Raw genomic sequence first — 144,179 nt, forward strand, 5'->3', positions numbered from 1 at the left:
CGAAAACAAAGAAAAAGGATATTATCAAACAAAGACTACAAAGTACTGATTCAGGTTACAATATGGAAGAACCTTGAAACTTTATGCTAAAATAAGCCAGACACAAAAAGCCAAATAGTGACCTTTAAGGTGAGCTGTATCTAAGCGTTTATTGTACTACTCCTGTAAATTTTCCGGAGGTTTGAAATCTATCAATATCAAAATAAAATGTATTATACATTAAAAACTTAAAACGCTTCTTCACAGGAGGGCTTTAATTATTAAATGCTGAAACGCATGTAAAGCGCTTGGAACAACACTTTGCACGTCCACACACAATCACTACTGTCACTACCACTCAGAGGGTGGTGCCAGCGCTGATGAGAGCTGCCTCCACTCGATCCCCTGCAGACAGAAGTGAGGGCCTGAGATCTGACAGGCAGGGTGAGCGTGAACCTGGGTAAGACCCAGCCACGTCCCAGACTCTGCATTACCCGACTTTCTTATACAAACTGCAACATGTGTAATGTAAACATGCTTGAGGGACGTATCTTACAACACAGGGAATACAGACAATGTTTTACAGTAAATATAAATGGAGCATCTATTGTACACCTGAAACTAATATCATATTTTAACTCAGCTATATCTTTATAAAAAATTAAAAAATAATTTTAAAATGTTATCACTTTAATATTCAATTCGGTTTTTAAGTAACTACTAAACAGCTTAGAATATATAAAAGCATTTAATTGTGCTGTTGGTTTACATATTTATTTACATTCAGACTCTTGCTTACAGAGAATTTAAACAATTCTATTAAACACAGCTTAACAACCATAATAAAAAAAAAGGCAAAACTGAGAATGAAGAGAAAATGGAGATTCAATACTTAAATGAAACCAGGGGGAGATAAACTCATAAAAATGGATTCCATGAAGTCAGGGCAAGTGTTAAAGGCTGACTAGGAATTCAGCTGTAAGATTCTTGGCAGCTAAAGCAAAAAGAAAAAGATGATGGGGCGGGTGGTAGAGCGTGTGCTTAGGGTGCACGGGGTCCTGAAAGTAAGCCCCAGGGCCTCCACTAACAGATAAATACATCTAATTACCTCACCCCCCAAAAGAGTTTCAAAGAAAGAAAAAGAGATATTTCTTTCCCAAAAAACCCTGATATTAAATTTAGATTAAATACATAAAAAAAGAAAAATAGAGAAGATAAGTGACACTGTGAAGGAAAAGCCCAGCTGGGCTAACAAGCTAAGTCACAAATCTAAGTGTGATAAGTGTCGGTTTACTGATCTAAGTTTTGCCGGGCTAACTCGTAAATCTGAAGTTTAGCATCAGTTTACTGGGTTAATAAGCTAAATCGTAAATCTAAGGTCAACAATTGTCAGTAACGTGATCTTTCCAAATTGATAAGCTTCAGTGCACTGATTCCTTGCTATTTGTTGTTTGAGCCTTATTGGCTAATAGCCCCATACTTGTAATTAACCCTATAAAACCTCATGTGCAGGTCTTGGAGGTGCTCAGAGCTTCGGAACAGAAGCCCCTCTGAGCCCGCCAGCATAATAAATCTCAGTACTCCAACCCTCTGAGTGATTCTTGTTTCTTGGCTGGCCTGTTGTTTCTGTAACAACAAAACCGATGATGCCCGTGAAATAAATCTGCGGTGACTGCTGTCAGGTCCCCATGTCTCACGTGGGAAAGTCTGAAACATCCTTCTCACCACTCAGAGTCATTATAAGCCCACCCCACCACTCCCGCCATTAAATGCAGGAGCACAGGCAGGGCCCAGCCTTTGCTCTCTCTGTGCCATCACAGTGAGATAGGATGGAAGGGGGCAGAGCACAGCCATTCTAGGAAGGCCACAGCAATTAACATCAAAATGGTGAAGGATTCAAACCCCAATAGGCCTTGAGTCTCAGGATGAAGAGATTTAACTTCTAGCAGGTCTTAAGCTTCAGTAAACACCCATTGTAATAGTAACATGGTGAATAACATGCCCCAGGCACCATGGCAGTCCCAATGTTAGCTACCAAATGTCACATTGTGGGAAATGGCCAACTCCCTGGGAATCCCAGCCCCTTGCCCTAAGGCTGGTCCTTCTACTTATTAGCATATGAAACCACCAAGCTCAAGAAAACAAGCAACACAGCGCCACCTCGCGGTCACCACTCTCTCACCCTCTTCGGAGAAGACCCACACTCTGTCTGTGGAGTGTGCACCTACTTTTAAACTGAGCATCAAACCCCCACACCTCGTGAAGTTTCTCTTGCATTTCAATGTATCTCTCTGAATAAATCTACTTTTACTCAACACTGGCTTGCTCTTGAATACTTTACTGCATGAAGCCAAGGAACAAAATCTGGTGGGGCACATCCCAGGGGCTCAACCAAAGCCTGGGACACAGCCCTTCTCATGCCCAACGTTTTTTATTCTTGTATCAACAGGACTGGGCTGTGAAGGGAAGTCTGAAGCCCCAGCTAAGGAACAGAAGCAGCCTCCAGGGCTCCAATTGGCGGGCAGTCTCTCCCCCAGCAAGGGCCTTGGCGTCTGCCCGGTTCTCTGTGTTTCTCCTTTGTGCTGACTCCCCAGCCAGACAGCGTAATCCTAGGCCTGTCCCCACAAAACCCTTCTCTCCAAAATACAAGCACATCATGTCACAATCCTCTTGTTCAACCAGGAAATGTTCTGCCCACTTTTTTCCTCCCCAATAAAGTACCCAACTGTCCTCCCTCCCATCACACCACTTCTTTCTTTGTGAGAACTCTGCACTCGCCAGACTCCATCCTGAACCCAGGTGCCTTGCTGGTTGGGACCGGGATGTTTCTTTCTCACACAGCCTGCGTCCTTTCACTTTCCCCTTGTTACCTTAAAAAAGCCTTTCCTGAGTCACCCACCCCCCTGATTCTGAACTTCACAAAATGCTGAGGTTGAAGTCACTATGTCCATACCTCCCAGGTTTGGCTAGGTTTCCTTCCCAAGATCTTCATTAAGGAGCTGCATCAAGAAATTAAAAGAGGCTATTTTTACATCTGAGCGGAGGAACCTGCAAGAAATTTAAATGGCATTGAAGAGAGAGTTAACCAGGACAGAGAATTCGCAGGTCCTAGTCAAAAGTGTCATGAGGCAAAATGTTCCTCAAAGGCTCAGAGTGTCTTCTGAACACGGAGTCTGCAGGGAGGATGTGACAGGCAGTGAGTGGGGTGAGTGATAAAGGGTACACTCCCCCAGCTGGGGAAGAATAGGTTTTTTTCTAGTTTTCCAAACAATTTCTTACTACCTTTTACTCTTATTGTCACATACAATTTCCTACGAATTAAGCATATCAATGTCAGTAATTTGGGCCACTTGGGAGAAGCTACACGATGCCATTCACAGGGCTGGGGCATGACAGCCACACCAGTCTAAGTTGAAAGACAAGTGGGGGTATTTCCAAGGTAATCACTGGCATGCAGCAAACTCCCCAGCTTCAATGACCTCATCTCAAAGGTGGGGCCAATAAAACTACCAAGCAAAGTGCGTGATGATTATGGCCGACACCTTTTTGCTAGGTAAGTGCCCGTGAAAGCTGCCGCTTAATGGGGAATGAGTACGATCAATGAGGCCATGTCTACCTAGCCACACGAGCCCTGCCTTCCTGCCTTGGTGCAGCAGCAGAGCTTGTATAGCTGAGATGAACGCCCCCAGAGCAGCCCCGAAGGGAAAGCTCCCAGCTCTGCACGACGAGACGTGTTCCTTTCCTTCTCAGAGCTGATCACACTTTGCTGTCATCTCTTTTTATGTTTATCCCTTTTGTAACTGCCTCTCCTTCGGAGTTTTTGATCAAGCAGCACAGGGCCAGTTGTGTCTTGTGGCCTGCCGGATATTCTGGGCAGGGAAACAGCCTACCCCACATCTGGCTCTGGTGCTGAAAAGAGAGGGCACATGGCCCAGGGGCCCATGCTGAACAGAGGCCCCTGCACCCAAAATTATGGTCTGACTTTGGGCAAATTACACAGTCTTCTTTATCATGAGATTCCTCATCTGTCCATGAAAATAACTGCCCATGGCACACAGAGTTACAAGGATTAAAGGAAATCACCAAATTTACAACCTAGCCAAGGGGCTACCAGTGCGTCCTCAACAGACAAATGCTGCCTTTACGGCTCTGACACACTCTTAGCGGGGCGGCGCCACACAGTGAACACTACTAAGTGCCAGTGTGTTAAGTGCTTCATGTGTGCTATAATACTCTTTAAAACTTACAACAATCCCAGGAAGAAACGAATATTATCATGCCCATTTCACAGATTCTCCAACAGTTTAAGAGAGTTTACATTCTAGTCCAAGGCCCTATGGTGAAAAAATGGCGATTTAAACCGGAATCTGGGCCCAGGCCTTGGCTCCATCTCTATCCCATCCACCTGACCACTTGCTTATGAATTCCACCGGTCCAATACACAAGTTTGCAGCCGGCCAGCTCTTAAACGCAATGTGTGCCACCGTTTGTCAGTGTTGGTTAATTACCATAAACAGTTCTCAGAAACCACTACAGTAAAGAAAAGTGGACTTAAGCAATTCTGCACTGTGTTGTCCTGTAATGTGCAGAAACCCTTCCCTGCACCACCAAATCCAAGTGCATGCTTCCTCCATGTATATGTTTGCGTGCGGCTTATTAAAGTAGAAGGTACCTGCAGTAATTCCATCTCGGTTGCTTTCCAAGGTTGCAGATTATACATAATCAGTCTGTGAACGAACATAGTACAATGTGAATGAGAATACTGCAACCATGACAGTAAACAAAGAATACTGAAACCAAGTCATTAAAGGCTGCCACCACCCCCCAGCTAGGACAAGCCTGCAGCCCAGCCGCTACAGCAACTCACAATGGTGTCCTCTGAGCAGAATCAGAATAAGAAAAGACAGGCTACTTACTGGTCCTAGATAGCTAGGTGCTTGTCTAAAGATTGAATTCAGTGAGTCCAAAATATTTGCTTCCTACCATACATAGAAAAGCACTAAAGTCTTGAACTTGAGATACCTGGCTTTCTTTAGATAACAAGCAATCTTTTATTGTTCCAACAATCTGGTCTTTGTTGTAAAGCTCCTATATATCCTAGCTCCTCCGCAACCTCTTTGGAGTAGTCCCTCAGAGAGATCTGGCAGGCTGTCATCCCGGCTCGAGCCCTCCCGCCAAATAAAACATAACTCTTAACTTTTAGGCTGCACATGTATTTCACTCAACAGTTTTGGACACCTTGAAGGGACCCACGGCAGACTTCTCTCCACCTGGACTCTCCGAGTAACTGGAGCCTTGGTACCAGCAGTGGCCCTTTGTGCCATCCGCCTCCTCGGGGAGTCCAGATGAATTTGGGTGAGTCTCTCCTGGTTCTCGGATCTCACATATTGGTTGATGATCCTGAGTTTTATCTGGCGGTGTATCCAGGTACGTGGCCCTCCAGTTGAAAGAAATTGGGGTGAATTACCCACCCAGTGGAGACATACTGGGTGGGGCCTGGTTGAAAGTTAACAGGAAATACCCACCTTGAGGAGATGTCCAAAGTGGGGCTGGTGGAAATATATGAGGAAAATACTCACCCAGGGGAGACATCCCGAGTGGGTCCAAGTTGAAAGACACTGGGTTCAGGACTGAGTGGTTAGGTAAGAGGCTGGTCTAATATTTTCATCAATTTGGTTACAACCATTGAATTTTTCAGGATAAAAGTAAAACTCTTATGAGGAACCTTTCAACTCGAGAATTCGGACCATCCTCCTGGCTCGTAACAGCTTTCTCGGGTGACAGAGAATCTTCCAGCAGTGGTAGTGACAAAGACTTCATGCCACCAAGTTGTCCCTGTGGGAAATCTTACCAACAAATTTATTCTGGGAACCCGACCTTACAATGGGGAATAGAACATTCAAAAAAAAAATAAAGAAAAGAAAAGGAAAGAAAAGAAAAAGAAATGACAGATTGCCTGTCTCCAACTATTACCCCAGCCAGGTTTATGTACATACAAAACTTACAACATTAATTGGGAGTAAGAAAAAAAAACTCACTCTGAAAGTAATTGACAGGCCTGATAAAAACATTTTTTGGAATTCTGAACTTATAAAAACAAAATCCCCTTTAGGGGGAACTTGGATTTCTCTTCCTGTGTCCTTGAAATGTAAATTTTTTATCTTTCTCTGGGTGTATTAAGTGTGTGTATGTATGTATATATATATTTACTTTATTTTTTAAAGGAAACCTTGGACTCTGTCATACAAAATGTTCAACAATTGTGTACATATGGTGGCCACGCAAATAAATTGGGATTCTAAGCAATTCTTTGATTGTACCAATTTTCAGATATTTTGCCATCTTAAACTTTGCTGCATCAGCCTGGACCACAATGGCCTTTAGCTTTTGGAGAGAAAACCTTTGAATTTTATTTAGGCAACACCCCGACAATCATGTGGAAGAGCCGCTTCATCTTATTGGTTTAAAATCACTATATATATATATATAATTTATATATATATTTATATATATATAAATTGATGGCCATATGATGGATCTTTTAATTTGGAAAAACTTTTAAATTGGTGAAAGTTTTAAGAGATCTCATTATAAACAGCTGTTTTATTGGTACCTATTAAAATCAAGTTTAAATGTAGAAAAATATATCTAATGGTTAACCTAAGAACTTAGTTAAAAAAATAAAACTGTTTTGAAAAGCTACATTTGTGTTTTTCCTTCCCAATAAATGGTTCTAGAGATGCTAATAAAAACTTAGAAAAATTAATGTTAATTAAATTGAATAACTGGAAAAAAGATTGTAAAAATGTCGAAAAAAAAAACGATAAGTAGCTTATCCCAAATGGATAAATATTTTTATATGGTTATTTTGAATGAGATAAATAAAATGGACATTTTTGGATTTACATACAAGGTTTTGATACTACGCTACTTAAAGTTAAAAAAAAGGACCAAAGAAATCACCTACTCCCCCCCAGCATTAAAGTTCAAACAAGTCCGTTTTATTTACCACAGTTTAAAATATATGTATATATAGACTGAAATACTTGAACAATGATTGCGATAACAGACCAATTAATGAAATTAAAAACTGAGAAGGGCCTAAGCTCTTTGGCTGAAACTTGGGCATCCTAGAGACTGTTCTATAAAATTATATACAATGCACAAAAAAAAAATGCTTCTGGCACTCCTTCTAGAAATAAGAATTATTGATTAAACCTAATAAATATAAAAATTAAAGGTATAAGATTTAATAAAATTGAGATAAAAGATTGTGAAATTGGTATATTTAAATGGTCTTTATACAATCCTTTTGCTTATGTTGTGGGATAGATATGTTTCAGTGGAAAAACGCTTCCCCTTCTTGGTATTAAAGGGCTGGGCACATATCTGTCCCTCTGAAAATATTAATTGAACAAAGTAAAGGAAACCAGTAGAGTTACATGAGCAGTCCAATATAACGTAAATCTAAAAACTAATATTGAGTGGCTAATAAAAAAATATAATTAGAGTTTACCCTGGGTTTAACTTATAACTCAAGGAAAAGAGACCTTACTAAATGCCTTATGCAAGCTTTGGAAGACATGATACAGTAAACCTTAAAGTTTTAAAACATGGAATTCTTTGTTTACAGCTTTTCTCACTGACACAAAAATGTCAATTAAGGAGATAAAATTGGGTCTGTTTGACAGAGCAGTTCTCTGGGGACCTGGAAGAGAGTGTCTTTGTCTTGCACATCAGAAATATAAATACAACAAACAGTGACCTTAGACTGAGCCTAATTCCCTCAACGAAATAGAACTTAAGGCCAAGAAATTTTTGGCATTTTAGAACTCAGAACTCTGACGGGCCCTTCAGAGGTTGTGAAGAAATCTTAACTGTCTGTTTCATAAATAGTATGCCTTAGTGATTTGAGCAAGCAAATTCAGCTTACTGCAACTTTTATTATACCTATCTTATAACTAAGTTTTAAAGTGAAGCTATGAGATCTCTAGCTTTTGTCTGATTATAAGCCAGTGTACACATTATAGTGGTGAGATATTTTTACTGCTAAAAAAAAAAGTCAAAGTGAAAGAGCTCTGCTTAATTGACGTAAAAAAATAAGAACTTAAAAATTAAGTATTAAGATAAAAACTGAACAAATTGACTTTCAGCATCGCGTGAAATGGAAAATATTCAATATTAAGATAACATATGATATTGTATAGTTTAAGTATGTTCTAATTAATATAGACATCTTTAAAGTCATCAATATTAAGTATAATACCTTTACTGTACCTAGGTTTAATGAATGTCAAATAAAATCCTGTTATATCTGTTGCAGATTTTTAAAAAAAAAGACAGTATTAATGTGGTGTGGTAAAATTTTAAGTAAATTAAGTGCAAATGAGATGAGAGCTTTGGGTAAATATTTAATATATATTTTTAAAATGTATGCTTAAGATAATCTCTAAACGTTTGGTATATTTAAATTCTAGAGTTGTGCAAAATTAAGTTAAATGATGGGATTTATTAAATAGCTATGCCATTTTGAGATAAAATAAGATTGAAATATGAATTACTTAATATTTAACTTCCTCTTACAGTGAAACTAAAGGTGTTTAGAAATATTAATAAATGGTTTGTGCCACACTGAAAAAATCTCTATTATTAAGGGAATGATCTCAGTATCCAAGGAAAGTAATATAAATGTGTAATGGAAGATGTAAGAATGGAATTATATTTTGTTAATGAAAAATAGTGACTTTCTCCTGAAGCTGGTTACTTCTGAATGGAAGAGAAAATAAGGGACACACTAATATGAGTATAGAAATCTGTGGAAGGCTTGTGGAAAAGGAAACCTGAGGAAAGTGTTTTGTACGTGGTCAGAATTGGCTAAGTTTAGAATCAAATTGGGCAACGTAAGTGAATCTTAGAAGTAAGCTGGTACAAGAATAGATTTGGTTTTCTCTCTGTTAAGAGGAAAAAATTTTCTTAAAATGTTAATCCACATTCAGTAACAGATTGTAAAACTTCTTATACCACTTAGCTGATCTGTTCTGCCTTTACTTTTGATGTATTTTCTTGTTAATGAATTAGTACTACTTTACAGTGTTCTATATGTTTATCTGAGCAAGTGTTCTGAAATCTTTTAACAAGCTCTACAAATATCAAATTCTAATTAAAGTTCTTTTAATCTCCTGTTAAGTTTGGGATGCTACAGAGGGCCCCTGAAACATCCCAAAGAGAGATTTTAAACTAGTAAGATTCATTTGGCATGTTAAATAACATGGTATTTTCAAATGAATCATAAAACTTTTAAGGTTATACTGAATGAGAAAATATTATTAATATAGATATTATAGAAATTATATGGACTCCCCAAAATTCTGGTATATCTGAAATGTTACCAGTGATAATTATGGTTATAGTGAACAGGTTTCTTTATCGATTATAGTGTACCGGTGTTTAACCATGCTTTTAAAACTTTTGTCATTTAGACAGTTAATTGTTTTTTTCTGCTGGTTTTGCAAAATGCTTTCTCTTCAAGGAGATTTACTGTTTTCTAATAAATTTCAAACTATAGCAGTGAACTAAACTTGGTAAGAAATTTTAAAGTTCTAATGAAAACTCTCATTAAAAGAATTAGTTACATGGGACTGAGTAAACTGGTGAATATGATTATAATTTTTGATATTGTTTGAAATACTACTGGCTTTTAACCTGTTTCCCAGACATAAAGAATCTCTTCTCCTTAAGCTAGTTATGGTTCACAGCAATTTGATAAATTATACCTATGTAATCACACTTGGAACAGTTATCTTTTCTCTCTATCTGATCCCTCAAGAGACTAAAAACACTTAGGTCCCCAGTGGCTCTATCAGACAAATTAGGAAGTTCATCTCCTAATAGATATAGGACTATAAAGGTATTTTAAGGATTTTAAAGAGAAAAGAATTTACCTAAATCTGTAAGGCAGAAACCCATGAAAAGCCTTGACGTGGCTTTCTTGGCCTTAGCAAACCTTATTAACATTCTACCCTGAGACTCCATATTAAAACTTCCAACACAGCCAATTTAAAATAGCCTATATTATCAAATAATCAGACTTCACTTGTAAAGAAATTAATCTTCATTTGGTTTTATTTGAGAAAACTAAGGGTAACCTTAGAGAGAAAAAAGGATTATATTTTAGTGGATACTAATTCTAGTTTTGTTAATTGAGGTCCATATTTACTAAGACACTTCCCAGATCATTCCTTGCTGTTATGTCACATTGCTGTACAGTTTAATTGAATTATGAAAAGGATACAGTAGGTTTGTTTGTGAATCTCAGTAATCTATCCTTGGGTAAAGTTCCAATGCCCCATGACCTGCAGCCAGGGAATTATACATACTGGAAGAGGGATGACTTAAATTACTGTCTCCAACTTGAATGGAAGGGCCCTTTATCAGGCACTCTTAACTAGACCATACACACCAAAGCTGAAGGAAACATACTCTCGGATTCATTTCCTATCAGAAACAGCCCCTGCAGTGCACTGGCCAATAGAGCACTGCTCACGTTAAAGCAGTGCCCAATTGGAGAAAAAGCTACCAGGCCAGGATGAGAAGAAGACGACATCTGAACTAGACAGCTGACCGAAGGCACCAGACAAGGCCTGTATAACAATTACTTTGATAATTTCTCCAACCTTTGACTATGAACTACTCCAATTGTTAAGCTTATGATAAATTACCTGTGTCTAGTATTTCTGTGTTACCTTGGTGGGTTTCCCTACTACAAGGCTCTAACTAGATAGCCCTCAGAAACATTATTCTCAAAAGAAATTATAGTTCTGCTTAGGCCACTGTTGATCTTACAAGGTGGGAGACTTCACCTGGCCAATTAATACCTGCTGTGAGCCTGACAATAAATATGAACTTTCTCATAAGATCAAACTCAATGAGAAACACAAAATTTTAACCCAAAAATACAACTTCTCGACTATTAAATTCTTACTCGTGACTTTATTAACGTTACTAGTTGTATTATTTATATCCTATTTTATAAAATTGTTGTCTGTTACATTTCCCAATGTGTAACTAGGCCTACAAGATTGATGATTGCTTAACATCTTGAAGAAACAGATAGAATTTATAACTTTGAATAAAATAAATATAATAGTGTGATTCTAGGTATGGGAATGAGCAATGAAGGGTAAACACTTCCTGGATCATAATAGACTAGTAAGACAGGTGATCCAGAGAACTTTTAGTATCAACAAGGCCTAATAAAAAAATCTAACACCTTGAATGGCAATTCAGAAGATTCTTCACCTGAACTAGGAATGAGCCATCCTAGCACCGTGGGACAAAATTGGTCATGAAATGTCTCTCAAAATATTGGTCGAATTTAGGACCAAGGGGGAGCACTGTGAATGAAAATACTACACTGTGAATGAAAATACTGCAACCATGTCAGTAAACAAAGAATGCTGAATCCAAGTCATCAGCGGCTGCTGCCAAACTCCAGCGAGGAGAGGGCCTGAAGCCCGGCCTCTCAGCCACTCACAGAGGTGCCCTCTGAGCGGACTCAGAGAAAGAAAGGACAGGACACTGGCCCTAGATAGCTAGGTGCCAGCCAAAGGAATTTTTTCAATGACCCAAATGTTTGCTTCCCACCATACATAGAAAAGCACTAAATACTTGGACTTGAGATATCTGGTTTTCTTTAGATAACAAGCAATTTTTTTATTGTTCCAACTACCAATTAGCTTCTATATATCCTAGCTCCTCCCCTACCTCTTGGGTGCAGTCCCTCAGAGTGATCTGAGAGGCTGTCATCCCGGCTCGAGTCCTCCAGCCAAATAAACCAAATCCCTTAACATTTAGGCTGAACCGTTTATTTCAATGAAGTCCCAGAATAGACACAACTCATCAATTCTGTAATGGAACACACTGAATCAGGAACCAAAAGCGTGTTCTAGTTCCGAAAATCTACGGTTTCCTCATTCTTCCTGTCATTATACAATCCCTCCAGAACTCATTAACTTTCTGTCTACTCCTCTGGCAACCAAACTCATAGAAGAGTCAACTCAGCAGAGCAACCAGCTGGGGAGAAACCCCCGCAGCAGCTCTGCAGGCTACCTGCCCTCCCGAATGCTCTGCTGACCCTTGGTGTACTCCGTGGAGACCAGGCCAACAGAGCTCTTCCCAACAGCTGCAAAGTCGCACAAGTTAAATAAATCACTTTATTTTATATGATATTTTACGTGTATATCCATCTCTGAAAACGGCTTTGCCAGAAGCCCAAAGCTTCAACATCAATCTGCAAAGGCAAATCCGGACCCCAAGGGAAAACAAGACTTAAGACGACGCTAAGGCCTCCAAAGTCCTCTCCATGACCTAAGGCCTCCAAAGTCCTCTCAAGGACCGTCAACCAAACTGCCTGCAGGTCTGCAGCTGCAGGCGGTTACATGACTGGTTTTAAAGCACCCCCCCTCCTGCCCTCGGGCGCTAAAATGTCCCTCTACACCCTCCCTTCTCAGGGTAAGAGCAGCCACTGCAGAGCCTTGCAGGGCAGCACTGAGAGGACTGGACAAAGAGGATCAGAGCTAAACTAAGCCTTCTGATGACACGAGCTTGTCACTCTGTCACTTTACAGATGAAGATATATAGAGAGAGATGGGGTGATATTACTCAAAGTCACACCGCTAATAAGTGGCAAAGTCTATATCTCTGTTCTTCCCTTCGGCGTGATGCCCCAGCTGGGAAGCCCACAGGGTTTTCTCGTGTCTGCCTGAACAGTCCTTTCCTGTCACTCATAATCCAATACAGGGTCTGACTCTAGCCTGTCTTTTCAGCATCTTTTCCCTCCAGTCTCGCAGGAAAAAGGCGGTTTGGGCCACTGTATGACTTCTGGCTCCCAGAAAACTCAGTGCTCAGGCTGGTCTTGCCTGTGCATCCGGTCCCCTGCTCAGAGGCTCTTCCTCCCCTGCAGGAGGACGTTTCCACTCTCCACAGGGACACCCCCTCAGGGGAGCCCTCTTCTCGCCCTCAGCACGGCAGGTGTCCCAGGCCACATCCCGAGCTGCCCCATTAGGACTGCGGGTGCCCAGGTCTGCTAACCAGACCAGCAGCATCAGAGCCAGGGAGTATGCCCGGGCCACCCTGTAAACCTACAGCCCTCCTCACAGCCCCCAGCCAACAGGTCACCTGAAAGTCACAGCAAGTGCCCCACCCAATCCAAAGCCTCTTCATTTGCCAGCACCGCTGATGACTGGTCTCCAAACGTTGGTCAGTCTCGCACAAAACAGCACCTTCAACTGTGAAGCAGGGGGTTTTCACTTCTGCTCCCCATCCTTACTGGAAACGTCAAGGGAAACGAAGAGGCCTTTTCTCAAAACTTTTCTGATGACACCCTCCCACCCACAATACTCATATGCTCAAGAGCTTTGGGTCCACGTGATTTTGTTTCTCTGACGCTAAGTGGCTCAAAACACTGCGGGATTCTTTCTCTTTTGAGGGTATTTTTACTCAATATATAGGCTTTAACCTGTTTTTGTCTCTGTCTTCAGTATCCCTAGCAGTTGCCAAACTTCTTATTCCCTTCAGCAGCCTCCCTCCCAACATCTAGTCTAGGAAATCTGCTGTGATGAAGGGCCCGGGGGCAGTCACAGAAGATGCAACTAAGGCACAGAGAGGCTACATAATTTGCCCAAGAAGATCAGTTTCAACCCCAAACAGTGTGTGTCAAGGCCCTCTGTTAAACTCTTATGCTAAGCAAGCTAACTTTTTGTAGATTATGGTTATAAACAGATGAGGTATAAAAATACAAACAAGGACACATATCAATTCTAAGATGTTCCTTAACTCCAATATTTTGTTTCTATTTATTTCTATTAAAAAAATTTAAGAACCTCTGCAATCTGAATAGCAAAATGTTACTGGGCTTTAAATCCAGAATACAGAGGTGTTAAGTGAGTCATTACTCATATTTATTTGTATGTTCACAAGACAAAATTATTTGAAAGTCCCTTTCCACTCCCCCTACTCACTACTGGCTCTCACCTGAGCTCCCAGACCACACATTTAACAGCCTTTCAATTCACCCACAGCTGAACTCATCAGTTTTCCCCCAGAACTCCCTCTGCAGCTTTCCTCCTCAGAGCACCGCAGGAGCATCATTTACCTCATTATTTCACACAGAAACCTGGGCCTTACTCCATCCTACATTCACAGACAGCATTCATCCTTTACTTTTTACCATCTAGACGTGCCTTCAATCTGTTCGCTTTTACCCAGTGACCGTCCCACCGCTCTAGTGGAAGCCACCAACACTGCGCACCTGGACTCACGAGTCTCCCAAATGGCCCCACAGCCACTCTCCCCTACTTGAGACAAATGTGATTGTGCCACTCCCGCGCTTTTGGGACTCTTTTCAAACTCACTCTTCTTAGAAGAAACTCCAATTTTTTCACCTGCTGAAGGTCTTTGCTATAAAATTGTCAGCTCAGGGAGGGCAGGACACGCCCTCTTCCCTCGGCCCCACCCTCTGGCAGAGCATCAGCTTGGGAGGACCTGCTGAGCTACACCAGCCTTTATTCTAAACCTGGTCTTGTGTTCTTAGCAAACTGCTTTACTTATCCATACAAATCCAAGGTAGATTAGAAAGATTTTAGATGTTTAGCTAGACTATTGATTTGGGGATTTTGCACTAGCAACTTGCAATTATATGTTCTAATGATTCTGTCTTCTTAAAACCACACCCAGATTAAAGGAGTATTTGTGGAATGTCTTCGGAGTAAAAGAGACTGTACTTTTATAGAAGTTATATTTTATAACATGAACAACCCGGACAGAATCACAAATGGAACCGCCTCACAAGTGACAGAAGACAGGTGAGAGGCATAAAGCAACAGGTAGCAAAGATGTTAACAGCAAAGTTGATTCTCCAACCCCACCAAAATTTCCTGAAAGAATCATTCTGAATTTTAAAAGTAAAAGACTATCATATAGAGAAATGAAATAAATAATCCTCTTCATCAGGGTTTCAAGATCTCACTCCAGATTATTTAGCAGGCCATACTGAATCCTAGCACAGAAAAATCAGATGGACTAGTGGTGAGAAAGTTCCAGGAAAACTGCAGTAATTCCTCCACTTGTGTAAGGACATGCACTCACCTGCGAAGGTGAAAGTAGACCGCATCCTGGAGAAACTCGGAAGCTTCCAGGCTCCGCTTCTTGATGCCGAGGACACGGACAGCTTGGAAGCATGCTTCTAACTCAGTCACCGGCATTCTTACACTGCAGGGGAAACGGAGGCCCCCAGTCAAGAGCAGAGATGCTCCAGTCGTGTATCACAGGCCGTGCCTCGGGGACTCAGGGCCCTGCAGCAGCCCGGCCCCAGGCGAGGACCAGCGGCGTGGCCCACCCAAGCAGAGGGGGCACTGTGCTTGAGAAAGCCCATCCCCGATGGGGGCAAGAGGGGCTGGTGGGGTTGAGTGAACCTGTAAATGCCCAAAGAAATATGCCTGCATTCATTCAAGTGATGCAAACAACAGTATCAGGCTATTTAACAAAATTTCAATTGTCAGTGGAAATTTTGCAGTTCCTTTCCGCTTGTCCTCTGCACTCTGAGACTGGCTTAGGCTCTCTTACACCTGCAGCTCTGAAGCAATGTTTGTGAAGTCATTTTACTTTGCTGCAAGTGTCCTCACTCCCCGTTTCACATTTTCTGTCCTCTCTTAACACAGTCGGATATCTTCCTGGATCCTTCCCTGAGTTCCTTGCTCCTCCTCCTCAGATCCTGGGATAAAGGACAAGTGAAGACACATGACCAGAAAGGCACTGTGGACTTCAACGAAGTCCTCAGTGACCCCCTAGGTGAGTGCTGCCCATCCCTTCCCTTCGATTCTCAAGGTTCTGCCCAGGGTGACACCCAGCCCAGAGAGGTGGCCCAGGCCAATTAAAACCTATGTGGCTTGGGCGTGGGGACAGGTACAGGAGCTGGTTCCGGAGCCAGGCCCCTCCCCACCTCTGCTCCCCTCTCTCCCGAGGCCCCGCTGCCAAGTACTCAGGATCCGTGATCTTATGTCCTACTCTTCTACTCTACTCCAAACCCTTTTCCTTTTCCTCTTTCCCCTAACTATCCCCAGCTGGAGTGATTTTTCAATCACAGTATCTGAAAATAATTCCTGCAGCCATAAAAGAGGTCTCCAGAAGACAATGCCCATATGCTGGTTCCTGAAGAGAGCCCCTGGCTAGGGGGACCCTCACCAACACTCACGGGGCATCAGACATGTTGCAAGGTCGGCCACCCCAACAAGAGTTTGCTGTCACCCCAGGGCCCGCACAGCATCCCTGCTCACAAAAATATAGTTGGCCCACTTATCGGTTATTAAGAAGCAAAAATACAAAATTGCTCATGTTTCTTACTAAAATTATCTATGAAGCTGAAAAGGGAATTGTAATAAAAAAGAACAATTTTGACCCTATGTTTGATCTATTCCTTTGGCTTTAAACGTGTGCCCTGTTTTCTAGGCTCAGACTTGGTAGCTCTGCACCATTTGAAAAAGAAAGTTGCCTTTAGCCTGAAATCTACAGGAAAGCCTATTCTCCCGGCCCTGATCTTTAAAAATGTTAGCTCATCTGCACTTCTGTAGAGATGGCAAGTTGCAAAATAGAGAATAACCTTTGTTTTTTTGGAGGTTTTACAGGGGCACCATGATTTGATCCACATGGACACCTGCAAGAACAGTGGATTCAGAGGACAAACAATTCATGCAGCAAGAAGTATGCAACAACCAACCACAACCCAGACCCTTTTTATTATAAAAGGAGATTGAATTCTGACTTGGGGAAGATGGTTCTCCAGGACATCAGTCTGCCGTCTTCTGGGTCTGCCAGCGTTGCAAATAAAGTCACTATTCCTTGCTCCAACACCTCATCTCCCAGTTTATTGGCCTGTCATGTGGCAAGCAGAACGAGTTTGGACTCGGTAACAAAATGACTGCATTGGAGGTAGTATTCATCCACTGTTTCCTTGTTTCCAATATGTAATATGCACATCATTTATGATCTAGTGCAAATAATTCATCAAAGACAAATACAAAAAGAAAGTATACTCACCTAGCTATCAACACTGAAGTCACAACCTGTCAATTTTATATGCTGTTTAACAACACAATGGAAAAACCTAATATAGGGAGTTAATTCCACAGAAATAAAATTATTTCTACTCCTTCAATACTTTTTCTTTTCTTTTCTATTTTATTCTGTTTTGCCTATTGAAAGGAAAATAAAAGTCAAATCATTTTATTTCACGTATTTTTGTTATAGCTATATTCTTTAAATACTACAAAGATTTAAATTGCAAAAACAAATTGTTCATATATTAGTATAAAGATATATACACAATCAATGGGGATTAGGAAAGGAATGGACATTTACTAAAAATCCAATGCAATCCAGTCTTTTACAAACATATCCTGGAATACAAGCTCTTTGATCCAGGGGGCCCCACCCCCTTTCTCACTGCCGAGTGCCTTAGTAATCAACTACCAAGGCACCATCATACAACCACGCGATAAGTACTTTAGGTATAAATGAGAGAATTAGCTCATTCAATTCTAAAACAAAAACCCTAAAATATAGACTGAACTTATTTACAGATAAAGAAAATTGGAACCCAAAAAAGTAAAGTTACTTCCCAAAGGTCATAAAGCTAGTAACTGGTAAAGACAAGATTTGAACTCATCTAAAAACTAAAGTGGAAATCCCATTCAACTGGGGAGGGTCCAGCAGCACAGCCTATCACCCTATATTTGTTCAGATCTAGCCTTAGCCTGAGACAGCACCCCATTCCTATGGAACTTGAGGGAAAACAATAACAATAAGGATTTTATATCCAGTAGTTTGTTAGGTCTCATTTATATAAAGTGTCAGCAGGTCAGAAGAAAAACTCTGGAAAATATGAGTGGGTCCAGAGCTTTTTGCTGATTAGAAACTCAGTCTATCAGGACAGAGTGACCTTCCCATGAGAGGCCACATGAACATAAACTAAAGGCAGCTGAGCCATGAAAACTAACAATACCCTGGAACTCAAGCAAGAAGGATCCCTGCCATCCCCCACCCAGTTGCCTCTTCACCCAGGTGGACACGATGGCAGGAGACCCAGGTTGTTGTCCAAGTTACACCATCATGGATTCTCACCCATAAAAAGTTACGACTCTATGCTGTCTTAAGTCCTTTAAAACTCAAATATGATGACACCAATATCTCAGCAGAATATCTATGTCTCCACTTCCTCTCATCTAATAGGAGAATATTTCTATGGACACAAAGCAGAAATCCAATTTAAAAAACCATGCACGAAGCCAGGCGAAATTCTGCTCAAGAGACTTTGCTCTCACGCTCAGTAAATGAAAACTCAGAAAAAGTGTTCCTTCTCCCTCAGCAAATGGGAGGTAGCCTGTGTGTGTGTGCACGTGTGTGTGTGTAAATCAAATACAGTCAAATCTGAGATGTGTACAGTTTTTTTTATGTCACTGTCATTTCATGGGGATGAGCCAACATTTAAAGTAATTTGAATCTGGTGTTCTGAGAGAGTCTCAGGCACTTGGTGGAGGAGGTGAAAGAGAAGAGTAAAGGAGGAAAGAGGTACATGAAGCAAAGAAGTAAGAATACTGCCAGGGAAAGGCAAGACGTTATTTTTGTTCTTCCTTGCACCACATATAAATTAGGGACTCGCTTTCCCCTGATGACTTACCGAGCACTGAGTTGCAGAAGAAGAGGCGACAACCCATTTCTCACTGAGCTTGTGACTTTACGTGGCATCTTATAGACACAAATCATTTACCCTGATCAAACACTCTAGCAGCAGGCCGTAATTCTCCTGTTTTGAGAGACAGGAGTTCAATCAGGATGTATAACTTGACTAAAGTCACAGGACCAGTAAACTTAAGAGGATGAATTCAAACTCAGATCTGAATGCAGAGTCTGACCCTCCCACTCCCAGGACTGGAAAATCCTTAACACACAGTCTCCCCAGCTCCTCTGCAGTGTTCCTGGCACCAAGCATTTCCCATGGCAATGGTCACCAGTTCTCACAGACACAGCGCTCTGTGCAGCCAATGACCTTGATCAGAACTTGATCATCTACCTGCCACGCCCACCAGGCTTCACCATACAGGCAGGAAAGCTGGCTTTCAATTGCATCCAAAGCCATCCCTGGTCTAACCTGGGCTCTTCTGTGGCTTCTCCAGCCTAAAGGTAGCCATGAAACTCCTCACAGTTTGTACATGAGCCTCACTACCTCTCTCCATTTGTCTCCCCACCTATACTACTTAGCTATGACCATTTTGAGAATCTTGGATACAAATTTTTAAAAGCAAAAAAGAAAGGACTGTGGAACAAGTACTTAATACTTACAATTTTAAATGATAAGTTACAAAGTGAGTATTTACAAACCTAATCTTCCTTTCTAAATGTCAGTTTTAAGCATTTAAAAATATAATAGCAAAAAATTCTCATTTACAAAATTGACAAAAACATAAACAATAATCTGGAATAAATTCAAAAATAATGGCCATGTTCTAAATGGAGAAAATTCAGGATTCTACTGAGGGGTAAAGTAAGAGGTGTGAATGTAGACACATCAACAAATTACATGGAGGAAGGCAGTTTTGTAAAGATGTAAGTTCTCATTAGAATAATTCAAATCTTACTAAAAATTCCCATGAAAACGCCAATCTGATTTTTTTTTAACTTGAACAAAATATTTTGGAATCCTTCAGGAATAATAAAGTCATAATACTAGACAAGAAAATTTAGGATGGAAGAAAATAATCAAAAAAAATTCAGACTGCAATTATTAAATAAATTTTTACAATATGTAACATATAGTGCTGGAGTAAGAAAGGCAGATTGACAGAAAGGAACCATGAGCTCAAAAAGAGACTCTAGTGTACATAAGTATTCTGTACAGGTGGGATTTCAAATCAAAGAGAAACGTATGACTTCAATAATTGTCCTGGGACAATCAGAGAGTCACCTGGAAAGAATAAATCCTATTCCTGTCATAAGGAGCAGAAGATAAATTACAGACAGTGATGTAAATATTAAAAAGTACTAATAACAGCAAATACAACACTTTGCTCTTATTAACTCAACTTACCCTTACATTAACAAGTACTATTATCATCTCCATGTTAGAGGTTAAAAAAACCTACAGAAGAAATTTATTCCATTATAAGAAAGTATTTCTAAGAATAATGTCAAAGATAAAACCCACAAGGAAGAGATTTACTATCATAAGAATATTTTGAGACACAACCAAAATATAAAACCTCCTGAACAAAATGAAAGGCAAGAAATGACAAGAAAAAGTTCTGTGATACATGTTGGTGAAGACAAGGGGTTAATGTTCATAACATACAGAGACCTGTCACAAAGCAACAAGAAGCTCCCTCACTTAAACGTGTGCAAAGGAAAAAAAGATATCATTAATTTTAAAAAAGTCAAATGGCTAATGAGTAAAAAATGCTCAATACCTCATGGGTCATCAAATGCAAACTAAAACAATGAAAAAGCACTTTTGCTCATCATATTGGCAAATATTTTTAAAAGATATTCTAGCTAGTGTCCATCTGTGGGAGAAGAAACCATGAGCGACATTTTCAGAGGACGACATGTCAATGGATATGTAAACTCTGAAAAACGTACGTACACACTGACACAACACCACTTCTAGGAATCGTTTCCTTTAGGAAAAAAAAATCAGTCCAAAAAGATGCACCTTTCTGGGCATTTACACATCACTGTTTACAATGGTGGGAAGAAAAACAGAAGTGAAATCATATCCAGCAATAGAGAATTGGTTACATAAGTAATTGTACATCTTTTCATTCCCCAATGGAGAAGGAATTTCTAGAGTCACTTGAAAGGAGTCTGTGATGAATGTAAATGTCACATCCAGGGACTAAATTTCCAGAAGTCTTAACTAAAGGAATACACATACAAGATCACAGGAATGTCTGTACAAGAAGGATGCCAGTCAAACATCCTTTCTGACAGTGGAAAATGGAGAAAACTTAAATGTCCACCATCAAGACAATGATGCGGTAAATCACGGCGACCTGCGAGCACTGAGGGAGCCGGCGTTTCACCGTGGTCCAGGGCCTTGTCCACAGCATTCTCTCACCAAAGGTGTCTGTGGACAAGAGACCACAGCCGCACATCAGGAGACCCCTCCACTCTTTCTGAAAGGACCGGGTGAGTCTGGAGTGGTGGGACGTCTATGATATACCCCTGAGTGAATAAAGCGAGCAGCAGAAAAACATATAGTATGGTCTCATTTTTAAATAAAGCATATAAACACACACGTATACATGGAATTCTCATATGTGTGTATATACGTATGTCATAGCATAAAGGTCATGATATATATATACGAAATTTTCAACAGCTTTTACTCTCAGGAAGTAAGGGGAAGGGAGTTAGGGGCCTTCACGTACCACCACAGTTCTCTTTTCTGTATTTCAGTTAAGTATACTTGGAATTTAAAAGTTTATTTAAGTCTGAAGTAAAATGGACGATGTCTCCACAAGACAGAATGCTATACTGGTCATCAAAAATCATGCCAGAGGAGATAGAATATTGTAGAAAAACATACAAAAAGCCGAATGGAAAATGGAGGTGTCCACACAGTAAACAGGCACAGAGTGCTCTCTGGTTTTTTATGACAGAAGTGATACACACTGAAGAAAAGAACAGAAAATAGATGTTAACGTGTTAATTATTATCTTTGAATAGCGGGACCAGGAGAGCAACTTTGCCCCCTTTTTCAGACTTATTATTTTAAATGCACATTCTTTTTCATCTGAAAAAAGCATTTTCAGTTGTGTAGTACCACGCATTGGAGAATAATACATGAATACTTAGAGAAACAAGTAGTTAGGAGACAAGGCAGCAGCGTCACACAATGTAGGACGGGCGATCCTGATTAACACCATGCAGTTACATAAGGACCCACAAAGTGAGAGCACCTGCTGTAACAGGGCGCGGCCCCCTTCTATTTGTCAGCAGTGTCTTCAGAGCTGAGGCAGTTCTGAGCACGGCCAGTGTCAGTGCTGGTGTCTGGATTGATGCTACTGGGCGTGAGGGCATCTGCAAGCCGAGAGGAAGAACAGAAACCATCCTATGCCTTTCCTGTCTGGTTTCTTTGTTACTTTAAAAGAGAGGCATATATAAGATAAACTGTGTATCTTCCCAAATGAAATTTCAGTAATGAAACCGTTTTTAAAGTCTACACAGCTTATATTCTGCCTATAAATGTCTTTTCAACAAAGATCATATTTATTTAATGTTAATTAACTCAGTTAATTAACTCCCTGTTGAAACATTCTAGTAAAGAACATGAAATGAAGTATGTAAAAGAATCACACCTGCAGTGACTAGCTCAGCTGTCTTGACGGCAGTGCATTCAGCCAGCACTATCCCGTGGCCCTGAGCTCCTGATGCTGGTAAGAGAGCACGCTGCCGCCTCAGATGGAGAGAAACTATGAAAGCATTTTTTCAACGCTACAGCAGTGACAAAACATAACTGACAAATCCCAGGCACCTTTGAGGCTCTCATTTTCTGTTTCTGGCCAACCCCCGTCAATGAGCAGAACCACCCCATTCCCGAGCCATGGGACTCACGTGGGAAGCAGTTTTGGGGAAACTTCCAGGTATAGAATGTAGCCAACTATACGTAGAACTCTCACAAAAGAAAAGATGCAATACTCTGATTTTGGAAGACATTCAAAATATTCTTCTAAGCCTAAGTAGCTCAGCCACTTCTTTATTTCACGGCCAGTGAGCATCTCCCACAAACCCTGTTTCCCTGTGTCTGCTGGGAGCCTTAGGCACACTGCTGCTGTTCATCATGTAAGTCACAGGGAAGAGGCGTGTGTCTCACGCCTACAACCGTCATAAAGACTCGCCTCCTAGCTTCACTGTATGAACTTGGTCTCATTTTCTCACCTGTTTATTTGGTATCTGTTCTTCTGTAAGCTGCCTGAAATGTGTTTTGGAACATGTCAGAAGAATCAGTGGGTCGATAAATGGACAGATTGAGAGGTAAGAGATGGGCAGACAGACAGAGAGACTCCAAGAAAAGGGGAACAAAGAAAATTTCCTATGCAAAACCCTCTTCTAGTCAGGGAAGGAAACCACCACGGAGAAGTGTGAAGAGGCAGGTAGCTTAGGACTGTTTCTTGGATTCCATGAAAAGTCACACCAAGAGATGAGAGGGTAGAATTTTAAATAGTAAAAGAAAAAAAGCACACATGCTTGAAAAATATATCTACATTATGTACTTTCTAAAGAAGAGATTCAAATCAGCAGGGCCCAATAACACTATCCTTGGGTATTTACAGAAGTGAGAACCCCATCTCCAAACCACAAGGCATCCCTTCGGAGCACTGAGAGTCTACACGGGGCGGTCATAAAGCCGTCACCGCAAAAGCTATGCGATCCTGCACTTACGAGGAATGAGCAGCTGTGCTCGGGCTGCCCACGCGCATCATTTACACCCCACAGCACCTCTACGGGTTGGGGACGCCTAGGGAGCCCAGTCTCTGCAGGACAGAAAGCCAGTTCTGGAGAGGCTAAGCCGACCTACCATTTCTCCATCTCACATGACTGGTCACTCCAGAGCAGGACTCGAACTCAGACCCACGTTTGTAACCACGGTACTACCGTGATTTGTGTGCTGTTTGTGTGTATAATACATTTGTTTCTAGCATGAAAGGATATTTAATAAATGATCGGTTGTCTTGTCTATCTCATTAGTTCACAATCAATCTTTATATTGTTGAATTGTACTCTTTTCCCCTGGAGAAAAGAACGGAAAGAGTGGGGTTCAGAATGAGGTGGGGCTCCATTCTTTATCTGGTAACTCATTTCATCCAAGTCCCCAATGAGAGAGAAGGAGCAAATATTGTCTTCAACTTTTAAAGAGAGGGCTTCACTGATGGTGACTTACTCAACTCCAAAACCAAGGCTGGGGGCAGGGAACATGCAGCAACAAGAGCAGTATCACTTGTAGGAAGGCGGAAAGAGCTCATGGCAGGGCTCAGGGGGTTAACTTGATTTAATTTCAATCGAAAAAAGAATAACACAATCTAAAAATACTAGCATGCAATGGACTTGCTCTTTCTTGTCATCTAGCATGTTTCTACAGCCCATATGTAACATTATCCTGAACCAGTGAAAGGAAGAATCTACAGGCAGGGAAAATCAATGCCACAGGCAGGCTGAAAACCAGGCTGGAGGAAAGGAAGAGAAAGGTCATAGTTAAGAAGAGGGGAAAGGCTGGGAAAAAGACATCATCACAAGGACCCTCAAACATCAATCAGCAATCATATTATCATTCATTCGAGAGAGTTACTGAAGTCCTATTTTGTGCAAGATTTTACAGAGGGCCAGGCAAGAGTGCAGCGTTCATCGTGGCAGCAAGTCGCGGGGCTGAAATACACTTCTGATCCTGGTACCTTGCACACTTGTCCTCAGTATAAAGGCAAAGAAAAATAAAGTAAAATAATGCTCTGTAAACTCAAAACATTGTTGAAAAAAATTAAAGAAGACCTAAATACCTGGACAGAGACACCACGCACATTCATGGATCAGAAGACAGCGCTCTTGGGATGGCAATGCTCCCCAGAGCGATTCATACATAAAACGTGGTTTCTATCACAATCCCAGCAGGCTCCACTGCAGAAACTGTCTAGCTTCTGCTACAATTCATATGGTAATTCGAGGGTTTCAGTAACCAAAATATACTTGAAAAAGAAGAACAAGTTGAGAGGACTTGTAATTCTCAATTTCAAACCTTACAACAGTATCTCCAGGTGAGGTTAGAGGCCATTTTTAAGTTATTATTGTGTTTATCCTTATTTTCTAAATTCTCTACAGTGAATATAACTGTTACAATAAGAACAATAAAAAGTAAGGTATCTTTTAAAACATGCACACCGATTCATTCATTGGGAAAAAATATTTTAACTATAAAGAGATAAACAAATATCTAGTGAAAAAGTACTACTTAAAAACAAGAGTGCATTTACATGTTTCATAAATTAAAAACTGAAAAGCACAAACACATCAAGTTTCTAGGGAGATCGATGCAACATATTAATAGTTATTTTCAAAAATTCTAATGGAACAATGAAAACTCAAGAAAGGGAAAATCGTGATTGACAGCCAAAGGCAAACACATGGAGAGCGAAGGCCTAGAAATCACAGTTCCTTTAACTCTACTACTAACTCAATAGGAGAGGAAAGTCCTCACTGAGGGGACAGTGGAATCCCATGCAAAAGACAGGATGCACTGTACAAACTGCACTAGAATCGCGGGTGATTTTCTCAGAAGAATTCTAAAGTTACAACATTGCTGAAAAACTATGAAAACACTGACAGATTAAAACACACAGTCATATATATTATATAGAAACATATGAAGTCTGCTCATATGTTGCAAAATAATACAAACATATTTGTTCATTTATGGGCACTGATTACTTTATGAAAGTTAGAATATTTCAACTAAAGCAAATAATCAATAATACACTCCTCTTGTCAAATCTAGTTGATAAGTTACTCTGCTATGTAAACATAATGTATCTAAAAGAGAACTGAAAACAAATGTCCACATAAAAACTCCTACAGGATTATTCACGGCGCCATTACTCATCACAGCCAAAAATCAGAAACAACACAAATAACTATCACCTGATGAATGGGTAAACAGTGCGGCCCAGCTATACAGTAGAATATAATTCAGCAATAGCAAAGCATAGAGTACTGACCCAGGCCACAACGTGGACAAACTTTGAACACGTTACTCAGTGTGAAAGAAGTCATTCACAATAGACGGTTCCACTTACATGAAGTGACTCGATTTACATTAAATGTTCAGCACAGGTAAATCCAGAGAGAGAGAAGAGTGGCTCCCTGGGCCTGGGGGAGGATGGGGAAAATGGGAATGACTGCTTGTGCATATGGGGCTTCCTGTTGGGGGATGAAAATGTTCTGAGATTGACTTAGATGCATAATTCTGGGCATAGAGTAAAAAGTGCTGCACATGTTTATGGGTGAATTGTATTAAAACTGTTAAGGAAAAAGAACCTAGGGCCAGTACCTTCAAATAGTAAATGCAAATTGCTAACTTTTAATACAGGAGGAAGAAACTGCCCTCAGCATGAAAGCAGGAGATCAGCAAATGTGAGTTAACTGAAATTAGACAAGAGAAATTCACTTGAAACTGTTGCTGAGTGTTCACGAAATATTCAGAAATAGGAAAATCAGTTTGACATCACCAAGAAGCCTTTGGCTTCAAATGCAGATCAAGGATTTAGCAAGCCCAGCTGCTAGAAATGACCAGAGAAGAAACCTTGTTCTTAAAACAAGCACCAGAGGCAACAAGGAAAAGGTGGTGAGGAAAGCAGGCGGCCGAATATCTGGAACAGTTTGCTACAAATTATTTCTCCACTGAAAATTTAAAAATTAAATGAAAGTGATGAAATACTCTGTTGACCTCACGTGAATGGGCTTCCTTCGGGGCTCAACTGTTCTGTAACCTCGAATGAGAGACTGAGGAAACAGCATGGCTCCTAGGAGTCCCCAAGTGACTGCCCACAAGCACGCTGACCACCATCACATCTGCCAGGGTTGAATTGCAGAGAAGAGACCAACTTCCGAAAGTCACAGGAAATGCTGACAAGGGAAGAAAAGGCTGCTGTCACTCCTGGGACAGAGGCCCTCTGAGCAGAGGCCAGAAGGCTGCAGGTGAACTGGAGTGGCCCTGGGGCAGGAAGGGACCACCAGGGGAGAATATCTCAATTCTCTTCTCTCTCTCCCTTGGGTAGGAAAGATAAAGCCTGCATCGTTCTCACCTTGAACTGTGGGTTCTGGCTGGCAGAAGTTTTACCGACATGTAATGATTACTCAAGACTCTGTGGAAAAAGTCAAGAAATAGAGAGGGAGTAGGGAGCCAACTCCACGAGCCTCTCAAATGCTCCCATATTTATTGTGTATAATCAAAGGAAAAAATCATTAACAACTACAGTGTTGATAGTAAACAGGAACCTGGGGAAAGAAGGGATCAGACAGAGATTGTAGAATCCAACATGAGTACAAAGGCTTAGTGTATCTTTAGGGAAGTCATGGAGTGAGGAGAGTAAGATATATTCTTTAGATATGTGAATTACACAGCAGACCACCAGACCAGCTAGGTCCTTGTTTTGGGGATAATAGACTATCTAACTGCACACAAGCCCAGCGTTTATAGCTGAGGGCCTAGGTCATTGCTTTGCAATGAGCTGAGTGCTATCTAAAACCTCAACTTTGCAAGCAAAGCATTGTCTCTGCTTTTTAAGGCAAGGAGACAGCAGTGAGGATGCACAGGCGCTTGTTTGCAAAGCAGTTATTAAGCATAATTTTTTCATCTTAAAGTTGACAGGAGGCTGGTGTCTGTTAAAATTTTTTAACCAAATCATGGGCTCCCACATGGAACCATTTTGGAGGACACCCTAGGGTGACAAATCCTGGCTCTAGGCCTTTTCCTGCCAGCTTCAGCCACTCTAGCAGGGTCTAGGCACATCCCTGAATAACGATCATACAGAACCACCCACATTCTTAATTCCTGGTGCTTGAAACTTAATTTTAGCTCTACACAACTTAACGTAGAAACGTTTCAGAAATAAAAGATATTATATTCATTTTATATCTCATCATTTTACTGATTTTTCTGATTGCTCTAAGCTGCTGCTTCTTGGTAAACACTTAATTCTGCAGGTGAATTCAGTACTTTCTTTGGGCATAACTAGCCAGTTTGGTCTCGCTAACTTCTATTGGTCAAATACCGATACACTTAATTGATTTCATTTTTCATCAATTTCATCTGGGAGGAGAGTGAGTGTCACTTTGTTTCTCAGCCCACCCTCAGCTTTTTATCATGAGCAACTCAGGCCTCCGGAAACCAAAAAACCGCATTTGTTTCCCTTCTAAACTTTCAACAAACCCAACAGGATACATCAGCCTTGAGAAAGAATTCAACACAAATGTTAAAACAAAAATCTATAAACCTGAAGCAACTCCATCTCCGAATCATGATACACAATGACATAAGAGTAAGTGTGTCCCGCACAAAGCATGGGTAAGCCTGACCACCTGATTTCTATTCTTCAAAGGAAGGAAGGTTTTCCTAATTTTTATTATCACTCTGTCATTGTTTCTGATTAAGCCAAAAACTAGTTTATGAAATAATTAAGCACTGCAATAACAGATTATTGTTGTATCAATTACAGAATGCATTCAGAGGGGCTAGGAAAACCCACCTCTCTAAAAAATGCAAAATTTCTTCCCCTGTGAAGAACACGTATACAAAATGCAACAGAGAATTAAAACTCTTGTGGAGAGGAGCAAAAGCCACAGAAACAAAGTCATTACTGTGAGTCAATTCAAAATTCACTGGACAATCATCTTCAACGCATTCAATGAAATTTAAGGGCACACTGCCAACCATTCACTTAATGATCTGCAGGCTAGAGGAAGAATTTCCCTCTTTAACAGACAACAGTAACCAATAGGGTGCCCCACCAAACAAGGATGAAAGAACAATCAGGTTTTTAACAGTTCTGATAAATCAGCATGTTCTAAAGATCAAAATCCAGAAATTTTAAACATTCATTCACACCACAATGAAACAAGCACTGAAAAAAAAAACAAAAAACCCAAAGAAACTAAGCACATAAATCATGTACCTGGATCAATGAGAACTTCGTGTACCGCTGGAAGAAAGAACAGGCTATAGCCTTTTACTTGAAAAATAAAACTACTTTTAAAGATAACTGCTAAAACACATTTCATCATTCATGTTGCCTTGAAAAATCTGAGGCACTTGTATCTGATCAGAAAAGCAATTCTGAGTAATAGCAGGTTACAACTCAGTGCCAGTTTGCTTTAGAAGAAAAGAGAAAAGTTACTGTTTCTCATATTATGCATGAAGTTTGAAGAGCCTCCCTGCCTCTTTCTCCTCCCGTTTTCTTAGCTCATGGTTCCCAACCCTTCTGAAACAAGTATGAGAACGACTTATTTCCACCAATATGCCAAATGACTAAAGAATATCAAGTATTTTGTGTAAATATAAGCCTACAGCTTAAACTAGAGGAGAAATATATCAGAAGTCTATATGGAACTTATTTCTACCTTCCTGAAATCACACACACAGTTATTCACACAGACACAGACATATTCCCCCTGGATTACTGGGCACTTCACAAGCTTAGGACTTACAACTTCTAGAAGATAATTTTGTAGTTTGTTTAAAATACAAAACTGTCAGCTTTTGAAAGCCTTGATCATCTGCTAAACCATCCAAATATCAAAGAGACCCAATTAGCCTTCTCTGTAGAATGTAATTCCCCTTGATGGCAAAAGAGACCCTAAGAAGTACTGGATCCAAGTCTCGTGTTTATCACTAGCTATGATCATCTTTAAGCACATTAACAGATTCAGAAATGTATGTCCAAACAACATATATTCTTATTGATATAGTATACGTGTTCAATTGCCTATACAGAGACTAGGTCCCATGATGGTGTTTAAGAGCTATTTTGTGTATTGCAATATTTATTTTTAAGTGCAGACAAGGAGGGTGGGTGTTACTCACTTGTAGACCACCTGCTTAGCATGCACAATGTCCAGGCTTCAGTCCCCAGTACCTCCAAAAAAATAAATAGAAATAAGGTCATATTTAAAAATAAGAATATAATTATTAAAAAATAGACTAAAAACCACTGCAATCGAGGAGCCGTAATTACAATAAAAAAACAAGTGTTTCTATCAAATATTGACTATATGCCAATCACAGAGACAATCACAAATCACACCTGATAACCATCACGTGTGATTCTCAGCAACCCTACTAAGTAGACACGGATGAGAAACCCGGCTCTGCGGATGAGGAGACGGAGCTCGGAGGAGCCGGGGACGCTGACCGCCCTGCTCCCCGTGACACCACGTCACCCCAGGGCAAGCGCTGACAGAGCTGCACTTAGGGGACACCCAGCTGCATGGAACCTTGGGGAACTGGGGAGTCCCAGAAAACACTCAAAAGTGTTCAGTGAAAAACCAGCTCAAATATATTACACTGTGCCACATCCTTTAAAGAGGGAACATGACTGAGACCTTTTTGATGCCTCCATGTCCTTTCTGCCATCATCAGTTACTTGCCCTCACAGCACGACCAGTGATGAACTGGATCCCATATGAAGTGCACTCAGATGGCAGAGCTATTAAAGCAGTTTTATAAAGTTTGTAAGATTTTGTATATGCCTCACACAGGCGGTCATCCATCACATCTGCCCGGTGTGGATGTACCACCTGAAATCACTCCTTTCTGCTTTTTAAAATCCCTTCATCTAATACAGACTTTTCAACAGCAAAGAAGCAGCTAAACCACAGACAGTCGACAGCTTTTCACCAAATTATTCGAGCAACCCATCGGACTACCTGGAAGCCCCTTACTTCTATTAAACCCACTTCCAGGTACTTCATCATTTTCTGATTGCTGGACTTGGACTCTGACTGGCCTACTCAGAGAGCTCCCAGCCTCATATCCGGGGGTGGGAGATGACCGTGTTCTTGCGGGAAATCAGTGAGGAAGGCGGACATCCTCCAGTCAGGTCTGCACGGCTAGAAGTACCACAACGTGCTAAGAAATTACACCGTCATTACTCCTGGGCTCCCATGGACTGGTTTCACATTAACCAAACTCATGAGACATTGATGCAAGAAAACCAGAAACTTAATGTAACAGAAGACGTGAAACTTATGAACCAGACTGCGATATCAGAGTTCAACCATGAGTACAGTTTCTCCTCAACGGCCAAATCCCGGGCATTCACATGGCAAGCGTGGACAGAAGCAGAGCAGGAAGGGTTTCTAGATTAACTCAATGGACTAAATTTCTGTTATACAAACATATCTACTGCCTGGAAAACAATTAACGCCAATCACGGTGCACTCTTCATGGACAGTGGCCGAGACACGACTTTGAGCACCTGTGTAACTCTCCCTTCTCTGTCCTTTCTGGGCTAACTGATGCACAGACGTACAGAAATCCCGGGATGCAGATACATCTAAAAACCCAAAGCCCATCTCTGGGAGCCTCAAAACCAGACAGCCAGGGTTTAAATACCAGCTCTGCCACTTACTAACTCTGTGACCTTGGCCAACTTACTTACCCTCTGTGTGCCTCAATTTCCACACTGTAAACCTGGGATAACAATCAAACCGTCCTTACTCGCTTGTTGAGAAGATTGAACGATTCATTTCTGTAAAACCCTCAGAAAAGAATGTAGCACATTTTTGGTTCTCAACAAATGTCAACTTAAAAATACAGTGGTTTACAAGTCTCCTTTCTAATCGTCTTCTGTGTTTCCTGGCTAGACTAAGTCCCAAAGGAAATCCTTATTTCTCCTTTTATAAACACTTAGGGTGCACCCTTCTGTTCCATCCCACCACCTGTTTAAACTGAAGGAGGAGATGCCTCTTCCCACTCCTCTGGGCCATAGAGTATTTCTCCCTTCATACCCCTGACCTCTGGCCCACAGCTAGACCTCGTCACACTAACAGAGTGATGTGTGAGTCTGGGGAGACAAGCAGGGCATGTGAAAACCTTCCTTTCCCTCCAGTGTTGACCACCTTTTGGAAGCACCCTGGATGCTCAGCTCCATGGCAGGACAGCCCTGTGTATGAAGGGGCAGGTCCTCTCAAGGGAAGGCTCGCTGTGGCCTAGAGATAGCTGGGACAGGGTGAGTCTCTAATTCTGCTACACAGTATCATGACACGCATTATCCCACAGCCCTGAAGTTCATGGAGAATGTGGCTTCATCAGTAACAAAGAAGACATTTATCTCCTGCCTTGTCTTTTGTGTCATCTCTCAGTTGGCTGCTGGAGACAACATGTGTATAACTTTTGGATCCCCTGAGGCCCCAACATATATAAAGCAACAAAAAATTCTGTGGCTTAACGTTGGTTCATGGCGACTGTGTAACAGTTCTGACTCTGGTGATGCTAAATTATAGGTATAGGAATTATGGAACCTCCTCAAATATCTTTCATCATAAAACCAGCTTTTCTTATTTTCCTGTTTCTTAGTTGTTGCCAACGACTCTCAAATGATGGCTTCACACAAAACAGCAGCTAAAGTTTAAGAGCCCTCTTGACAAACCCACTGTGGTAAACACTTTACATAATTACTAATTCTCACAATTGTACAAAGCAGATACAACCATCCCCAAATCACAGGCGAGGGAAAAACTCAGAAGAAACTGGCTCAGGCTCACGTGGCTCAGTGGCAGCGCGTGCACGCAAACCCAAGTCAAAGCACTTCACCCCTTCGTATATGTACCAAATCCCCTACCACCAAATAACACACAGCGGCAGGGTCAATACTCAGTGAACTCAACACACTTTTTACCTTTAAGTTGCTCCAGAGGCCGCTTCTAGCTGTTTTATAAAATCCCGGCTCACTAGTTTCTAACACTGGAAGAAAAGTCCGATTTTGCCATTCTTTGCACAGCAAGTCTAAAATGTTCACAGCGAGATGACAGAATAAAACTAAGATATAAGCAGAATAATTTTTCCAGGTAGACAGACATAATGGACATTGGGCTATTCTGAAGCATTAAGGAAATAAATCAAAATAAAATAACGTTTAAGCCTTCTTTTACAAACAGGAAAATTAAGACTGTAAGAAGGTGCAATAGCGCCACCTATCGCTAAAAAGACCTTCCAGGTTGCCTGTAAAGGTGCAACACAAAAATTGCCTGTAGGGTGAGAATCAGGTAACTAAAAGCTTATTTAGCACACAATAGACTTTGCTTCGGGGGGAAGGGAGGGGTATTCAGTATTTAATATGATATTGCTAATACTCCTGAATATAAACAAAAGACATAGGCTCATGGAAACTCATCTTAGAAGAGAAAAGAATTCAGTCCAGATACTTAATTTAGCAGGAGAGGAGACTGAGATCTTGGATCTTTCCTCCTGATAATCAGCAGCAAAGCTCTCCTAGGCCTCATGTTTTGCACTGTAGAAAAAACCAACAGATCTGTACTACGCCTATATTCATAAAAGTCAAGTCTGTATTTTTCCAACAGTAGGTAATCTAAGTATCTTGCAAAATATTTCTCAAAGAGCCAGGAATAACACGTTTGTTGAAATACAAAAACATTTATTTACATATTAAAACAGCATGAGCTTTATCCTCTCTATTAAAAAAGTGACATGTCAAATAAAAATTTTATATTTTAAAACCTGTTAAGAGTGCAGAAAAAAATCAAAATTTTCTTTAATCACTAAATAGAGAAGCTTATTCCCTGAAAATGATCAATGTGGATTTTTCTAAACTTAACGGTTCTGGTCAGAATCCCACGAATTTAAAAGTCTGAGTGGATGGTTACACGGCAACATGAATTCTGAGTTGTAACAATACACATTCTGTGTAAATAATCTTCAAGGTCGTCTGCTTAAGGCAATTTAACTAGTCCCTGTCTCACTAGAATGATACAGATTTCATTAAAACTTCATACTGCACTAAAAAAAAACTGTATCCTTGATACTTTAAGCCATATTCACATATATCATATATATACATATTGAATAGCATCAGAAACAAGCCAATCTTTTTAGTATTCAGAGTTGATCCTTCTAAAGTATCGGTCATTGTGACAGCACATTTTTATTAAGCACCTTTACGGTGCTTTGTATTCAAGGCGTCTAACTCTCACAGTCAAAGTAAACGATATTACTCAAATTTCATAAAAGACGAAATGTACTTAAGCCATGAAAACAACTAACATATTCATCATCAGGAAAGAAAAGAGTAAGGATTTTATTTACAATACTCACTGGCAATCTTTCCTTCCATATTAAGACTACATAAAACCATTTCAGTCTTTGTAAATTTTTCAGTCAATAAGCACCACTAGAGAAAGACAAGTAACATCATTAGCAAAGGTTCGACTTTCAAAGCCAACTTCTCCTTTGCACAATAATTATTTTAAAGGTTTTGTTTCTAGTGCTTACAAAGCACTAAAATAAAAAAAAATTACCTTTTTAAGTCATTACCTGAGAATAAAACATTTGTGAAATGCACAATTTTAATTTATGCCACTCTATCTCACATTCTCACTGGTGTCTCTCCTTTGAAGGCCTCATCAGGCTGAGATCGCTAAAATCGGTCATTTATGGACTCACAGGAGTTCGGGTAACCACTCAACGGGAGGCTAATTAGAGGAGAAATTGAGAATGCATCCTGTGCAGCCTGGATTCCAGCACCGAGCTAGCCACCGCCAGCTGCGTGTGATTTGGGACAAGCTGGCCCATCTCTCAATCCCTCAGCTGCAAAAAAGGAGACACTTATACCTACACTCAAACACCTGCTATGAAGGAAAACATGAGGAAATCATTTTAGCCTTAGGTAGGTGTCTACTCAGAGTGAGTTTGGTCATTATGATGATGAGGATGGCTGTTAATAAATTAAGCTAGACCAAAAAGTAGAAATCCCCATAAAGGAGAAACATTTTAAGTCAGTTAGCATTTCCTTTTGGGTGGATTGCAGAATATTCTATGGATTTTTTCAATAAACTAAGTTTTGTCCATTAATTATAGATTTACTGGTTCATGGACAAGTCTCCAGATAAAGAATTAGAGGCCTCTGGCCTCTGAATACGAAGAAAGTAAATTTTTAAAAAAAAATCAGGTTGGAGATTATACCTCATTTGGGAGAGTATGTGCTTAGCAAGAATGAGGCCCTCAATTCAGTCCCCATTAACTCCATTTAAAAACTTTGTTTTTAAGAAATGGAGAATTAAAGCAAAAAGATGGAGGAATACAGAATTTTTTTACAGACTCATCTCAGATTTAAGATGAGGAAGAAACCATCCATTTCTCAGAGGAAATCTTAAGAACTATGTAAACTGAATCTGAGATGTCTAGTCTTCTAACATTATTCATGAATTCATATTACCAAGTCTTAAAACTACCTGATAATCCACAGTGGTGATACTGATCATAACAGGTGCCAACGTGGATCGAGCTCCGGGTAGGACTGCTCTGTTCTGACATCTCTGCCCCTGAGGCCTCACCAGGCTGAGAGCACGAAATTCGGTCATTCATGGGCATCTCGTGTTAGGCCTCCATTGTGCTTCTCACTCCCCCCTCACCATCTGAGAGAAGCACTTTTATCATCTTCTCCACCCGCAGATAAGGCCACTGAGGCATAGAGACTAAACCCGTTCCATGTCACATTGTTATTAAAGGATGTCTGTATTTCTGCTGTTTTGCTTTTGACAAAGGTATCTGAGATATCAATTCGAGACTGTTAAATAATCAAGTCTGTCTGGTCTTCACCTCAAAGAGCAGATACTTTAAATTCCTGATGTAGGATGAGGCTGCCGCCACAAACTGACTCAGCTTGAAATTAATATCCAAAATGAAGCAGCGGATACACATAAATATTCACGACTGTTAACTCCGCTCACCAGTCTGGGACCTTCACTGCATGAACAGGGGTGAAATCCCCACCCGTGTCAGGGAGGGAAGCACAGATTTTCAAGGTCTCACCCAGGCTTCACGGGCTGTTTCCCCCAACAGACTGTCCTCAAAGATTAAAAAGCTCTCAAGATTTTTACACCATACAAGCCCGAAAGACATATCTGCACATGGAGCACTTTCTCAGGCTTAAACTTTTTTTGCCTACACTCAGCAAGGGGGAAAAAAGAAACATGACTCTGCAAAGTCTCTGAGCCTCACCACTCACAGGAGTAGAACGGCCACAGCAGAAGATGACCCTTCACATTGCAGGATGAGAACAAAATAAAGCCGCCCCAACAACAGGCACTCCCAGAGACAGCGCTCAGCTGCCTTCTGTGCACTCACGGTTGTGCAGCCCTCACCACCATCTATTTCCAGAACACTTCATCACCCCAAAAGAATCCCCCTGTCACTAGCAGTCACTCCCTAATCCCCCTCCACCCAGCCCATTCCATCCATCACCTGCTCTCTGTTTCTGCACGTGCCTTTTCTGGGCATTTCAGATCACTGAAATCAACAATATGTGGCCGTTTGTGTCTGGTTCCTTTCACTTAACATGCTGCTATCAAGACTCGTCCATGTTGAAGTGGTATCAGCATCTCTGTCTTTTTTTTTTTTGAAAACGTTAAAGTTTATTTGAAGGTGGTAAGTACTATCAAAAAGAGTAGAGTGGAGTATAAGGGATTGGGTTTCAAAGGGAAAAGGGCGGGTTGAACAGTCAGGGTGGACTTCCCAGAGCAGGAGGCCTTTTTCATCTTCGCTTTTATTATTTTTTTTAATTCACTCTTACGTCTGAATAATGTTCCACTACATAGAGATACTACATTCTCTTCATCCATTCAGCAGCTATGTATGTTCCAGGTCCAGAAGAATGAGTGTAAGAGGTGACTGGCACGGATGGCACTTAAACAAAGGGAAAGATGTGCTTTAAAAAAAAAAAGCCAACCAATAGAGGCACAAGGAAATTCACTGCGTTTCTGAGCAAAGTGCTTGCTTGCTTCAGCAGGTCTACCGTGCAGGGCTGGGGCGGATATTGGAAGGGATCACTGTGAGGGAGTCACCTGAGAAGACTCCCCACTTCAAGCAGTTCAGACAATTCTCCCTTATTCTGTATTGTTAGAGCCATTTTTCTAGGTTTCTCTTATTTCAAGCAATAGTACTTTAAGTACACATCTGATCATCTGCATCAGACCACCTTACCTCCAAGACACAGAAAACAATTCACTGACCGCAGCAGCTCCAGGACATAACGGTGATGGATCAGGGAGTCCTGCAGCATCCCAGCCTGCAGGTACAAACCCCAGATGTGCCCTGTTGATGTCCAGAAAGTAAAATGCATGGAAATATCTCACTGCTGGTGCATGACTTCTGCCCCCAAATTGCCCCAAAATCATACTGACAAAGCACTACTCAACCCACTCACTACAAAAAATAAAAAAAGCGAAGAAGGCAAATTTAGGTTCTTCCATTGAAAACCAGCAACCGTCACTGCCAGTATCTGTGGTGTAATGGTCCTGACTTCAAAAACCACTGCGCAGTTACTTTACAAACGTGAAAGGCATATATGTATTCCACGTAGATGTTATTAGAGAAGGATTTTTCTTTTCAAAATTTCCAGTTGCAACATTAGCACAAGAAACTTTATGTTTCAGCTTTAAAAGAAAATCAATTATCTTCCACTTTCTTAATGTTGATCCTATTATTATTTTATAAAGGGAGCTATGCTGCAGATTATAAACCAGCTGTTTCGCTTCTGCAAATAATAGCTTTATGACTTCACTATTTCAGAGAAAACTTTAGCGATTCTTTGAGAGGTGGGGCCTGGTGCGCCCACTAACAGCTCTTTAAATACTGACAAGTATGTGCTATTAAGTAATGCAAAGGCTCTAACTCCACATTAACTCAGAAACCAAAGAAACTACACCAAAACCTTACTTTATCATTTTTAAATATTCCGATTCTTTTGAATATTATATTTCTTAAAAGATATGATTTCTTTTTGAGAAAAACCACAGCTGTATTAAATTTCCTCTCACCAAGAAAGCAATTTTTATCAAGAATAAAAACCCCTATGGAAATCCAAAACACGGGACGTTTCTAGCTAAGTGAACATGCAGATCTGAACACAAACTTATGTCCTATCTGATCTCACTCGAACGAGTGCAACAAAATCCTGGGCTACCCTGGAACTTAGCTCTTCTGTTCCATATGTTGGTTGAGCTAAGATCATCACACAAGGCAGGGAAGGAGAGAAGAAAGTCCACCTGGCGGCCTCCATCTGTTTTCTTCCAGCCACAAGGTATAGCTAGAGCGGCCCCGCTAACAAGCCCGCCCCATAAGGAAATCCGGCATCCACACTGCCCCTGCCGTCCCCAAGCAGCCCAGACACACCTCTCCCACTGGTCACCTCCCAGCCTGAGAATGGTCTTCTAATGACCCCGCCAGTTGGTGGCACCCTCCTCCTCTTCCCCGCTACACAAACACACACACACACACACACACACACACACACACACACACACACACACAGAGCCAGGGCAGCCTTCCCAAAGCACAAAATTGATTACATCACCCCCACTTCAAACCCTTCAGAGTCTCCCTGGTGGAATTCTATCCCCACCCCAGACCCTGCTTGCCCAGCCTCACCTCAGTACCCAGGTCCCCAGTGACCTCAGGGGCCCCCTAACCTGCTCCTAATTCCCACTTGCCTCCAGGCTCATTTTGACTGTTTCTCAAGGAAGCCTTCCCTCCCTCCAACCTCCCCACTTTGTTCTTCTGTTCCTAGAACATTCTAGGCTAAGTCAACTTCTGACACTGCTAAGCTCCCAAGAAGCTAATGCATTTTGCTTACTAATGTGGGTCCACCCTCTCTACACTAGACACTCAGAAGTGCACGTGTTATAAATAAATGAATGACGGGGTGGGTCTCAAAGGGAGAGACATACCTGCTTTCGCCCGTCCCGGCCCTTCTTTCTGTAGAATATCAGAAGCAAAACCAGAAGTACCATTCCTGAGGGTCACTTCCTGCTGACAGCCTTCACTGCCTCCTGTGTCAATTTTAGTAAAACCCAAGCTCCTCCAAAGCCCTCCTCCCAGACCCTTTCCAGTGTCCTCCCCAGCAGGGCACCCTCCACCCTGGACCACAGAGGGCAGTCTCCACGAGTCCCCAACCACAAGCCTCCAGGCCTCTGCCTGGGCTGCACTTGCCACATGAGCCACTTTCTTGACTCCTTCTCCTGGCTGACTCTTAGTCTGTCCTCAGAACTGAATGTAGAGCCCATTTCTTCCAGGAAGTCCTCTCTGATAATACCCTTTAGCTCTTGGCTGGGCTTCTTCTACAGCAGCACTGCATGGCAACCAACTGGTGTTTGTCCACCCACTCCTTTGAGACCATGACATCTTGGAGGCCACGTGGGAAAAAGGAGTGAGATGACAAGAGGGGTGGGAAGAGCAAAAAGCAAAATCAGAGCCCAAGTCCCAAATTTAAGGATCCTTTCTCAGAAAAAAAGAATAAAATGTTTCATACATGTGTCATCTGGCTACGATTTTTGTGGCTCATGGAAAGCAAGAGCTTGGTGTTTTAGTCCAAGAACCAAGTTACATGCAAAGAAATGTATATATTCTTATATAAAGCAAGCCAGAGCTGCTCAACAACAGTATGCTGTTAAATTCCAAAGGAACTTTGATAAAGGCAATCTCTCTCTCTCCGTTTGTTTTTTTTTTTTTTTTTTTGGAATCATATAGTTTCAGAAGTATTTGTGTAACTAAGTGATTGCTACAGCCCATGACTCTGCACTGCAGTGTTTGGGGCTGAGGAAGCCCAGATTACATGCACTGTGTAAATGCAATCACACCAACACACTGACAGGGGCCCTAGTGTCTGAGCTGAATTTTCAAAGCAGACAACCTTACAATAGAACACATTTCTAAGTAGAAAGTAAGAAATGCAATGTTCTGTACTCAATTTCATACGTTATATGGGCTATTAACCAACAATGCATCTTTTCTAATGAAACCCAAAAATAAATTGCCAACGTCGATTTTCTCCATCTGATCGTTTTATGTTAACATTTGCTATCAAACCCTCACTCCATACGAAAACCTCAGGCCTAAGCTGCAGCAGAGTTACATCCGGCGGAAGACAGCCTATCAAGGGAGAACTGGAGAGTTTCCCTTCAGAAGCTGCTAAGTCTGGTTTTGCACCTGTACGTCATTTGCAACCACGTCATCGTCAAAGGAGTAAAACCTTACATCTGTAGGGTGTAAAGCACTGCGGTGCTTCCAAACCGTCAAAGAACGCTGAGCTTTGTGAAACACTCCTGAGGCACTTAAATCGTACTTTTTCTGAAAGGCTCCGAAACTGACTCACTTCACCATTCCAGTTACAACAGGACTTAGTAGAGAGAACATGCCCTTGAAGTCTGACAAGGCCCTGCTTGAATCCTGCTACAGCATTTACTAGCCGCTAAATGGACCAATTCCTTAAACCCTCTGAGAAGGCTTCCCAATCTGCAAAACGGGGCTGCCACCGCACACCTGGGAGGCATGGATGTGAATGCAACACGAAAGTAGGGCGGCCGCCTGGTACCTGACACGGGGCCTGGCTAGTTTCCCTCCGCTGCCCTTATCTCCCTTTAAACTTGCACTGTTGCCTCTGGTAAGGATCAAGCCCGCAAGAGACTGCCCGATTCTTCTGTGTATCCCCGGATACATGACTTACCCTTAGGAGGACAGAAAAACTGCCTCCTCCCCAGTTACTATCAATATTCTTTAGAGTCTGGGTTGTTTTAACTCTATTATACAGGGAGACTATTCTAGAACAGTCCAAGCACCATTCTCCACGTTGGCTCCCCTCCCAGCACCCATCCCTTTTCATCTCAGATCCTGTATGATTGCCTTCTGCTCATGGGAAATCGAGTCCGGTAGGGTGGGGACTCCCTAGGCCTCCCTCCCTCCCTCAAAAGTAAGTGTGACTACCTTCTCCCCACTCCCCACTCCAAGTCCAGCTTCTGAGTAGTCTACCCTCCCGTATCCTGCAGACTCTGCAACGTCCCAAGACACACACGTGGCCACGAACCTCCCTTCAGATTTCTTCCTGGCTGGCCCTGCCCACCACCCGGCCCCTTAAGGATAAATGGCATTGCTCTGAAAATGGCAAACGCCACTGACTGACACACCAAAGCTGCATGGTCTGGACTTTCCTCCAACCGAAACACAGCCCTGCCCTCCCTCACCCTCAATCTGCACCTCTGGAGAAGTGCTAACCCACATGTAAGGCTGTGAACACCAGCTAAGAAGGACGAATCCCAACGTGTATCTCTATTCCGGCACCTTCACCTTATCCCCAGGCTCATAGACCCGAGTGCCTCTTTGAAGTCCTAACTTGGATGACAAATGGCATCTAAAAAATGCCTCATGTCCACCATTTACTCTGGAATTCGATTCCTGGCAGGTATCTCCCAGGCTTCCCATTTTAGTAACAGCCCCAGCACACATCTAGGTGTTTGAGGTCACATTAAATTTCCCCTGTTCCCTCCCCCCGGCCCTGCCCTGGAATCAGTCTTGTTATTTCCGTCGCTAAGCCCATCTCAAGTCTGGTTCTGCAGGGACCACAGCCAGAACCCCACAAGCTCACAGCAGTATGCAGTGAGTCACAGTCCTCTGAAGGGTGCTCCCTGGAGGGGGAGGCATCTCCTGGCACGGGTCACCTCAGAAGGCACTGGATTCTCACAAAGGAGGCCCAGGAGAAGGGACCCAAGGTTTGTCCGTGGTCTGAGCTTTGAAGGGCCCGAGGTCTTGGGGAGCTCCTAGTGAGCAGACACACCTGCCAGTGAGCAAAAGAGGATGGAGGAACCCAAGCAAGGATGTTCTCACTCCGACCCCTGGGCTCTCAGGAGCCACAGGAAAGGCCTGTGTCCAGGGCACAGCCCAGTCATCACAGACCCCACCCTGCATTTGCCAACCCAGACAGCCTAAACTCATTCAACTTGCAACACTTAATTCTGTTCTGTTCCCCACCCAGAATGTGATGGACTCATTCAGAAATTCTGGTCTGTCTCAAACGAGACCAAGTCAGTGAAAAACACAGAGTCGACATTTGGACCAGAGCATGAAAGAAGAAACAAGGCCTCATGGTCAGCATGATGGTGGTGGCCAAACCCTTCCCCCAGGTGAGATGAATCATGGTGGGGGTGAGAATGCAACGTCCTAGGTCTGCCAAAGCATCTTCCTTCATGGCTGACTGGGGTGTTGGTGTCTCACTACCACAAACTAACGACACGGCCGTCAGTGGTGGACGTCAGCTGCAACAGATACGGAGTCAGCTATTTACTGCCAACATGGGTTAAAATAAACGCCGGTGCAGGGAGGCCAGCACGGCTGCTGAGGCAAACCACAGACCCGGCTATGAATGCCCACTGGCTGAAACAGAGTGGAACCTACGGTCCCCTTTAGCTGTCCATTTGTCCACCAGATACAGGTGAGCCAGCCTCTTCAGAGAAGGCCATGTATTCCTGATACTCAGAGAAACCAGCCTCATAAAGGGAACAAAAGAGTGGCATGGATTTTAGACACGATACTGCTCCTTTATGAAGGCAAAGTAAACTAAATGGCACGGGGAAGTTGAATGCAAAAAAAAAAAAGTGACTGCTTCCTCAAACAGCGTCCCCTGCAGCTGCTCACCCTCGAGCCGGCCACTTCCTCACCAGTGACCGCCGGCCTGGAAACGCCGTCACGCACGTCACACAGCGACAGCCAGGAACCACATGCCGAGCACGTTTGTGTAAAAGCCCGAATCAAGCAAGATGCTGCAGACTTTGACTTTCCAATTTAAATACTCCATGAAAAGAATCCCTCAGCAGCAGCCTAAATCAATTCGCATCTCACTTCTTGAAAACAAACAAATTTAATAAGGGCGCATTTGTCACCAAATATAAGGAGGACCAAACAGGTTCCTCAAAGCAAGGATTTTAACAGGTATCAAACACCATTGGTAATGTGCTAAGAAAGCAAATATTCCAAAAAATTACAAAATAAATAGATGACTAGGATAATACATGAATCAAGTGAGCTGTTAAGTTTTTGCTTTTTAAAGCAATGGAGACAGGACGGAGGGCGATCTGGCTATTTCCAATGCAGGGTGTGCACATCTCACCTTTTCAGACTCAACAACATCCTCACTGGGCAGTACAAGAGAAAAAGGAAAAAAAGAAAAAGGAAAAGAAGAACAAGCGAAAATTAGAAACACAGAAGAACAAAAATGACTTTGACAGCCTGTACAAGAGCTTAGTTGAGTGTGTGAGGCCAGGGACGCGGGACGGTGAGACCCACACTAACCTCCTGCTCCAGGGAAGGCAGGAGACTGTGGGGAGCGGCGCTGCCGGGGACACCAACGTGATCAGCTCCCCTAACCAAAACTCCACCTACATGCATCTAGACAGCTTTTGAGCTACAAAATTTTGTCGCAATTCAGGCTGGACAGTTTTACTCACTGCCACCAAGAGTAGCAGGAGAGAATTAGGCTCTGATCCTGCACCAAAGCATTGCTTTATAAATTAATGACTGTGGAATAGTAAAAGCAACAATGGAGTAAAAGTGACTGGAGAAGAACGTGCTTGACCCGAGCTCACTGGCCGCGTTAACTCACTGACGTTCAGATGCTGGCTGGGTGCTTATTGTACCAAAACAGACAGACCCACCAGGAGGGAGGTTTAATGCGCTGCTGTATTTTGATGCCGAGAGCCATGCCTGGTACCCGAGGTTCTGGGTAAACAATGGGGACAGTGTCAACCACTATGTGCTAAGCACACATCCAGCTACTCCGCCAAATCCCAAGGGCAGACTTCAAAATGCAAAAACAAGCTGGCATTCTCTGGTGGGTCTGCAGACTCAGAGCCAAGCAGTTGCTGAGCAAAAATGTCACCAGTGCCTCTTATGACAAAAGAGGAAGCACTGTCCAGGGGGCTGGGGCAGGGCTCCAGGCTTCCACTGCTCACCCACCAGTATGTGCAGGGGGATAAGGTGGTCCCTGCTTATGTTGCACCGATGTACCTACCTTGACTAACGCCTGGGGGCTCAGCAGGAGGTGACAGGTGAGGTGAACGGAGTCAGTCTGGGAGAAGCCCGGTGCTGGCAGCTGTGCCTTCAGCAGTGCCCAGGCTCCTAAACCTGCCACCTAATCTCCAAGGAGCAGAAGGGGAGTGCGAACATGTAGATCACAGGGCCCTGTGAGGACAAGTACAGATCATGGACACGACATGCCTTGCCCCTTCCTTAAGCCACAGAGGCATGTCCGGGGAGGAACTGAAAATTCATCCAGAGTTCGCCAGGCACTACACGCTGGTGGGACTCGGGTCCCCTGTGCCTCTCACTCACAGGGCTGGACTGGACATTCTTTTTATCAATTCTCTGGCATCTTCTCCTCCAACTGACCAACAACCAGAAAGTAGGATCTGATCTTAGGTATGTTCAAGAATCACAGAGCACCGCCTCCACAGCGGGCCCGGCAGCACGTGCCAGGTCCTCCAACCATCACCTTTGGGACCGCCATGAGCGCTCTCCAGACTCAAAGCCCGAGGCCGTAGGCCGGGGGTACACAACTTGCCTCACTCTCCCCAGCAAAGTGGAACCACCTCTCGGTAAAGGCATCTCAACCTTTACTGCCCGAGGGACAGCAAGATAGACACATGGGGAAACAGAGCAGAGGGTGAGGGGGTAGGCTGCCCAGAAGAGCTCGTCTGCACTTCCGAGGCAAAGTGAGGCCTTTGACCTAATCACAGGGGCAAAGTGAGGAGGAACCTTTCCCTGCTCTGTCCCATACTCCGTGACACAACATTCCCTGCATAAGGAGTTCATTCGGAAGTCCCTGGCGGTGTTTCTGATGTCCTAACCTGGCATGGTGGCTGTCGGGCAGGGACAGAGGGCCTGAGCCGTGCAGGTGCTGGGCCTGGGAGGCAGCAGACACCGGCTCCAGCTGCAGCTCAACCAGCGCCTCGTTCTGCGTCTCGGGATTCAGCATCTCATCTATAAGCAAAGGGATGAGACTGTCCCAGGACAGGCTGCCCAACAGAAATGAGATGAGATCCATGTAAAGAAAGTTTCCCAGTTGCCACATTTAAAAATTAAACAAACAAACAAAAAAACAAATATTAGAAAATGATTTTAAGAACCGATCTTACTTATTCTACTGTATGTAAAATACTATCATTTTCACATGTAATCAATATAGAAAGTAACAAGATAGAATACATTCCTTTTTCTAGACAAGCCTCAGCGTCTGATGTGCATTTGACCTACAGTACATGTCAGCTCAGACCAGCCTCCTCCTCAGCGCTCCTAGCATCATTGGCTGTGGCTACTCTATTGGACAGAAAATCCAGGGGTCCCACCAGTGGTCCTGGCTGAAAAGCAGGAGGTAGTGTCCACACTAACCCTAAAAGGACCTCTCTGAAACAAAGGGGGATTCACTTTGAAATGTCTGTAAACTGGCGGGCTGCACCTTCCTCCACCCTTGGCTACAAGACAGCGTTCTTCCTTGCTGATCCCTTCCTGGATGTAGGGAAGCAATCCGGCACACAGCCAGGGTGGCCGGTCCTACAGGTAGACTTACCTGCTCTCTGTGTCCAGTCCCATGAAGTCCTCCTTCTCAAACAAGGTGCAGAGGAGGGGGATCTTGTCTCCAGACTTGTTGGGGGCCCTATTCAGCCACTTGGACTTCAGAATGATGAAGAGTGACCCAGTGAAGTCCTCGATCCTCTTCTCCACCAGCCTGCAGGCCTCGTAGATTGAAAGCCACGTAGGTGCGCGTCTGCTCGGCCACCTCCCCATACAGCACAAAGACAAAGAGCTGAGAGTCATTAACGAGGTGCCATACAGCTCCTCTGCACGTGGAGCTTCTCGAAGGCCTTGGCCAAGAGGCAGTCGGTAATGGTGACAAGGCCCACGACCTTGCAATGGGTCTGGAAGTTTCTCCACTCATTCTCGGGCGCATAGTGGTGCCTATAGTGGATACAGAGTGCCCACTGGGAGCCGCACGGGCTGATCTGGCTCACCAAGGAGATTCGCTTATAGATGCAAAAAAAATTCTCCTCTGAGATAATTCCAACGGCTTTTACCATCACGGGGAGATTCTGGTCGTTCTCAGCGCACTGCACGTAGTGAGGGATGCTCATGTTGCAGCCCCTGCAGAGAGGGGATAGGAGATCGAGATACATACTCTGCTGTGGGCTGTGTGCCCCTCTGGGTTGCGGTGACCTCGTGTGTACCAGCCAGAAGGCAAGGGAAGCCCAAGCAAAGCCGGGGGTACAGTTTGTCCTCAGCGTCTGCACATGGCTAGTGTAGCTCGGATCACATTACCCAGCTTTTGGTCTAGGCTTGCTGCACCTGCACAGCAGGGTCATTTCTTGTTTTCTGTTTCCAAGTACCTAGCCAGACCCTGATGCAAAGTCAGTGCTCAAAACTGCTGAATAAAGAAATGAACAAAGGAACGGCTTTCCCCAACCCCCTTCAGCAGAATATAGAGAAAAGAACCACAGTGGGATCGAAACATCAGGATTTCAATTCCAATTTGTTTGAACTCCTAAGCTGCAGAATAATGGATAAGAAAACTTGCCTTGGGGAGGAGGGTACAGTTCAGTGGTAGAGCACGTGCTTACCATGTACGAGGTCCTGGGTTCAAACACCAGTACCTCATTTTAAAAAATGAAACAAATAAACAAACATACTTACCCTCCTCAAAAAATATTTTTTAATTCAAATTTCAAAACACATCTTGCAATTGACACAACATTGTAAACTTGACTATACTTCAATTAAAAAAAAATCCTTGCCTTACAAGAATATATCTGGATTACGCAAGTTTGCAAATGTAAAATGCCTAGGGTACCACCTGCATAAAAAGGGGGGACTGTAGAAATTTACTATCGCTCCTTTATGAGCTATATTACCTTAGGTGGGTGTTATAACTTCTCACATCTAATTTTCTCAGATTAAAAAACACTACCTGATTCTCAGTAATGCTGAAGAATCTGATAACCCTATGAAAGCATCTGACCCACAGAGGTTACTCAATAAATGTTTGTTGAATGAATGAATAAACAAGCAAAGTGAATGCTGCTCCCTGCCATAGACCATCATAGTGGTACTGCCTAGAAATCCCAAGCCCAAGTTCACCCGACTCTGCACTAACCATGTGGGTGACCTGGGCAGGCCTGTGTGCTTCTCTAAGCCCCAGTTTAATCGTGAATAGAAATAAGGGCAATAACACAAACCTCAAATTGTTAGTGAGTCAGTAATGAATTGTACCCCAACACTGCAAGATGGAACCATTAAGGAAAACTGGGGAAAGAGTACATAGGCCCTCTCCATATTATCTCTTACAACTACATGGGAAACTACATTACATCACAAAATTAAAAGTCTAATTTTTTAAAGAGGATATTGAGGTTAAATGAGCTCACTGTCTCAAATAAGGAACACACAGCACAAATAGAACAATCCCTAGAGCATGAGATACACTCAGTTAAATTTCCCACTGAACCCAAAGGTCCCTCCAAATTCAGAGCACGAGAATGGGTCCTCGTGGCCAGAGGCCACTGTACCTGAAGCTAACAAATCTAGTGGTCCCCACTTCCAAGAGCCCTTGTCACCAACCTAGGTCTAAGTTTGTATTTGTAATTTATTTTTCTTTTTATTAAATAGAAACCCCCAATTGCATAGCCTTCAGTTCACCAAAACCTGACCACAGAGATCATGATGGCAGCCCTCCTTTGTGAAACAATAAAATGAAAAGCCATTTCCACAAGACCTCTGTGTAAATCTACTAGGGAACTTCATCCTGGACTGAGAGGAAGAGGACTGGGGAGGAGGGGGCAATCTGGGGCGCAGAGAACCATGGGCCACCTGCCCGACGATGGACTTTAGTTTCAACACTCACCCTCCAGGTACTTCAAAATACACACAGACAGAGTGCTATGGACAAGATTTTTTTTTTTTAAAGAAATCACTGACGCCCTAGCAGCTCTTGTTTCTAACGAGACTCAAATGGATTATGTGTATAATGTTTCACAGAAACCCTAAAAAACTATCACCCCAACTTGACACATGAAGAAACTGAGGGAGAGAAGTTTATCACATTGTGCAAGATTAGAGAGAAGCCACATCAGACACCGTATTTAAACCCAATCCCCTTCTCCACTGCTTACACTAGAAAGTGTGACATACAGCCCCTTTCCTGCCCTTTTCCTGCAATAAATCTCTGAAGAGTCTTTTCTGTGCCACCTGGAATCACAATCACATCAGTTTTCCACAAAGAACTCTGTCACTCCTTGGAGAAAGTATCAAAATCTAAAGGGTTGGGATGGGAGGAGAGATTTGCATTTTCTGTTTCTCAAAGGAAACATGGCTTTAAAACAAACTGAAAAGCACTTATCTAGTCTACGGTCTCATTGTGCAGAGAAGGAAACGGACGCTGAGAAGAGATGAGGAAAGGGCCTTATTAACAAATATTGCCTGAGTGCAGCACCAAGCCAGCCCTGGGCACCACTGTGGGAAGATCTGGGAGGCCCAGGAGAATGAGTGTTAGAAAAAGGAAAGATAAGAAGCATACAAGGCCCTGTCTCTACATCACCATAACATGGAGTTCCACCAATTTACCCAGTATGGGTGCAGCCAAAATTAAGGTGGGCTAGAGAGGTTATAGATACTTTGAAGTCTCAATCATAGTGGAAATTCTAACATTTACTGTGTTTTTTTCCCAGTTCAAGCATCAGCTCAGTGGGCGCTCTGTACCAGGGACTACACGAGGCCTGGAGTTCTCCCAAATACAGATCTCTGTTACCACGTGTGAAAACCACATACAGGCCCACCAGAAGAAATACGCCCACAGATAAAATGGAATTACTGAAACTGAAAGCCGCCAAGCAGCATATATTAACTAGGAAAAATGGTACTGCTAGAAATGGACTCATGGACATAGAAACAAACTGTGTTTAGCAGGCAGGAAAGGGAGAATTAACAGATACACATTAATAAATATAAAATAAATGACAAGGACCTGCTATATAGCACAGGAAACTATATTCAAGTTCTTGTAATGAGTTGTACTAAAAACAATCTAAAACTTATGTATATACATATGCATCTGTTTATAACTGAATCTCTCCTGTGCACCTGAAACTAACATTGTAAGTTAACTACACTTCAATAAAAAATAATTAGAAAAATAAAAGCAAGTCATTAAAAAAATAAAAGAACACTGTAATCCCCTTAGCTGTAGGTGGTGGAGAATTCTGGTTGCAAGCACCAACTCCACTGGATCACTCCAGCACTGTCTGTCACTCTTTCTGACCATCAGAGTGTCACTTGGCTTCACTGAGGTTAATTTCTCTTCTGTGAAAAGCTACAGTTGCAACTAAGAATGTATAGAATCTCATCATTCACAAGCCCAAAAATTTGTGAGGACTTCCCATGGGCCAGGCTCTGGACAGATGAAAATTTAGGGTCTCAGATATATTCATCGGTAGAAGAAGTTTATGCCATAAAGACATTAATTATTCCTGTTTTGATAGACAGATTCAATGTAATTCTTATTAGAATTCCTACCAGATTTTTCATGGAATGTAACAAGTTAATTTATGGTCAGGAATAGCCAAGAAACTTCTTTAGAAGCACCACTGGGGAAGGGTGGATAGGTCATTGATTTCCACTGTTCTTTCTGAAGTGATGAAAAACGTTCTGGAATAATAATGGTTGCAGCACTGTGAATATGCTAAAAGCTGCTGAATTGTACCATTTAAATGGATGGACTTCATAGTGTGTGAACAAAATCACAATAAAGCTGTTATATGAAAAAAATATTTCTTGACAATTATTTTCCCCTCTATACAACTAGTGTGCCACACAATTTAAGAAAAACAAAAAGCCAAAACAAACCAAACTGTGCCAGGAGCTCTTTAGGACTGCAATGCCCCTGGGTCTCCAAGGCCTCTGGTGGTGCTGTTCCTGTTAACACACACTAGCTGGGCTGGGCTAGTTAGGGACTATAACTATCTTTCTAAAATCTACGGTCACACATTTCACCCTGGGAGAGGGAAGCCTGGAGGATGTCACAGCCTCATACCTTCAGCTCATTTTTAGGTGAACCAAGCCCTGCTTTCACCACTAAAACCCCTCTCACTATAAAAACACGTGACATCATCAAGCACCGCCATCATAACACCTGAAAGTGTTCAAAGTACTTACCTGGGGCAGAAACACTGAGGGAGGAGACGGAAGCTCCCTTAGCACTGACGCTCCCTTTTGCCGACTCCACCAGGAGAAGCTGGTATTTACAACCTGAGGCTTTCAGCCCGGGGAGCAGCGCCCATGCCACTGAGCTGGTCCGCAGGGAGCGGGAAAGGGAGAGGAGGGCAGCCCCGGAGTCGTGGGGCAGAGAGAGCTGGGTGGGGGACGCGTGCGGCAGCCCCGCTCGGAGGCCAGCCCCAGCCCCAGCCCAAGCCGCCCGCCCCCGTCCGGGTCCGCAGACCCGCCCGCGCGGGACACAGCCCGCCCAGTGGTGGGGACGGGTCGGCGGCCGAGGAGAGGAAGCCTGGGAGGAGAATTCTCGCAGGCGGGAGAGGGGAAGGGGACGCCAGCCGCGGACTGAGGGGAGCCCGGCTGGGGCGAGAGGTGGCAGGTGCACACCTGGCCCTGGACAGGTGTGACCGAGGCGCTGGGGCAGAGGGGCCTGGCCCGAGCAATTCAGCTGAACACACGCTGACTCGCACCCTCGAGCGCTGTGACACGCGGACCACCCTCCCCCAGCAGCCTGAACATTTCCCGGGAGCCCCTACCTTGCACTTCCACAGCCGGAGGCCCCGGCCCTTGGCAGAGCTGAGAAGCCTTTGGGGCCGATCCCCGGCTCTGAGCTGGAGCTTCCAACCCGCGGTCCAGCTGGCACTGACTACGCATGCACAGTCGTGCCAGCGACCCTCTGGTTTCTGCGAGAGAAGCTGGGGAAGTGAGGGAGGGAGAAAATGGGAGGAGGAAGGGAGGAGGGGAAAAGTGTAGGGAGACAGATGGACAGGAGGTGCAGAGAGAACAGAGGGATCTGGAGAGGGGAGGGGAGTAGCAGAGATGGAGAGAAAATGCTTTACCTCTGGAGCACCCCGAAGGAGGCGGCAGACCTGCCTATGTACCCTTCAGTAACCCTTCAAGGCCCGCAGCTCAAATTTTATCTCCCTGGTCCAGCCCTTCAGTCGAGGCCTCTGCAGAACCCCTATGGGATCACGTCCGTTGCCCCCACGCGGAGATGTGTTTCCTGTTGCTCTGGGAACCAAGCACCCGAGGGTGTTGTCGCTCAGAACTACCTTGGGAAGAGTACATATTCCCCTTTTACACGCTGGGAAACAGGCAGGCAAGATCTCTGCCTTAGCTCCACTATCCCAGGTGTTGAGCTGGCGGGGAGTGGGAGGTATAAAATCAGAGCCCCAGAGGGAGCATACTGCCTGAGTGTTGGTGCATAGTCCCCATCCCGCCTGATTAAACCACACCCCACCCTAGGGGAACCATCAAGGGTTCACAGTAGGTCCCTGGGTGTGGGAGAGCTGTCCTAATTTCCATTGCCCAGCTTGCTGGGTAGATAGGAGTGTTACTGAGTCCAAATTCATTCTCCTCAGTGCAGGACAGGCCAGTAAGTTGGGAGACCAGATGTTGGGGCATGGAATAGCAAGTTTCTGTAGACTTTGATGGCAAAGTAATGTCCTAGAAAACCATCTCCCCAAGTCACAGTCCAGGCTCCTTTCCTACGTGCTTGGTTGTAGCAAATTCTTGGTGTAGGAATTCTTTTTTGTTAAAATCCTTTGTTCTTGAAGCTATCCGCCTAAGTCAAATCTCTGTAAACCTCCAGAAAAACAAACGTTATTTTCTATTCTGCAACTTGTTATCTTTTTATGAATGAAAAAGTGTTAAAAATCCTTAAAGGTCAGAGCCTTCAGAATAGGCTCTCCTGTATATTTCAGGCTCTAGGCAACATTGTTTCACAAGCAGGATGAAGCCTTGGAGACAGAGCACAGGGTTAAAGTCAAAGGAAATGTTCTAGTATGGAGTCAGATTTGTTCTTTTCTATTACCCGGGCAGAAGGCACTTGAGGATTTAAACCCCTATAAATTAAAAATAAGTAAACGTTTAAAGGAATTTACATACATAGGTGTGAATATGCAAAGCATATCTGGAAAATCACACAAAGGATAGTAAACAGTGGCATCTCCAGGGAGGGCTGAAAGAACAGACAATGAGGGAAAACTTCTTTCACTTGTGTATTTTTGTGCTCTGTTTGAATTTTTTTAACCATATGCATGTATTTCTTTTTCAGTTAAAAAAAATTGTAATGGAGCAAAGGAGTAACTAGCACAGCAAATACAGCAGCCATGGAACCATGAGCCATCACTGTTAATTTAAGCCAGGAAACATTTATTGACTCTCTCCTATGTGCCCAGTGCTTTTTTAAAGACTTCTTCTATTATTATTATTATTTTTTTTATTTTTAATTTATTTTATAAAATAATAACATTCTATCCCTCAACCTTGCCAAGGGCTGGTGGAAAACCAACTGAGTTTTTCTTGAGTTGTTTTCCAAGGAGTAGAGATGAGTTATAAACCGAACACATCTTCCGGGCAAAACAGTCGGAGTGGTTTTCCAGCAGGCCAGACAGCTGTGAAGGGTTTACCATAGAGGAGCCCAGAGGCTGAGAGAGAAAGCCTCCAGGACCCTACAAAAAGCTGCCCAAAGTGCCTTCTCCATGGCACTACTGAAATAGGAAAGAACAAATCTGACTCCATATTAGATCTGTTCGTTTGACTTTAACCCTGTGCCCTTTTTCCTAGGTTCAGTCTTGTTGGTTCTGCACCTTTTGTAAAACAATGTTGCCTAACGCCTGAAAAATACAGGAGACCCTATTCTCAAGGCTCTGACTTTAAAGGAAATTAACACTTTTCCATTCGTATAAAGATAACAAGTTACAAAATAGGAAATAACATTTGTTTGTTGGAGGTTTACACGGATCTGACCCAGGTGAAGAGCTGCAAGAACAAAAGATTCTAACAACAAAGAATTCATAAACGAAGTTTGCAACAACCAAGCATTCCTGCTTCCCCTTTTTAATATAAAAAGATCCTGAATTCTGACTTTGGGAGATGGTTTTCCAGGACATTTGACTTCCATCTTCTCAGCTGGCTTTCCAAATTAAAGTTGCTATTTCTTGCCCCAAAACCTGCTCTCCCGATTTACTGGCCTGTAATGCACAAGCAGAACAAGTATGGACTTGGAAAGACAAACATACATTGAAAGTACCCATTTGGTATTTTAAATGACCTGCTTCCACTCGTCTTCCTGACGTTTTCTTCTCTTGAAAACTCCTGCTATGTGTATGAAAACCCTGTCATGTGGACACATTTACATCTCTAGCCACTATCCTTCCAGGTAAGAACTGATGCCAAGAAGTCAATGGAAGTTGTTAGAATGTATTACCTGGCCAGAAAAGAGCAGAAGTGGGTTCTGGCTGATGTTCAGGAGCAGGCTGGGACACCTGACAAGATGTCATATGTACGGATAGATAGCTGAGCACCAAAGGAGAAGCTTCTAAGCCTCCATGAGGGACTTGTTGGATAGGAAGGAAAAGTCCCAGCCTATAGCTCTGATACCACCACAAGCTTCCTGAGCGAGGCTGCACAAGTCACTTAAATTCTCTAGGGCCGTGCTGCCCACCATGGGAGCCACCAGCCACATTCAGGATTATGAAGTTATTCTGTAGCCAGACAGAATTATAAATACACATTTTATTGCAAAAGTTCAGCAAGTATAATATTTAAAAACATTATTGGTTATCTTGCTCTAACGAGTTATTTTTGTATGTCTAGCTTTCTGTGGTTTGCAAAGCCTGCGACTAATGATTCACTTACAGTGAGGTATTTTGAAATTATAAGTTACTGGACACAGTACCCTCATATCACACTTGAAAAAAATTGATCCACATAAGCAAGGTGATCTGACTTAGTAGTTATGAGCAGGGGCTCTGGGGTCAGCCTGCCTGAGTATAAATTCTCACTCTGCCTCCAGGGGGTTCTGTGTGAATCTTGGAAAAATTATTGTTGTTGTTGTTGTTGTTGTTATTTGTGCCTCTTTTTCCTTACCTTTCAAATAGCGAGGAATATGTAGACTTTATCCCCTACTCTTTTGGCAGGATTAAATGAGTAAATGTCTGTGCTGCCCACTTCCCTGGGTTTCAGCATTCTCCAGGCAATCAGTGCCAAACTCAGTGTTATCCTCCACTGTCTTCGTCAGTCTGGGATGCTGTAACAAATTACCGTGGGTCGGGTGGCTTAAACAACCAGCATATTCCTTAAGTTTTGGAGGCTGAGGTCAATGTATCTGGGAGAGAATAGCCTTCATGGCTCGAAGATGGCTGTCTTCCCTCTATCTTCATGGGCCAGAGAGCAGAGAGAAGCAAGCAATCTGGGACCCTTTATAACGGCACTAATCCCATTCATGAGGGCTCTACTCTCATGACTTCACTTTATCCTAGTAATCACCTCCCAAAGGCCCCGCCTCCCATACCATCATCCTGGGAGATGGGGTTTCGACATATGGATTTTGAGGGGATGCAAACATTCAGCCCACACATCGGCTAACTCTCCCCAACATGCAGTCATCAAACCTGTAGCTAATATCAAAGTAATGTTTATATCCCTCTGCACATTTCCATTCCTGCATCCACTAACACTGAAGCCCTGTTATTTTATTCCTTATTTTTCTGGTAGAGATTTAATTGATTCCTCTAATCCAATGCTCTCCTCACTCCAAACAGTCGTCTTAACAGCCCTGCCAGGTAGGTCTTCCTTAAGACACCTTCCCACTGCACCTGGTTGTTTTTCAGTATAAATGTCAGAATCCTCTCCACACCCCAGCCTAGACCTTTAATCCCTTACACTACCGCCCACTATGTTATTTTTCTATTACCACTGTAACAAATTTCCATAAGCTTAACAACTTAAACCAGCACAGATTTATCACCTTATGGCTGTGGAGGTCAGAGATCCAACACTGTTCTCATTGAGCTAAATTCAACTTAACAGCAGGGTTCCTTCCTTCTAGAGGACCTAGAAGAGAATGTTTCCTTGTTTTTGGTTTTTTTTCTAGCTTCCAGAGGTCACCCAACTTCCTTAGCTTGTGCCCCATGACTTCCTCCATTTTCATGGCCAGCAGCCTTTCTGAACACTGCTCCATGGCTACACCTCCCTCTGAGTTTAAACTCAGCTGGGCTATGTCCTCCATTTTAAGGACCCTGTGATTACATTGGGCCCACCTGGACAATCCAGGCTACTCACCCTATTGTCTCTTCTCAGGATCCCCTTCTCCCCTCCCATTCAGGCATTATGTATGTGGCTGTGACATTCACCTTGTATGACATTTCCTCTCATGAGCAATATAAGGTTCAAGGCACTTATGAATGACTTTTTGTTTTTCTTCCTTAGTCTTTCTACATTCAGTATGTGTGGTGAGATTATATGAATCCTTTTTATTTGTGGCCCTCCACTAATCTTTAATAATGTATCATGGGTTTAAAAGGCTAATAGACAATTTAGAAGACAGAAATCCTCTAAGATTTTTCTCCTAATATAATCTGTCATCCCTTTTACCATGTACAGAAACATGTCACAGTTGGCTAACCTGTGGCGGGGGAGGGACATGATTCTGCCAACACACTCCCCTCATTCTCACCAATTTGATGATCGGCTAACCAAGGATCTATGCTCCCCACTTCACTCACTTCCTCCTCCTTTCCACTGACTATTCTGTTCCCACTGCTACCTTCATTCACTACATCAGGATTTCATGACCACATTCTTCTCTAAATAAAGTAGATATCTTGCATCTAATGTCTGATAACTGTTCTTATTGTATATGCACACACTTACCTACACATTAATCCACCGATCTCTTTATTTTCCTAGAATTGTCCAGAGGAATCCGTTCCATCATGATGATGATGATGATACTGACAGTGATGACAAGGGCCTCTCAAGGATTCTGATAAAGAGGGAATCGATAAAGAGAGGGAATCATTACAAAATTGCAACAGAAACAGGCTTAAAAGTAAATAACTGCTAAAGTGTTTAATGAAATTGACTAATATTTAACTATTTTTAAAACTTTGTAACACTGAATTTAAAATTTTAATGGGAATTTTCATTCACCCCTAACCAAGATTCAACTCCAGGACCAAAATCTAAGGAATTCTATCTTCTAACAAATTGTCCACTAGCCTTTTAAACATGTGATCCTTTAAAAAGGGTAATTGCTGGGCTGAAAATAAGCAGGATTCATATAATCTCACCAGACATAGTGAATGTGGAAAGACCAGGGAAGAAAAACAAGAAGCCATTCATAATGTCTTGAAAATTACGTTGCACACAGAAGAAAATGTTAGCCAAGGTGAGTGTCACATCAACATGACGCCTGAGTGGGATGGGGAAGCTGATCTTCCTCATCAGACATTTATGCTGATTTGTTAGATGCCAACACAATTTCCTCATTGGATTTGCTTCTAATACGTATGGAAGAGTTTAGGCTCTACCAAGAGCAGACTAAACATTTTCCCCTGCTGTCAGGTCACTGGACTGAATGTCCCCACAAGAAGGACATGATTATGTTTCATAGGGAAGTCTTCTTGAGAAGCAACAGGCTTTTCAAGGGCAGAACTGCATGTCCCCCCATGGAGGGCTGGAGGAGGGCTAGATGGGACACTAGAAAAACAGCAGGAGTGAGTTCAGATACTGCTGCACAGGTCGCCAAAGTCAGCAGTGCTATCTCTAAGGATATGTCATTCTCCCAAAATTTCCATGAGTGAAGGAGCCTGTGAACGCTAAGCAGGTTTTTAAGACACAGCAGCACATAATTTACATCACAACTCAATTACAGTATGTTTTGATATTTGGAAAGTAATTAGCCGTTGTTCTTTGAAACTGCAGCAGTAGCAATAGAAATAAAAAAGACTGAGACGTCTTGGAGACAACAATCAATAAACAATTCTAAATCTGCAGGATTTGTTGACAATATGCAAGCAATGAGCTAGATGTGTGCTGCAGATACCTCTTACTGCAGGGCTCACTGCTGCAAAGCATAGAACTAGTTTTCTCAGCACACAGAGGGAACCAAGTCAAGATTCCTAATTTTGAGAGGTTTACCATACGGCTGGAAAGATCAGACAAGTACATACAGCCAAATATGAATAAATGTAATCAAATAATATGAAATGTGAATGGAGCACAGAAGACAGAGAAATTCCTTTCACCTGGGATCTAGAGAGAGTTCTTCTGAAAATGCGGCTTTGGAGATGGCCAAAGACATGGGTGGAATTTTGGTAGAACAGGATGTAAGGAATTTAGAAACTGATTGTAAAATTCATATAAAAATGCAAAGGATCCCAAATATCCAAAACAACTTTGAACAAGAAAAACAAAGTTGGAAGACTTACACTATCTAATTTTCAGAATTTTTTTATAAAGCTACAGTAATCAGAAAGTAAGCTGTTGGTGTAAAACAGGAAAATAGAATAATGGAACAGAATAGAAAGTTCAGAACTAAACCAATACTTATATAGACAATTGATTCTCAAAAAGGATGCAGTGGAGAAAAGGATCTTTTCAACAAGTAGTGCTGGAATTGTTAGACAGTGATACGCAAAAAAAAAAAAATGAACTTTGATCCACACCTCACAAAATATACAAAAATTAACTCAAAGTGGATCATAGATCTTAACAGGAAATCTAAAACTATAAAACAGCGAGGAGAAAAAGCATAGGCTTAAGCTTTATGGCCTTGGGTTTGGCAAATATTTCTTTGCTATGACACCAAAAGTATCATCTATTTTAAAAAGTAGCTGATAGGGTGAACTTTACAAAAATGAAGACTCTTCAAAGCTCTTCTAAACACTGCTAAGCAAATGAAAAGACAAGCCATAGACAGAAGCTATTTGCAGATCATATATCTGGTAAAGATCTCTCTTTGTGTCTGATCCAGAATAAAAACATTTCAAAACACAATAATAATGCAAACACCTGAATGAATGAATGAGGCCAGAAAACACACTTCAGTAAAGATATCCAGATGGATAATAAGCATATGAAAAGATGCTGATTAAAGATGCCATTAGTCATTATAGAAATGCTTTTAAAAACCACAGTGAGATACTAGTTCACATATATACTAGAATGTATACGATTAGAAAGACCGACCTTACAAAGTGCTGGCAAGGAAGTAGAGCAACCAGAACTGATACACACCACGAGGAATTTACAATAGCACAACCATTTTGGAAAACTGTTTAACAGTTTCTTTTAAAAAGGTAAACACCTATCTACCATATAACCCAGATATTTCTCATCTGATGCTTTAGAAAATAAAAGTGTATGTCCATAAAAAGACTTGTAACCAAATATCCACTGCAATATTATTTATAATAGCTCAAGTTGGAAATAACCCACGCATCCATCAAGAAGTAAATGGAGAAACAAAGGATGGTCTAACCAAACACTGTTCACAATAAACTATTCAGGAAAAACTCAGCATTAAGCAATACTCTGCTATGAGAAAAATAAGCTATTAATACAGCAACACAGATGACTCTCAAAATAATTACACTGAATGAAAGAAGTTAGACAACATAGAGTAGATACTGCATGAATCCTTTCATACAACGATCTTGAAAATGCAAACCAGTATGTTGTGATAGAAAGCAGATCAATGGTTTCCAGGGGAATAGACGGGGAGGGAGGCAGGGACAACAAAATGCAGGAGAAGAGTTTTGTGGGTGATGGGTATGTTCACTTTCTTGAATGTGGTCATGGTTTCTTGGGGATATACTTATGTCAAAACGCATTAAGTTGTACACTTTAAATGTGTGAAAATTATTTTGCCAAGTATACCTGAAAGCTGTCTTAAGAAAAAAGGCACTTTTGTCGACGCAACTCAGGGCCTTACTGGAGTGAGATGATCAGTCCCTCACCCTGTCTGCCTAACGGGAAGGTAGAAAACCTCTTACAGAAGATAAGATATGGATTTTTCATTTGCAATGTCTGCCATGTAATAAAGAATTTCTAGACATGCAACATGTCAAGACTATATGATGGATAAAATGAGAATAAGTAATATTAGACAAAGGATGCAAACCCCCAGGTGATGTAGGCATCAGAGTTACCAATAAAGGCTATAAAACACTTTTAATATAATCAAGAAAATAAGGAAATGATGGTAGAACAGATAACAGGGTCAAGACTTTCACCAGAGAAATATACTGGAATGTATTTTTAAGAAAAATCAAACAGATACTCTAGAACTGAAGCTTTCAGCTCTGGAAACAGGTAAACAGAGCTAATTAGGATCCCTTTTAAGTAAAACTTTCAGTAATGCCGGATAAAATACAACAACAGAAGTAACACAGAGATAACTATGGAGAGAGAAGTTCCCAGGTGACAATAAAGAGAGGACACTTAATGCCAAAATGGTAATCTTGTGAGCTGATGCCACAGCACCCTGGAGGGAAGGGGTTTTCATCTGCACATATATAGGGATACAATGTCCATTTAGGAAAAAGGGTCCATACCAGATGTAGAAGAGTATTCCTTTATAGAAACCTCTGCATAAAACGTATTGGACGACTTACCTCTTCACTGAAAGGAAGACTCAAAGTTCTCCACCTGTGCATGCAGGAAAGGGGTGAAACAGCCGGTTCTCTAGGGAAAAACAAAATCTCCCTTAAAAAAATCTAATCTCCATGCCCCTGCTTTATATGAATGTGGAATCCATATTGATACTCCACGTAAGATTCCGGAATTCCCAAACTGAAAAATATACTTCAAGGTTGATCATATCACCTGGAGCCTTAGGATAAGCAACACAAAATTGTTCTCTAGAGAAACTTTATAAACCAGGATGTAAGGGACAATCATAGGAAAAAAATTGTACTCACTATAGAGAAACTCCCACAACTCTACACACACACAGACACACAACTATAAACAGAAGGAAATAAGTGCCACAGGGAAGAAAGAGCTCACCGGAAAACACAGGATGATTAATATTCCAGAGCCTAAAATTATGAAACAATCTAAGAGAGAGCATAAAATAAGTATGACTGAATCATTAAAAGATAAAATGAATCTTATGTAACATAATGAACAATCAGGACATCATGTAAAAGAAAGCAGATCAATTTTTTTATAGAGCTAAACAGAACTTATGGAAACAAAATACAGATATCATTTGGTATATAAAATTCAATGTATGGGTTAAGTAACATTTTAATCTTCAATATCTAGGGTGTTCATTAAAATTCAACAGTAATCTCTAAAGTAATTGTTTAAAAAGAGAATAAAAATAAAGAAGTCAAAATGAAGAATGCATAATAGGCCGGTCACTATTCTAAGTTCTCCATCCATTTTATCACTTACTGCTCACAGTCTTTGAGGTGGATAGTACCACTTTTTGTATATGAAGAAAGTGAGTCTCAAAGGGTTTACATATCCTGGTTACATGGTTAGCAAGGGAGGGAACCAAGCCCGGATAGGCTGTCTCTAGACGCCATGCCCTTAACCATGACTGCAAGGTGTATAACAGGCAGGAGAAAAGCAGAGCAAAGCAAATAGAAATCACAAAACAAGAGGCCAGAAATACAACATCATCACTAATCACACTGTATTTAGATGAAATAATTAGTTAAAAGATTTACAAATTTCATTTGTTTACCTGAGACAAAGCAGAATTAAAACTTAAAACTGGTTGAAAGCTTAGAAGAATAACAGAAAGAAGTCAAAAGTTACAGCCAGAAAAAGAGACACCTGAGAAATACTAATCAATGGAAAGGGAATCACTCAAGCCTCCCTCAGGTTCATAGGTACCTGAAACCCACCTTGGCCTGACGCTTACCAGCTCTGAGCGAAACACTCAATCCCCCGGAATCTTCGTTCACTCACCTGTGAATGTAAGGAATGATCTCTCCTTCCATCCGGCCAATTTGTATTGACTGCTGTGCCACGGGTACTGGTCAAGCCACCTGAGGTCCGTCAGTGAACAAATAAGGATCCTTGTCCCTATAGGACTGAGGAGGAGCAGAACATAAATTACAGTCGTGACAGTCATGTGAAATATATGGTATTCTAGAAGGTGATAGAAATAATATGATCAGGGAGAGGGGGTTTCTGGGGCAGAGACAAGGGGAAGGCAGTTTCCAGTTTAAAATGAGATGGCCAGAGCTGGCCTCACTGAGGACCTTGAGAAGGGGGTGCTAGTTGCTGAGCTTCCTCTAACACAGCACCGCACACTGGGTGACGGGAACCACAGGGGCTCACTGTCTCACAGCCCTGGGGGCGGGGAGTCTGCAGGCAGGGTGTCAGCAGGGCTGGCTCCTCCTGAGGGCTAGGAGGGAGAGGTTGGTCCAGGCCTCTCTCCTTGGCTTGGAGACGACCGTCTTCTCTCCACATTTCATCATGTCATCTCCCATGTACACGTGTCTCTGTGTCCACATTGCCCCTTTTTATCAGGACACAAGTCATACTGGATTAAGGCCCACCCTATTGACCTCTTCTTAACCAATGACCTCTGCAACAAACCTATTACCAAATGGGGTCATGTTCTGTAGTCCTGGCGGTTAGGACTTCAGCATATGAGTTTGACAGAGACCGGCCAGGGCAACAGGCCTGTGGGTGCCAAGTCTGATGTCCCCAAGGACCAGCAGGGAGGCCAGTGTTGCTGGAGCAGAGTGAGCCAGGGAGAAAACTGGAGATGAGCTCAGCTTGGGGAGGGGAAGGAAACCTGTAAGGTCACCATAAGGACTCTCGCTTCTTCACTGTGTGAAATGAGAAGCCATTGCAGGATTTTGAGCAGAGAAGATCACACCCAGGGTCTCACTCATGCCTGACTTAGGTGATGAGGATGAAAATATTTAGGCTTTCGAGCTGATAATACTTAGACTACATGTTGGACTTTGACTTGATGGTGTAGTAAATGAGACTCTGGAGGGTGTTGGGATGAGGTGGATGCATTTTGCATGTGGGATGGACAAGAACCAGTGGAGCCAAAGGGAAGAACTTTGTAGAATAATGGCCCCCAATATGTCCACGGTCTGATCCCTAGAACCTGGGAATATGTCACTGTGCATGGCAAAAGGGACTCTGCAGGTGTGACTGTCAAGGACCTTGGGATGGCAGATCACTGTGGGAAAGCAAACGTCATCACGGAGGTCCTTAGAGGAGAGAGGCAGATTGGTCAGAGACAGAGATGTGTAGTGGCAGCAGAAGTCACAGTGACACAGGGCCCTGGGCCAAGGAGTATGAGCACCTATGCAAGCTGGGAAAGGTAGGAAGATGGATCCCTCCCAAGAGCCTCGGTGTGGAACGCAGCCTTGGCCACACGTTGGTTTTAGCCCACTGACATTGACTTTGCACTTCTGCACCCTAGAACAGTGAGAAGATGAATGTGTATTGCTTTAAACCACTGAGTCTGTGGTCCTTTGTTACAACAGCAATAGGAAAGGAATTCAGGAACCAACATGAACATGAACCACAGGCTGCCTGCTGTGCTGGCAGGAAGTCCTTTCTCTCTGATCCTGGGGGAGTGTCCTGTCTTCTGGCAGCATCCACAAACTACCTCATGCTAACTTGGCAGCTTGCAGGTGGTCAAATCTTAACCCTGCACAGTTCTTGATATTTAGTTAATAAAAAAGATGGTGTCATCATGGGTATTTTTCCATCTTTTAAATACACTTCAGTCTTCTAATTGAGAGACCATGTAAATAGTTTTTAATCTTAATAATAAATAACTGTGGTTTTATTTGGTTACTTAAATTATGAATAATAATATTCACATTAGTAAAAGTTATTAAAATCAACATTCTTCAATGAAAATATCAAGTTTCTTTTTGCATGAACATGTATTAACTACAAGAAATGTTCCATGCTTTGTTCTATGATTTAGTGTTAGGGTCTTAAAGAATAATATTTTCCTCAAAAGATATTATAGCGAGGGGATTCCTTTTGGTGGAACAGTTCCTACATAAAATCTGGTGCATGGCTCAGGCCACAGGGAAACTAGAAATGATAGAAATCAGTAGGCATTATAAACACAGAACAATTTTTAAAGGAATTAAAAAACTGGATGTGTGAAAACAAAGAATCAGAGAATATTCTGGTGAAATAAAAGTATTTTTCAACTTAAGCAAGACACTGGGTGAATAAATCTAAAATGAAAAAACCACCCAGAGATTAGCAGCGAGTCATGCATGCAGTGTGACTGATCATAACCAAGTTGTTTCCAAACCAGTGTTCAGGCTTGCTGCCTTCATGAATCAAGTCTGTGTGGCACCAGGCCACCTTGAATACATGTTGATGAGGTATTTATAAGCCCTTCAACATCCCAGCTCCAAGCCCACACACACGAGCCAGACGACCATCACCTACACATCTGCAAAACACACAGCATGGTGAATAGCACTTTTCTTGCTCAGTAGCCGGTGGCAGGGTAGTGTGAGCAGACAGATATACAGGGACACAGGGACACAGAGGCACCTCCCCTCACTCAGCTGAAAAACTTCCGTGCATTCCTGGGGACAGGATTGTCATAAAATGCACCATGCATTGATCCTCCTCCTAGGAAAGAAACGACAGTGTTGTCCTCAGGTTTGAGCAAGGGTAGCCGGGGGATCTCAGAAGAGCTGTTTCAGCACAACCAATGGAAATGTCGTCCACCGTGACCACGAGAGACAAGTCTCCTTCCATCCCGGTAAGCACTTGGGCTCCTGATAAAACTGGGCTCAGTAAATGGTTGAGTAGAAGGCACAGACCTGAGGGGTGCCCCAGCAAGAGACAGGAGGTAGGGCCTGGTTTATGCTGCCATCAGGAATTTTCAAAACAGCAGAGCTGAGATGGATCATCTACCCCACACTCCTAGCCTTAAGGTTAAAAGGGTGGCAGCCCTGACAGGCAAAGCAACGTGCTAAGCAGAGCGTGGTAGTGACAGCGCCAGATGAAACGCACCGTGCCAACCCCATTCAAGGCCACTGACACTGAGGATGGGGCCAGGTTTCCAAGTAGGAGAATGAGACAGTGTAAATACTTTGTTCCCCCAAAAACCACAAATTTTTTTTTAAAGGCACAAAAACTCACCTTAACTAGCTCTCTTCTGAGGGGGCTCTCTTCTGTCTCCGTCTTTCTGTCTGTCTCCATTTCCCTCTCTCAGACACAAACACATACAATTTTGTGAAAGGGCAATTCCTGCCATACAAAGACAGACTTCACATCTTCAGAAAGACACTTGACAAAGCACGATTCTCAATTCAAGTCTTTGTGTGAGGTCTGAGCAAATGGCTTATTTTCTAGAACAATCGGTGGTTCCAAAATCAGGAGATCATCTTCCCTAAAGGAAGAGTTCTGGTCCGTATTGATGAAGTTGGGGATGTCACATTTCATGAGCCTGTTCAGCTCCTCCTCTGGCCACCTGCTGCATCTGAAGGCTTCCTGGAGCCGAATATCACTGTCAAGGGCAATGGTTGAGATACCAGCTTTGGCCTTGTCCAAGTGGTCCACTTCATTGATGTAGCAGTGAAAGAGGGACCTAGATTCGTCATTGCCCTGCCAGAGAACACCTTGGGCACCAGCGGTCTTCCAAAGTCTGACACAAAGCTTTTCAGTCTGAATCTCTTCTCTGGAGACTCTGCATTGCTATAAAGAACACCAAAATAAAAGATCGCTCACACTCTAGCTCGGTGACCTGAAGAATTATAGTTTTTGCCATCTACTGAGTGCAAACCCCTGCACAGAGCACGCTTACAAGCACTGGAAGGGAGAGGCATCACTTCTGAACACATACAATTAAACCAAGGCAAAAGCCTCAAGTGAGGGCCCTAGGACCATCCTGAAAAGGCATCGCTCCCTGAGAATCCTCAATATTGGTGCCTCGAACACCAGTGTTTCTCAGTGGGACACTCAGATCATCTTCACCAGAATTAGCTAAAGTCCTTCTTAAAATGCAGAATTCTGGGGTACACACCCTCAGAGTCTCCAGAGGTAGGGACCGGTAGTCTGTATTTTCATAGCCACCAAGATCACTAACCATGCTCAGGTTTAGCACCGTGGTCTACATCGGGTCACCTGAGCATCGACAATGCTGTCTCACGGGGTGGGGTGGCCATGTGTGTCAGGGTGCTTTCCTACCCACGTGTCTCCCCTGATTCTCAGAACTGACAGTGCAGCCCAATTGGGCAAGAAATGCCACCATTTCACAATGCATACACAGGGCGCCCGACTGACAGATACAATCAGTGATAGGAGAGGGGACAAAGCTCAGGTTCCTGATCCCATGTTTCACTTACTGTGGGACAAATGATTCAGTTCAAGGGTAATAAATCAGTGAATGAGTGAATAACATGACTCTGGTTAGTCCAATGAGTGCCTGGAAGAGCGAGCCTAGGCACACTGAGAACCATAACAGCCCATCTACTTAATTTCCATCCTCCTCAGATTTATGTAAAGGTTACTTCCACCCAGGCAGTGACTCCAGAAGGGCAAGAATCATGTCTGAACACACTCTCAAATCCAGAACAGAACCTGACAACAATTAGGCTCTGGAGTCTGTTTTTAGCGAGTGTTGAATCTCAGTGATTCCAGCACTTACACCTTGCCTTCCCATCCCACCCCTCACGATATGGCCCTTATGACCAGTTCTCCCGGGGCTGGGGCCACGGAACCCATTTACAGGACTGGAAGAATCTCATCATATAAACCATCCCCCAGATTATCATCAAGAGTCACCTGCATTTCAGGAATCGGTAACCCCAGAAGCTTTGCAGTTCAGGCAGGTGAGGGATTTTTATATCAGCTGTGTCTTCTACTGTGACTGCCTGGGTAACATCAGACAAGGAATTATCAAAAGCCTGAGCTTTTCCTTTCAGGAATAATCTACTAAACAAATCTCGTTGACCACTCAACAAATGTGATGTAAAGATCAATGATTTAAACAAGAGTACAACATTCACTAGGTTGTTGATTTTGAATCCGACAAAAATCATTTGAGAAAGATTGACAGAATGTAGCTTTAATGCAAATTTACGTATTCTTACCTTTCAGTAAATCATCTTCTTCCCCTACTTATCACTTCACCCAAGTTTAAAAGATGTTTGAGAACAGGGATGGGTGTGCCAGCAATCTGTGACCCAATAACCAAAAATGTCACCTAGGAAAAAGAGGGAAGTAACATATTTTTAAAAAGTATGGTGAGGACAGCAGGGCCATCCCCCAACTCCACACTAAGAAGCTCTGAGTAATAGCTTTCCTGCCTGCCTGGGGCATCAGCTGATGTGAAAATCCACCCAGAAAACTCACTGTCCAGCAGCTCTTCCATAACACAGGCTACACTTTCTCAGAATTAAGAATTGCGTCCAGTAACCACTTCGCTGAAGAATAAAGACAAAGGAGAAAAAGAGAGTTCTGCCCCTCCCCAGGGGAAAGCCCAGACCTTGGGCTGCATGCACTGCGCCCACCTCCCAGGAGAAGAATAAACTGGAGAAGGGAGTTCTCTGAAACTGGGGCAGCAAAGGTTGAGATGGGAACAAATTGACCAGCTGGCCAGGGACAGCCCCCTCCGTCGCTGCCTTGGCGGCTGCCTCAACCCCATCAGCCCATCCTGCCCACCTCCAGTGGCTAAGATGTCAGAGAAACTGCTTTGCGACCTGGGGCAACAGAGGCTGCCCTCAGGCCAAGCTGCGGAAGAGATGGGAGCTAAACCACCAGCTCCCAAGCGGCAGGCTCCATACCCCCGCCAACACACCGATGCCCCCGCACCCTACAGCAACCCCGGGGAAATATGACCGGGAGAAATGTGACCTGGGAATGAGGGGCAGCAGAGGCCGCCCCCACGTCAGGCCTCCAGAGAGATGGGAGCTTATCCTCCAGCTCGCCAGGGGCAGCCCCCGGTCCTCTCCACCCCCTGATCTCACCGTGCCCACCTCCCAGGAGCAACCAGACCGGGTGTGGGGTGTCAGGCGAATCTTGCGCGGGAGAGGCCGTCCCCAGGCCAGGTCAGGGGAGAGGAGAAGAAGTGGCCTCATTAGGCGGGGCAGCCGGACGTCACAGCTGCCTCTGCCCCTCGACCGCATCGAGCCCGTCTCCCAGGAGCAAGCTGACCTGGAGACGGGCATCCGGCTTCTTGGGCAGCAGAGGACGCCCCCAGGATTGGCCGCGGGGACGAGGAGAGCAAATTGACAGGCTCCGCGCTGCATGTCTTCTACCCCCGCCGTCGCCACCCACGCACCTTCAAGGCACCGCCCAGGGCGCCCCTCCCCCAGCAGGCTGAGAGGAACAGGTGTGTCTGGTGATCTGGGGCAGGAGAGGCCACTCCCACACCAGGCCATCAGGGAGACGGGAGCCAATCCACCAGCTCCCCAAGGCAGCCCCTACCCCCGCAGCAGCCACCACTCTTGCCGCTGACTTCAAAGTGGCCTCCTCTTGGGAGCAGGCTGACCTGGAGATGGACGTCCGGCGAACTTGGGACAACAGGGACCGACCCCAGGGCAAACCATGGGGGGAAGTGGGAGCAAATGGACAAGCTCCATGGGAAAACCTGCCGCTGCTGCCACCCCCCCCAACCTACCAAGTCCAACTCCCGGGGTCAGGCCGACTAGGATACACGTGTCTCGTAACCCAGGGCAACAGCGACCGCCCCCAGGACAAGACGCGGGGAAGATGGGAGCAAATGGGCCGCTCCCCCGCTGCAGGCCCCCAACCACCGCCACCCCTGCACCCTGATTACCCTGCCTCCCGCCCCCAGCAGGCAAAGTGGGACAGGGGTGTCCCGGGACCTGGCGCAGCAGAGGCCGCCTTCAGGCCACGCAGTGCAGACAGGGAGCTAATCCACAAGCTCCTCCGGGGCAGCCTCCCTATGCCCTCAGCCACCACCTTACCGGCCCCCTGACCGCACCGCACCAATCTCCCAGGAGCAAGCTCACCAGGAGTCGGATCTCAGGCAAATCTCCGGCGGCAGAGGTCGCCCCCAGGCCAGGCCGCGGGGGAGAGAAGAAATGGAGCAACTCCCTGGAACACATCCCCTCCCCCTGCCGCCGCCGCCCCGCCTCCCAGGAGCAAGCTCACCTGGACACCCGCGTCCCGCCTCTAGGGCAGAAGAAGCCGCCCCTGGCTCCGCCGCCGGGGAGAGCGGAGCGAATTGACCGGCTTCCCCGCGGCAGCCCCCCTCCCCCCGTGGGCCCCGCAGCTTAACGACACCGCCTCCGCTCCCCACCCAGCAAGCTGAGGGGGCAGGCGTGTCCGGCGACCTGGGGAAGCAGAGGCCGCTCCCAGGCCCGGCAGCCGGGACAAGGCAGCTATTCCACCAGTTCGCCAGGGGCAGCCCCACTCCGCCCCTCTGTCGCTGCCGCCGCCCCCTGACCTAACCGCCCCACCTCCCAGGAGCAAGCTTACCTGGAGTCCAACATCTGGCGAATCTCTGGCGGCCAAGCCCCACCCCAGGCCAGGCTGCAGGGAAGAGAAGAAATCTACCGGCTTGCCCGGGCAGCCTCCCAAACGCCACCGTCGCCGCCGCCGCCGCCGCCGCCGCCCCAAAGCATTGTACTAGCCTCCCGGGGTCAGGCTGACTGCAAGGATGTGCACTTGCCTTCTAATCCTGGCCACGTTCCTGAGCACCTCCCTGCATCCCTACACTCCCTGCACATTTGCACCCCTGCTACTCTCTGCAATTCTGCATCCCTCCACTCCCGCATCCCCTGAACTGCCTGCGCCCTCCACAGCCCCTGCACGCCTGTCATCAGTTACTTTTGCACTGCCTACACTCCTGCACCCCTGCATGTCCCACACACCACCTCTTGGGCCTTTGGCAGCTGTTAGACCAATGCACAGGGACTCACTCTTTGCCAGTATATGATGCATCAGTGGACGTCAGGGGTTGCCTGCAGGAAGGTACATGTTCCCGGTCACTAGCCTGGGCCACTTGGGTGATCTCTGTGAGGTCACCAAGGACGGGCTTAGAGATGCTGTTTTCCAGGAAGAGAGGAGTTGAAACAGGTCTTGAGGGCAGAGCTGTGCTCACTAGGCCGTCCACGCTTCATGTTTTACACAGGACTTCGGAGAAGTGAAATGGATCCGGCCAAGTAAGACCGGCCTGCTGTGCGCCCACCTCAGTCCTGGGCTCTGAGTCAGACCGACTGGTTTCCACCCTCAGGGCCCAGTTTGGGCACCTGAATGGTCCCTTTGAGGCATCCCATCAGTTCTCAGGAAGAAGTCTGTCTGCTTCCAACCCATGGCCCTCCCTCCTACTGTGCTGGCCTCAGGAAGGTTCCTTATTTGGGGAAGAAGGCAGCCCACCCCCTACCCCACCCCTCACCGTGCTCTCACCCAGGCTGGTGCTCTCTCTGCCCATCAGAGTCTGGGAAGCCATCCCTCTTCAGTTATGTCCCTTCTGAGATGGACTTGCTTCCACTCAATTCTAGGAGAGGATGCACCATGGAATGCACTGGGTAAGAGAACCAAAATAAATAATTTCTTTTGTGAGGTTGTCTGTTTATCTACTGCGGCTGGGCTGTGTGTAGTTTGCTACAGCTATTGGTGTGAGAGGCTAAAACAGCCTGCGTGTCCTTGTTTTCATCTCCCTGCTGTCTTTGGATTTTCCCTAGACACTCCTGAGACATTTACTTCTTTTAGTTTTATTCCTGTTATTACACAGGGGCCCTACTGTCATGGAGGTAAGGTGTTGGGGGAGTGGGACAGAGCAGGGCATCTGCAGTCCTGTGATTAGTTCTCATTGAGCCTGTGCCCTGAGCTGTGACCTCCACAAGTGTGTCTCTTTCCCCCCACCCCAATTTGGGTGAGACAGAAGGGATTTCCCTTCTCCCAGGTTGGTTAGTCTCTGGTAAAATAATTTTTCATTAAAAAAACAAACAAAAAACAACTACCCCCAAAGAAACAGAATGTTCTGGGTGTATTTCAATAGAGTTATTTTCTCCTTTCCAGGCAGGAAGCATGAGGAATTTTCCTCTGACCTTCATTCTGAGAACAGGACACGTTCTTGGAGGTAAAATGCATGGAAAAGAGCAGGGGGCCCACCTGACTGGCCCCCTGGAGTTGTCACACTCAGATTTCCCCACGCTGAGCCTCCCGCTGGCCTCAGGGACCTGTTAAATCTGCCTGCCCCTGGGGTTCTTACAAAAGACGATTCTGCCCTGGGAGCTGTGACTTTCTAAGCCTGCCCGGCTGCCTCTCTGGGTTGGGAGCAGCTTTCCCCCTCAGTTTTCTTGTGGATCTAAGAAGAGCAGTGGGTTTTCAGCTCCCTCAGCTCTGGTATTTTAAGGACAGAAGGAGCAACTTCTGAGCTCCTCACAAGCTGGACTAGAGTCTGCAAGCCTCCCCTCCTCTGCCTCCATGCAGACAATCAGTGGCTGTGGTTCTAGCCGAATTTCTGAAGATGTGGATTTAAACACACACATCCCAGCCCCCACAGGAGCACACAGTCCCATAAAACCCTACAACATCCACTGGTAACTACGGAGCTGATGAGGACATGGGTTTCGGGGCTGCAGGGGCCTGACTGCACGACTTGCTTTGTGGCCTATTAACGTGGTTGCTCTGGGCCATGTCCCAAGTGGCTTGTTTACTATACCTGGTACATGGGAAATATAAAATAAGTACTAGAACCTCCAATTTTTCTCCCTCTTGGGCCTTCCAACCTAAAAAGTAATAAGTGAACTCAGACGTCATAGTCATCACAATGAGGTCAGACCTCCCTGGCTCCCCTGAGTGACCGGCACTGACTTGCACCTTAACTCGGAACAGTAGGGGAACCGCCTTCCTCTAACTGGGCCTCTCCCCACACCAGGCACACCCTTAGCTGAGACGGGGACAACTCCCCTACTGAGGTGTGTGCTGGTGGCTTCAGTGTGACCTGGCCCTGCCGGGACACGAACCTGCATTGAGGTGGAGGGTCAGGAGGAGGGGGGTCCCTGTTGGGGCAGCAGGGGGCCCGGTGACACCCTGCCCAGCCTGGTTCCTAGGGCTCCCCAACATCTCCTATGGCCCCCGGGTCGGCTCTGGTCTGGGCAACTCCATGCAACCTCCCAGTATCTTTTCATTAAGGCCCTTTTTGCTTTTATCAGACAGAGGTTGCTTCTGTTGCTTGTTAAGTGAAACAGTGCATCAAGAAACCAGACTATTTCTAAGATCAGTAAAATACCAACTTCGGTCAGCTCGCCGGGCAGACCGTGCAGCACAAATTCCCGCACAGGGCTGTGCAAATGCCTTACGTGAAGGGTCCTCATCATCTGTCTTCAGAGATACAGAAGTTGGTGCTTCAGGTAAAACCTCATGGAGGAATTGAGGAATCCAAAGCTGGTTGGTTTCAGAGACTAACCAGTCGGACCAGACCCCTGAGCTGTGGTCAGAAGCCTGACTCAATGTCACGCAGACTCAGCGCCCTAAGTGTCCGGTGGGGCTGGTGCTGTTCCCTTCACAAGCTCTCGTTGGGGAGTCACTGCAGCCCCTTACCCTCAGCAGGGAATCCAGCCCTCTTAGCCCCCACCCTGAGTATTCCATGACACAAACCTCGGGAATGTTTAATTTTCATCTTTGTTTAGGAGGATGAAGGTGGGGCAAGTGGAGACATAAATTCACACTTAGTGACACCAAGTCACAGCCAGTACCTCCTCCACGGAGAGCTATGTGCTCCCACAGTGGTGGCTGGGTGGCTGGGCAGAGCCCCTGCACTGGTCACAGAGGGACTCTCTCCTCTGGCTGCAACTGATTGGTTGGACAACAAATCCAGATGGGACAGAGCATCTTTCCCGGGAATTTGGAACTGACACACAGAAATTAATTTCACTCATCTGGGGATTGGGAGGAGGGTGGGAATCAAATGATACCAGAGCAGGAGAGAAAGTTACAAGTGACAGAGAGAGAGACAGAGAGATTGAGCTTGTGAGAGCAAATAGTGGGAAGGAAGGAAAACAATCCGGACAGAGGAATTCTAGCTCCTGGTTGTCTAGTGTGTCCCAGCCCATCAACGAACCTGCGGTATGGTTAACATCATTCCAGTTTTGCAGATTAGGAGACACATTAGGTGCCACTGACCCCTCAATTCCCACTGCCTGAAGGCACCATGATCCTCACAGGGACCCTGCTGTGCTGACAGCCCAGCACCATGATCAAAGGGCCCCGGCAGGAGTGGGAACCCCTCTGAGTGTGGAGAGTTCCCTACACAGAGATGCCATGCATCAGCAGGTTCCCGCTCACGCCAGGTTAACATCACCCCAGCTGTGCAGTCTCCCGACCCGCTTCCCTCACTGCCAGGCACCCCCATCCTTACCACCGAGTGTACTGCAGGAATTCAGGCACAGGGATGCCCAAAGCAACACGAGCCCACCGGCTGTACAAACAGCACACTCCCAGCCCCACCAGGGCTCGATGGGGATAGTAGGTGTCCTCAACTTTCATGTATGTAAGGCAATCTGTTTCTTCAGCTGAAGGCTATAGAGAAAAATAAAAGGTCCAAAACATCATTCAGTGAGGAATTCCTCCAAGGACCTGACTCCAGGGTCTATAACCAGTTGTGCTGGCCGCTCCTACCCCCGGACTTTGGGTGAGGTGGATTAATGATCAGCACAATCGCCGGTAACCCAGCTCCTGGCCTTCGCTGCCCAGAGGGGGTTGGGGGAATGGGTAAGGCCAGGGCACTCAGGAAGATCACAGAGGACCTGACCTCTACCCTCCACACTTGTAAACCCCCAAATCTCAAGGCATCGGACAGAGTGCAGCCAACACATTAATGAGATGCTCCCATCTCTTCACTCACTCCTATCGGTTCACTTATGTGCTGAGCATCCACTGGGTCACAGGACATGACACATAGGATGTCCGATGGAACAGGCTTGGTAATTCCCCCTGGATCCTGTTCAATCTGATGGAAGAATGATCACTCATAAATGGTTTCTCAAAAGAATACATAGACAGAAGACAAACTACAGAGTGAATCAAATTTTAAAATATAAATGAAGATCCCCCAGTCTCCCAGCCTAAGGTTAACAGTATAAAGAAAATAGACCTTGCCTTTGATCACCAAGGAAGTGGTCACCCCCTCTCAGGGGGAAAGGAGAGTTATTCTTTGAGCAGGATACAGAAGTGCTCCATCGGATTGGACCAGGACCTCTGCATTCATTCAGCAAATCTGTGTAAGCTCCTACTACATATGGGAATCTAGTAACTAGACCCGTTCCCAAGGCTCTTGGGCTTTATTATTCAACAAAATAGACACGACTCCCCATCCCTGGGGGCTCAGAGTTTTAGCAGAGGAAACAAGCAGCATGTTAGGGGTAGCAAGAGCTTGGGGAAAAATACGAGTGATATGAGCAAACTCAGGTGATGGCGGTGGGGTGTGAGGCAGATAGGAGGGAACAAGGCAATCCTGGCAGAGCTCACGGAGTAATGAACTTGAAGCAGCATAGATCCGGAGGAAGAAGGAAGAGCCGGAGCCAGAGGCCCCCAGACTGAGGGGGAAAGTGTGGGCGGAGAGGCAGAGCATGCCGGGTCCTGGAAGACTTTGGGACGACTTTGGATCCTAATGAAATGGTGACCCTTTTAGTGAGTTTTGATGAGATGGGTGATGTCCAATTTATGCTTTTGTTTTGGTTTTTTTTGGGGGGAGGGTAATTTATTTATTTTCGTGAAGGTGCTGTGGTTTGAACCCAGGATCTCATGCATGCTAAGCATGGGCTCTATCACTGAGCTACACCCACCCCCTCAATGTATGCTTTTATAGGCTCCCTCTGACTCTGTGTGGATGAGACTGTAGAAAAGCAAAGATGGAAGAAGGAGGCTATTTGGTGTCCAAGAAGTGGCTGAAGGTGGCTCCTAGGAGGGTGGGGAACAGGGAGTAGGTGGTTAATGAAGACAGAGTAGCCAGAATTTTCTAACAAGATGGATTTGCTGTGTGTGTGTGTTTAAGAGAAAGAGAGAGAAAGAACATGGTTCCAACATCTGGACCTGGAAAATGGGATGGATGTCCTCTCCATCCACAGGGGATAGGACAAGATGGGGTTGAGCAGGTGGAAAGGGGCTAGAATCAGCTCAGTTCTTCAATGTCATGGTTAAGGAGTCTATAAGATATTGCTACCAAAATTCCTAATAGGTAGAGGAGTCTGGGTTTTTTTTTCTTTCTTTTCAACTTTAAAAATATAATTTAAATGTATTAATTTTATTATGTGAATGAATTTGGAATTTTATTCATGCCAAGTTATATGTTATAATAGCCAAATGGAAAATATATCAGAAAAGGGGAGAAATGAGGGCTTTCACATAAACTGACTGTCCATAACATAGGTAAAATTTCCATAAAAACAGTCTTCAATGCAAAAACCTCATCTTGGTGCTACATAAAATTAAATGAAAAAGGATTATGTTGATGTATCATTATTTCATGTTACATAATAGCCCCAAACAAACACACTGTTTAACTATGGGGCTTGTAGAAATACTATTCACTTTATTAATATAAATACAGAAATGCAGAAAGGTTCTAAGGTAGAATGAGCATCTTAGTGGAAATAATAGAGATCTGAGCATTTTACATGATATGTATGGACTGATTCAAAATTTGGAAAAGTAATTTACACAGTAGAACACATGTATGAATGTGAAAGCAAGATGAATGAAAGAAAAAGAATATGAGTATCTGGGAGAGAGTTCCAAATGGAAAAGGCCAATCAGGGAGTTTTGGACATATCGAGAAATTGAGGGCATGTCAATTTCCATTTCTGGTTGCTTCCACCAAAGGTATCGCAGGACCCAACTCCGGGACACATTCGCATTAAATGTTTGGAAAAAAGAGGAGACTTTGGCAAAAGACCAGCCAGTGGATCGAAAGCAGAGCGATGGGCTGGAGGCCAAGTAAAGCAGGAACACGGGGGAGGAGTGATGGAAGAGCTGGGTCAAATGCTGCCAAAGGGCCACGCATGATGAAGACTAAAAACTGACCACTATATTTAGCAACGTGGGGTCACTGATGGCCTTGACAGAGCAGTTTCCATAGAGCAAGGGATCAAGGGAACAGCCAGAGTGGGTGCAAAATGGGATGGCTCAAGAGAATATGCAGACATTGAGTTTAAACTACTCATTAAAGATTTGCTGCAAAGACACAGGGTGGCAATTGATGGGGGCGAATTAGGGTCAAGGAGTGCTGTTCCTTTCTTTTAAGAGGATGGACTTTTATATACTGATAGGAGACAACTAGCAGGAGAACAAAATAGATGAGGTAGTGACAGAGAGGATGGATGTGGGAGTGACAGCCTGGAGAAGATTGGATGGATGGCCCCCATGGCGACTTTTGGTTGATCTGGCTTTCGATGTCACCTGTAATAAGAGGTGGGGCAGCGAGAGTGAGGTCACAGACATCAGAAGGCGAGAGGATGTGCTGGGGGTTGCTGGTGAAAGTTCTCTTCTGTTGGCTTCAGTTTGCTTGGTCAAAGTAGAAAAGTAAACTTACCAGCTGAGGAACGAGGAGGAAGAGCTACTAGAGTCCAGAGCATGAGTTACGAAAGAGCCTTCAGGGACAATGGGATAGTGAAAAGAGCAGGGGAAGACGGGGGGGAGTGTGCTCTCAGAAAGTTACATTTTATCTTTGAGGTCCCCAATTGTTGGATGTGTGATTGCCCATCCAGCTGTCTACAAAATAAAAATTGAATATGGTTCAGGGAAAATGCTATTTCATTCTAAGAGGCTGCCTGTTTCTCAGGAATGGTCATCTTAAACTGTAAACATTACAAAAATGTTGAAAAGAAGAACTTGTGTACCCAATGACCCACTATTTTCTATAAATTTGCTTGCTATTTAGTTCCCCTATCAATACCGCAGAACCGATACTGCCTAGGATGGAGATACATTAATGCTTATGTGGAAATTAAATCTGTAACTTTTTCCTAAACTCCATGGCTTCCTTAACATCCCATTCCCCTTGGAATTTAGAGGTGTCTGGTATAAGAAATGAGAAACAGTTTAAGAAAATCCCGGCTAAGAATTACACAGCACAACCTCAGCTCAGAAGTATACAGCAGTAAAAAATGTTTAGCAGCAAAACTCCGTAACTACTCTTAAAGAATTTTGCAAACCTGGGCCTGCCCAGATGTTTCCAAACTGGAGAGGTACTCCAATCACTTGACCGGTACGGGAACCAGAGGCTGGTCAGCCTTTTCTGTAAAAGCCAGAGAGTAAATATTTTCAGTTTTGCAGATCATTTTGTTATAACCATGCAGGTCTGCAATAAGAAAGCTAAGAGCACTGGGTGACAGGAAACAAATGGGCATGCCCACACCCTCCCTTCCACTCAGGGCAGATTCTCTGTGGTGGGGAGCTTTGCCACAATGACTTGTTTCTTTGTTTCCATTGGTTTCTTTGTTTCCACCTTACTGCTCAAGCTCAGAACTTCAAGTGAGCCTGGTCCTTCAGCATCCATGCAGACAGAAGGCTGAGTTGGGGTGGGGACCCCACCTGACAGAGAAGAGAGTTGGCTTGTCACCATGACATTAGACAATCACACCTTCCGGGGTGAAAGGGAACAAAGATAAGGGAGGGGCACAGCTGTGGGACCCCTGGGTCACCTGCCAGGCTTTCTCTCCCTCCAAGGCCACCCTGGAAGCCTGGGTAGTGTTGGAGCTCAGCTACAGTGATTAGGCTGAGGGGACTCAGGATAAAGGACCCTCCGTTTCCACACTGGGTTCCAAACGCAGCCTCTCTAAGTCTACCCTCTGAGTTTCTGGAACTCAGCTGGAAGAATACATGATCAGGCCAGACCCAAAGCCCAAGCCAAACACGACAGGGGTCACGTGGGGTTGTAACTCCATGCTCAGTGGTCGGGGTCTCCTTGCAAATCTGCAGAAATCCCTGTCCCGCCTCATTCCTGGGAGAAACCCCAGATCTCCTCCTGCTCTGTCTGTTCTTCTCTTGAGGCTATTGTCCTAGAGGGATGCAGAGTCCTTGAACCTGGCCATCCAAACGTACATAAGCAGCCTGTTCAATAAAATAAATTATGCACTTTTTCACATTTGCCAGTTTTTTGATTCCAGAAAGGCTGCGGGACTCTTTCTCACTGTCTCCTGTGCCCGCATCACTTGGTGGCCCTCTGCTCATGGAAACACGATTTCCCAAAACTGCACCCTGCCTCCCAGCTTGTCAGAGGGGAGTGACCCTCAAAGACACAGGTGTTTGTGAGGATCCTTTCCCCCAGCAGAAAGCCTACTCCTGGAGCCACGGACAGGGATCTGGCCTCCTGAGCTGCTCAGCTTTAATTGAAAGCCTAAACTGGGGACCCCGAACATTGCTGAATGACTTTCTGAGTCACCTGCGCTGGAGGGGCCTGATATTTCTTTCCAAGAAAGGATGTAGCGCAGCCTCCATTTTCAGGGCTGACATTCATGATGGATCTAGTTCCCCCAACTGCACCCCTGGAAGGAGAGGCCCTTCCATCCCACTGGTTAGAAACCCAGCCCAGGGGAGTTCCGAAATACCGCATCGCTATCAGGTCCAGCATCGCTGCAGAGTGGCCCCTGTCCCTGAATGTGCCCCTTCCCTGGGCCTTCCCTGCCCCGACATGACCACACACCAGGTGGTGCTGGGGAAGGCAGGGAGTGCAGTGAGGGGTGGGGGGAGCAGAGCCCCTTGCTCTGGAGTGAGAATTCTTGGGGAGACCACAGAGCAAGGCACAAACCACCCCCACCCTGTACCACAAACTCTTAGCCCCGCCAACACAGGGGCCGCTCTGCGCCCTCTCACCATGGCTCTCCTGTGAGACTGCACCCAACCCGGCATCTGGTACCACAGCACTACCTCCCCTCTTATGACAGATCCCGACTTCTTGGAAACTGCCCAGCAGCGCGTATTCAAGGCCGGCAGCGGGCCTGGCGGTTCTGCACTTCAGGTGCCCTACCTGGCCAGCCGTGCGTGCCTGGGCTCAGTCCTCTATCTTGCCCACCGGTAGCCTGGGTCCACATCCGGTGCAGGCGGAGGCCGCGGAGCCCAGGCTGATCCCCACACACAGACAGGTGAGGGTGCCCCCGCCCCGCTGCCCCGCTGCCCCGCTGCCCCGCCCACTGGTGGCAGCACCGCCCCAGCCTCCGGCCGGAGCCACCTGCAGGTCAGGACGTCCGCGAGGCCCCGCCCTCCCCGGCCCCGCCCAGCTGCCCCATAAGCCTCCCCCCACCCCCGCCCTGGCCGCGCCCTGGCTCCCATTGGCTCCGCAAGTTCTGCCCTCGCACGTCTAGCCTCGGAAGGAGGCACGACGCAAGCGCTAGGGGAGGGCCCCGCGGCGTTGCCTTGGCTACAGGCCAAGCGTGCACTTCTGGGGCGGGGAGCGGGCTCCGGAAATGTGTAGCTGCTGGGGACAATGGCTGTGCTTGCTGCTGGGGATGGCGGCTTTCTCGGTCTGGCGACTAGTTCTTGCTTGGTCAGTCGGCAGCCGACATCCTGTCTGGGGCGTCGTCCCACAGACGGTAAAAGTACGGCCGCTCTGTTGGCGGGGCCAGTGGACATGGTCCAGGGTGGGATCCGGGTTGGTGTGGCGGCCGGGGAGTTGCTGTGGTGCCGGGGAGCGGGTTGGGGCGGGGGGGAAAGTGCTGGGTCATAGCCTCGGGCTTTCCTCCCCCTCGGGCGCTGGGGCTGGGGCCGCGAGTCCGGGTAGCCCTGGGTGGCCGCGGCCTCCCAGAATCCCCGGGAAGGGCAGGCGGAGGACCCATCATTTATGAAGCGGGGCCTTATCCGGGTTTTGAAGAGTCCCAGAATCAGATGTTGGAATGGGGTGGCTTATCAGCCTTGTTTATCTGCAGGGAAATTTCAGTTCCATCCAGATGTTGGCTCCTTCGGTAAACCTCAGGAATAAGACAAGGGTCAGTGCTGATTAGTAGTTATCTAGGGCTTGACTCAAAATAGACTGTGCGGGCTGTAGGGATGGTAGATGGGCCCTCCCTCTCAAGGTTGGCAGACTTCTGGGATTAAAGGCCCCACTTGAGGATTACATCCTCATCTGCAGTAATGGAGGTTGTGGAAAACATTAACACAGAGAAGGGAGGGGTGTTGCTGCGGTAACTCATTAAAGAAGTCAGGACCCTTGCCTGGCTCTTCTGTAGGAAAGTCTCGCCTAGGGTAGGGCAGCAGCTATCAAAGTGTGTCCGAGGCCCCTGGGATGCAAGACTATTTTCGCAGAAACGCCGGGAAGTCACCTGCCTTTTGCACACTCTTGCACTCCCGAGTTTCCTGTGGGGTTTTCCAGGGAAAACCTGGTCTGTGATATCACAAAAGAGGGAATACAGAGGCAGATAGGAGAATTCAGCTCTCACCAGTCCAAAAGAGATTTGCAGAAATTAAAATCACTGCTATTCTTCTCACTAATTATTTTTGTTTTGAAAAATAAAATTATATTTTGTTTAAGTGTATTAATGGTAACATACAGTAGATTGTTAATATTTTTAAGTGAATTCATACACTTTTTCTAACTTCTTATTTAACTTCTAACACAGGAAATATTGATAGATTTAACTCACATAAATAGCAGCCTTTTGGGGTTCTCAGTAATTGTTAAGAGTGTATAGGGTTCTGTAGAACAAGAAGTTTAAGAGCCCCTGTAGAACGGGTGCTCAGGTGCTAGTCAGCTGCTTAGTGGTGTTAGACGGATGCCAAGATGTCTTCCGCAACTGCTCCCCGACTTAAAGTAATTGGCCACATGGAGATGGGTGGGCAGTGCCTCCACTTTACAAACCAGAAGCTGCTGAATGTGTCTGGAGTCTAGGCCATGGGCTGTGCAGGGATTCCCGTTGTATCTGTTCTATCTAAGCCGTGATTCCTGTGCAGAGTCCTGGCCCTGAAGACCCGCTCTCCTTTGCTCCCTGCCAGATACTTTCTGTGTTACGTCAACACTCCAGAGGGCTTCAGCCTCCGTAGGAACGTCTGCATCCACATTGCCTTCCTCCTGAAGACCCTGCTGAAGATGGAGGAGCCGGTACTGGTGCTATCCCCTTGGGGCCACCTCTACCACTGGCAGAGCCCCGACATCAACCAGGTCTGGATTCCCTGGTCCGACTCCTTTGACCTCCCAAGTCTCAACAGAAACATCCCTGACATTGAGTACGAGCAGTTCATTGCATGTGAGGTGGTAGTCATTTAACTGGGGCCAGGTGGTCGTTGTTTTGGTTCCGATCTGAACATTGGGCTGTCTTACTTTGGGCTTGTCGGTCTGCTTCGGGACCATGCTCATGTTTCCCACACTGCAGGTGAATTTGACTTCTCCTTAGTTTTTTCGGGAAATCAATTTGAAGTGTATGAGCTCTATGTCCCCTCACCTCTAAAAACCCTGGCCTCCTGGTGAGATGGAGCGGTGACAAGGAGGCCACTGCCACAGAGGCCTTGTCCCAGAAGGACTCGCTCCCTTTGCACTCAGGGCTGTTCTTACCTGTAGGAAAACACAGTGTGTGTGTAGCATGGGCCACGTGCTGGAGAAGGTATGTAACTGCCCATCCAGTATAATTTGGTCCTGCTCAAGCTTTCCATTTTAAGTTTTGTAACAGGGAATAGTACAAGATTTTCTTTGAATAATGGTATTTAGAGCTTATCATTTTTTTAATTGAAATGTGGTTGATTTACAATGATCTGTTAGTTTCAGTTATACAGCTGTTTTGTTAGTTTCAGGTATACAGCACAGTGATTCAGTTGTACATAGACATAGTCTATTCTTTTTCAGGTTCTTTTCCATTATAGGTTGCAAGATACTGAATATTGTTCCCTGTGTTCTACAGTGAATCCTTGTCGTTTGTCTGTTTTACAAATAGTAACTTGTATCTGTTAATCCCAAACTCCTAAGTTTGTTTTACAAGTCTGTGAGTCTGTTTTTGTTTTATAAATAAGTACATTTGTATCTTTTTTTAATTCCACATATAAATGATATCATATGATACTTGTCTTTGTCTGATTTATTTCACTTAGTGAGATCATCTCCAGTTCCATCCATGTTGCTGTAAATGGCCTTATTTCCTTCTTGTTATGACTGAGTAATATTCTGTTATATCTAAATACCACATCTTTATCCAGTCATCTGTCAGTGGACGTTTAGGTGGTTTCTATGTCTTGGCCATTGTAAACAGTGCTCCTGTGAAAATTGGAGTGCAGGTATCTTTTGGAATGAAGGTTCCCTCTGGATATATGACCAGGAGTGGGATTGTTGGATTAGGTGATAAGTATTTTTTCTTTTTTTCCTTGTCTTTTGAGGAATCTCCATACTGTTTTCCACAGTGGCTGCACCAAACTACATTCCCGCCAACCGTGTAGGAGGGTTTCATTTTCTCCTCAGCCTCTCCAGCATTTATGGTTTGTGGACTTTTGAATGATGGCCATTCTGACTGGTGTGAGATGATAACATTGTAGTGTAGTTTTGAGCTGCATTTCTCTGATAATTGAGCGATATTGAGCATTTTTTATATGCCTATTGGCCATTTGTGTGTCTTCAATGGAGAATTCCATGTTTAGTTGTTCTGTCCATTTTAGTATTTGGTTGTTTATTTTTTTCTTATTAAGTTGGATGAACTATTTATATAGTCTAGAAATTAAGCCATGGTCAGTCTCATCTTTTGCAAATATTTTCTCCCATTCCATAGGTTGTCTTTTTGTTTTACTTATGGTTTCTATTGCTGTGCAAAAGTTTATAAGTTTAATTAGGTCTCATTTATTTATTTTGGCTTTTATTTCTGTTGCTTAGGTTGCTTAGATGGCCCTAGGAAAACATTGCTGAGATGTGTGTCAAATAATGTTTCCTTGTGAGAAGTTTATAGTGTCTTGTCTAATATTTAAGTCTTTAAGCCATTTTTATTTTGTTTCTTTTTGGGTTTTTTGTGACTATGTATGCTTTTGATGTGTGGTTACTTTATTCTTCAAATATATCAACATATTACTATATCTATTTCCTTTAGACTGATAATCACGTAGGCTCCAACACATCCTAAGAATAACGAAGAAATAAAAGAAAGAAAAACATCTGTATTTTCTTGCTCACCGCTCCCATTCCCTCCTTGTTTTACTTTGATGTCCTTTTTCATTTTTACATCTTTATGTTTATTCTCTTGTAACACGTTATTGCATTTCCAACTATGGTTTTCCTGTTTCTATAGGATCCTGCTTCCTTTCTGTTTAGAATAGAACCTTTTAATGTCTCTGTTAGGTTCAATATTGCTGAATTATCTCACCTCCCCCTTCCCCCTCCCCCCAGGCCTCTTAATACTCAGTCCAGGAAAGCTAAACCATTCTAGCCTTCATCGGTTCTGGGAAATCGATCCTCAGAGTGGGAAAAGACACTGAAAAATAATATTCTGTGAGTTGCTTTCTAACTTTGCCCAGAGATGAGAAACATCTGAAGGTGGAGGAAAAAAGTTGGTGGTGGAGAACACAAAGCCTTTTCTCCTTTTGCTACTGAAGAAATGATTGCTTTTGTAATTAGTGATGATGCCCTTTAAATTGGTGAGATCGAGATTCCACAGCTTCAGCGCCTGTGAATAACCAGCCGGGAGAAAGCTCTCTAGGGCCTCTGCAGTGGGAAAGGCAGCGCCTCTGAGCACCTGTTGTTGTGTATTCTTCTTGCCTCCACATGGGTTCACTAGGCACCGTGCAGGACGATGCAGTTAATTGAGGTGGAGGACGGAGGACGGGGAGACCCCTGCTGTGTGGCGAGCCACAGGAGCCCACACTTGAAGGACAAAATGTAGAGTAGTGGGGAGGTCATAGGAACAGAGGATGGTTGAGACCCAGGATAGTGTCCTGGAGTCCAGCAGCCAAGGCTGGTGGGGCAGATGGGGTCCTGGGGCATGGGCAGCACTTGAGGGATCTGAAGCAAAGATAGGAACCAAGAGACTGGATTCGTGTGGGGGTATGGCGCCCCTTGGAGGCTGCAGGGCAGCACAGCGAGCCCAGGGGGAGCGGGCACTTCCCCAAAGCTGGGTTGACAGGTCACAACCAACTCACTGGGGACCGAGAGGCACTGAGTCATTTTTAAATTTTTGTCCCTCTTCCTGGAAAAGAAACTACTGCCTGTTAAATAGCCTGTGTCGTTAGTGAGAACTAAAGACATGAAGCAAGATTGCCTCAAATGTCATCTATTGTGTAGTTGTTAATAAGTGTCAAATGCAAACTGGAATAGATGAAATGAAACATTCAACAGAGGATTTTAAAATCATTTAAAATAAAAATTCTTGCTGCCTTTGTTCTTCATTTCAGGGTTCACTTGGTGATAATAATAGTAACCAAAGCAACAGCAAACCCTTACAGAGCTCTGTCCTGCTGTTCCAGGAACGCTGTGTTCACGACAACCCAATGAGTTGGCACCACTATGAGTTCCACTTTAAAGGTAAGGACATTCATTAATCACACGGCTAATAAATGGCAGAGCTGGGACTTGAACCCAAGCTGTCTAGCCCCAGAGCCCCCTCTCAGCCCCTTCACTGCAACTCATCACTTGGCATGCCCGACACAGGCCAGCATTTAAGAGCAGCGTGACCTTGGCCAAGGCTGCTTCAACGCTTGGTCTCTATTTCCTCATCTGTAGAATGGGGGTGTGGGCAGTGAACTCTGTGAGCTCAGTGGTCAGTCACTCCAGCTCTGCTATTCTACTGCTTTGAGTTAGTTTGGTAAGTATCTGAGCCTCTGAATGGCCCACCCATAGGCTGGCGCTTTGCTAGGCCCTTGGTTACGGAGAAAAGTAAGATCAGCCTGCTGCTCCGAGGAACCTGTGTCCCTCCATGGGAAGCAGCTGCGAGGCCCAGGCTCCCTCGCTGGCTGTCGGGGGCTGGGCAGGAAAGTCTGATAAGAGAAGACGGAGGCAGAGCCCCTCCAGGAACAGTGGTGGCCACACAGCTCTCAGGAGCGAGAGCCTCTGTCCAGGCTGCTGAGAGGGGGGTCCTCATGAGGCCAGTAGTCCCCCCAACCTAAGACCTCAGGACAAAGATCCAGCCATCCCTGCAGTGTCACCATAGAGCCAATCCATCCTCATCACTGTGCCTCTGTGCTCCTTTGTCCTGGGGCCTCTCTTCCCCCTACACCCAGAAGACTTTCCTCCCTCTCTTCTCTGAGTGTCCCCTCACTTCACCCATGGCCCCTGCTTCCTGGGTAACCATCTCTGGAGTTGACACTTTGCCCCCTCACACACCCCCGTTTGATCAGGAGCCTGGGTTGACCTCCTTGTGCTCAATTTCCACCTTCAGATCATTGCTCCTCCTCTCTTGGGAGCACCTGGAAAACCAAGATCCTTTCCTAGCAGTGCCTGCCACCCTGGCCTCCCTGCTCATCTGCCTCAGTCAGGAGCACCTGGACCACCAGCTCTGTATTGCCTCACCTCCTATCATCAAGACGTCAAAGTTGACTCTCCATCCACCACCCAGTATGGTCATTTTAGGGTCTTCTCCTTCAGCCTGAGCCAGCCACCGCCCATTCACCCTACCCCCGGTCACATACCCAGGCATGACTCCACCCCAGTTCCAGCCTCTCGCCTTTAAGTGCCCACCTCTAGCCGTCCAGGTGCATGTCCACCAGCCTCCCTGGCCCTCCTTCACCCTCACTGGGGCATCAAGCGCTGAATCCTCTGCTTTCCAGCCTGTTCACATTCCTCTTACTTCCACTTCCCCACCTTCCAGCTCTGCATCCACAGTCAGCACTCTCTTTATGACAAACAAAACCCCCTTGACCCTTGATCTTTTCAGTTCCTCACCAGGACGACTTCCATCTCGGTTCACCCAGCTCTATTTATTCTGTGGCTGCAGGCAGCAGGCTCTCCCAGCACAGATTTCTAAGACTACAAATCAATGCCTACCATGCTGCCACTGCCAGGCAATACTCCAGGATTTCTCTAGTGAGCACATTTCCCCACTTATCACTTAGTGGTGTCAACATTCTCTGCTCTCTGCACAACTGTAAGCTTCCCTCTGTCTCTTCCCTGACTCCCAGCAGATGGCCTCGCCTCCTGCTTCAGAGAGAATGACATGTCACTGGAAAGGAACTCGCTCACCTGCAGCAAATCTGCTCACCTCACCTTTTATCTGTCCCTCTCCCACCTGGACTCTAGCTGTAGTTGTTCTAATTTAGTGAGTGTAGTTTACATATATATACACAGTTAAAAGCATAGCACACTATAGGCTACCTTCTAGGGCTTACTTTTTCAATTTAACATAGAGTGTATGATTCATCCACTTCGTTGCATGTACCTGCAGTTCATTTGTTTTAACTGATCTTAAATGTTGTGTGTGTGAAAGTAACACAAAGCAAGGGTAAGCTAGGATTCAGGATGCTGGTTACTTCCTGTGAGAAGAGTCCAAGAGCAGGATAGGGAAAGAGGACACAGTATGTCACTGTCAATAGTCCTGTTCTGATGCTGGGTGATAGGTTCACAACTGTTTCTTATAATATTAATTTTAATACATAAATACCTCTGACAGGCACCTAAGGTGAGAATGTGTCATGAACCAAGACATACAATGGATAATATTACATCATTATTTTTATGTAATCTTGTTATAAAATATATTAATCATAATCCTACATTGTTATGTTAGATATTATATAGATGCATGAATTATATATTCTGTATATAAATACATACATATGTATTATATACTATCTGATAATAAATAAACAGAAAATAATATGCTTGTATATCTACTATTATGTATTATTTAATAAATAATAACATAATATATCCTGTTATATGACATGGCACCTAATCTTTAATCAGATAAAAACATGCCACTATATGTAATGGTAATTAATGAAATTAAATGAAAAAGCCCGCAGCTTTAACGCCAAAACCGCTCCAGCTGTCACTGTCTTTTTTCTTCCCTTTCATGGTCGAGGTCCTCACGGTGCTATCTGTTCCCCCTTTCATCTCCTTATCCTGAACCTTCCTCCTCCTCCCATCCCATGCTGGCTTCTGTCCCGGGGTCCCGCTAGTCACCAGCCGCCTCTGGGGCACTGATTTGCGGGCACGGTCTCAGGCCCCAGCTCACCTGCCTGTTCGCCGCCTCTGCCACCGCTGGTGGGGGCGGGGCGGGGGGCAGAGTGCACCTCTTGTCCTGGAAGAGGACACAGCCCAGACTCAGTGAGCAGCAGCAGGTGTGGCCGGGACCTGCAGGACTGAGGGATGAGCCAGGCTGTCTGCGTCCAGACCTGGGGCACTTGGAGTGTGAAGAAGCCCAGTCCTCACTGCCCCTGAAGTGAGGAAAACACCCTCAGGTGAGTTAAAGTGCTTATGACCTAGGTCTGTTGGCTGGAAAGGACAAACGGGCCCCTAAGGGGAGGGTAGTTGATGTTCCAGGCCCCACGAAAGCCCTAAGGGCTGGCGGGGAAGCAGGCTGGACGCTCCACTGGACCCAGTGTCCCTTCGGGGGTGGGGCCTTCGGGAACAAGCAGAAAGCCCTCGGTCTCTGGGGGGAACGGGGCAGTGAGGGAGCATCCCTGCGGCGAGTCAAGTGACGTCAGGGCCTGTGGGATTTGTTTGTATGGCCACATCGAGCCTCAGCATAAGCCACAGCAGGAGTGGATTCCTGTCTCTCCAGGTGCCACCGTGTCAGAGTGCCAGGCTTCAGACCCGATCCCCTGGGGTGCTAGGACAGTTATAGACAGAGGCGGCTTGGGGAGGCCTCAAGACGGTGGTACTGGCCTTCCTGCCGACACGATGACACAAAAATCAAACAATCTATCGATGGGAAGAAAATAAGAAACATGGTCACATCTGGACCCCAAGCTTACACGTGGTATATGGGTGACATTTATCGACAATCCAGTGAGGTTCTGGCCAGAGCTAGAGGCCAGGGCAGCAAGCCGGGAGTGGCATTAAGGAGCATCGTGGTGCAGAGGATGTACTGGGGGCCTGCAGGTTCCTCCCAGGAGGAACCTCAGTGTTTGGGAGGTGGCTAACATGCCTGCTTCTTGTCACCAGCAAGTGATGCCACCTGCGGAAAATCAGCTATGATCCTGAGCCGGGTCAGCCCTGGGTGATGTGATGAAGGCTCCTACAAGAGGGGGCCCAGACGGATAGTGAACCAACCAACAAGCTGATGAGTTTCTGGCCTGTGTTTATCGTGCTTTCGTATCAAGAATGAGGAGAGATTTGAACGGCTCACCATGAAGATTTTAATAACTTAAGAGGTTTCCGTGTCTCACTGCATTTCAGTGTCACCCGGAGGAATTCAGGAGGTGTTTAGACCCAGTGGAGACTAATGTCCTGTTGGTTCCTCATCAACCTGGCAAACCCACCAGCCCTCTATGGCCAGACCTTGGCAAGTGCCTTCCCTTGTTCTAACAAAACCCTTTCTACCCACGCCTGTGGTAAGCTTTTACTTTTTTTTTAATTAATGGGGATGAAGACACCTTACAGCCTTCTTAGGCCTTTTCTTAGGCCTTCTGCCCTTAGACCTCGGCAAGGGGGCTAGCTGCCCTGAGTCCTGCACTACAGAGGGTCCCTCTGGCCCTGACACTTCCTCTGGCCACACCCTCCACAAGGTGGAGTCAGCAGGGCCAAGGGGACATGGTCATTGGCTCCATCCCATGCTCTAGAAACCCTGGACCACAATTGCCCTGCCTCAACAGCCCGACCCATTTCTAGTGCCTGCACCGGCTATCCCCGGAGTTCAGATTCCCAGGACTCACAGAGAGGCCAAAGGGCAGCTGTTTGCATGGAGGGTATGAGCAGAGCCCGGTCGTGAGGACTGAGTTTCCCCCTGTGCACATCCAAGGCCCCTTGTGGCAGGGGATGGACCCAGCATTGGGAAGAAAAGGGTCAGGCTAGTGATCAGAGCCTGGGAATCAGCTTTCCCCACACACTCACTTTCTTTGCCGAACTCCCCTGTGTCTGGGAATTCTAAATTTGAACCTGGTCTTCCCCCTTATAATGAATGTATATTTGTAAAGGCAGGACTTTAGAACCTACTGCACTTAACATGTTTACATGTATAGGATGTGAGCTCCCAGGTATGCTCTGGCCCTGCACTTCCAAAAGTCCAGAGCAGTTATGTTGTCTCTACTGAGACTGTAAGTGGCAAAGACCATCTCCAGAGAGGAGAGGTTCCTGCTTCACGCTCCAAAGTCAGGATCTTCTGAGTGGGTAAAACAATGGACACTGTGACCCTCAATTGTAAATTGATTTAGAATAACGCCAAAGCGTGTTAGACGTGTGTGTGCGCATGCACGCACCTGAGGACATGTGTGGTACATGATTCTGTGTGTGTGTGTGTGCGTGCGCACGCCTTGGGATGTATGTGGTTCTGTATGTTATGTGTGTGTGTGTGCCTGAGGACGTGTGTGGTTGTGTGTATGTTATGGGTGTGTGTGTGTTACATGACTCCGAGTGTGTGTGTGTGCCCGTGGGGATGTATGTGGAGCAGAGTCAGTGTGTCTGCATGTGTGTTTGTGTGTACGTGCATGCATTAGTTTTAATAGTAGAAGCTGTCCATTAGAATTATGAAGTATTAAATATTGTATGATGTCCTTTGCTGTATAATTCAAAATTAAAATAATCTTCAATCACAAGAAATTTAGTCCCTCTCAGATTCTGATTTTTTTTCCAAATTGATTATGTCTTCATTTTACTGATGAGGAAACTGTAGCTTAGAGATGTTAACTGACTCAACCAAGGGCATGGAGCTTGCGAGCCCAGGACCAGGACGCAGTCCAAGCCGCGCTGCTCCAGAGGCCTAGAGCCCTGCTCAAGATCACGCGTGGCCTCTTAGCGGGGGAACCGATTCTGATGGGCTGTGGCCAGCGTGCAGGCTGCCCAAGACGGAGACTCGGGAAGCCGGGCGAAGAGTACCAGACAGCAGACAAGAGTGAAGGGCTGCTCAGAAGTCAGATAGGTTCCTAGGTCTTGGATGAGGAAGGAGGCTCACTGCTCAGCCTTGAGCCCTTTGCTAGTGGCCAAAAGGGACCAAGGCATACGAGAGCACTTCTGAGAGCTGCCTGCCAAAACCTGGAAAAGGACTGCTCAGGACTGGCTCTGCAGTAGGAGCAGAGGAAGGAAATGTAGCCTCTTGGTGGACATTCTTGGTGATGGCAGTAGGAGGGCTAGCAGCCTTGGTATAGAGGTGGCAGGACAAGGTCCTAGTGGATGATCGTTTTCACGTGTCTTAAAAATCATTGATTAGTATATTGTATCCATTTTGTGGTTTATTGTAGGGTGGTAAATATGGTCAGTGTTACTCCATATTACCTGGATTAATTAATTTTTTATTGTTAATTTTCTCTTCAGTGATTTGGAAGCTATATTGCCTCTTAATGAAAAGTCTCTAAATTTTTATAAATCATCTCTAAGTTCATAACTTTATATGCAGTTGGACCAGTATGCCTATAAGAATCTCAGAAATGAAATAATCTATTAGATCCTGTTCCTCAATAATGAAAAATTTAGCATATTTTAGCTCTCTGCTGTTCCAAATAGTGTGTGTGTGTGCGTGTGTGTTTGTGTGCTCCAGTTACTACTTTTTAGACAGTTGCTTAAAGTTTGTTACATTAACAAAGAAAATATAGGTATAAACATCTTGGATTTCATTGCTCGCTACCACTATTTAATCCCATGTCTTTCCCACTTTTGAGTTATTTACTTATCGTGATTTCCCAATCAACTGGACACGTGATTGACTAATTTTTTTCGAGCGGTGGACTTGGAACACTTACATATCTATATGCAGATTTATGTTCTCCTCATCAACAGCTCTCAGTGTGTTGTTGATAGCCCAAAACTTTTTTAAAATTAAGACATTGTTTTTCATCACCAAAAAAAAAAATTCTTAATTTAAGGTGCTGTCTTTTTATGGCTGGCTAGTCTTGTATGCTGAGTGGATATTAATAGAGATTTCCTTAACCTTCCTCCTCCTTTTTGCCATGTCTCGAATTCATTGAGAAGCATGTTTTTACCATTTCTCAGATGGGCTTCCACTTTGACTTCCGCTTTAAACCATCACCCCACTCTTTTTCTCCATGCTTATTCCTGAAAAATGAGCTCTCTTTCAGTTTTAAGGTGGTTCCCGTCAAAGATGTGTGACTCCCTGTCCAAAGTTCCAAAGGAAGAGAAAAGGAAAGATTCCTGTTTCTGGTGGTTACATTTTGTCAGGTTAGAGATCTAGTTATCCGTGTGGCTGCGGTGGAATCTGCAATATCTTGGCTCCGAGTTTCCTTTTTCTGGCTTAATAGGGGAACCGCATTAGCTGGGGTCACGGCGCTGTGGCCGTTGTCAGGATCCTGGGACTGAGGCAGCCCCTTTGCCTCCTTGTTATTTTGATCTTGCAAACTGGGTCCCAGCTATGTGAACCCTGCACCTGGTGGCCAGGATCGCCCCACACGTGACGTGTCCCCAGTTCCTTGGCGTCCCTCACTGCTGTCAGCTAGTTCCAGTAAGAGTACGTGATGGCTTCCAATGCGGTCCTTCCTCCTTCCTCTCCAGGCAGGCCCTCCTTTCCCACTAGTTGGCCCTAAGCCTTCTCTCCTGCGCTACATACGCTGACGGAATTCCTCAGGGTTTCCAGCAGGTAGATAGGTCTCTTCTATGTTTGGACCCCTTCAGTGCTTGCAGTGAAAATATAGGATGTGGGAAGGAGGAGCTTGGGGATTCTCCGTATCTAGGGGCTCCCTATCCAACAGATTCAACTAACAGTGGATTGAAAATATTGTTGAAAAAACAGAAAGTTTCAAAAAGCAACACTTGAATTTGCCATACACTGGCAACTACTTACATAGCATTCATGTTGTATTAGATACCATGAGTAATCTAGAGATAATTTAAAGTACACAGGAGGACACAGTGAAAGAGAAAGTGACAACAAATATATGTGTATATTCATGTATAACTGAAAACTTGTGCTGTATGCTGGAATTTGATACAACTTTGCAAAATGACTATAACTCAATAAAAAAAGTTTGTATATATATAAAAAAGTAGATGGGAGGATGTACATGAGTCCCATGCAAGTCCTATGTCATTTTATACAAGAGGCGTCAGCATCCATGGATGTTGACTTCAGGGTGAGTCCTGGAACCAGTGCCCCATGGTTACCAAGGGATGACTGGAAGTCCAGGCTCATTATCCCAGCCTGTCAGGTCCCCACGTGGTCTGAATCCTACCTGTACCACACTTCCCTTGTCACTCTCCTCCAGCCCTGGCAGACTGCCCTCTGATTCCTGAACAGGCCACACTCACTGCGCTTCATGTCTGGCCCCTAGAAATACCCGTTACTTTCTGAGCATGACTCTGCTTTCACAAAATGGGCTGCATTGTCACTACAGAAGACAGTGTGGAGATTCCTTTAAAAACTGAAAATGGGCTTAACTCATGATCCAGCCTTCCCACTCCTGGACATATGTCAGAAGAAAACTCTAATTCAAAAAGTCACATGCACCTCAATGCTCACAGCAGCACTATTTATAATAGCCAGGACATGGCAACAACCCAAATGTCCATCGATGGCTGACTAGATAAGAAGTAGTAGTATATTTATACAATGGAATACTACTCAGCCATGAAAAACAAAATAATGTCATTTGCAGCAACATAGATGGACGTAGAGATATTCATTCTAAGTGAAGTAAGCCAGAAAAAAAGAAAAATGCCATATGATATCACTTATATGTGAAATCAAAAAAGGACACAAATGAACTTAACTACAAAAGAGAAATAGACCCACAGACATAGAGAAACAAACCTACGGTTCACAGGGAGGGAAGGGGATGGGAAGAGATAAATATAGGGATTTGAAAAGTGCCCCTCTTGGGGAGTGATGGAAATGCTGGCTATCTTGATCGAGGTGATGGTTTTCTGGGTGTAGACATTAATCAAATTAATCAAATATTACATGTGAAATATGTGTATTTTACTGTACAGGAATCATACCACAATAAAAGTGCCCGTAAAAAAAAACAAGAAAAAATTAGCGGCATTGTGTCCTACGTTTTTATGTGTCTTCAGTGAGGGGGTCTTCAAGTTTCTGGTCTGCCATATTTTTTGAACCAGAAGTGCCCTCCTTCCCTTTTCTTTGTTAAAATGTCAGTGGGTGGCATTTATTCCCGTGGCTTCAACTGCTCTCTGTGCACTGATTAACTGTCAAATCTTTTTCAGCATGGACATCTCAGTTCAGTCCCAGATATATACTTCTAATTGACAAGTAGACATTCCCACTTGATTAGCCCATAAAAATCTCAAGCTCTGCATGTTTGGATTTACTCTCACTCAGAACTAGGTTTTCTTTTTCAAACATGGCATCACTATCCCATCTGTATTCCGTGACTTACATCTGGGAGATTTCCTTTACTTTTCCACTCCCTCACCCCCATCAGTACTACAATTCTATTCCTTAATGTCCCCCAACTAAGTCCCTGCTCCTCGCTCCCCACTGCACTAATTCCCACCCCTTGCTAGTCTCCCCAGTGCTGTTCTTTAGAGTGAACAATCCACTTTGCTCACTTTTAATGACTAATCTGTGTCACTCTCCTCCTTAAAACCCCAAAGACATCCCTGCTGCGTATGTGAGGAAGTCCACGCTCCCTGACTTAACGTCACAACTTCTCATCACCTAGTTGCTGCTTTTTTTCAGCCTCAGCTTCCGTTAGTTCCTCACAAACTCTAGCTTCACTGACCTTCCTTCCCTAGTTGCAAAGTGCTGTTAGACACGACCAGGCGTCTGCACGAGACACACAAGCTGCTGAGAATCCCGTCCCCACCACGCACTCTGCTGGTCTACAGATTTGATGGAATCCTTCAGATGTCAGGGCAGAAAGCATTTCCTCTCTGACACCTTCCCTACCTTCTAGAACCCAGCCCCAGGCAGTGGAAGAGCCCCTCTGAACATATAGTATATATGATGCCATGTGACTCTTAACTCATTGTTTAGAAAACCTATTTAAATTTGTCTCTTTCACGACACACTGTGATCTCCTTGAGGAATGGGGGCTGTGCGGTATTTGTCTAGACAGCTAATGTCTGGCACAGACCCCAGGCCATCGGAAACAGTCTGCTGATTCATCAAGAATTGTCATCTTAGCGATGTAAGAAAGAATACATGATCTCTCCTCTTACACCATCCAGCAAGGGTCAAAATAATTTCACATAGAGCTACACAGGCAAAGTATGTGTATTCTTTTCCCCTTTGTGAGTCCGAGATCATAGGTATCCTGGAACGGAGGTGTCACTCTAAGCTGTCTGTCCCCTAGGCTTTCACGTCCAGCTTCAAAAAATTTTTTAGAAGTTGTAGGGATACGTGTTCATCACCCCGTCTTAGAGCAAACGGCGCTTCAGCCTGACCAAGTTTAATGTCCATATAAAAATCAGAAATCTTCCAAACTGAAGCCTGAAGAAACATTTCCCGTCTCTCCTTCCAGTATGTCCGCCATCTGTATCCCACATCCCCGCTGCTCGTCTGCGTCAGGACACCTTCCATCTAGAAACATTTTCGGTGGGACACTTGGATGAGAACTAATTACAGCAGTCATGAAAATGGCCCCATGAACGTAGGCTCTGCACAACAACGATGCTTTGACCGGAGGCCTCAGCCGTGGCCTGCAGTGTCTGTTCACGTGTTCTGCCTGGCTTCCCTGCAGACGTTCTGCAGAAAATCAAGCCGCAGTTAAAGTCATAGAAGGCCCAAGAAATCCAGAAAAATGGAATGAGATTCATCTCCTTGGAAATATTTTTGAAAACCATCCACTAATACGAAGAAGAGCTTTAAGAGGTTCGTTTCAGAGCAGATGATGTCCAACTGCAGGGGGGTCAGTTTTGTCATTGTTGCTCGCTAGTTGGCTTTCTGCTGCTTCTAATACGCCGCTTTTAAGAGAAGTGGCCTGAGTCGGCCCTCAGAGCAGAAAGGTGAGCTGGGCCTGGAGACAGCCAAGCTCCTCTGCTGTGTAGTAACCCGCTAAGAAGGAAGGGATGGCCCAGGGCTTCCTCTCTCTCTTCCCCTCAGTTATAAACTCTATGAAGGGAAAATGGAACAAAAAATCTTAATTCAATATGGTATTGCCAAGTATAAAAATAATTGTCTTTGGAGGGGATGGTATAGTTCAAGGGGTAGAGTACATGCTGGGTTCAATTCGCAGTAACTCAATGTAAAAGAAAAATAATAAAATTTCTTTAAAATAAACAAGGAAAAGAACAAAGAAGAAAAGAGGTCTCAAACAACCCAAGTTTAAAAAGAAAATAAAGTCTTTTAAAAATAGTAGTCAGCTTGGTCTTTTGCTAGATTAGGAGTTTGGGATTAACATGTACACACTACTATATATAAAATAAATAACCAACTCCCAGGTCCTCAATAACTTGTTCAACCTGAATCCTTTCTCTTTTTTCCCCTAAGCAACCCGTGGAAGCCTCTGAAATTCTCATCTGGTAAAAGAATTCATTTAAAGGCGGTTTGAATGTTACTGGTTAAAACAGTTATTTGTGGTTCCATTAATATAGGGTTAGTAAGAAAGACAGATAATAAACCAATAAGCAAATAAATATATGACGTACTGCCAGGTAATAATAGTTGCCACAAAGAAACATAAAGCATATTAGGAGAGAAAATTATTGAGTAGGAAATATGTGCGTGTCATTTTAAATAATGTGGTCAGATAAGTCCTCTCTGAGGGTAAAATAATTTGAATAAAGTCCTGAATGAAGCAAAAGAATAAGCCACGTAGGTAACAGACAAAAAAAGCCTCCCAGACCGGGAGAAGTGTAAGTATGAGACTTGGAGTTACAAACACAGCTGTCCTGGTGGGGACCATCTGGGCGGTGAAGATGGGCTGGAGCAGAACGGTGAGAACTGAGGCTGCAGAGACGGGTGAGGGTCCGGATCACACAGGACCTTTGTAGGGACTCTGGATATCCTTCTGAATACAATGGAAAATCACGAGAGTATTTTGCAAAGCAGAACAACTTGATCCAATTCATACTTTAATAAGACAGTTGTGGGTAACGTATGGGGAATAAGCAATGGAAGCAGGGCAAGGTAAGCTGATGGGAAGCCAGTGGGAAGAGTGCTGCTGACCTGGAGAGAGACACCGAGGTTGGGCTGGGATGATGGCGGGAGACGGGCTGAAAGGGGGACACGATTTGACAGTAACGGTCACAGGCCTTAATGCTCGAGTTGGACACAGACACAGAGTGGTTCAGGGTGATAGGTGTGTGATATTTTGTGCTGAGACACAGTTTTTGTGCAGAGACCTGACAGGAGAATAAAGTGGGGACATTGACGTCGGTAAGAACGGTTGGTGGGTGTTGAATTCCCCATACAGCCGCGTCTCTATTTCTCTGTAGATGAAGTCAGCAGAGCAGGGATGGGTGTTCCTACTTCTGCAGAGAATTGCGTGTCCTCCTCATCAATAAATTCGAGAGGCCGACCTGCCCATCCAATTGCAACATCTTGTATCTGCTTCTTTCTATCCAGGAGGAGATTTCCAACTCAGATGCCAATCAAAAATTCCCGTGTCCAGAGTTAGAGCTGTGTGCCTTTGGGATCATCTCAGAGATGCCTCCACAGAGGCTCAGTGTGCTCTCTCTCCCTCAGAGCACACAGTTCCCTTTAGTCCGGTGGGTCTCAGCAGAGAAGATTTCACAAATATACCCTCTCAGGCCCTGGGGACCAACCTCCCTCGTGGCCGAGCTCTGAAAATGAGCACGAGTAAAGACCTTCTCCAGGGCGCCATCTGGCAGATTACATGAGGACAGTGTACAAAAGATTGGGCGGGTTGATGGTATAAATGGATTTTAATTTTTGCTCTGAATCTGATTCTGTCCTTCCGTTTTGTTAAGAAAGAGTTCTTAGGCCAGACATGATTCTTCTTTTTTCTTTGTATTTAATCATCCAAGAGGTTTAGATAAGGTATTTGTTTTAGTGTAAGAATCTTTAAAAAAAACAAAAAAACCTTGCAAATAGCGTCTTGTTAGGCATTTGGACAAGTAAATTCTCCCAGCAGTATTGAACCCCCTTGTTCCTCCAGGGGGTCTCCAAAGGTATACATGTTCCAAATCTGACCCAAAACCAATGAGCCTTTTATTTTTTTAAGCACTTCACCATGGACAAAAGATGCCACTAAAGAAGGTGAGAAAAGAGCAGGTCCCCATAATCCAGAGTCCCTCCCAAAGAGCCCACAGAAGCAAAGAGGAGATGAACGAGAGAAATGGTTTATTTATACACACGCAGGAGCCAACCAGAAAAGTAACTACCATGTTAAATCATGAAAGTTAAAGGCTTTTTTACCAACTGAACTTAATAGGACAAAGGGAGAGGAGAGAATTGGTTTCCATGATAGGTTTTCTTCTCCATGTATTGAATCTCAGGTTTCTTCAGCTTAAAGTGCTTTTGTATTAACCGTGGGTTCCATCTGACTTACCATTCCTCGAACTTTGTTCTCCTTTGTCAAGATTCACTCATGTATTCTGAGCCCCTGGAATTTCCACGTGAATTTTAGATTGATTGTCAATACCTGCAAAACACCACCTGGGATTTGGGTAGGCATTCTTTGAATCCTTAGATCTATTCGTGGACTATTGTCATCTTAGTAGAATGAAGCCTTCTGCTCCATGAATATGGGATTATTCCCCGTGAAAATAGGTCTTAATTTCTCTCAACAGAATCTCTCATCTTTTGTAGTTTTCAGTGTCCAAATCTGGTGCTTCTTCCTCACCTCTATTAGATGCTGATTCAGAAGAGACACGACCTCCTGGAGAACCTCTGCTGCCACGGAGCTGACATGGAACTGAGTCCTGAGAAGGCTTTAAATTCTTTTAAAAATAGGATTAATGTATTTTAATTACTCCATAGATGAGTAATGAATGGGTCACAGTAACATAGGATTTTAATCCTTTTAGAATTAGTAGAGTAATACAGACACATTACAAAAAATTGAAATATTGCCTAAAAGAGAAGAGATTTGTAATTCTCAAACACAGAGGTGAATGTCATGAATGATTTTGTGCTTATGTCTCAGTCTCTGTGTCTCTCAGTCTGTCTCTCTTCATCTCTGTCTCTCACACACTCACAATCAGATCAGTTTACATCTATGCTGATTTCACACATATGTGGTCGTGCAGATGGGACCCTGGGTGCAGACGGTGGGTCTGCATACTTCCACCCTGAGGCCTCCCTTGACGTTGGGTTGAGACCAGGCATCCACTTTTCCAACTGCACAGCGTTCATTCATCAACATGAACCAGAATGAATGGACCCCATCCCCTCTCCAACATTAGTGTTGCTTTAATTCCGACTGTTTCAACCAGTGCTGTGATGAACACCCTTGAAAAGGCATCTTAGAATAGGTGTGTAAGGTTTTTAGTGTGATGAACTGTAAGGATCAGAACTTCTGGGGAAGAGATGCATCTGTGGCCCTTTGATGCGTCCTGCACCCTCTTCTCCTGGAGAGGAGCGTCCCTTCACTCTTTCCTCCAGGGGATCTGCTGGAGCCTCTGCCTGCTTACATTGTCACCAGGGCTTGTTGTCACCTGACTAAAGACCCGCCAGTGTGATGGTGACCGGTGCTGTCCCTGCAGTGTTTCCGTCTGCCTGTGTTCTCATCTGAGAGATCAAGCATCTCTAACACACACTGACCACCTGCATTGCCTCTCATTGGAACTGCCCGTGTCTGTTGTGTTTCTGTTTAGAACACTGGGTTTCAAACGGATTTTGGACTACAGGGATGGGAAACCTTTCTCCAACCTTGGGTTATGAGGAATGCATTTTCCAGTTTGTGATATGTATTTCAAGCAGTTTTTCTGGGCTTTTGCTAATGTTTTTGATTTGTTTGGTTTTGTTTTCACCACAGGAAGAGCTAAGCATCTCCCTTGTGTCTTCTGGCTGTGGTGTCACAGGGGGAACAGCAGTGTCTACCATAAGATTTTGCACAGAGTTACTAAAAGGGCTTCACTTTGTACATCACAACTTTAATCAACCTGGATATCCCCTTAAAATAATAAAAATGCTGTTTCAAGTGAAGACAAAAATAATACACACCCCAGCTTGAAACATGTGGGCAGGGACAAAAAAAATTTTTTTTAAATTTCATTGACAGGGAACACCCGGGAGAGTTAAAGACACGCAGAGAGAAAGAGGACTTGGAGTTCTCAGGGGCTGGGTGAGGAGGGAAGGGAGTGAGTGCTCAGGATCCAAGGTTTCACTATGAGGAAAGAAATAATGTGAAACTAGATGGTAGTGATTGTCTCACAACATTGTGAATGCCCCTAATGCTCCTGAGTTGCACAACTTAAAAGGGGAAAAGTCTATATTTTATTAATGAAATTCTAAAAAGAATAATAAAGGATGCCATAAATGATGTGAAACAAACAAAGGAAACTAAAGAAAACCAAACAAAAACATCTCCAGAGGAAGGGACTTCAAGTTTGGGAAGGGGATAGGGAGGGGACTGATGGTGGGATTTTGGAGAAGAAGGTGTGGGTGGGTGCAGAGGGGGCTTTGCCCCAGCTGTCCAGGTGCAGATGCAGCTTCAGGAGGAGCTGCAGGAGCGGCAGGAGGAAGGTCGGGGTCTCCTGCTGGATCCAGATCGTCCTTATTTTGGTCTCTGACATCTTCCCCTGCCACTGCCTCCTCTGTAACTATTGGATGTGGAAAGAGTTTTAAGTCTTGTGGAAGAGCTCATGCTGTGGGAGAGGAAAAATTTACCCACCTGCCTCCCTTTCCATGTGCCTCTTCAAGGACAGATATCTTCCCAGAGCTTTCCAGACAGCTCCCACCCAGAAAGTGCCCACAGGATGTGTTCTGTGACTAAAGTTTTCCAGACAGGTGGTCTGAGGCCATTCTTTGCTCTGGTCCCAACAGTAGTCTCTGGGGACACCTCCCTTTGTGGCCCAGCCCTCGCCCCTCCCTCACCTATACACAGGCACCAGCTCTGCCTTTCTGAACTTCGGGCTGTGCTTCAGGGGCTCCTGGTCCTCCACCTGACTTGCAGTGAGGTGGGCACGGTGCTCCATTTCAGAGCCGGTTGTGCTGAGCTACCCGTAAGCCCCGGGCAGTTCCCTGGGGAGAGCCCTGGGTGAAGTCTGGGTCCGAGGCCTGCCCCACTGGTTTGTGGGCCATGGCTGTGGGGACCCCTCCATATCCAGACCCACCTGGAGCCTGCGCTGGCCCTCAGAAGAGTGGCACAACAGCCCTTCACTTGGGGAGGGTGCTTTGGTGTTCTTTTTCATCAGCTTCGGTTCAGTATGTGGTATCTGGCTCTGCAATGACAGTGAACAGCAGCTGACCCAGCCTGGAAGTCTCAGAGCCCTGCCCGGTCAGGAACACTCCTGATTCTGTCCACTCGACCCTCTGCTGCCAGATTAGACCGGGACCGTGTTCAGCTCAGACACCCGGGAGGGAAAAGACACACCTAGAATGCATGGGCTGCACCTCGGGCAGCAGGACCCTTCCCTGGCTCTCCACATCCCAGCCAGCCAGCTTTGACCTGGGCTGTGGATGTGACCGGCCCCCCAGGCCTCTGACATGCTCTTGCTTGAGGCAGAAACCGATCCCCAACATGACTGCTCCACCTCCACCAGCCAGGACGGGGCCGTGGGGCTACTTGGGTGGGATCTGAGTGGTGGCCCGGCCTGGGCGTGCCTGCCCTGGGCCTCCCTGTGTTACCTTTGGGTCTCTCTGGCCAAAAGGCCAGAGGCCCCTTGAGTGAGACCTGACCCAGCGCCGGCAGCGTTGGTAGAGCACCTCGCTGCGGGCTTTCCGGGGGCTGCGGCCTCGGGATATTGGGATGCAACAGAACATGCCTCTGTCTCCAACCAGGTGAGCTGAATAGGGGCTTCTGTACAGAGTGGGTGCCTGGTGACTTTGGTTCCAAGTTCTGTCGGGCTCTATTGCCAGGGAAGTGAGGTCACTTCCTGGGGTCCACTTACCCAACCTTCCTCCTGACACAAAGCTCCCCAAGGGCCTTTCTGGGCTGCCGTTCTCTCATTTCTCTCTCAATGCCATGTCCACACGCAGTGACACCAACTCAGCCCCCCCATAGCTCTGGGGAGGCCTGGATGCAGCCAGCGCCGCAGCTCTGAGGATACAGCTGGGTTCAGACCTGGCTCCCCCCACTCAGCAGTGCTATCATCCTGGACAAGCCACGTGCCTCTCAGGGTCTCCCCAATCCCCCATCGGCACAGTGGGGATCATTCTGGTCCCTGCTTCCTAGAGAAGCCATCCTGTCTCTAGACCTAGAAACACCTACTGCAGCTGTCACCCCCATGGGCTGGCATCACAGGGAGCTCGTGCACAGACTCAGCATGGAAGGACCCCACAGAGGGCTGGCGGAGCGCAGAGCACACCCCACTCAGGCCGGGGTCTGCCCTGGGGTCTGGAGAAAGTCACTTTCCTTGCTGCTTGCTTCCCAGCTCCCAGTCGTGTGACTGAAATTAAATACAACTCTGACATCGTCCGCTCTGGCATACAACCTCCTAGGTCACTCTGTCATGTTGACATGCAGGCCCAGTGTCCCATCTCGGCCTCTGTGGTGAGCTGCCCCACAATGGCTTCCTATTTTTTGCCTTCTGTTCCCACGCCCTTGTGTGATCCCCACACCCTCCCCTGGAGGGTGGATGGACTTTGAGACCGGGTTCTGACATGCAGACTGACTTGTGAAAACGTGCGTGAGTTCCACTCCTTCCCAGCTCCAGTGTTCCTTCTCTCTGTCTCTGTCTCTCAGTGCCTCTCTCGCTGTCTTGTCTCTTTCTCTCTGTTTCTCTGTCTCCCCTGCTTCTCTGTATTTCAGTCTGTCTGTCTCTTTTCCTGTATGTATGTGTGCATACATTTATGTGTATATGTGTGTATTTATGTGTGTGTATTTTTCGAGTACAGGGCAGGTCACTTCTGAAAATCCATTGATGACATATTGATTATTTTGAATTCATGTTACTGAAGAAAATTATCTTTGAAAATTGTGCAAGCACTTTGGTGGGATCTTCTCTAAGGATCAGCACTGCTAGGGAAGGGATGCACCTGTGGCATTTTGATGTATCCTGCACCTTGTTCTACTGGGAGGAGCGTCCATTTGCTCTTCCCTCCAGGGGACCTCCTGGGGCCTCTGCTTGCTCACGTTGTCACCAGGACTGGTTGTCACCAGGCTAAAGACCTGCCAGTGTGATGGTGGCCAATGATGTCTCTGCAGTCTGTCCATCTGCATATGTCCTCAACTTACAGGTCGAGCATCTCTAGCACACACCGGCCACCTGCACTGCCTCTCATTGGAACTGTCTGTTTGTGTTTTGTTTCTTTTCAGAACACTGGGCATCAAGAGGTTTTTGAACCACAGGGATGTGAAGATTATCTCTGACCTTGGGTCATGAGGAAAGCTTTCTCCAGGCTGTGGTTTGTCTTTCCAGCTGTCTTTCTTGGCCTTTGTTTTCTGCTTTAGTTTGGTTTTATTTTGCCACAAGAAGAGCTAAGCATCTCCCTTCTGGCCCTGGTTTCACACTTAGAAGAGCAGTGCCTACCCCGAGATTATGCACAGAGTTAACAAAAGGGCTTCATTTGGTACGTCTCATCTTTAATCCATCTGGATTTTCCTCTCAAAATACAAAAATGCTAATTCACGTGAAAACAAACAAACAAAAAATTCACCCATCCCTACTTAAGATATGTGGGCAGAGAGAAAAAAAAAGCCACCTTTTATATGATTTCATTGATAGGGAACCTCCAGGATAGGTAAAGACATAGAGAGAGAAAGGGAATTAGGGCTTCTCATGGGCTGGAGGAGGTAGGATGTGGGGTGTGCTTTGTATATAAGCTTTTGGTTTGAGGAAGGCAATTGTCTAAACCAGTGGTGTTAGTCCCACAGCATTCTGAATGCACTTAATGCTCCTTAAAATTGCACAATTTAAAATGGGAAAAGGCTAAACTTTATTCTTATAAAATTAAAACAAAAATAGAATATAGTATAATAGAAAAGAAAAAAATAAGACTCCATAGAAATTCTGTCCTTTTGGCTTTAACCCTGTGCCCTCTTTTCTAGGCTCAGTCTTACTAGCTCAGCACATATTATAAAACAATGTTGCCTTTAGCCTGAAATATACAGGAGAGCCTATTTTGAAGGCTTTGATCTTTAAGGTAATTAACACTTTTGCACTTATATAAAGACAAGTTGCAGAATAGAAAATAACTTTTGTTTTGTTAGAGGTTTCACAGAGGCACTATGATCTGGTCTACATAGACAGTTTCAGACCAAGATAATGGCAGACTAGTATCTTGGAGAACCATCTTCCCCAAGTCAGACTTCAGGCTCCTTTTCTAGTAAATAGGGGAGGGGCTGTGGTTGGTTGTTTCAAACTTCTTGGTGTAGGATTTTTTCTTCTTGGAATCCTTTGCAGCTGTCCACGTGGGTCAGATCATGATGTTCCTGTAAAACCTGCAACAAAACAAACTTTTTCTATTCTTCAACTTGTTATCTTTACAGGACTGCAAAAGTGTTAATATCCTTAAAGGTCAGGGTTTTGAGAATAGGCTCTCCTGTTTATTTCAGGCTAAAGGCAACATTGTATTACAAAAGGTGCAGAGATAGCAAGACTAAGCCTAGAAAACACGGCAGAGGGTAAAAGGAAAAGGAACAGATCCAATATGGAGTCAGATTTGTTCTTCTCTATTACAGTGCCTTTTGGTGAGAGCTAAGATGATGATTCCTGGGTGGGTCCTCCACTGTCCCAGGCTGGAGTTCAGGCAGGATCCCTGCCAGATTCACCATGACTTTGGACCTGATCTCCCGCAGAGAAACTGACAATTATTGGATTAAAATTACCTGTCAAAATCCCTTCAATTGCCTGTAAACTATACCACAGCAGGGGATGTCTCATTGGCCAGTCAACTGCTAGTCTCCCCTGGTGCAAGGAACCAGTGTCGCGGTGGCCAGGCCAGTGCACCTCCCTACTTTGCTCTCCAGCCTTGGCTTCCTAACTTTGATGCTTTAAAAGCTCCAGTCCCTCTTCCGTCGGGCCTGGTGTGAATGAACAAGATCCCTGCACCCACCTGGGCTGAGGCCAGGACACACACACAGCCCCATGCACACAGCCCACCATCTGCTGTTAACCCCTGGGCTCAAGTGCACCCTCTGAACTCCCCCACCCAAAGGTCCGCGTTCCCAGTGCCTCCGCCCTAGGGGTCCAGATCACCATCAGGACCATCAACCACCCAAGACCCAAGGCCAGTGGCTGGCAGCCTGGGATCAACCTGTCCCATCGGGTCAGTTGAGGCACAGGGTGCGGAGATGAGTGTGCCAAGGCGGGAACTGGAACTGCCTTCAGCCCAGCCTGCCTCGCCCTGTAGCCTCAGACATTAACTATGAAGATGCACACTAGGCTGGGTCCCCCACTGGTGGCAGTAGTCATCATTACTGGAGCACGGATTCCCTCATCCTAACCACAGGGTGAGGGGTGAGGGAGTGAGTTCAGGGTAGGGATGCACTCAGAGTGAAGGGGATCCCATGGTGAGGGGGTACAGATTGTGGGGTATGGGGCCCACTTACAATGGAACTGACCTGGCGAGAGGTGAGGGAGACAATTTCAGGATGTTGGGGGTCCTGTGCTGAGTCATGAGGGGTAAGCTTGTGGGTGTAGGGGCCATAGGTTAGGACCTAGCAGGTTGGAGTGTCAGGGCAGGGACCTCGGTGTGAGGAGAATCCCTGTCTTCAAGGTCTGGTGGGAAACTGGGCCTGGCCAGGGGTGGGAGCATAGTAACAGGGTGGGGAAGGTGAGCAGGGGAAGTGGGGCTGGCGGGGTGCGGCCTGGCCCAGGGCAGTCATGGTTCTAGTTCAGTGCCAGGACCCAGTCAGTGGTGGGGTGAAGGCTCTGGGGAAGGAGACCCGGCGGGACAAGCAGGAGGGGCCCCATCTGGCTCCTCCCAGCCCCAGTGGCCAGGTCCGGTAAAGCAGGAGACCCACCAGAGCAGTTTGCACTGCGGGCGGGAGGAGGAGGGGCGCGCACGCGCAGACGGACAGACGCGCGGACGCCGGAACCCACCCAGAACGCGTGGAAGCTGGCGGCAGCCGGTTACTCCCGGACCAGCTCCTGGAAGAGGAACACGGCCTGGGGTCTGGGCCGTCGCTTGCCCTAGGCTCGGCTGCCGCGGCCGGGCAGTTCAGGGGACGATGGTGGGGGCGCGCTGCTTGGGGAGCCGGCGGATGACGCCTGGGCTGTGCGGCCGGGGAGGCGCCCAGGGAGGGGTGCGGAGGTGAGGTCCCGGCCGAGCGTCCGGTTAGGAAAATGAGACGGGTGGCAGCCGGCCTGTAGTTCATGGTAATCCCGCTATTAGTAGTTCCTGAACCCCCCGTTTTTGCCGCCGCTTATACCCGGGTTTAGGAGAGCAGGTACAGCCCCGGGAGGTGGGAGGGCGCCAGACGGCTCCGGAGCATCTCCGACTTGCCCTAAGACCATGGTCTGCTCCTGGGAGGCGGGTGCGGTGCTGTGAGTGGGCCTCGGATGAAATGGGTGCTGCCCCATGAGAGCCCCTGGATTTGCTCCCATCTTCCCCGTGGCCTGACCTTGGGGGCGGCCTCTAAATCCCCAGGTTCGTGGGACTCAGTTTACAGGACAGTCGGCTCCTGGGAGGTGGGCGCAGTGCGATCAGTGTGCTGAGATGGCTGCAGCAGCAGTGGGAAATGGTCGCAAACCCTGCGCTCTCACAGGGCAGCCACAATCCCGCCATCGCAGCCGCCGCGGTTCCCTGACAGCACAGCACCCGCCTTCCAGGAGCAGGCAGAACTGTAACATGAGTTCCACGAACCTTGGGCAGAGACGCCAAGCTCAGGCCATGCGCTGGGGAGTTTGAAGCAAATCCACAGGCACCCATGGGCAGACTCCATAACCAGCCACTGCCTTCAACCACACAGCGCCCTCCTCCCGGGAACAGGCTGACCTGGGGACCGTGCCTGGAGCAGCAGAGGCCGAGCTCTGGACAGGCCGTGGGGGAGATGAGGGCAAATCGACCAGCTTGCGAGGTCGCTGCCCATCTTCCTGCCGCTGCCCCAGGTTCGTGGATCACTTGTTTTCAAGTCAGTGGGTTCCTGAGAGGCAGGCGCAGTGCAGTCAGGAGGCGGGGGCTGCGGGGAGGGGTGCTGCCCCAGGGTGAGCAGGTGGACTTGCTCCCATCTCCCCCAGGGCCAGACCTGAGTTCGGCCTCTGCTGCCCCAGGTTTGCAAGACGCATGTCATGTCAGCCTGTCCCTTGGAGGAGGGCTCAGTGTACTCGGGGCAGCCTCAGTGGGTGACAAGGATTTTAGAAGTGGGCTCTAGCCCAGCATAACTAACTCTCCTTTCTTCTCTTGCTTCCTCAGTTGGTGGCTGTATCGGCTTTTTCATTATAGGTTATTGCTGGATAATGAACAAAGGTTTCTGTGCTATAGAGAAGAAACTTTATTTAAAATTTATTTTTATATATAGTGGCTAACATTTGTAAATCTCGAACTCCCAAATTTATCCCTTCCCATCCCCTTTCCCTGGTAACCTTAAGGTTATTTACTAAGTCTACAAGTCTGTTTCTGTTTTGTAGATGAGTTCACAGTGTCTTTTTCTCTCTTTTTTTAGATTGCACATATGAGTGGTATCATTTGGTATTTTTCTGTTTCTGGCTGCTTTTACTTAGAATGACGAACTCTAGCTCCAACCATGTTGCTGCAAATGGTTTTATTTTGTCCTATTCATGGTAGAGTAGTATTCCAGTGTATAAATATGCCACAACTTCTTTATCCAGTCATCTGTTGCTACATTTAGCTTACCTCCATGTCTCGGCTATTGTACACCGTGATGCTATGAATACTGGGGTATAGGTATCTTTTCACATTGGAGTTCCTTCCAGTTATATACCCAGAAGTGGGATTGCTGGGTAATAAGGTAAGTCTACTTTTTGTTTTTTGAGGGATTTCCATGCTTTCCATAATGACTACACCAAACAGGATTCCCACCAGCAGTGTAAGAGGGTACCCTACACTCTTCAGCCTCTCTAGCATTTATCATTCATGAAATTCTGAGTGATGGCCGTTCTGACTGGTGTGAGCTGAAACCTCATTGTAGTTTTGATTGGCATTTCTCGGTTTATTAGTGATACTGAGCATTTTTTCATGTGTCTATTGGCCATTTGTTTCTTCATTGGAGAAATGCTTGTTTAAGCCTTCTGCCTATTTTTGGGTTGAGTTGTTTGCTTTTTTGTTATTAAGTTGTATGAGCTGTTTATATATTCTGAAAATTAAGCCTTTGTTATTTGTATCATTTGCAAATATTTTCTCCCATTCGTAGGTTGATGCTTCGTTTTACTTATGGTTGCCTTTGCTGTGAAGAAAATTATGAGTTTAATTACATCCCATTTGTTTATTTTTTTCTCTTATTTCCATTGCCTGGGTAGATTGCCCTAGGAGAACGTTGCTAAGATTTATGTCAGATAATGTTTTGCCTATGTTTTCTTTTAGGAGATTTATCATGTCTTGTCCATCTGCATCTTAAACCTGTATTCTAGATCTGTGCTTCAGTTTTGAATTTTCAGCTTCTTGGAGAACACCTACTCTTAGCTCATATGTCAGATTCAACATGTCTAAAGCTGATTTCATAATCTTTTTTCTTGCAGCGTCTCCACTTATTCAGTGGGATAATCATTCTTCCGGTCTTGAATACCCAAAGGCTTCGAATGGTCTTTGATTCATCTTCCTCTCACCACCCTCCACATTTTGTCAGCTTCTTGAACTGTATGCTTTTGGTTTCAAGTGTCTATTCTGATTGCTGATACTCTGATGAAGAGCTTTCATACCTGATATATGAATTTTTCCTTCTGTTGCATTCTTGGGTATTCTCTACCCCCTTTCAGTCAACCTAGAGTTTTGACCCTCCAACAGCTAGAGTCAAGTCAAACCTTACCACAAGCAGATCTCAGCCACGTAGTCTCGACCCTCTATCACTTTGGCCTTACCTTATGGGTTCCAATCATTATGTGACTTAGCATCCTAGGGTAACCTGTGCCTTATTAAAAACCAGGAGTCACCAGCCTTTTCCTAACCAGTCCTCAGTTAAAACAGCTTAGAATTGCCCTGAGAACTACTTGGAGCCCCATCACCTTCATAGAGTCTTCCCTATTTACTCTAAATACTTCTAGCTCCTCTTTGTATTCCTGCAATGTTTATGATCGGTAGCCTGTTATCTTGGCTTTAAGTACTGACTTGTACCATTCCCGGGTGGTTTCCAATGTGTCTCCTTACGTAGCTCGTAACTGGAGAAGACTCCCTTTTTCAGCCTTCTTTATAACCCTCACCCTGCTTAGCATGGGGCAATAGCAGGCATCCAGGCAGTGCTTACCTACTTTATTTTTTCGCAGGGGTGGTGGTGTGGAGTAAAGCTAATAACTATTACTTCAGTGTTGCAATTAAAAAAGAAAGCCAAGAAAATCCATACAATTTATCTCCATGTTCACTTTAGCGCTTTACCTCAACAGTTTTCTTAACTCTGTGTTTACATTCACATAGTGTTCAGTGACTGTACAGTTCCCTGAGGCAAGCAGGTGAGATGTCATTATGTTTGACTTTCATGTTACATTTCATATTGGATATATTTGTGGAATGACAAAACCTTCTTTTATAAGTAAACAGCCAGAAGCCTAGAGAGACTAAGAGCCTAACCCAGGGTCACCTGGTTAGTGTTTGGCACAGTCCAAGACCACGGTTCACATCTTCCACCTGATCCTCTTCCAGTGCCTTTTCATTCCAGTGCTGCGAAATGTAGCCCCATCGGCCAAACGGCCAAGTCACATTGCTGCCCCTTTACTTGCCAGTGATGGCAGTGCTACAGAAAGTGGCAAAGCAAAGGTCAGAAATAGAAGTGATAAAAGACATAGAAGTGCGGAAAATGGATCCTCAGCCTCCTCCTCCCTACTTGAGCGCCTCACAATTGTCCCACTCTGACCGTGCTGTTCATTGTTTATAACATAGTCTTTAAAATCAGACTGATCTTTTATAGGACATGCTTTTATCCTGGTCCCTTTCCTGCTAGTAGTCACCGTGATGGGCAGAAAGTGCCTGACTGTGCTCTGTTTGTCACGTAGGTGGGAGGGAAAGTGGGAGAGGGAGCGGGTTGAACAGAAGCCGAGCTTTTTACAGGTCTCTTGTTCTAGGACCAGAGCAGTTCCACTCTTGCTTTCATCACCTCTCCACCTCCGAGTCCCAGCCACACACTCCTGCCTGCTTCCCCACATGCCACGTCGTGAGGGTGGACATGGTGGTGGGAAAAGCCCCCTCCTCCCTCCGCTCTGGCAGATGCAGGAGTCTGCTTTAACTTTTGAGCTGTTTTGGTAATTGTGCTTTTCCAGCTTTTCTAGACATCTCCTTTCCAGCTCTGAAAAATTGGAGATGTAACATAACCATACATGGACTCTACTAATGTATTCAGTGGTATTAATGTGATGTTGTCTGTAACGTGTTCTGTGACTGGATAGGAGGTTTTTTATCTCACAGGTTGTTTCACATCCAATTCTAAAGGCCTACAGGATGAAAGTGTAATTAAAGTTCTTACATGTCTGTAAGGCAGACATGAACATTATTTGGTAATATAACCATATGTTCATAGATTACGGTTAGTCCAACGTCTCTGTATCTAATAAAAGTTTAAATTGCAAACGCTTGAAGAAAATTTGCAGAACATGTCTTTTTGCCTGTAACTACTTGCAAAAACTGAAATAACAAGTCTAATCACAAGCCACAGTGTTTCCCAGTAGAGAAAGCCCTCTACTTTTACAACCCCTAAGTAATGCAGTGGTTCCTTGGGTGAGATGAGGGATGCCAGAGTATTTTGTTGGGACACTAGAGTGGCATGACAAGTATTCTGGGACTGGTTACACTTGAATCTCTACTTCCTATATCCTGGATTGATTACAGAGGCAATGTTAGTGTGGTAACCAGCTTCTGAATGCAAGTGCAGCTAGGAAGACATCAGAGAAAATAGAAGGGATATAAAGTAATGGAGGGACTTCAGAGCAGTACAAATGGTGACTTTGAGACCACAAGCTACTGACATGAACTTGACAGGAATTTGTGAGAAGTGGTGGGTGTCATTGCAAGCAGGAGAGTCCTGCAGCTTTTGGGATGAACAGGCAAAAGGGAGAGCAGATACGGTGACCACCCGGGGGCTATTTGTGTCCTGAATGTGAAAATGGTCCCCTGTTCAATTTTGCAGCCACAACTTCACATGACTCAGGGCATTATTTCCACCAGAAAACCATAAAAACATAAACAACCTCTGTTTTCCAAAGTGTTTGTTCTTGATCTGAGATGACTGTCCTGTGGTGGGAGGTAAGTGGGTGATGGGGCGTATTACATCACCCCCTTTCACTAAAAGTCTACGTCGCTGATTTGCACCCTACTCCTAGAGGTGCTGTCATTCTGTTACACCTAGGCCTCTAAGACGGGCATGCCTGAATCCTCACGTGAAGAGGGACGGTTTTGTGCAGTTTTAAAAAATTGCTTGGGTCATGGAGTCCTATGTTCCCTCCATTGCAAATCACTGTTCCAGAGCAAATAGTAGGCATCTATAGAAACTATATTGTTTGTAAGATGTCTTTAGAGGTTTTGCAGTAGGTTTAAATATTTGCTTGGTGATGGCATCTTGATTGATTGAAGGAGGCAACCCTCACTAGGGGCATTGTGTGCTTTCTGTCTGAGAGTTCCTTTACTGGCAGCAGAGTGTTCATAGGCAGAGTTAGAAAGTTACCTGGTCTGAGAAGCCGAATTTGCCCGCAGCTGGGAATTGGCAGAAGAGTCAGTTATGGAAGGAAGGCTTTAGGATTACCTGGTAGCAGAGTTCTGGAATCCAAACCCGGAGAAACCTCAGGTTTTGTAGAGTATGTTCTGTAGAAATAGGCTTTTTGATAATTTTAACAGTTGTTATGGGATGTAGAGTTGTGGAAAGACTTAAAAGTGAAAGAACCTTAAAAGAGTATCTCCAAATATTTGAAGAAGACAGTTCTCAGATTGAGAGCTTTTCTGGAAAAGACTAGCTCTTCACTTCACAGGGGAAGCAGGGAGCAGGTGTAACTGAACTTACGGTAACTTCAAAGGTAAACCTTACCCTTCCACTTAGCTGTTTCCTGGTGGACGTTCACCTTCCACATCTGTAGCTTTAGACCTGATGTGTCATTTTCTGGTTCTCCATTCTGCTTCTTAGTGAGAGACTGACCCAAAGTCACAGAGCAATTGAAAAATTGCGCAAAGGACTTTATTGTTAAAAATGTAGACCTGTGGTAGGGTGCTGCATTTGCAAGTGACTTTCAGTACAGAGAACACTGAAAAGAATGCAGTGTTATTTCTTTTTTTATTCCTTTAAGCCTTTGAATAGAAGGTTTTCTTTGCAGAGTTTCTGGAGTACATCAGAAAAAGCAGGAACTAAAAATAGCTTTAAGAAAGCACCAGTATAGACGTTGCTTATACTGTGGTATCTGTCTTAAAGTTAATTCTTTAAAGCAGGAAGCTGTAACTCTCAATTTCTTAAGCAAATATAAACATTCTTGACCCTTAATGACATTCTTTGTGGGGTGAAGCTGCTTTTCCTTCCATTCTGAGCACTGAAAGGCCTTCTATGGTACTTCTCCCAGTCCTCAATATTTTATTTTCCCTCTGTTGTGAACTTGTTATTAAACTTGATGGAGATATAAATATCATTAACTTGCTACATATGTAGATATTCAGTGTTACATAGTCAGAAAGTTTGTGTACATCACACGTATGTACATAATTCCCCCCTTTCCAACTGTGTTCCTGATGAAAGGATGGTGGGAAGTGGCATTATGGGGAAATGTCTTACAGTACACCATGTTTCCCTTGTTCTCTCTACCAGATCTGGATGTTCTTTCATCTTTTGGCTTCTAAATTTACTAGCTCTTTTTATTAAGCCAGGTGTAACTCATCCCCTTGCTCACACACACATGCGTACACACACACACACACACACACACACATACACACATTCTGCCGTAGGGAGTAGTGTGCACCATCCCATTTTCCCACTCCAGCTCTGATCCCGCCCACTGGAGGCAGTGTCTTGCACGAATTCATTTCTAAGTTCCTTTTTAAAACTCGAGTGGTCGGGAAATAGGACTGATATCCACACCTAGTAGGCAGGCCCTCAAGGACAACTTCTATGGTTAATGCCAGGTTATCTTAATGTTTGAATACCTGGGTTTCATGTCTTCATGTACCACCTGTGTGACCCATAATTCCCACATTTCTGTCTCCCGCTAGACTTTTTCTCTCCCACTCTGGGCTCTTAAAATCTTCTGCTGATTTGACATCTTCACTTGGAACTCTGATATCTTAAAACCTACATGTGTAAAAACAGAGCTCTTGGTCCTCCTACACCCCAAACTGGTTCTTTCTGCCACCTCCTCCATTCAGTTAGTGCAAACTTAATCCTTCCAGCTGCTTGGGTCAAAAAACTTGGAGTTATTCTGACTTTCACTGACATACCACAAGAATTCTGTGAATAGATCTGGTTTAACACTGCCTTTAGAACATATCCAGAGCCCAGCCACTTCTCACCATGGCTCCTGCCTCCTCTGCTGCTTCCCTGCACTGAGTCACTGTCCTCTCCTCCTGCACAGCCCTTCTCAGAGGCTTCCCTCCTTTCATCTCTGACCCGTTTCGACTATTCTCACCTGACAGTCAAATGAGCCTTGAAATCCTGTTAGATGTGTCGTCTTTCTGCAGTGCCTCCCCTTTTCACTCCGGGTAAAAGCCACAGTCCTTACAACGTCCTCCAAGGCCGTGCAGGATCTGCACTGACGCTTCTCCGCAGCTCCAGCCGTGCCCCCATTCTGGAACATGCGAGGTGCACGCTGGCCTTGGTGATGGTTATTCCGTCCACCTGGGACTTCTCACCTCCTAGTCCTATTCTTACCTCAGTCCTCAGTGTGGCCTGCTCTGGAATTTAATACAACAACACCCTCATCCAATACCCTCAACCTTATTTAGCTTGCCTTTTTTTCTTTTTTCCATGGTTCCTCTTTCCTAGCATTCCACCTTCTCTGCTGCTCTGTTGTGTGAATTGTCATCAACACCACGCACCCCAGCTAGACTCCAACCAAGCTCCGTGAGCACGGGACTTTTGTTTTGTTTATTGATCTATTCCAAGTGCCTAGACTAGTCCTGGGTACATTGTAGGAAGTCAAAATTTATTTGCTGAATAGATTAAAAGACTATTTTAAAAATGATTCATCCTTTAAGGAACGGGTGAGGAAAGGAAGCTGCATGAAGGAAAATGGTTCAGCAAATAATGATATTTGCTTGTTGTTCTTTGTGTGATATATATATGTGTTTTAGTCTTAATTTGGTATCCCAGATTCTTAATTTTATAGCTGTATTAAGCTGTAAATTACAGTGCATAAAATTCACACATTGTAATTGTACAAGTCAGCCATTTTAGCTCTTTCTACAGTTGTGCAACTGTGTCCTCAAAAAGTCCCCTTGTTTCCGTCCATATGTATTTCGGCTTCCCCCCGGTGGCAACCTGATTTTATTTGATTTTGTTTTTTGGCAATCACATCTCAAAAGAATAATTTACGCAGCAGTACTAATATATCTTTGCACTTTTAGAAATGACACACTTAAATATGAAATCAGCGGTCATTGCTGAATGTAGGTAGCAGTATCAGACATCGGTGAGAAGAATGGACTTGAGTGTCAGACTGGCTGCAGTCTTACTCAGCTCCACCATTTACCAAGTTTCCAAAATTATTTTCTGCCTCAAGCTCTTTATCTGTTATATGGGGGTAATAATAGCATCTTACAGAGTTGTTGTGAGGATTAAGCAAACAGGGAATCAAAATTTAGTACAGTGGCCAGCTTATGTTATTACCCAAAAAATAGCCTTGCAGGTAGACAGCAAAATTCAAATCAGTTTCTAAAGTATGTGTAAAATATGATCCCGTTCCTGCCTGGTTTGTAAACACGTATGCCTACTGCAGAATGTAAAAGCAGACTGATTTCCAACAGAAAAGATCATTTCTCAGCATTTTTTCAAAGGTAGTTGCAAAATCGTTTTTACTAAATTTTCTTTACCCATCTCTGACAGAGCTTTGACACCAGGGAGGTAATTATCTACTGTTTTGTTAAAATCATGCTGACCCTCTGAAAGTGTTCTGAATTATATTTTATCCTTTATGTTGGGAAATACTGTGAGACTTCTTCTAAATTAATTGGGGGAGGGGAATTCATTGTAGCTCTTGTAGCCTGATAAGCCTGCACTAAATTAGCTTTTTTTTAACTTTTTATTAAAGTAATAAATTAATTTTTTACAGGGGGTGGTAATTAGGTTTTTATTTATTAATTTTATTTTTAGAAGTACTGGGGATGGAACCCAGGCCCTTGTGCAAGCTAAGAATATGATCTTTCACTTGAGCTATACCTTCCCCCCTAAATTATCTTTAATAAGGTCTTTTTCTCTGTTTTGTTGTTTTCTTTTATGTACAGATGCACAAAGCAGGGTGATCAGAAGCCTCTCAATTCCAAAAATGATAATAGTGAAAAACATTGTGCAGTGACAGTGAATCATTGGCATATGAAGAAAGACTGTAAAGTCCTGAATGAATTAAGAAGGTATTGTTACATTAACATACAAGTAACCATGGCTCTGTTACCTTTATTTTTCACTTTATAATGAAGATACTCATCACCCGTCAAGGTTGCTTTGTTTGATATAGGGAATATCTAAAGCCTTTTCTGCAAGTTTTTTAAAAAACTAAGAGCAGGTAATTTATCAGTAGTGTGAATGGTGTAATCTACTCTTTCCAGTATGGTAGCCACCAGCCACATGTGGCTATTGTGAATTGAGATGTTCTATAAGTGGGAAATACATAATAGATTTTCAAGACTTCGTATAACAAAAATAATGTAAAATATTTATTAATCAGTTTTAAAAGTGTTAATCATACTTTTGAAATGATAGTATATTGGATATTTTGGGATAAATATAATTATTACTAGAATTAATTTCACTTGTTCCTTTTATTGTCTAAATGGGATTATTGGAAAATTGTGACTTGCACTATGTTTCTATTGACAGTGCTGGCTTCTAACTTATTGCAAATAATATGCAAAGAAAATTTGATTAAGAATTTTGTAATTGAGTAGTTGAGTTACATCATATTAGTTTCAGGTGTGCAACACAGAGGCTCAACATTTTTATAGATTATATTCCATTTAAAGTCACCATAAAATAACGGCTATATTTCCCTGTGCTGTATGATGCAGCCCTGTTACCTATCTATTTTATATGTAGTACTTTTTACCTCTCAATCCCCTAACCCCTTCCTGCCTCCCCTCTTCTCCTTCTTCCCATTGGTAACCACCAGTCTGTTCTGTGTACCTGTGAGTCTATTTCTGTTTTATTATACTCAAATTAATTTGTTTTACTTTATAGATATACATATAAGTTAATACATAGAATATTTGTTTTTCTTTCTCTGACTTATTTCACTCAGCATAATACCCTGCAGGTCCATCCATGTTATTGCAAATGGCATTATTTTATGTTTTATGGCTGAGCAGTATTCCATTGTGTGTGTGTGTTCATGTGTATATATGTGTGTGTGTGTATATGTGTGTGTGTGTGTGTGTATATATATATATATATATAATATACCACACCTTCTTTATCCAGTCATCTGTCAGTGAACATTTGGGTTGTTTCAGTGTCTTGGCTATTGTAAATAGTGCTGCTGTGAACATTGGGGTGCATGTGTCTTTTTGAATTATAATTTTCTCCAGACATATACCCATGAATGGGATTGCTGGATCACACGGAAGTCTATTTTTAGTTTTCTAAGGAACTTCTATAATGTCCTCCATAGTGGCTGCACCAATGTACATTCCCACCAACCGAGTAGGACCGTTCCTTTTTCTCTTAAAAGGTCAAAAATTCTCTACATTTATATACTTTCCTTACAGTTTAGGACACAATTTGGCAAAAGCCAGATAGAATTTAATAGCAGCAAATACAGTACCTTTTTTAAAAGTCCATGCATTATGGATAGATATGTTACTGATGAGTTGGTTCCCTATATTTGTAGATGCAGAAGTTTTTAGAGCTTCACAGACATTTCAATCTTGCAGAGAGAAAAATGTCTTTGCATTTGGTGAACTTGTCCGGGTGGCTTTATCGAATTTTGTCCAGGCCTGCAGAGGTGAATACACATCCAAACCTGAACCATTTGAATGTCTGCAAGATTTTAAGGATCTAGAATATCAGATCTGGACTATAACTCTGGTGAATGACATCAGTGAGTGGACTCAAGAAAACTCCATTTGAGTGCAAAGCCTTTCATAAGCTAAAAAAGGCTTTGAAATTGTGGCAAAGCCAGAGACTTTTGTGTGTCATATATGGCCACAAACCCATGGGGACAACCACAGGCCTTCTGGAGTGCCAAGGGAATTCCATGTGAGGAGTCCAGTACTCACAGGAATCCAACAAGTCCCTGCCAGCCAGAGCACCTTCATTGCTACTGTGCTGTTTTGAGCAAATGCCTTTTCATCAGGTTCAAATTGGTTTGTTGTTATTTTTTTACATAAAAAAAGTCAAATAACTACTTGTTCCCTTGGTGAAAGTAAAAGCCTAACATTTTCTCATTTCTTTTGACAGAGAAAGCATGAGCCTATGAATCTAACCTCATCTGTGATGGTCTGCAGCTGGGAGCAACCTGATCAGTGTCAGTCCCTTTGCAGCCATTGGCTGGGAGCCTGCATGTTACCTGGAATGGTAATTGAAACATGTCACCCTAGCGGTACCTTCCCTGTGGGCTGGGAGGTGAGTCAGTCAGAATCTGCATTATGGAATGTATGTTTCAGATCCAAAGCTAGGAGATCTTTTTTAATAGCCAGAGAATGTAGTCATAAATATATCTATTAATGTATTAATGCAAGAACCTTTTTAAAGATATTTTTATTATAAAAATTTACCCCCAAATTTGAAAATGAAAGAAAAGTGGAATTAAAAATCATCTGTACCTTAATTATACATAAAGAAACTTAAAATCCTTCTAAACTGTTTTTTGTTCAAATGTAGATATTTTTCCCTTCCAAAAGGAAAATTATTATTTCACATGTTTTTGCTTTTTCCTTTTATTATATATTCCATATCAGTAATAAAATTCTTTTAAATCCCTTTTAATTGCTGTTTAACACTATATTGAACAGATATATAAATAGTCCTAGGTTTCAGAAATTTAAAAAATTGTCATTACAATACCACTGCAAAGAATATTATGGTGTTTCAATTTTTAGTTACTAATTTGGACTAAAAATTAACAAGTTTGCTTTTCTTCATGTAAAACTGGTTTTTTTATGAATAAACTCTAAGGATTTTAAATAACTTTTCAGTAATTTCAACAAAGAAATTACCTTTAAGGCAAAAATGTATGATGGTTTGCAATTCTATTTTTATTATATCTTCACTTTTACAGTGTCATATGTGTGTGTGCTTGCACAAGGGCTTTAACTACCAGCAATGTAAGAAAAATCTGTGTACTAAAAATGAGAAAATAATTTCCTTGTTTGTGTTTTCATTCTCCCAATATAGGTTTTGGCTTACAAGCTTGTAATTGAAAAGTACACACCCTGTGGGAGGTGCTCTATACATACGATGAGATACTGCACATCAAATTGCCTCTGAAGCCCAATGATCTGAAAACCTGGTCCTCAGCCTTTGATAATTTCAGAAGTTTTATGGAAGTCCTCCAAGTAGATGAAAGTATCATTAAGACAGAGCAAAAATTTTTCGTTGCCCTATTTGTGAAGAGCTGCATGAATGACTAATATATTCAGGATAGAGATACATTCTTCAATCCAGCCACCAGAAGCCGCATTGTAAGTCTAAACCGAGTTTAGCTGCTGTCTTGGGGGTGATTTAGAACCTGCTGTTGAATTATCAGTGATTTGGTTGGGTTGGTTTGATTTGGTTGTTAAAAGATGCCCATAAAAAGGAAAAAATAGAAAGAAAAGAAATATGCCTTCAGATTCCTGTTAGGATAGTAAACAGTGGCTGGTTTGTTATCCTGTATAAACCACACACTCTCTTAGAATATTTTTAGGTTTACTTCATCCTTTCTCAGATCAAGTATCAAGTAAGGGACAGTGTTAAAAAAATTCGGGATTAACAGGCTAGTGAGCTCCAGGATCTGCAAGGCAGCTTTCCCTCCCCATGGTGTAATCAAATGGCAGAAATGAAATAAAGCACCTCATGTCTCCTCAGGTGTTAACAGGAAAAGACTAATCTTTTTGACCTTGTTTCTTCCTGGGTAAAATGAAGATAATATGTCAGGAGGCGACAAGCTCATTTAGGGCAGGAAACATGTTGTCTTGTCACCGTGGAATCCCAGGCACCGGGAAGGCTGAGTTTAACGAGTGAGTGAATGAATGAACTGTAGTTCCCCCAGAGTTACCGTGTGGGGTGGTGCAGATTAGCAGCTAAGAGCATAGACTCGAGAATGGAGGGTACAGCTTAAGTAACTGGGTGCATGCTTAGCACGCACAAGGTCCTGGGTTCAGCCCCCAACACCTCCTCTAAAATAGACAGATAACCCTAATTACCTCCCCACCCCCCACCAGAATTACCTTATTATCTCCCCACCACCAAAAAAAAAAAAAAAGAAAGTAAAGAGGCCAAGAGCGTAGACTCAGGCTGGAACACCTGTGCTGGTCTCTCGCTGTCGACCTTGTAAAAGTCATTTAGCCTCTGTGTTTATCAAGTTCCTCATCAATAAAATGGGGATAATAATAATACCCACCTGGTAGAGTTGCTATGGGGATTAAAAATTCTGTGTCAATGTTAGAACTGCCCTGGCTAATATTAAGTACTATGCATCTGTCAGCTCTTTTCATAATTACTGACAGATGTTATTATCAACCAAAGGAGTATTAGTTCTTTGTAAGGGAAATGCATGTTAGACCATTTCATTTATCATTTTCTGTAATTCAGGATTTTTCCCTCTGAAATATCATTTTCTGTCTGTGCACTAGGAAGCCACAGGGCTTTCCAAATTTCATCTCTCTGGGTTCTTGTCATGATGGCAATACTGCAGAGTGTTGACATTTTTTAGGGACTCCGTCTGAGATGACAGCAACCCCTCAAATTCAAGAGCATTTCTCTAACTGAAAACATCTTGCATGAAATGACATTTTTAAAATGTAAGAGCTTCAGATGATGAATGATGCCATAACTGCAAGGATGTTATATCTAAGCTCTTTAAATAAATCCTGACATTGAAATAAAGGAAATACTATATTATAGTGCTCTATGACTTTGTTATCTTTGCTATCCATTTATCTGACTCTCTACGACCAAAGAAAGCAAAGACTGAGATTGATCATTAGTACTGTGTGGTACACGTATGTGTGGATGAAGACAATACTGAAATGCACTGTTTAAGATATTAAAATGGACACTAAACAGCTGCTTGATGCACATGCATGAACAGAACAGGGAGCTGGGTGCAGGGAGCAGACACTGAGCTTCCTGGATCAGAGACCCAACATAGCAGTCCAGCCCAGCAGTCCACATGTTTCATATTTATGTCCCAGCAAAATTAGCAGTGAGAGTCTGACATGAACTTTGGGGACACTTGCAAACAGCTGTCATGATTACTAATGTGGGACACCAGGATTCTACAGTGTTTCGTTGGCATCTGCGCACAACCAGTTCTTTTCCACTAAAGCCTGTTGTAATTGCTGGTCCCACATCCAGGCTTAGGAATCATCGCATGTGGTGTTTGGGAGGGAGGTAAGTGGAGTCAGGACCCATGTTAAGGCTGGGTGGGTAATAATCTGATTCTAGTATAGGAGAAAGGAAAGTAGGTCAGGTGGGAAGGAGAATGACTGGATTTAAATTTTGTTTCTTGAGTAAGCTAAATATATAACATCATGTCAAGTTTCTTTGTTGTTTATATTCCATGTGCTGTCACCAAATAACTACTGAATTGTGTGGACAAAAGAACCTGGGTTTTAGAATTGACCCTGCCCCTAACCAGCCAGAGTCCAGGTTCCTCTGGTTGTCCAAGGAGGGGGCTGGACCGTCAGGTGTCCCTCCACTGCAGCAGTTTGTGCCCTTGGGTGGCCTAGATGTTTCCTGTGGAAGACTGGCCCGGTTGTAGGACGTTAAGCACCTGCAAGTCTCTCACCAGGTTCCCACGGTGGTTCCAGGACTGTAACATCCAAGCGTTCCTTTCTACCCACGTTTGCAAATGACCCTCAAGGTGTTAGTATTAATCCTGGGTGAGAATTATGAAAAATTATATGGTACCGCCATACATTCTGACAAGTGAGGGCCCCTTATTTACAAATGACCACAAAGTGATAGCACCACGTATTATCAACAGAACATGGGATCACGTGGTGACAGTGACGCTCACCTGTTTGCTTCTGCTTCCCAGGGCATCTTCAGCCTCCGTCAGAGGACCTCAGCTGCCCCAGCGAACAGGGCGTTCTGTACAGGGAATGGGCTCCTCCTCGAAGCATAGACAAGAATCAGCCCTTAGATCTCCTCAGGTGAGCTGTTGTGGAGAGCACTCCAGTGGGAAGGGCTCAGGTTTGTCCTCATGGCATCTGAGGGTGACAGTCCTCCAACAGTGTTACCAACCAGGAAGCTCACAGGAGCTCTGAGCTTTGTTGCCCCAAGTTTTTACTGGAGGCTTTATTACAAAGACATGATTTATTGGATCACTACCGACATGGCTAACCCAAACCCTAACTGTAACTCAAACCTTTCCTTAGCCCTAACCATTGAGACCCTTCCTCTCCTGGTGGTCACTCACTTGTCACAAAGCTCAAAGCCCCACTCCTCTAATCACATGGTTGGTGTCTCTGGCTGGCCAGTCCCCATCCTGAGTTATCCCATGAACACAAGCCAAACAGGGGTCCACCATGAATAGCAAAGGCACTCCTATCTTGGGAAATTTCAAGTCTTTAGGGGTTGCCGTCCAGGAACTGGGACCAAAGACCTACCAAATTCTTCATTAAACAGGAGTAAATGTTAGATTTCACTTAAATTATAAAATAAGAGAGAAATTCTCACTGCTTTGCTGTATCTGCTGTTCGACACCGGTTCACTACACCATGTGACTATAATGTCGCGCTCAGCATGTGTCTTCTCAGAGCAGCAGTGCCGGCTGCTCCCCGGGAGCTTATGCTGTTTGGGCAAGGCTGCTGGGGGAAGGGAGGCCAAGGACAACCGAGCAAACAAAAATAATCGGGCGAATAAGGAAACAATGTCAGATTGAAATGAAGGAAATAACACTGTTGAGATTGGTGACTTGGGGGGAAGTGAGTCAAGAAAGCTATATTTGCGTAGGTTACATGTGAGCTGAGATGGTGATAAGGAGCCTGGACTTTGAGGATCTGGGAAAAGTCACCCCAGGAATAGAGGCAGTTTGTCCATTGGCCCCGAGGCACAAATGTGCTCAGCAGGTTTGAGGAGATACTGGAGCCAGCGCTGGTGAGAGGGATGAGACGCGAGGTTTAGAAGGGCACCAGGAGCATGGAAAGGAGTGTAGACTCTAAGCGCAGTGAGAAGCAGTCATGATAGCTTAAGCACTTAAGTAATTTTCTCTCACTCACATTTTGCAAAGATAATGTGGAGAATGTATGGCAGGGACCCAGGAAGCAGGGAGGCCAGGTAGGAGGCTCTTGGATTGGGACAGTTGAGAGATGGTGGGAGCCAATGAGGAATGCGTTTGGGGAGTGGGGCTGACGGGATGCAGTTATGGGCTGGCTGTGGATGGTTAGGAGAAGAGGAGGGTCAAGGTAGCCCCAGGTCGGTCTGGAGCCAGGTGTCTGTTCTTTCTTATCTCAGTGCCCCATGCAGGTGCCCACCTACTTGGGCAAACCTCTTAACCTTCAAAGTGAGGGTTTTAAAACACAGAGGTCTTTTTGTTTGTTTCACATTTTATGGAAAATTTCAAACATGTACAGAAGTAGAGAGAAGACCACAGCCAGCCTGCCGGTATCAGTCAACCAGCTCCAGAATTATAAACTCAGAGTCACTGTTGTTGCATCTTTCATCTCCACCTCCTCCCCTCCCCGACTACGGGATCATTTTGAAGACAATCCTACATAGCTTAACCTTTCATTAGTGAAATGACAAGATCTCTTTCAAATACAATTGAAATATTCCTGTTTTATTTAGGGTTACAAAGTAATTCCCTAATTGTCACAAAAATACACTTTTAAGTAGTTTTGGGATTGAAATCGGGATCCAGACTAGGTTCAGACATTGCAGCTGGTATATGTCTCAAGTGGGTTCTAATCGAAAATTTTCCTGTTTCTCATTTTCCTTGAAATTGCTGAGGGGTTTCTCTATTACCTGTTTGGCTGAATTCATTCTCCCCTGTGGTGTTAGACTTGTTTCTCCATCCTATGTATTTGCTTTAGCTAAGTGATTTGATCCTCCCCTAAAAGCTTGATCTGATTGAGGTTCAACTTTGTGCAAGAATACTTGTTATGTGAAGTTTTGTACTCCTGTCATAAGGTACATAATTTCCAGTTGACTCTCTTTTTTTGATGACAGCAGCCAATAATGATTGTCACCCGGGATCATTGTTTCATAAGGGATTTTATTTCATGTGGTCATACTCTAATTTCCTCCCTCAATTATCAGCAGGATCACAGTCATGAAGAGGCACTTTCTCCTTAACTCGGGTTATCCTGTAGAACACAGTTTTAAAAGAGGATGTTTGTACATATGTAAATATTTAAAGTTAAAACATTTTTCTTTTCTTTTTAATTTTTTTTTCTGATGGAGGTACTGAAGATTGAATCTAGGACCTTATGCATGCTGAGCACACACTCTGCCACTGAGTGTACCCCATCCCCGTTGAGATTCATATTTATATGATATTTTCTTTCTGTTATTTTTGTTTTGTTATACAGAATTTGATGGCAGGGCAATGGGTTTTATGGCTCTTTAATCATTCTTTATGGGGTTTTGGGGTTTGTGTCTGTGTTTTAAAGAAAACAATTTTCCCACTATTTTAAGTATGTTTTGCTAAGGAAAATATGTTGATCTGTTCCCTGCCCCTGGTCCATGTGTTCCCTTTGTTGCTTCCCACTAGTGGCCCCTTGAGGTCTGTGACAAGGCTAACATGTCGTTAATCAATATTGAAGGGGATCTGAAGAGATTTATTCAAGGAGATGAAATTTGTAGACAATGTATTGGAAAGTATTGAGAAAGTTATTCATTAGGGGAAGGTCTGGGGTTGAATTGTTAAGTGCACAGAAATCTAAGCTATGAACCACCAACACAATTATTAACTCCAGGGAAAACAACGTAGGGAAGAAAAAAGTTAGCCTAGCAGCCAACTTGCTACAGCTGTGAACAGTCTGTACAGAGAGCTAATAATGTAAAGCAAGGCTACTGATCTGATCAAAATTATAATGTAATTGTATCAAAAGGTTGGAAAAATGAAGTTTTGGGTGTGTAGATTAGATGGGGTTTGAAAGAGAGCTTAATCCTCATTTTCCAAAATACAAAGTTAAATAGGTGATACATGAAGCTGAAAAAGTCAGTAGGCTGTGTTACAAGGATACTAGTCAGAGATAGGGAGTAATTATTCCAGGAGTCAGCAGTAGGAGCTGAACGTGGTTGCTTCTGGCCAGGAAATGGGGCGGTTGTTGGGAACTGCTCCTTTTTCCAATTGGTGTTCGAGAACTGTTTGACTCTTTAAGGAATATATGGTATAACTTTGATAAAAAGAAATCAAAGATGAATTTTGAAAATTTGATATTAAGAATTGGGGTGTTTTTGACAGAGAGGGATAACAATCAGACAAAATACATTTGAAGGGATCCTCATTATTCCTAGCGTTTCAGCAAGGACTAGGGGGCGACATCTTTTTAAGGTTCAAAAATTCTGACTGACCTTCTTACCGACATGTAACCTTTGTAAATAATGAACTCCCCGTCACTGTTAAAATCCAGGCAGAGGCTGCCTGACCTGCTCTAACTGTAGCAGGGTGTGTTTACCATTGGGCAGTTGGAGCAGGCAACTTCTAACATTCTTTCAGTTTTGAACGTGGCATTTTCAGGACGGATATTTGATAAGAATTTATTACAAAAAGCTTAACAAGAAAGAGTCCAAGACATCTCAAACCCATTGCCAGGGTTTTCTCTGCCAGACACCATCCTGAGCCTGCCACCCGTGAGCCAGGCCACAAAGCCCAGTCACATGAGAATGAACACACTTTTTCGCTCCTATCTGATTTGGCATCGGGCTCAGCCCTTTTCCCCATGGAATGGTCCACGCCCAGGTCTCTGACGATGGAGCTGGTCTCATAGCTCCTGTGAGCGCTGGTCCAGCCCAAGGGGTTTCCTGCGTGAAGTTTCCCAGGACTGCAGGCTGTTCTCAGAGCTGAGTCCCCCCTACCGGGGAGCTCCAGACTGAGCCGGAAGCCTCAGAGAGAACTCAGAGCTGAAGAAATCTACAGGTTTTACCAAGCACTGCCAAGTCAGTTATGAGCTAGTTGAGGGAAGTATCAGCAAGACACAACTGATCAGCCGTCTCATTGTTCCGCCTCATTCCTAAACCGTCTGTGTCTGCCTGTCTGTGTCTGTCTCCCTTTCAGGACCAGCCTGGCACCGCTTCGTGCCCTGCCTCATTTCTTCTAATCTTGCCACCCTGGCCTGTTCCATCTACTCCAGATTAACTAAGAAACATTGAAGAGTTTTTAAAACCTAGGAATAACAGACATGCTAGATACAAAGAATACAGAGCAGTACCTTCCTCAGTCACATCCCTCCTGCCCTCTCCCATTCCCACAATGAGTTTTATAAATATTTTTTCAGAGGGACATTGCACTCCCAGTTGTTATTATCATCAGACATTTCCTTATTATCTGTGGTTTACGATGCGTTTGCTCCAGGGAAGTTCCCGAGATAAGGCAGGAGCAGATGACTGAGCCACTAGTTGATGTACACTTGTGTCAAGCCTGTTAAGAATGATCTTTGGGGGGATTTGTTGAATGTGCCAGACTGTCCAGTGAGTGGTGATGATCCCCTGCATCTGCTCCAGAGTCGACCTCGTCCCCTCCTTTGCTCTGTTCTCATTTATCTCTCTTCAGCAGGTGAACCAGTCATCTGTACTCCTATGATACATAAAATACTTCTTATTTCACGGTAGAATTTGGGGGATGCTATGAAAACACATGTTTTAAGTGTGAATGGACTCAGAGGTTTAAACTTAAAGCCCCCTTGGTTTAGAATCAGAAATTAATATGATGGAGGGAGGGTATAGCTCAGTGGTAGAGTGCATGCCTAGCATGCATAAGGTCCAGGGTTCAATCCCCAATGCCTCCAATTAAAAACAAATAATTATAAACCTAATTATGCCCCCTCCACAAAAAAAAAGAAAAAAGAAATTAACATGAGGATAAAGTTACAAAGAGATTATGTGTGTCTTCTGAAACTACCTTTTGTCTTTCTGCAGGAAATTTTATGGAGAGAAGGTCGGAATCTACTTTGCTTGGCTGGGCTATTACACTCAGATGCTCCTCCTGGCAGCAGTCGTGGGGGGTGACTTGCTTTCTGTATGGATATTTTAATCAAAATAACTGTACCTGGAGGTAACTTCTCTTTATTCCTTGTTACCGTGCTTACTTAACTTAGAATAACATTCTCCAGGAGCATCCATGTTGTTCCAAGTGGCCCTAAATTTTCAGTGTTTATGGCCGAGTAGTATTCCATTGTACAAATATATCACTTCTTTAGCCAGTCATCCATTGATGGACATTTAGGCTGTCTCCATGTCTTTGCTATTGTAAATAGTGCTGCTATGAACATTGGGGTGCAGGTGTCATCCTGATGTAGGGTTCCTTCAGGATATATGCCCAGGAGCGGGATTCCTGGGTCATATGGCAAGTCTATTCCTAGTCTTTTGAGGAAACTCAATACTGTCTTCCACAGTGGCTGCACCAAACTGCATTCCCACCAGAAGTGTAGGAGTTTCCCCTTTCTCCACAGCCTCTCTAGCATTTGTCATTCGTGGATTTTTGAATGATGGCCATTCTGACTGGTTTGAGGTGATACCTCATTGTAGTTTTGATTTGCATTTCTCTGATAATTAGTGATACTGAGCCTTTTTTTCATGTGCCCATTGATCATTTGTATGTCTTCCTTGGAGAATTGCTTGTTTAGGTCTTCTGCCCATTTTTGGATTGGGTTATTTGGTTGTTTCTTATTAAGTCATATGAGCTGCTTATATATTCTGGAGATCAAGCCTTTGTCAGTTTCATTTGCAAAAATGTTCTCCCATTCTGTATGATGTCTTTTTGTTTTACTTATGGTGTCCTTTGCTGTGCAGAAGCTTGTAAGTTTCTTTAGGTCCCATTTGTTTATTCTTGCTTTTATTTCTATTGCTTGTGTAGACTGCCCTAGGGGAACATTTCTGAGATGTATGTCAGATATTTTGCCTGTATTTTCTTCTAGGAGGTTTATTGTATCTTGTCTTTTATGTGTATCTTGCTGAAGAGACTGTCTTTATTTCATTGTATATTCTTGCCTTCTTTGTAGAAGATTAGTTGACCAAAAGTTTGTGGGTTCATTTCTGGGCTCTCTATTCTGTTCCATTGGTCTATATGTCTGTTTTTGTACCAATACCATGCTGTCTTAATGACTGTAACTCTGTAGTATTGTCTGAAGTCTGGGAGAGTTATTCCTCCAGGCTCTTTCTTTCTCTTCAGTAATGCTTTAGCATTTCTAGGTCTTTGATGGTTCCATATAAATTTTATTGTGATTTGTTCTAGTTCTATGAAATATGTCAGGGGTAATTTGATAGGGATTGCATTAAATCTGTAGATTGCCTTCGACATTGTGACCATTTTAACAATATTGATCCTTGCAATCCAAGAGAATGGGATACCTTTCCATTTTTTAAGGTCATTTTTAATGTCCTACACCAATGGTTTATAGTTTTCTGTGTATAGTTCTCTAACCTCTGTGGTTAGATTTATTCCTAGATATTTTATTACTTTGGGTGCTATTTTAAAGGGGATTGTTTCTTTACTTCTTTTTCTGTTGATTCATCATTAGTGTAAGGAAATGCAACTGATTTTGGAACATTAATCTTGTAACCTGCTACCTTGATAAATCCTTCGATCAGCTCTAGTAGTTTTTGTGTGGAGCTTTTAGGGTTTTCAAGACACAGTATCGTGTCACCTTTTACCACTTCTTATCCAATTTAGACCCCTGTTACTTCTCTTACTTGCCTGATTGTTGTGGACAGGACTTCCAAGTCTATGTTGAATAAGAGTGGTGATAGTGGGCATCCTTGTCTTGTCCCAGATTTTAGTGGGAATCTTTTGTGTCTTTCACTGTTGAGTGCTATGCTGGCTGTAGGTTTGCCATATATAGCTTTTATGATGTTGAGTTATGTTCCCTCAATATCCACATTGGTGAGAATTTTTATCATAAATGGGTGTTGAATTTTATCAAAAGCTTTTCTGCATCTTTTGAGATGATCATGTGGTTTTTGTCCTTTCTCTTGTTGATGTGAAGTATTACATTGATTGATTTGCATGTGTTGAACCACCGTTCTGTCCCTGAGATGAACCCCATTTGAGCATGATGTATTATCTTTTCTCTGTGCTGTTGGATTCTATTTGCTAGTATTTTGGTTAGGACTTTTTGCATCTGTGTTCATCAGTGATATTGGCCTGTAATTCCCTTTTTTGGTGGTGTCTTTGCCTGGTTTGGATATCAGGGTGATTGTGGCTTCATAGAATGAGTTTGGGAATATTCCTGCTTTTCAATCTTCTGGAAGAGTTTGAGAAGGACTTGTATGAGTTCTTCTTTGTATGTGTGGTCGAATTCCCTGGTGAAGCTGTCCAATCCCGGACTTTTATTCCTAGGGAGGTTTTTTTTTTATTGTTAATTCGATTTCAATCCTAGTGATTGGTTTGTTCAAGTGGTCAGTTTCTTCTTGATTCAGTCTTGGTGGACTGTATGTTTGCAGAAACTTGTCCATCTCCTCTAGGTTATCCATTTTTTTTCATGTAGTTTTCCATGATATCCTCATATGATATTCTGTATTTCTATGTTATTTGTTGTAATTTCTCCATTTTCCTTTCTTATTTTGCAAATTTGTGCTCTCTTTTTTCTTCTTTGTGATTTTGCCAGAGGTTTGTCAATCTAGCTTTTGGTTTGATTGATTATTTTCTTAATTTTTTTTTTAGTCTCTATTTTATTTATTTCCTCCCTGATATTTTTTATTTCCTTCCTTCTGCTGACTTTTGGGTGTTTTTGTTCTTCTGTTTCTAGTTCTTTTATTTGGTGGGTTAGATTGTTTATTTGATATTGTTCTTCTTTTTTGAGGAAAGCCTGTATCGCCCTAAACTTTCCTCTTAGCACTGCTTTTGCTGCGTCCCATAAGCTTTGTTTGGTTGTGTTTTCATTTCCCTTTGTCTCAAGGTATTCTTTAATTTCAACTTTGATTTCATCATTGACCCATTGGTTTTTTAATACCATGTTGCTTAATCTCTATGCTTTCCTTTTTTTCTCCTTTGTTTCTCTGTAGTTGATTTCCAGGTTTAATTGCATTGTGGTCAGTAAAGATGCTTGAGATAATTTCTATCTTCTTAAAATTGTTGAGGCTTCTTTTGTGACCAAGTACATGATCAATCCTAGAAAATGTTTGATGTGCACTTGAAAAGAATGTGTATCCTATTTTGGGGGGTTGTAATGCTCTGAAAACATCCACTAGATCTAATTTTTCTATTATATCATGTAATTTCTCTGTTATCTTATTTGTTTTCTGTCTGGAAGATCAGTCTAGTGATGTTATTGTGGTGTTAAAATTTCTGACAATGATTGTATTCCCATCAATTTCCACCTTTATCTCTGTTAGTAGTTGTTTCATGTACTTAGGTTCTCATGTTGGGTGCATATACATTATTGATTGTAATATCCTCATCTTGTATTGCTCCTTTAATCATTATAAAATGTCTTTATTTATCTTTATGGCCCTTGTTTTAAAGCCTATTTTGTCTCAAATCAGTACTGCTACACCTGCTTTTTTGGCATTTCCATTTGTATGGAATATCCTTTTCCATCCATTCACTCTCAATCTATATGTGTCCTTCTCCCTAAACTGTGCCTCTTGTATGCAGTGTATTGAGGGTTCTTGCTTTATTATCCAATATGCCATTCTGTCTTTTGACTGGAGCATTTAGTCCATTAACATTTACAGTAATTAATGATAGATGAGTGTTTATTGCTATTTTGAACTTATTTTTGCCGTTGATTTGGTATTTCTTCTTTGTTCCTTTCTTCCTCCTTTTGTGGTATGGTAATTTTCCTTTGATTATCTTGGATTATATTTTGTTTTAGTGACTCACTTGTAAGTTGTTGGCTTGTAGTTACACTTTTTTGTAAGTCTGTTAACCAATTACTCTAACTGTGTGTACTAAACAGATAGAAATGTAATCTCAAACCCATCCTACCGAGAACAAAAAATTTAAAAAAAAGAAGAAAGAAAATAATACTCTATATTTTCTTCCTTCCCTCTCCCACTCAATGATTTAGATGTCTTCTTTTACAATTTCATGTTTATTCTATTTGTAATTCATGGTAGTTATCAGCTTTCCAGTTATTAGTTCTCATTTTTGTAGCATCGTGCTTCTTTTCTATTTAGAATAGACCTTTCAATATTTCTTTTAGCATGAGTTTAGTGTTGCTAAAGTCTTTTAGTTTTTGCTTCTCTGTGAAATTCTTTATCTCTCCTTCTACTCTAAAGGATAGCCTTGCTGGAGAAAGTGTCCTAGGCTGCATCTTTTTTTTTCATTCAGGACTTTGAATATATCTTGCCACTCCCTTCTGGCCTGTAGTGTTTCTGTAGAGAAATCAGCTGAGAGCCTTCTCTTGTAAATCACTCTTTGTTTTTCTTTTGCTGCCTTTAGGATCATTTCTTTATCCTTCAGTCTGGCCATCTTGATTATGATATGTCTTGGTGTGGGTCTTTTTGGGCTCTTCCGGTTTGGGAACCTCTGAGCCTCCTGTACTTGGGTGTCTGATTCCTCCTTTATGTTTGGGAAGTTTTCAGTCATGATTTCTTTAAATACCATTTCCATCCCCTTTGTTCTTTCTTCCCCTTCTGAAACCCCTATTATACATAGATTGACATGATTTATACTGTCCCATAGGTTCCTTGTATTGTTTTCATTGTTTTTCTCTCAGCTGTTCTGATTGGGTGCTTTCTGTTATCCTGTCTTCTAGGTCACTTATTCGTTCCTCTGCATTATCTAGCCTGCTTTGTACAGCCTTTAGGTCAGATCTCATTTCAGCCAATGAATTTACCAATTTTACTTGGCTCTTCTTTACAGCTTCTATTTTGTTTTTGACATATTTTATGTCTCTAAACACTATCTCTTTTAGTTCCTTCAGTAACTTGATCACTTCTTTTTTGAAATGTTGATCTAGTAGGCCATCAAGGTCTATTTCATTGATCGTTCTTTCAGGGGAGTTCTCTTGCTCTTTTAATTGGGAATACTTCCTCTGTTTTTTCATACTGCTAATATATCACTGGCACTGTGGCTTAAGGAGTATCAGTTATCTATTGTGGTCCTTAAAGGAGTTTATTTATTTATCTATCTAAAACCTATGTGGGAATAAAATTTAAAAATGAGAGAGAGAGAGAGAATTTTAAAAGAATGGATGAAAAGGAGGTTTGAAAACAGTGTATAATCAATAATAGAAGAGCAAGTTGAAACAGAATAGCAGTCAAGTTGTGATGTCTTTTAAAAGCCTTAATAAAAAGAAGAAAAAAACCAAAACACAATATTTGAAAACTGTGAATAATCAATAACAGATCAAAACCAAGAGAATTAAAAATGAAATGAGAACTGTAAACATATAGAACTGTTTAAAAAGTAAAGATTAAAAAGGTAATAGAAGATAAAACAGATACAAAAAGATTTAAAAAGCAATGATGTGTTCTCCTAGAGACTGTGCACTCAGTGGTTTTATTGAGAGGTCTTTGTGTCTTCGCCCTGTTTCAAGAACTCAGCTTGCCCTGTTGGCCCCCTCGTCTGTGCTATTCACAGTGTCCATCAGCAAGAATATCATGCCACTCCAACAATGGATCAGATGCTGCTCTCCTTCGTGGTGGGCAGGTGGGTCACTCACCCTCGGGTTGCCGCAGTCAGTGCTGTGCCAGTTGCTGCATAGGTGGGCTCAGCTTCAAGAATAACAACTTTATGGAGATATAATTCACATACCATAAAATGCAGCCTTCGAAAGTGTGCATTGGGGTTTTAAGTACATTTCAGGGCTTTGTAGCCATCACCCCCAAAAGGAACCGGTACCCTTTAGTAAGTCAGTCCCTAACCTTCCTTTCCCTTAGCCCCCAGCAGCCACCATTCTACTTTCTGCCTCTACGGATTTGCCTGTTCTGGGCATTTCATATAAGTAGAACCATACAGTATGCTGCCTTTTTTGATTGTCATCTTTCATTTAGTGTGACATTGTCAAGGCTCATCCATGGTGTAGCATATATCAGTCCCCAAATTCCTTTTTGTGTTCAAGTAATATGCTATTGTTATAAATACTCCACATTGCTTATCCATCCATCAGTTGTTGATGAATAATTCTGCTGTAAATGCTCATGGACAAGTTTTTGTGTGAGCACATATTTTCAGTTTTCTTCAGGATATATCAAAAAATGGAATTGCTGGGATGTATTCTACTTTTAACGCCTACATTTTGAGGAATTGCTGAAGTAGTTTTTAAAGTGACTGCACCATTTATATTTCCAGTAGTAATGTATGAGGAGTCCAGTTTCTCCACATCCTCAAACACTTTTCATTATCGGGTTTATAGATACATATTTTTATATCATATGTCATATATATTTGTCATCCTAGTTGGTATGAATTGGCATGCCATTGTGCTTTTGATTTCTGTTTCCCTAGTGCCTACTGATGTTGAACATCTTTTTATGTGCTTATGTCCCTTTCGTATGTCTTCTTTGGAGAAACATCAATTCAAATTCTTTGGCCATTTTAATTGTATTTGTGTTTGTATTGTCACGTCTGAAGTCTTCGTTGTTTATTCTGGATTAAAGTCCCTTATCAGGGAAAATATTGGAAATAATTTCATCCATCCTGTGGATTGTCTTCTTACTTTCTTGATGAAGTCCTTTGAAGCACAGAAGTTTTAAATTTTACTGAAGTCCAGTTTACTTGATTTTTTTTGTTTTGTTGTTTGTGCTTTTGGTGTCATTTATTACAAGTATTTGTAATCCAAAGTCCTGAAGATTTTCTCATTGTTCATTTTCTAAAAGTTTTAAAGTTTCAGGTCAGTGATTTATTTTCAGTTAACTTTCATAAATGGTGTTAAGGTAAAAGTTCAGTTTTCTTTCTTTCCAGGTATATTTGCAGGCATCCCAGCATCATTTTTGTAAAGATTATCTTTTCCCCATTGGATTGTCATGGCACCTTTGTCAAAAATTAAATGGCTACGTGTAAGGGTTTGTTTATGGACTCTCAATTCTTTTCTCTCAATCTATTTGTGTGTCATTTATGCAAGTACCACACTGTATGGATTACAGTTTGTTAGTGAGTTTTGAAATTGGAAACTTCAAAACTTTGTTCTTTTTCAAGATTGTTTTGACTATTTTAGATATCTTGCATTTTCATATTAGTTTTAGGATCAGCTTGTTCTTTTCTGCCAAAAACCCAGAGTTGCATTGCATCCATAGTTCATTTTGAGGACAATTGCCATCCTAACAATAGTAAGGCTTCTGATCCATGAAAACAGAAGAGCTTTACATTTATTTTAGGTCATTTTTAACTTCTATCAGTAGTATTTCAGTTTGCTATATAAAGTTTGAGACATTTTTCTCAGTATTCCACATATTTTTGTTAATATTCCTAAGTATTTTATTCTTTTTGATGCTACTGTAAATGAAAATGATTCCTTCATTTTATTTTTAGATTATTCACTGCTGTTGTATAGAAATATATTTACTTTATATATATTGATTTGTGTCTTACAATTTTGGTCAGACTGGGTTATTAATTTTAATAGGATTTTTTTTCTTTTCTCTCTTTTTTTTCCTTTGTGGATTCCTTGTGATTTCAATATATAATATCATGTCATCTGGAATCAAAACAGTTTTATTTCTTTCTTTCTAATCTAGAGTCTTTATTTTCTTTGTCTGATTGCTTTGACTAGAACCTCTAGTACAATGTTGAATGTGGGAGGAAATAATTCAGTCTTTCAACATTATGTATGATCTTTGCTCCAGGTTTTTCACCTATGTTCTCTGTCAAGTTGAGGAAGTTCTCTTCTATTCCTAGTTTCTATCCATTTTTCTATTAATATGGTGTATTACATGAATTGAATTTTGTATGTTGAACTGTCTCTGCATACCTGGATACATCCCACTTAATTGTGGTCTATTTTATATGTTACTGGATTGGATTTGCTTGTATTCTGTTGAGGATTTTTGCATTTATATTCATAAGAGATAGTCTTTAGTTTTCTTGTGATGCCTTTGTCTGGTTTTGGAATCAGTGTGATACTAGTCTCATTGAATGAATTGGGAAGTGTTCCCATCTCTTTATTTTTAGACGAGATTGTGAAGCATTGTTTTCTTTTTTTGTTTGTTTTTCTTTTTGTTTTTTCTTTAAGTAATTGATGGAATTCACCAGCAAAGCCATACTGGCCTAGCATTTCCTAGTGGCAATGTTTTGGATTGCTATTTCCGTCACTACTTACTGTAGGATTATTTGAGTTTTATATTTGTCTTTGAATTGGCTTCAGTCATTTATGTCCTTCTAGGAATTTAACCATTTCATCTAGATTATCTCATTTATTGGCTATATAATTATCCATAGTATTCCCTTATATTTCTTGTTATTTTTCTAAGGGCAGTAGTGACATCATTCCTTACATTTCTCATTTTAGTAATTTGAATCTTCTCTCTTTTTTTTTAATACTAGCTAAAAATTTGTCAATTTTGTTGATCTTTTCAAAGAACCAACTTTCTTTTTGTTGATTATTCTCTGTTGTTCATCTATTCTCTATTCCATTTATTTCTACCTTTAGTATTTTGATTAGAATGTTTAATTCATTTACATTAATGTAATTTCTTACCAGGTTGAAGTTACATCTGCTATCTGCTTTCTATATGTCTTTTACTTTTCCCATTTTCCTTATTACTACACTTTTTAATACAAAGTAGGCATTTTCAAGTGTGCCATTTTAATTTGTTGTTTATTTTATCTTTTTCTCCTCCTCCTCCTCCATTGCCCTGGAGATTATAATTAACATCTTGTTTTAAAGCAATCGAGTTCACATGAATGCCAACTTAATTTCAATAGTACACCAAAACTTTGCTTTGGTATCAGTCTTTTCCCTCCCCCTCCTCATGCTGTCACTGTCATACAAATTACACCTTTATATATTTATAAGCACATCTACACAGTTTCATAAGTATTGTTTTATGCAGTTGTCCTTTACATCAAATAGAAAAAAACATTTACATGTAATACTCTATTTATATTGTTTTATTTTTTTACTCATGTATTAGTGCTTTTTATTTTTCAGGCGAGTGTCCTTTCATTTACACCTGCTGGATTATCCTTTGTATTTCTTATAGGGCAGGCCTGCTAGCAATGGATTCTTTCAGATTTTGTTTTTGTAGGGGTGTCTTAATTTCTCCTTTAATTTTTTTGAAGGATCATTTTGCTGGCTATAAAATACTTGGTGACAGTCTTTTCCTTTTATCACATTGACGATACCATCCCAATGCTTTCTGGTCTCCATGGTTTTTGATGAGAAATCAACTGTCTTACTGAGGAGCATTTGTATATGTTGAGCCACTTTTCTCTTTCTGCTGTCAAGATCCTTTGTCCTTGACTTTTGACACACTGAGTCTGATGTGCCTATTTTAGATGTCTCTACGTTTATACCACTTGGAGTTTGTTGAGCTGCTGGGATGTACAAATTAATGTTTTCATCAAATTTGGGAAGGTTTCAGCCATTATTTCTTTATATATTATTTCTGCCCCTTTTTTTCTCTCCTTCCTTCAGGCGCTCCCATTATGTGTGTATTGGTATTGTTGATGGTGTCCCACCTATCTCTGACACAGTGTTCATTTTTTTTTTTCATTCCTTTTCCTTCTGTTCCACAGACTGGATAATCTCAGTAGTTTTAAGTTAACTGACTTTTTCTTCTACAAGTTCATATCTACAGAGAAACCTCTTATTGAAGTTTTCATTTTAGTCATTATATTTGTATCTCTAGAATTTCTAGTTGGTTTTTAATATAAATTTTTTATTGATATTCTCTGTACAATGAGATGTTCACATAATTTAATTCTTTAGGCATGGTTTCTGTTAGCTCTTTGAACATATGTGTAATTGCTTGTTTATGTCTTTGTCTAGTACGAACAGTGTCTGGGCTTCCTCAGGGAGTTTCTATTGACTACTTTTCCCCCCTGTTATGGCCAAACTTTTCTGTTTCTTTGTACACCTTGTAATTTTCTGTTGAAAACTGGGCATTTAAAATATTACAATGTGGCAGATCTGAAAGCCAGAATTTCTGCATCTCCAGGGTTTATCGTTGCTCCAATTGTCATTGCTGCTTCAGCTATTTATTTACTTTCCTGAACAAATTCTGTTAAGTCTCTATTCTTTATCACGCGTGGCCATGAGATCAGTGTGTGTGCAGAAAGCCTAGTTGTCATCACTCTAATAATGATTGGACAGTGATTTCTTTCAATGCCTGGAGCCAATCGTTTGAGCTGTTGCCAGGTGGCTGTGTGTCCACGTGCTGAGGGATGCCCTCAGCACCGGCAGGCAGTCTGCAGCTCTTCCATAGCCTTTAGTTCTTGCTTATGCAGAACCTCAAGTTCAGCCAGAGTTGAGGGCTGAAGATTTTCTCAGATCTTTCCTTGCCATGTGCCACACATATGTGCGGCCTTCTACAATTCTCAGAACTTTTTGGAGCTTTTTAACCCTACCTCCACCCACAGAAAGTCTCATTATTCAACTTTGCCTTCTAAGTTTCCTAGTCAACATCTAGTTAGCCTCTACTGGTACCACTGCCTCAGGCAGTTGTAATGTTAAATACTCACTGCTGATTGTTTTCCACACACACACTGGAGACAGGCTGTTTGTACAGCATGAGTTTGTGATAGGTCAAATAGTGACAGCTCTCTGGGGGCGGATTTTATGGGTAACTTCAAATCAATTCTGCCCCTACCTTGATTGTGAGACTATTGCTTTTAAAGGCCACCATTTAGGTGAGGATATAGGGATGGGCTAGATCAAGTTACAATGCCACAAAACTCACTATCTTTATGGAGATTAAGCTGTTTGGTTTTTTTTTCTCAAATAAACATACCCCGGATTGATGGAAGCCTTGGTTTAATTTCCAGAGTTCTACAGAGGTTAATTTTGACAAATTTTGCCATTGTCATTGCTTCATAGAGGAGTAAGTTTTCCAAGATTTTTACTCAGATATTCTAGAATTGTATCCCATTTGAATTTGTTTTTAATTGAGTTACTTGCACGACTTACTAATTCTACAGCTCCAGCCCCATTCACATAAGAGTCCATCTGCATGGATTCTCCTACAGGGAGCAGTGTGCAACCTGTTGTCAGTTTGTTATTTTTCTTATTAAAGTGTAGGGGTTTTTAAAAATATGCTCATGAATAGCCCTTTGTCATTTTTACACGTTACTAAATTTCCACTACTCTGTGGCTATTTTTTCTGTCTCTTTTCGTTGCTTTAATGAAGTTCTCACTTTTAAGGTTTTTCAGTATAGTAATACGTGGATGCTGATCAGACGGGTGAGGCATTTGACTGCTGTCTAAACCTCAGTCTTTGCTTTGATGCACTATCTTCAATATCTGAACATATCTACTGAACCCCGTATACCAAAGGATGCTGACAGCCCTAATTAAAAAATGCTTTTTAAGTAAAGCAAAAAAATATTAACTTTCACACTGGAAAAGACAAATCTCAAATTTCCTAGATGATCTTGGTTTCTGTGATCATTAGAAAGATGTTTATAGAGTCGACAGGCATATTGAGATACTGATTTTATTTCATCGGATTTCAGAATGCAGAACACATTTCAGGCCCACTTATACCACCATATGTGTGTCTCTAAGGATATATAAATATGATAATGTCTTTATTATATGTACCTTGTTTTATTTTATGTACCAACTGCTGTTAACCTCATTAAGGAAATCTTGGAACTGCAGAACTGAAATTTTTCATACCACCATCATCCCGTAGCATCTCTTTTGCACTTAGATGTTGTGTGGCAGAGTATTTTTCTGCTCCCTAGAAATGATCAATGTTGAAGAGGAAAAAAACCCTCCTCTAATAAACATAGTCCAAATCATGCACTTATCTGAAAAATGGCCACCATTTTTGTCCACACCAATCCATCTACTCATACTGACTCAGAGTCCTCAACACAGACAATCCACCCCTGTAGTCAGAGTCCTCAGCACACTTTCTATCCCCTCCCCATTCCTTGTTGATTCTGACCTACTTTTGTCCAATGCGTCCTGCCAGATTCTTCACTGCCTGACTGCAGTTTTTAATTTTTACCTTTGAGTTCCAGGCTGCGCCTAGTGATATCCAGAGAAATGCCAGACACCTGGCTCATCAGGACGGGTGGGGAGGATTTCAGGAAGCTGTTACCTTAACTCACTTGCAGATAAGTGATTGGCTGTTGTGAGCATTCCTTCTAGATCTCTGACATGCCGGCTGCATCCACCCCAGCAAAATAGCGTAGCTCCTCCAACAACCTCTGCCTCCATTCATCTGAGTTTCTGCCTTCAGTGACACTCAGATGCTGCTGATGGGCATTATATTTATATGTATATTTTTTAATTGAAGTATAGTCAGTTGCAATGTGTCAATTTTTGATGCACAGCACAATGTTCCAGTCATTCATATACACATATATATGTATGAATTCCTTTTCATATTCTTTTCCATTAAATGTTTTTACAAGATATTAAATATAGTTCCCTGTGCTATACAGAAGAAATTTAGTTTTTTTTAGCTATTTTTATATATAGTAGTTAATATTTGCAAATCTCAATCTCTGATGGGCATTTTTAAAGCCACTTCTGGAACACTTGCTGCAGAAGAGTCTGAGAAATGTATTTTCAACCTCATAGATTTTTGGTTAGGAAGTTGGAATAAAGGCTAATCTGGCTCACCTAACTCTCTGCCTTTGTGAATAAAGAGGTCTGGAGATTCAATGCCCAATATAATGTCCCAGCCCTTCAGTAGCAGACTCTCAAAGCAACCAAAATGCTCCCATCTGCCAAAGCATGAATTGTCCTTAGACACTGCTGGACATAACCACCAACTCTGTCTAAGTTATCGTCTTCATCTGGCGCACACTTTCTTTAGATGTCTAATATCCTGATTAACAGGACAAGCTGGTTTGGATTCCCAAGGTCACAGGCATCCTTCTGCCTGACTTTGGTGTATATATGTTCATTGAAGAGTCCTCTCTCAGATCAGCTAGGGCTGCCTAGTGTGTGGTTTGCCAGAGAATGTGGGTGCAGTGATCCCCACCAGAGTCCTACCAGTTGTTTTATTGCAGGAAGAGAGAGACCAAAACAGACAGAACAGGAAGTTCTTGTCCAGTCTTAAACACAGTCACCCCCGCCCAGGGCTCTTGCTCTGGGACACACAGAAGTGCAGGTCAGCAGCGATGTGGCCTCGGTATACTCCAAAACATGGTGTGGTTGTACTGGGCTATCTGTGTCTTTCATGGACCCTGCAAAGTTCTCTGCTTTGTGAAATGGGGAACTAAGGAACTCCCACCCATGCCTGTAGCTCCCAGGGTTTGCACTCTTACGTGTTTTGAGGATTTGCTGGCAACTCATTCTTTTTCACCAGGTCATTTCTCAGTTACACGGCAGTCCTGTGACTTCCTTTTCAGAACTGCTCCTTAAGTTCGGGATTTAGTGAAAGAAGCCATTTTACCTTGTAAGTTCATGTTCAGGTAGGAGGAGGAAGACAGGTCAGATCAGAATTGCTGTTTTGCTTTTGTTGTTGTTTTCATAAGCCGTTTCCTGTTGTCGAATAGACACCGAGCAAATGAATGACTGTTACACTCCTCTTTGAAGCATGAGGAAAATGACACTCAGGGAAAGGAGGTAAATTTCCTAAGGTTCCAAAGACAAAGAGGGATGAGCACAGAATAAGATCCCTGCAAATTTCTTGGCTGTAATCAGCCTTTAGGTCAGTGACAGAGTGTCGTGTGTAGTAGTAAATTTGTGGTGTGATTTTAGAAGGGTGCAGATGTTCTTGATTTTGTTCATAAAATCACAGTGTATTTTCTGGGACTCTGAAAAAGAGAAATGGGTTAGAAAATGTTGGTTTCTCATTCTTTGTCCTTCCTCCCCCTCACAGATATGGACCCTTCCATCTGTAGCAGGAATAAGACAGCCCCAGCCTTCCCGTCTCATGAGATCAGTACTCTTTCATTTCATCCCTGCCCACCTGTAGGTGATAAAGCACAGCATGATTTTCATGTCCTGCTTCACTGATTCTGGTGAAATTAAGTGTTTGAAGATAGAAACTTATGAAAGGAAGCTGCTTTTTTTTATATAAAGTGCAGTAATTTTCTTAGAAGAGAAGGAAATTGAGGATTTTCTTCATTGAAAATCAATAGAGATTTCAAGAGCATCTGTATTTCTGATGCGTAGATTAAAATGACAAAATCTAGATGGATTACGGAAACACAAGGAAGATACCAAAAATGTCTTTGTAGAGCTTTTCTAAGACTGGGCTTGTGAAGAGACTGTTAGTTGACAGAGACCTTCTTCTCACCCATAGTCCCTCTCCTAAGGTTGGAAAGGACCAGCGTTTCCCCTGTGTGCAGTCCTGGTGCTTCAAGTGAGTTGTGGGGTAGGGCAGTGCACATGGTGCTGCCTTCAGTTTGTCCATTCTAAGTAACCCCTGGCAGTCAAAGGGCGAGTGTGTTGAAACGACGTGAACCATTCGCCATCATCTCAGAGGTGTGTGCTTATCTCAGCTCATCCAGGCTCAGGTGATGGCAGAGCAGAGAGTGGTGGCAAGAGGTCAGCCATGAGTAGCAGCGAGCACCTGGAGTCAGCTGGGTCCCAAGTGGCTAGGAGTTGCAGGTGGAATTCCCAGGACTTCCCACAGCTCATTCATTCAGCTAATACTACTCCAGCACCTGTGATGTGCTGGTGCTTCCTTTGTGAACAAAGCCAATTCCCTGTCCTCATGAAGGTGATGTTCTAGTGGACATAAGAAATGATAAATGCAGAAACAGATCCAGGTCAGTACACATGAGTGCTGTCTACTTTGGAGTGCACAAGGTGAGATCCTTTGTGAAGGAATGTATGATACAGGAAAATATGGGGGAGAGGATGGCAGTATTCCAGGTCTGATTTGGGCCCCTGAGATGCACCTCGTGAAGTGTAGGTCCTTGGTTTGCACAGGAACGAATTCAAGAGAGAGCCACAGTTCAGTAAATGTAGATTTATTCAGAGAGATATATATACTCCACAGACAGAGTGGGCTATTTCAGAAGGCAAGAGAAAGTCCATGAGGCTTGGGGTTTGGGTGCTCCAGTTTAAAGTAAAAGTAGATACACACTTCACAGACATAATGTCGGCTGTCTCCCTTAGCAGAGAGAGCAGCCATGAGGTGTGGGGTTGTTAGTTTTAATGCACTCAGTATCTTCATATGCTTATAAGTGGGAGGAATATTCCAACTGCTGTGGGGAAGGTATTGGGATTCCCAGAAATTGGGCCAACACTCACCCTTTGACCTTTTATGGTCAGCCTTGAACCTGTCCTGGCACCTGTGGGAGTGCCATTTAGCATCCTGCAGTATTTCGGAGAGTGTGTATTGAAGCCCAAGATTTACTGGGAGTTGACTTTTCCACCATGTTGGTGCTAATGGCTGTGCCATTCTTTTAATGGCTGTGCCCGGCCCCCTTCCCTCCTGTCTCATGAAGGAGCTCTGGACTGATTGTACAATTGCAGAGCAGGGGACAGAGTGGAAAAAACTTCATAAGTGGAAGATGGAAGGCATTGTTGGCAGTAGAATTCTCAACTCAATTATAAAGTAAGGGTCTTCTGTTTGCTGGGGGTACCTGGTGTCACATTAGGGAGCTGTGAGCCTTGGGGACATCAGTGAGTGTGTGGCTCACTGTGTATACTGTGTTGCTTCTTAGGCGGCCCAAGGACAGTTGGCTTATAGGTGACCCATTCACTCAAGCAGGAGTCTCTTTGGGGATTTTCTGCATGTGAGGCTAACATGGGTCACATGGGGGACAGGACCGGCCAGTCACAGCTTGGTCCACAGTCACCTAGTGCCCTCGCGGCTTTCATCCCATGGATGCGTCACCTCCCCCTGGATGGGGACAAGGGCACAAGTGGTGGGGCAGCTTCTCAGTGGTGGAGGCGTTGCTCTCCAGACCCAACACTCAACAGCATGGAGCCCTGGTGTTGGCCACAGTCTTGGCTAGATGAGGCTGTTGAGTAGCTGAGCTCATGAGACGTGGTTGACATGCTTCGATTCTCACCAAGAGTTTTACTTTTGAAGGTTCTGGTCAGACAGCCACAAATACTCCCTAGCCCATAAACAAAGAACAGTCTCTTTCCCTCGGGTAAGGTCACACAGAAGGAGAACGGATCATCCCGAGAGCAGGAGAAGCCAAATCAGTCCTGCCATTAGGGATCTGACAGACAAGCCAGCTCAGTTTCTCTTACTGGTTGTTTACTTGGAGGATCTGGGGCATTTGGGTGACCTGCAAGTGTCAGGAAATAGTACACGGGGGCTTTGTAGATTTTCTGGTCTGGTGTTAACTCACCCCATTGTAGCTGTCGTGCAAGGAAACAAAACTTGGTGGACAACAGCCCATGGCCTCTGCTCCCTGGTGGAGCCAGGAGATTACAATGTTAAGTACGACTGCGCGGGCATCATTTCTATGTTGAGAGGCCAGACGGCCTTCCATAGCTCTCATGATGGATGTCTAAGTTGCAGAGAGAAACTGGATTTCACCCAGCTCTCCAGCCAAGGAGGAGAACAGAAGTGGCCTCCCCCACCTACTGTGAGCTCTTTGCCTCCACTGACAGCAGCATCTATAGCAAAAAGCTGGGCTGTCCCCTGCGTTTCCGTGTAAACTTCTGACAAGCCACAGCAATGGCCTCGTGAGGTTTGGTGTGCCCAAGGAAGCGCTGTGTGGGACGGAGGAAGGAGTGCCGGGGTCAGACACCGGGCAGGCAGGCAGGAAGTGATGACATCTGTGCCACGCAGGCACCATGGATCTGAGCCAAAGGGAGTCGGGTTTTGAAGCAGGGAGCATGGGCAGTGCATTGTTGTTCGTAAGAAAATCCTGGGCTCTGGATCCACGAAGTCATTGGCTTGATTCCTGACCCCAACCCTCATCTTGGGCAAAAGTTTGACGCTTTCTGTGCCTCTGTTTCTTGGTGTCCCAAATGGGGACATTAGTAGCAATTACCTCTGAGAGTCAGGAGGGCCTATATGGATGTCATTTCATTACGCTCACATCAGCCCACCAGCACGGTGCTAGGTCCCCCATTTTACATGTGGCAGACGGGTAACCTTTTAATCAGTAATCATGCAGCTAAGAATGGTCAGAACCACCATTTGAATATGATCTCTATGTCCAGGTAATTTCTATTCTCACTCAGTATTACTGGAAAACTAGTAAAGTCAGAACTAACGCTGCTGGGAAGTGGGAGCTTGAAAGATGCTTTTTGTCTTCGCCATTGGGGAGTGTTGAGTTCACGTTCCTCACAGCCCGTCCGAGGCCCCCTGCGTCTCCGGCTGCCCCTGGTGGGGTCTGCAGGGCTCTGGGCAGCTTCTCCTTGATCTCTACCCCAAGGGTCTCTGCTCTCTGCAGGTTGATTCTCAACCCTGACTGCTCAGTATAGCTAATGTCTAAAAGCAAAAAAAGGTGGGGAGGGTACGGCTCAGTGGTAGAGCACGTGCTTAGCATGCAAGAGGTCCTGGGTTCAATTCCCAGTACCTCCATTAAAGTAAATAAAGCTAAATACCCCCCCAAAAAGGAAAGAAGTATTTAAAAAACAATAAAGAGTACAAAGGCCCCACTCCAGTTTGGGGCGCAATATGTTTTAAAGGCTCCCAGATGCTTCCCATGTGCAGAATGGTGAGAGCTATCCCTATACACCTCTTCTCGTGAGCTTGTCCACTCACACCCATTAGCCTCTTGAAACAGGAAAATTACTTGGCTCAGCCTAGAACTTTCTCCCGATTTCTAGACTTTTATTTGCCTACTGGACATCTCTCCTGGAGCCCACAGGCACCCAGCCAGAACTGAATCAGTTGTCTCCTCTCATGACCTGCCTCTCTTCCTGCTCTTCTTATTTCAGGGAATGGCACTATAATTTAGGACACTGCCAAAGCCAGAAAGCTGGCTGGCATCTTTGACCTCTTCCTGCCCTTCCATCACACCTGTGGCCAATCCGTCCACCTGCTGAAATGTTTTCTTCTCTCCTCCTGGCGGGGACTCATCAGGCCTTCACATGAACCTGCCAATAGGTCTCCCTGCCTCTATCTTGTCTCTTTCTAAATCACTTTGCATGTCTCCTCTACCTTGGAGGCACACAGAGTTCTGTGTGATGTGCACGTGTGATCTCTCCACCTGGTTGCCTCACCTGCCTCCCACAACCTGTGCTTGCTTCTAGACTATTTGCAGTTCCTGGAAGGGATCTGGCTCTCCTTGGCCTCCCTCCTTTGCATGTGCAGCTCCCCAGGGAGAAATGGCCTTAATATTATACCTTCCCCTGATCACTTCTAGGGCATCTCAGAACTCACCGCAGTGCTTCCCTCCTCTGGGAGAGACTTGGCTACAGTTCCGGCTCTCTGCCCCGAGCACCCTCTGCTGACTTTAATCCAAGCCCTCTTAACACGCCTCCTCAGCCGTCATTTCACGATGATTCCTGTGCACCTAGGAGCTCCTGGAAGCAGGTACTGTGTCTTTTATCTCTTTATTCTCAGAGCATGGTAGAGACTCAGGTATAATGGTGGAGGGAACAGTTGTTTTTCTGCAATTTCTCTAGAGTTGGGGCCTAGGGATAACAATCTGGTTGGAAGAAGGGCTTAGGGGATTTACCCTGAAGCCACATTTTCAGTTAACATTTCATGTTGTTTTTGTCTACTATTTGAAGTAACGAGTCTTAAAACAGAATGACGATTTCTAAATATTACTTTACCGAAGATTGAGGAAAATGGCAGTTTTCCATATTTAAGAATATTATTTAAATTTTGTGTGACTGGGGTGGTTGAAAATAGAAATACAGGGGTTGCTAAAGCATTCTCATCCCCTTCCACACCCTCAGGCCCTTCGGACAGAAGGGACAGAGGGATGTGAGGAGAAGGCTTGGAGCGTGGACAGTGCAGTGCTTTTAAATTGTGACAGTTACTTGTGCTTTTTTTTCAACTTTCATTTTTAATGGAGGTAATGGGGCTTCAACCCAGGACCATGTACATGCTTAGCACGTGCTCTACCACTGAGCTATACCCACCCTTCCACCCGATATTTGTGTTTTTATTGGGCATAATGTGCTGGTAGCAGGTACTTTAGTATCACACACAGTCACCCGCCTCTGACCATCACATTAATACATTTCCCCTGAGCTAGAGAGCTAGTCTGTTTCCAAAAGTTCAATAAATTATCTACATTTTCTTTTTTCTTAAAAAAAAAAAGGCATTAACTCATGTTTCTCTTTGGTATCGCCTATAAATAAAATGTGATTTTATTAACCATTTACCAAAGTGTTAAGTGTGATAAATATTAAGTACAGATTTCTGAAGCATCAGTCATCACTGAAGATCCACATTCTGCTGTTCTCTCTCTCTGTTAGTCACCATACTTCTGGAGTTCTGGAAGCGGCGCCAGGCAGAACTTGAGTACAAATGGGACACGGCTGAGCAGGAAGAACAAGTCTGGCCAGAATAGGAGGCGCGGTGTCCCCACGTGGAGATAGATGAGATTACCCAGGAAAAGCGGGCGCTGTTTAGATGCACTTTAGTCTGATTACTTCTGGACTTGTCAGCCTTGACTGCATGTTGGAATCACCAGGGGACCTTAAAAAATGTTGGTGCCTGGATTCCATCACTGCAAACTCTGATGGTACTTAGTGGCCTGGGGTGCATTCTGGCATAGGGAAGTTTATAAACCTCCTCTGGTTATTCTAATGTGCAGCCAAGGTGAAGGAGCACTGCCTGGAATGGTGGACACAGAAGAGAAATGTGGTCCTTCCTTCATAATAACAGTAAAATTGGGGGGGGAAAAAGACTGGTATAAGTGTATGAGGCATTGATTTGTATCCTTTCATAACACCAAAAAATAAATGCAAAATATAAATTAGCTGCTGTGACATAGATGTAGAAGGAAAGACACATTCGTTTTTACAGTTCACTCCCATTTTTTCACATGTGCCTTCATTATTGCGGCCTCCTTTTCATCTTAGAATAGGTGCCCCTTTGTCTTGAACTAAGTTCTGGT

General features: G+C 43.8%; 5 long non-coding RNA genes across 5 annotated transcripts; 2 read left to right on the top strand and 3 right to left on the bottom strand.

Annotated features, from left to right (window-relative positions):
• Window positions 1–15,567: 15,567 nt before the first annotated feature.
• LOC140698902 (uncharacterized) lies at window positions 15,568–45,332 on the bottom strand. The gene is made up of 6 exons (XR_012076908.1): window positions 45,195–45,332; window positions 43,641–43,810; window positions 29,654–29,705; window positions 18,710–18,835; window positions 16,796–17,020; window positions 15,568–15,748 (listed from the first exon to the last, which is right to left on the bottom strand). It is a non-coding gene; the product is annotated as an uncharacterized lncRNA (long non-coding RNA).
• A 172-nt stretch (window positions 45,333–45,504) lies between these two features.
• LOC140698898 (uncharacterized) lies at window positions 45,505–64,054 on the bottom strand. The gene is made up of 7 exons (XR_012076904.1): window positions 63,779–64,054; window positions 60,593–60,717; window positions 59,284–59,353; window positions 55,538–55,649; window positions 53,753–53,912; window positions 50,416–50,672; window positions 45,505–45,766 (listed from the first exon to the last, which is right to left on the bottom strand). It is a non-coding gene; the product is annotated as an uncharacterized lncRNA (long non-coding RNA).
• A 4-nt stretch (window positions 64,055–64,058) lies between these two features.
• Window positions 64,059–72,094, bottom strand: LOC140698897 (uncharacterized). The gene is made up of 6 exons (XR_012076903.1): window positions 71,973–72,094; window positions 69,014–69,131; window positions 68,527–68,652; window positions 68,084–68,137; window positions 65,731–65,843; window positions 64,059–64,333 (listed from the first exon to the last, which is right to left on the bottom strand). It is a non-coding gene; the product is annotated as an uncharacterized lncRNA (long non-coding RNA).
• Window positions 72,095–77,990: 5,896 nt separating this feature from the next.
• On the top strand, window positions 77,991–84,157 carry LOC140698629 (uncharacterized). The gene is made up of 4 exons (XR_012076400.1): window positions 77,991–78,141; window positions 79,538–79,703; window positions 82,901–83,030; window positions 83,884–84,157. It is a non-coding gene; the product is annotated as an uncharacterized lncRNA (long non-coding RNA).
• A 19,454-nt stretch (window positions 84,158–103,611) lies between these two features.
• LOC140698899 (uncharacterized) lies at window positions 103,612–116,469 on the top strand. The gene is made up of 4 exons (XR_012076905.1): window positions 103,612–103,833; window positions 113,095–113,220; window positions 115,262–115,426; window positions 116,198–116,469. It is a non-coding gene; the product is annotated as an uncharacterized lncRNA (long non-coding RNA).
• Window positions 116,470–144,179: the final 27,710 nt, after the last annotated feature.

This window comes from Vicugna pacos, chromosome 10 (genome assembly GCF_048564905.1).
Source record: "Vicugna pacos chromosome 10, VicPac4, whole genome shotgun sequence".
NCBI classification, from domain to species: domain Eukaryota; kingdom Metazoa; phylum Chordata; class Mammalia; order Artiodactyla; family Camelidae; genus Vicugna; species Vicugna pacos.